General features: G+C 34.1%; 1 long non-coding RNA gene across 1 annotated transcript; it reads right to left on the bottom strand.

Annotated features, from left to right (window-relative positions):
- Positions 1-43,296: 43,296 nt before the first annotated feature.
- On the bottom strand, positions 43,297-100,859 carry LOC112610617. The gene is made up of 3 exons (XR_003116445.1): positions 100,737-100,859; positions 54,051-54,112; positions 43,297-44,055 (listed from the first exon to the last, which is right to left on the bottom strand). It is a non-coding gene; the product is annotated as an uncharacterized LOC112610617 (long non-coding RNA).
- Positions 100,860-144,179: the final 43,320 nt, after the last annotated feature.

Raw genomic sequence — 144,179 nt, 5'->3', positions numbered from 1 at the left:
GAATTTTATTGGACCCATCACTCAAGGAGTGTCCACTGTACCCCAGTAGGTAGGTTTTATCCTCACCCCCCTCCAATCCTTCCTCCTTCTGAGTCTTCAATGCCCATTATACCACTCTGTATGATTTTGTGTACCTTAGCTTAGCTCCCACTTATAAGTGAGAATATGTGGTATTTGGTTTTCTATTCCTGAGTCACTTCACTTAGAATGATAGCTCTAGTGCCATCTAAGTTGCTGTGAAATACATTATATTATTCTTTTTTATGGCTTACTAGTATTCCATTACATATATCATATATATTTCATATATATTATATATATACACGTATATATTCCACTTTTTTATCTAGTCATTTATTGATGGAAACTTAGGCTGATTCCATATCTTTTCAATTGTAAATTGTGCTACAATAAACATGCACATATAGGTATATTTTTGATATAATGGTTTATTTTCCTTTGGGTGGATACCCTGTAGTGAGATTGCTAAATCATGATAGATTACTTTTGGTTCCTTGGGAAATCTCCATACTATTTTCAAAAGAGGCTATACTAATTTACATTCACACCAGCTGTATTAGTCTGCTTTCACACTACTGTGAGGAAATACCTGAAATGGGCTAATTTATGAAGGAAAGAGGTTTAAATGACTCATGGTTCCACATGGCTGGGGAGGCCTCAGGAAAGTTAGCAATCATAGCAGAATGGAGAGCAAATACATCCTTCTTCACGTGGCAGCAGGAGAGAGACTGAATGCCCAGTAAAGGGAGAAGCCACTTATAAAAACCATCAGATCTCATGAAAATTAACTCACTATCACGGGAACAGGATGGGGAAACTTCTCCCATGATTCAATTCTCTCCACCTGGTCCCTCCTAGGACACTTGGGGATTATGGGAACTACAATTCAAGATGAGATTTGGGTGGGAACACAGCCAAATCATATTACCAGCAGTTACAAGCATTCCCTTTACTCCACAACCTCACCAGCGTCTGTTATTTCTTTAACTGTTTAATCATGGCCATTCTGAATGGTGTTTGATGGCATTTCATTGTGATTTTAATTTTCATTTCACTGATAATTAGTGACTGGGCATTTTTCATATTGTTTGGCTGTTTGTACATATTTGTGAAATGTTTATTCATGTTATTTGCTTACTTTTTAGGGTTTTTTTTTTTTTCTTGCTGATTTGTTTGAGGTAGATTCTTGATAATAGTCTTTTGTTGGACATGTAGTTTGCAAATATTTTCTCCCATTCTGTAGGTTTTCTATTTACTCTGATGATTATTTCTTTGGCTCTGCAGAAGCTTTTAAGTTTAAATGGGTCTCATTTATTTATTTTTGGTTTGATTGCATTTGCTTTGAGGATCTTTGTCATACATTCCTTGCCTAGGTCAACATTCAGAATAGTTTTTCCTAGGTTTTCTTACAGAATTTTTATGGTTTTAGTTCTTAGATTTAAATATTTCATACATCTTTGGTTAATTTTTGTATATGGTGAGAGATAGGAATCTAGTTTCATTCTTCCACATGTGAGTATCCAATTTTTCCAGCCTCATGTATCGACTTTTCCGCAGTTTATATTTGTATGTTTATGTTTTGTATGTTTTCTCGAAGATAAGGTGGTTGTAATTGGTTTTATTTCTGAGTTTACTATTCTGTTGCATTGGTCTATGTATCTGCTTTTATGTCAGTACAAGGTTGTTTTGGTACTATAGCCTTGTAGTATAATTTGAAGTTGAGTAATGTGATGCCCCCATATTTATTCTTTTTGCTTAAGAATGCTTTGGCTATTTGGGCTGCTTTTTGGTTCCAAAACAGTTTTAGGGTTGTTATTCTTTCTAATTCTATTAAGAATGATGTTGATATTTTTATAGAAATTCATTAAATCCGTAAATTGCTTTGAGGAGAATGGACATTTTCATGACATTTGTTTTTCTAATTCATGAACTTGGGATATGTTTCCATTTGTTGATATAATTTCTTTCAGCAGTTTTCTTAAGTTCTCCTTATAGAGATCTTTCACCTCCTTGGTTAAGTGTATTCCTAAGTATTTTATTTTTTGGAGCTATTGTAAAAAAGATTGAGTCTTGATTTGATTCTCAGCTTGGTTGTTATTGGTGTGTTGCTACTGGTTGTGAGCATTGATTTTGTAACCTGAGATGTTACTGAATTCATTTATCAAATTGAGGAGTATTTGGGGGAGTTTTTAGGGCTGTCTAAATATAAGATCATATCATCAGCAAACAGAGATAGTTTGACTTTCTTTTTTTCCAATTTGGATGTCCTTTCTTTCTTTGTCTTGCCTGATTGCTGTAGGTTGAACACCCAGTGCTATGCCGAACAAAAGTGTTGAAAGTAGACACCCTTATCTTGTTTCAAATCTCAGGGGGAAAGCTTTTACCATTTCCCCTTTTAGTATTATGCTGGCTTGGTTTTTTTTATATATATATATATGGCTTTTATTATTTTGAGGTATGTTCTTTTTATGACTAATTGGTTGAAGGTTTTAAGAATGCTGAATTTCATTGGCTTATTTTTCTGCATCTATTGCGATGATCCTATGGTTCTTGTTTTTAATTATTTTTGTGTGATGAGTCATATTTATTGATTTGCATATCTTGAACCATTCCTGCCTCCCTGGGATGAAATCCTGTGATCATGGTGAATTATTTTTTCGATGTGTTGTTAAATTTGTTTTGCTAGTATGTTGTTGGGAATTTTTATTGTTCATCGGGAATATTGTTCTGTAATTGAATTTTTTGTCACGTCGTTTCCTCCTTTGGCATTTGGGTGGCTTCATAGAATGAGTTAGGGAGGATTCCTTCCCTTTCAATCCTAGGTCATAGTGTTAGTAGGATTGGTACCAATTCTTCTTTCCAATGTCAGTGGAAACTGGCTGTAACTTCATGTGGTCCTGGGCTTTTCTGTTGTTGTTGTTGGGCAGATTATGTATTACTGATTCAATCTCACTGCACATTTATCCTTTTATTCTTCCTAATTTTAAATTTTAATTGCAGAAAAAAATACAAAAATAGGCTCATAATATGTAGAAAATGTTACTGTCCTAGTATTCTCTGTTTACTTTGGTTTTGTGTTTCATTTAGAGTAATTAGTAAGGATCCATTCTAAAAAGGATGGGAGAAGATAGACCAATAGCACAGGAAAGATATTTTTATCTGCAGTCTAATTATCAAAATTTAACCTCTAGGAATTCTAACAAAATTACTCTCTCAAAACGGACTCTTAATTGACAAATCCAATATATTATCTTGAGTTTCTATCTTCATTGACTTCTATAGTACTGGCAACTACATAGTTTCTAAGATTTTTTCCCAAACCCTGCTGTATCCTTTTTTTTCTCTAATTCCTCTGATTCTTGAACTTTTTCTCAGGCAATAACTTACCCCCAAAAGATTTTATCTGTACCCCATTTTCAGCATATTATACTGTAACATAATTTACACTCATCCATGAGTTTTTCTTATCGTTCTACTAGATTTTTAAATTCTCTGAGTGTTTTAATTTTTTGTTCATCTGTAGTACCTAGCATATTTGTATACACACTGTTTTTAGTAAATAGACACTAATTTAAGTTAATAAGTAAAGCAAAGACTTTAATGGCATATGTTTTCATGAAAAGTGGTGGACTCTGTTTTCCAGAAGAAATATTTTTATTTATCTGTGGCTTACTAATCTTGAACTTCAATCTGTCTGCTATAATGTTTGTTTATACAGTGCATGTGGTTAAGGGAACTCAATTCAAATATGAGTATATGCCTGTAACTCAATCTTTTATGTATTCATTTTCATGTTACATTGTATATCTTATCTTTTTTAGCTTTGTGTTACATTTATAGACAATCAAAAGTCTATAGTCACTGTGAAATGGGCTGTACGCCATCATCAATGATTTGAGAGTATTTCTAGTTTTTAAAATATATTTTATAGAAATGTGAGAGTTTAACATTTGAATGTTTTTAATGTTTCACATAATTTCTCATTTTTTTATATTCTTTAAATAATGAATTCATGGTGAGCAAATTTTTATTTTGTAATTTACCTGCACTTTATCTGAAAAAAATTATAAATTTATATAGGCAATTATTTAATATTTCCTAATTATTCAAGTACTTGTTATAATCGCTGTTTAATTCATTTGATCTATTTATGAGATTATGGAAAATAAGTTATTAGCAAACTTAAATGCTTTAACTTAAAAGTATAATAACATAATTATGGCAAGGTAAAGTTTTTATTAATAATGAGATGTTCTTATATAGGTAAATTATCTACAAAGATATTTAAGTAATTGAGTTACCAAGGACTGTATAGTATAATTGACTTCAACATTAAAAAAGGAATTTCAATCTGCAAATTTCTAAGGAAGTAATGTAAAGGAAAGACATCAAAGTATTGAAAGGCATCGTGAAGATTTCTCCTATGAAAGTACACGCTGCAGAAATTTGGATAACTTACAACTAACTGTAGTAGTGAGTGACTGAAGTTATAGATGTTAATATTCTCTTGTGTTATATGATTTATTGTCCATCAAATAGTATATCCTACTTTAGAAGGAGTTTGGAAGTGACCATTAATTATGGCTGGGGCCATTCCTCAGCCTTCATATTAAATGGTAAAGTTGCCAAAGGGTTTTCAACATATTTTTAGTCTGTTATGATTTTATTGTATTAGTTCCTGAAATAGTACAACAAAATAATCCCAAAATATTTGAGTTATGTTAAATATATTTGAGGTCAATAAAAATATGATGTCTAATTATTTTGTGCTCCAATTTCACTCACATTTTATAAACAATGAGGTTCATAGTTAATGTACAATTTTTATCTTATATAAACTAATATACTATTAATAGAAAACTAAAAATCTCCATGTTTCATTTTATAGAAGAAAAACTATTTAAAAAAAATTGAAAATGGACCTCAAATCTTATCAACTAAAAAATACTAAGGAAGGCATTTTAAATAATAAATAATATGAAGTGGAATCACAAACATCATTGAAAAATAATTTTTTTGAGTGCTGCCTTTATGCCAAGCCATTTTCTGAGTTCTTCACTGTACTTATTTTTCAAAACGTTCCAATTGGCTAGATCCAGTTGTCACCTACAGTTCGTATATAAAGGAGATTATAAACACAAACATTATCATATCAATTCTTATCATATTAAGATTGCATTGTTACTAAATTACAGAATTAGGATCCAAATATGTTATTCTGTCATCAAACAAGGCACCACAATGCCTATGATAGATGAAAGAGGGGCTTTTGTTTTTCTTGGACAAACTGGAGGTATTTCCTGACGAGAAGGAGCATATATGAAATAAAATATCTGGCCTAAGCTTTCCAATAACAAGGATCAGCAAAGACAACATTGCTAAGACAAAAATGAGCAAGATATTTTCTAGAAACAACACACGAAAGTGATATGTGTGGCTAGACAGTAAGTGGTACAAAATCAAGAGAGAGCAAGTGGTACAAAGTCAAAGAGGGCTTAGAATGTTTTCTATTGCATTTCTTGTGTAATATTCAACATTAGAGGAAGGATATACATTTCTCTTTAAAATGCATGTCTGCCTTGTCTTTCAGTTACAGTTGCAACATGGGAGAATAACAGTCATTTTATAGGATTTCTAGCAAGATCAACTGAATTAATACACATAACAAACAGGCTCTGATGCACATTGAATAATCGATAAATATTAGCGACTATTATTATTTTCTAATCTGAATGAGGTTCTGAGTAGATCCTCCATCCTTAAAGACGTAGGTGTTTATTTCCATAAAACGATAATACTAGCACAATAATAATAATTGTATGCTATGAATCAATAGCATATAAAAGGATAAAAGTTACTTGCAAAATTTAACAAGTTTAAAAAAAGAGTGAAAAGTGAAAAAAAAATGCTAAATTTTAATCTATAACAAAAAAGTGTGTAAATATTTCCAAAGAAATGAGCAGATATGTTTAATAAAAGAAACACAGACAAGCAAGAGAGCATCAATCAAATATGAACACAAAATAGTTATGAATCCATATATATCAAATGATTACTTGAAAGAGTATCAAATGTATTTGAACCATAATTAGCAATACAGGCATAGTTGCCAAAAACAAAATCATTCTGTTGGACATTAATGTATATGTAAAGTTAAGTAAAGCCAGAATAAATAAAAATAGATATCAAGAACAAGATACACTTTAATTTTATGAACTAATAAACTTCTTTATATTAAATTTAAAACTTTTATTAGAAAAATTATGAACAGCAAATTAAAATCAAATAGAGCAATTGGAAATATATTTGCAACTCATGTTATAGAGAACATTAATTAGAACAAAAATTATTTTTATCAAGAATTGAGTACATAGTTTGATAGTTTCATATTAAAATATTTTTAGTCCAGATTATGTGTTTATTTCTAGTTCAAGTATTTTTACTTTAGTATGAAGGCTTCATATTAACATTATTCTTCATAGAAAGCAAAGTTCTTCAAATATTCTGCAATATACAGGAAAAGAGTCTCACGAACTACATTTTCTATAAATTTACCCTTTATACTTGAATAGTTATGTCTATAAAAAGAAATGCATAGGATATTTCTTTAAAACAAAAGTAAAATAGTTATGTCTATAAAAAGAAATGCATAGGATATTTCTTTAAAACAAAAGTAAAATACAAGGTCAAGCACCCTATTAAATGAGACTTCTTTTTGGTTATTTCTTGAAAAACCAGTTGAGATTGCTTTTAAAGTAATATTTTAGGAAAAATATACATAGCAAATATTTTAGTTGCATTCCTTTTAACTACAGCAAAGATACAGAATTATTTTGTTCTTTGGGTTTTGTGTTCTGTCTTGTCTTAATATAGCTACACATATTTTACCACAAGTGTTTATTTCAGTGCAAAATTTTTAAACAAGGAAGAAATTGTTAGAATTTTCTGTTGGATTACTATAACATGGGGTTATTTATTTACAGGAATGGGGGATAATGTGAACTAGTATCTGAGTTCACTTTATCATATAAATTGCATTAATAAATAGATGTTTTTATATTTAGTAAGCTTGAAGACATGTTATATAAGGTCATCAAATTAAGAAAAATAGAAATTTACTTATTTAGAGATAACAGCTTATCAATCTATCAAAATATGGGATTACAGAAGCTCAACACTAATTTTCAGTAGAGCAATTTTTCTAACTACAGGAAAGTCATCTTGAATATTTTTATATGGGACCTTTGTAACATAGGATAGTAAAACTTGAAAAAAATTATTTTGAGTTAAAAGGAACTAGAAAGATAAAATAACCATACTTTATTAAATACTGCATGAAAATTATGCAGTTTTTGTTTCAAACATGTGTTAACAGATCTCAGATTGCTATTTAAGAATACAAAGTCTATAATTTTTGAGTATTTCCTAAGTAATTCAAATTAGATCTTGGAGGAGGCCCTGGGGATAGTCAGATGTTAAGTAATGCCTATGATTTAATGTTTTAGACACTGAAGTATGGTGGTTTCCTGCTCCTGGGTTTTGAGAACTCTTCAGCTTCCTAAAATGTGATTCTTGTTAACAAAAACTTTCTTGCTTTAAATTCTGAGTCTCTGATACCATTTGTACCATAATGAAGACCAAAAATTTTTAAGAATGACTAAACCTATAAGATAAATGAAAACTACATTGATGTTAATAAAAGTTATGCACAATAGTCATGCAAATATTTAGCATAGTTTTATTATTAACTTGCAAGAGTATTGAATAACTCATACACTTGAATAAATGAGATGTCTTCTTCGCCATATCCTAGGTATATCAAGAAAAATTGAGCAAACGTGTCTCTGTGTGTGTGCATGTGTGTGTATATTGTTTGTGTGTGTGTGTCTAATCTCACACTTATCTTTATAAATCCACAGGATGCTTTTTAGTACTTATCTTAATTGACCTATGTCTTCTCTATTATCTCACTACTTTTGAATTTTCCTCCTCTGTTTGTTAGCATTTCACATTAGTACCTTCTGATTTTAGACTCACATTGCCACTTTAAAATTGTACTTGTTACTTCCCTGTCCTCTATTCTCAACTCTTTTCTCTTTATTCTTTCTTTTCTAGATTCAAATTCTCCATAATTTTCTTATTTATTCTCCCACTTTGCTGATCAGCTTTTCGTGCTGTATTGGAGTCTACTCCCTCTGTACTTCGCTATTTCTGAGTGTATCCTTTTGTTCTGGCATTGGTTTATATTCCTTCTTGGATATATACTTTATATTTTTATTTTTGTTGTGGACATACCTTTCTTTAGGAAAACATGATAAAACTACTTCATAACTTAAATGGGCATGACTTATAATACTATAAGCTTTATTATTAATAAATAATATGATAATATATAAGTCTCTGTTTTTAGTGATGGTGGAACACTTGATTTTGCCATGTGAGGTAATCTGTGTATTTTTATTTAAAATAAAGTATCTGTAGAGTAAAATGTCAGCCTAATTCAATTTAATCTCATTGAATTCAGCCATTAAACTGTATTATAGAACTGTTCCTAGGTGTCTGTATAGACATATATGAATGTCCACAATTTCCTCCCTGTGGTGAACCTTGATATAGGAAAATGCTTGCAAATGTGATCACATCAGAGCAAGAAGAACCTGTCTGTGTAAATTTTCTTTGCCTTTACCAGCCTCTGCTGAGATGTCCCCTTCATTTTGTTCATTGAGATTTGTCTTGTGTCTTGTCTTTTTCTTACTGATTCTAGTCATCCATCATTTTAAGGCAAAGCTAATTTAGTGATTTATTTGGAGGAGATAAACAACGTGCTCTTTGTTATTTTCCCCAAGGGTTTCTTCAACCCTTCCTGACTGCAGATTATTTGAAGCCCATTTGGGTTCCTTTCTAGCTAAAGTTTTCCACACTGGAGTGTCTTCTATTTGACCTCTTTTCCCAAGATGCAGTGATTCTCGACTACATGTTTTGCTTTTGTGTATGGTGCATAGAGATATTTTTCAAATATTTTTCCATTCCATAGTAGAGTTTGAAGAGTTTTAGGGATATGGAGAGGAACATAGACCTTCTTTGCTGAGACATACTCTACTTTTGTGTGGCTACCTTGATGTGTCTCTTACTGCTGCTCTCTGGGTTGCTGCAGGATAAAGGTAAGGCAATTTCCTTCCAGAGGCCTAGGAGGAATTTGGTATTCAGGATACCCGATGCTCCTGGATTCTTCCTCAAATGATGTGGGCTTTCTATTGACTCATTACCTGGACACTCTGACTGGAACTGTGACTCCTTCTTAGAAGCCCTGGTAGACTACAAGTGCCAGACACTTTTCCTCAGATCCTCTCCAAACTTTTCTTCAGGTTAGAAATGACTTTTAATTGTTTACTGCGTGGCGGTAAAATAACTTCATGGTAGATATTCCATTATGTCCATCATCACAATTTGCTTCTAGGAATTCTAGTCTTTTAGTTTCTGGTCAGTATGAGTGTAAAACAAGCCATATCTTCCCCAAGTGTCTAGCTATCACAAATACAATTCTTCTGATATCAGACTGATTGCTGTGAATTAAAACACTCATCTGATGTTTTATTTATTTTAGTTCTTGTAGATATTCTGAGCCACTTGTCAGGGGTAATTAGTGCTACTGGCTTCAGGAATGAAAGATTATACAATTAAAAAAAAAAAAAACCTAGCCAAGAAAAAAAAAATGTTTCAGTTTAAAATGTTTAAGTGTTATTTTACATTGGCATTATGAAAAGCTTCGGTCTAATCTTAGAGTCACTAAGAGAGTCTAAGATTTGGCCGGGCTCGGTGGCTCAAGCCTGTAATCCCAGCACTTTGGGAGGCCGAGACGGGCGGATCACGAGGTCAGGAGATCGAGACCATCCTGGCTGACACGGTGAAACCCCGTCTCTACTAAAAAATACAAAAAACTAGCCGGGTGAGGTGGCGGGCTCCTGTAGTCCCAGCTACTCGGGAGGCTGAGGCAGGAGAATGGCGTGAACCCGGGAGGCGGAGCTTGCAGTGAGCTGAGATCCGGCCACTGCACTCCAGCCTGGGCGACAGAGCGAGACTCCGTCTCAAAAAAAAAAAAAAAAAAAAAGAGAGTCTAAGATTTGTTTTATAAGTATCTTTCTCTCTCTCCCTCTCTGCTCTTATAATTCCTACTTCCCATCAGTTAACAGGGTATGATACAACTATACTATATGCTATTTTATAACTCTTCGCTTAAATTTTTTTGTATGATATCCTTGCATTCTCATTCATCTAGAATATTTTCATTTATTTTTCCAGGAGTGTTAGCCACCAAATTACCGCTTCTGACAGAGATCACAACCAAAGTCATACTATAGTAGGAATGGGCTGCCTATGGTTTCTGGAGAGAATGTCTATCTCCAGCAATCATTTCACTCAGACAGTCACCACCATCTTTTATGCTCTGAGTTAGTTCCAGTGTGCTTCACTTTCCCCCTACTGCAGTAACCAAAGTTATCTAATTTTATCTAACCATTCTCATACAGCCTCCCATATCTTCTACCAAACCCACCTCCAGATTTCTCTCTAGCTTAAAGGTACCCAGTTACTTTGAAAGTCTGTATTTGGGATCAGGTATTTTCATAATGTTAAAATTCATTCCTAAGAATTTTTTCCTCCTATATATATTTTATATATATATATATATAATATATATAAATATATATATATAAAAATAATGGGTTATCAAAAGTGTCTAATGATGCTATTACATTTCCCTGATTTTCATTTCTAAAACTCCAAACTAAGTATTTCAGACATTACTAACTCTCCTTCTTCTGCTTATGCCATGACATAGTCTTTGAAGATTATCTTGCTTCAAACAACATTAAGAAAATAGAAGCCCCCAGATAAGATAGCCTCTTATCATCCCACCTCCGAATAATGACTACGCCTCTCTTTGGCATCTGCAGCTTCCTTCCTCTTCCTTGCGTTTGTTTCCAACTAAATGCATCTTTCTTTCTGTTTTCTTTGTTTCTTCTAAAAAATAAACAAAAAAATGAGATACATGTGCAGAACATGCAGGTTTGTTACATAGGTATATATGTGCCATGGTGGTTTGCTGTACCTATTGACCTGTCCTCTAAATTCTCTCCCCTCAACCCCCACCCTCTAACCCCTGTGTACTGTTCTCCTCTCTGTATCCATGTGTTCTCATTATTCAACTCCCACTTATGAGTGAGAACATGTGGTGTTTGGTTTTCTGTTCCTGTGTTAGTTTGCTGAGGATGATGGCTTCCAGCTTCATCCATGTCCTGGCAAAGCACATGATCTCATTCCTTTTTATGGCTGTATAGTATTCCATGCTATATATACATATTACATTTTCTTTATCGGGTCTATCATTGATGGACATTTGGGTTGGTTCCATTTCTTTGCTATTGCAAATAGTACTGCAATGAACATATGTGTGCATGTACCTTTATAATAGAATGATTTATATTCCTTTGGATATATACCCAGTACTGGGATTCCTGGGTCAACTGGTATTTCTGGTTCTAGATCCTTGAGGAATCACCATACTATCTTCCACAATGGTTGAACTAATTTACATTCCCACCAACATTGTAAAAGCATTCCTATTTTTCCACAGCCTCGTCACTATTTATTGCTTCCTGACTTTTTAATAATCACCATTCTGACTGACATGAGATGGTATTTCATTGTGGCTTTGATTTGCATTTATCTGATGATCAGTGATGTTGAGCTTTTTTTCATATGCTTGTCAGCTGCATAAATGTCTTCTTTTGAAGTGTCTGTTAATATCCTTTACCAATTTTTTGATGGGTTTTTTTTTATTGTAAATATGTTGAAGTTCCTTGTAAATTCTGGATATTCAACTTTTGTCGGATAGGTAGATTGCAAAACTTTTATCTAATTCCCCAGAGTGTCTGTCCACTCTGATGATGGTTTCTTTTTCTGTGCAGAAGCTCATTAGTTTAATTAGATCCCATTTGTCAATTTTAGCTTTTATCGAAATTGCTTTTGTTGTTTATGCATCGTTTCTTCTATCGATAGCCAATCTTCTCATTTGTGCTCTAGATCTTCTTTCTCTTATCAAGGGATAATTTTCTTCACCTATCCACTTTCACTTTTACGTTATCGAGTTCTGCCTTTTTCCTGATGCATCCTACAAAGAAACACATTAACTCTGAATTCTCCTGTTTGAACAAAGCAATCAAACCAAATCAAACTAAAAACAAAAACAAAATGCGAATAATTTTTCTTTGATTCCACCTCTGTTTGCCACAATTTCATGTTCTATTTCTTTGCTTTTTCTAACTGTTGTCCCAAATTTTTCCATATCAATTCACTTTTAACCCACTACGATCTGGTTTATATATATTATGTTCCAATGAGTCCATAAAAATAGCTTTTGTAAATGACGCTAAGGGTTTTCATGTGGAAAAATACAGCGGACATTTTTCTGAACTCATTGTATTCTACCACTTGGCAGCTTTCCAGAGAATTGACCTTTATCTCTTTTCTAATATGTTCTCGCAGTTTCTGCGAAACTTCAACCATCTATTAGTGTGCCTCCTTTTCATTTTTTTCCTCTAACATTTCTTCTTGACTCCAACCTTTCCACTATGCTTCTAAAAGATGCAATACCTCAAGTTATGTGAATGAAACTTTTCTCTACCTCCATCAACCTTCTCTTCTTAGGTAATTTTGTCATTTCCCTTATCTCTAAATAGCATACATATTCTGACAACTTTCTAACTTAACTCTGTGTTTTAGACCTATCCTGTGAACTCCCCACTTACATATATATATTCTATTGCCCATTTGGCATTTCTGATTCGATGCTTCATAGCCATCTCTAAATTAATATATGTAAATTCAATTAGTTAATCTCTCCTAGTCCATCCGAAACTTATTTTCCCTTCAGTTCTAGTAAAGCTATCAAAATGATTAAGCCAGATATAATAACCGATAATAAATCCAATATTTTCTCACTTTTCTTTCAACCCATCTGCAAATTCTATCAGTTCCATTCTTAGAATAAATATTGTATATGTTTACTTCTCTACTGCTGTTATCCCAGGCCAAATTACTACCATGTACTTGCTATGAATTGCATTATGTGAGCTTCCTAATCTATATTTCTATTTCCAATTTTACCTACTTCCAAATTATTCTATACACACAAGCCAGAATAATGATAAATTACTAAATTTGGTTATATCTCCCCTCTATTTAAATCCCTAAAATAAAAATAGGAGTCATTCTTTTTACTATAGACTATAAGGACCCACTGCACCTTTTCAGTTATCCAGCATCATTTCATTCCTCACCTCCTTTGATTACTTTACTCCAGTGGCACTGGCCTGACACAATGGAAAGGCTCATATACTGGTCTTCTTGAAGATCTTATATTGTTACAAGCTCTACTAGAAGTCTGAACCTCTGTACCTACCCTTTCTACGCATGGAATTGTCTTAACATTTCAAATAGCTGGTTATTTCCAATATTTTTGAAAACAACTGCCCAGTTCTGTTTAGATGAACGACATGATGTGACTTACATCTTTAATAGATCCTTTTGTCTTCTCTAGGGAGACCTTAGGATTTTATTGCGTTGTTTGTCAATGTCTATAGGGCAATCAGAAAATTCTGACAGCATCAATGAGCAGGGTAGAAGTAGAGTGCAGAGATGGATGAATTACTCTTTACTTGAGATAGATAAGTAGACACCCAGTTGTAGCTAAATAAAAAAATTTGCCCTGGTACTGCCAAAGACTCTTTTTCTTTTTGTCCTTTTGATTCTCAGCATGACTTTGCCTTTTTATTCATGACTTATGCTTATATCAGTGGAACTGTGACTTTTTTTTCTACTAGATCATTTTACATCAATTATAAAAAGTGTTCTATTTCTGAAATTATTGAAAATAGAGAAAGAATATGTTTTATCCATTAACTCAATCTTCATTTTTTGTTCACTTCTACAGAAATGTGTAACTGAGATATTTAAATTACTCTCTTGAAATAAGCCTCTACAATATATCTATCGTCTTTCACCCATAGAATTACGTCTCCCTTCATTTTCTTGGCAGATGTTCTCCAAGTCATCTTTTTAATTTTCATTATTCTGTTATGTGAAGTGTGTCTCTCACTTTGTTGGTGGTTGGTAAATGTACATAAAAGCTAGACTTCAAAAGATCTCTACACTTATAGAGGTAGATACTCAAACCAGGCCCACCCCATGGATTCAGGCACCCCAGGCCAATTTTCATGCTAGGATGGTTCTGTAGCCTCAAGCTCAAAGCCTGCCCCAGCATAGCAAAGTCAGCCACCATGGATCTAAGCTTTAGCCCCCAGAGACACAGACTCAAAGCCCATCCCACAGACTTACGTTCCTAGCATGTCCCTATGAACTCAATAGACAAACCTACCACACTGGACCTAGATGCAGGCCGGCATGAATAGATTCAAGTTTCAGGCCCATCCCAGTGGACTTAGACTTCAGGCCCAATCCTGCAGACCCAGCCAGCAGGCTGGCTATTGTGGACCCAGGTGTCAGGCTCACTGATGCGCTTACGCAGGCACCAGGCCAACCCACCTGAAGACTCCAGCTTCAAGCCTCCCCTTGGACCTGCCAAATGGTCAGTCCAGAGTCTGAGCATGTTGACTTGCAAAGGGCTTTTTCTGTTAAAAACAACCTGTAAAAACTAGAAGAGGTGCCTAATTCTTCAAACATAAAAACACCAATGCAAGACTGCAAGGGTCAGAAATAATCACAGAAACATGGCATTACCAAAACTATAAAATAAAACATGAGTAACCAACCCTGAATAAATGGAACTTATGAACTCTCTGACAAAAAATTAAAAATAATCATTTTAAAGAAGCTCAGTGAGCTACAAGAGAACACAGATATACAACTAAAAGAAACCAGAAAAGCAAAACGTGAAGAAATAGAAGTTCAATAAAGAGACAGAAATCATTTAAAAAAAAAAAAAAAAAGGCAAACAAATTCTAAGTTGAATTACTCAACAAGGGAACTAAGAAATTCCATAGAAACTGCTGTGGTTTGAACGTCCCCTCCAGAACTCACATTGAAATTAATTGCTAATGTCATGTTATTGAGATGTAGGATCTTTAAGGGGTGATTAGGTTATAAGGGTTCTACCTTCATAAATTGATTAATGCCATTATCATGAGATTGGGTTGGTTATTGTGGACATTAGCTCCTAATAAAAAGATGAGTTTGGTCCAATTTGTCTCTTTCATTCACCATTTTATCCCTTTTTCCGTGTTGTGATGCAGCAAGAAGGCCCTCACTGGCTGTGGCCCTTTGATCTTGAACATCCCAACTTTCAGAACCAATGGTCAACTAAACTTTCATTTTCTGTGACTTACCCAGCTTGTGGCATTCTGTTTTAGCACCAGAAAATACACTAAGACAAAAAGCTTAATCAGCAGAATTTATCAAATAAAAGAAAGACTTAGTAAATTCAAAGTCAGGTCATTTGAAATGACCCAGTTCGAAGGACAAAAGGATAAAAAAAAATGACGGAGTGAAGATAACCTACAAAACTTATGGAACATCATCAAGAAAGCCAATACTTGCATTACAGGAGTCCCTTAAAGATTAGTAAAAAGAATGAAGAAAAATGCTTATTGAAAGAAATATTGAGAGAAAACTGTCTAGACCTGGTGAGGGAAATCAATATTACAAACAAATAAACTCCCCCAAACCCCAAACAGATTAAATATTTTTAAAAATTCGCCAAGATCATATTATGATCAAATTCTCAAAAGTCAAAAACAGAATTTTGAAAGTAGCAAAAGAAAAGCAACCTGTCACAAACAAAAGATCCTCCATAAGACTATCAGGTGTTTATAAGCAAAAGCCTTTTAGACCAGGAGAGAATGGGATGACACATTGAAAGCTCAGAAAAAAAATGCTGCCAATCAAGAATAGTATATCTGGCAAGGCTATTTTTCAGAAATGAAGGAGAGATAAAGATTTTTCCAGATAAACAAAACATGAGAGTTTATCACTAGTAGACCTCCATTAAAGAAATGCTAAAGATAATTCCATAACTTGAAAAGAAAGGATATCAAATACAATGTGAAAATATATAAAAATAGGCAAACTGACAGTACAAGTAAAAAATAATATAAAAATTATAATACTTTAATACTGTAGTGATATTCATAAATGATTTTAATTCTCTACAAAAGTGAAAAGACAAAATTATTAAAAATATAGCTACAATATTTTTTAATGAATACATGATGTGTAAAGGATATAAATTGTGACATCAATAACAAAAAATGTGAGGGGAGGAGAATTTAAAATGCAGAACTTGAGCTCTTTTGTACATAAACAAACTTAAACTGTCATGAGTTTAAGACATACTGTTATAATTGAGCTTTTATGTATGTCACCCAGTAACTACACCTACAAATCCTTTAGTGTATACTGAAAAGAATAAAAACAAATAAATCAAAGCCAACCACTAAGAAATCATCAAATGATAAAGGAAGATAGTAAGGGTGGAAGGATGGAACAAAGAAACTATAAAACAGTCATAGTAAAAATAACAAAATCTCAATAGTAAGTCCTTACCTCTCAATTACTTTAAATATAATTGGATTAAACTCTCTCATCTAAAGGCATAGATTTTCTGAATGGATAAAACAATAACCACCATCACAACAAGATACAACTATATGGTACTTATAAAAGACATACTTTAGTTTTAAGAACACACAGGCTGAAGTTCATGAATATTTTTAAAAAATACCATGCAAATGGTAACCAAAAGAGAGCATGGTTGGCTATACTTACATCAGAAAAAGAAAGAATAAACCTACATCAAGAACTTTAAGAGTGATAAAAAAGAGTATTATAAAATTTATAAAAGAGTGTATTCACAGAGAGGATTATATTATTAGAATATTCATTCCTTTCAAAAATCACATTGAAATTTAATCTCCGATGTGATAGTATTGAGATGAGATTTTAAAATTTTGATTGAATCATGAAAGCTTTGCCCTCATGAATAGATTTATTCATTCATTCATTAATGGATTAATGTGTTGATGGATTAATGGGTTATAATGGAAGAGAACAGGTGGTTTTATAAAAAGAGGAAGAAAGATCCGAGCTAACGCATGTTCAGCACCCCCATCATGCAATATTCTGCACCACCTTGAGAGTTTTTAGAGTCTCCATCAGAGAGAAGACTCTTACCAGGTGTGGCCCCCTTCATTTCTCTGCTTCAATAACTGTAAAAAATAAATTCATTTCTTTCTGTATGAATTACCCATGTTTACGCATTCAGGTATAAGCACCAGGAAATGGACTAAAAGAGAATATAGCTATCTATCTATCTACCTATCATCTATCTATCATCCATCTAGATATAGCTATATAGAGATATAGATGGATAGATATCTATGGATAGATATCTATGGATAGATATCTATATATCTATGCCACGAAAACTATCTACATAGATATATATAGACACAGATATATATAGACATATCTATCTATATATAATTTTATAACATACTTATTTGTTACCATGAGGCATACGTCTATAGATAGACAGATAGATAGATAGATAGATAGATAGATAGATAGATAGATAGATAGATAATAGATAGATACTAGATAGAGAGATAGATAGTTATGTCACCAAAATTAAAGCACCTGAATATATAAAGTGAACTGAAAGGATAAATCAAAACTGAAAAGATAAATAGTCAGCAATACATTAATAGTAGAAGACTTTTATATCCCATATTAAACAAAGGATAAATCTTCTAGAGAAACCGTCAATAAGAAATCTGTAGAAATGAATAACTCTATAGACCAAATAGACCTAACAAACACATACAGACTACTCCATCCACCAGCAGCACAATACACATTGTTTTCAAGCACACACAGGACATTCTCCAGGATAGACTGTGTGTTAGGAAAAACAAAAACAAGTCTCAACATACTTAAAAATATTAAAATCATATTAAGTATTTTTTCTTTTTTTTATTTTTATTTTTATTTTTATTTTTTTTATTTTTTTAAATTAATTTATTATTATTATACTTTAAGTTGTAGGGTACATGTGCATAATGTGCAGGTTTGTTACATATGTATACTTGTGCCATGTTGGTCTGCTGCACCCATCAACTCGTCATTTACATCAGGTATAACTCCCAATGCAATCCCTCCCCCCTCCCCACTCCCCATGATAGGCCCCAGTGTGTGATGTTCCCCTTCCTGAGTCCAAGTGATCTCATTGTTCAGTTCCCACCTATGAGTGAGAACATGCGGTGTTTGGTTTTCAGTTCTTGTGATAGTTTGCTAAGAATGATGGTTTCCAGCTGCATCCATGTCCCTACAAAGGACACAAACTCATCCTTTTTGATGGCTGCATAGTATTCCATGGTGTATATGTGCCACATTTTCTTAATCCAATCTGTCACTGATGGACATTTGGGTTGATTCCAAGTCTTTGCTATTGTGAATAGTGCTGCAATAAACATACGTGTGCATGTGTCTTTATAGCAGCATAATTTATAATCCTTTCGGTATATACCCAGTAATGGGATGGCTGGGTCATATGGTACATCTAGTTCTAGATCCTTGAGGAATCGCCATACTGTTTTCCATAATGGTTGAACTAGTTTACAATCCCACCAACAGTGTAAAAGTGTTCCTATTTCTCCACATCCTCTCCAGCACCTGTTGTTTCCTGACTTTTTAATGATTGCCATTCTAACTGGTGTGAGATGGTATCTCATTGTGGTTTTGATTTGCATTTCTCTGATGGCCAGTGATGATGAGCATTTTTTCATGTGTCTGTTGACTGTATGAATGTCTTCTTTTGAGAAATGTCTGTTCATATCCTTTGCCCACTTTTTGATGGGGTTGTTTGTTTTTTTCTTGTAAATTTGTTTGAGTCTTTGTAGGTTCTGGATATTAGCCCTTTGTCAGATGAGTAGATTGCAAAAATTTTCTCCCATTCTGTAGGTTGCCTGTTCACTCTGATGGTAGTTTCTTTTGCTGTGCAGAAGCTCTTTAGTTTAATTAGATCCCATTTGTCAATTTTGTCTTTTGCTGCCGTTGCTTTTGGTGTTTTAGACAGGAAGTCTTTGCCCATGCCTATGTCCTGAATGGTACTACCTAGGTTTTCCTCTAGGGTTTTTATGGTATTAGGTCTAACATTTAAGTCTCTAATCCATCTTGAATTAATTTTTGTATAAGGAGTAAAGAAAGGATCCAGTTTCAACTTTCTACTTATGGCTAGCCAATTTTCCCAGCACCATTTATTAAATAGGGAATCCTTTCTCCATTTCTTGTTTCTCTCAGGTTTGTCAAAGATCGGATGGCTGTAGATGTGTGGTATTATTTCTGAGGACTCTGTTCTGTTCCATTGGTCTATATCTCTGTTTTGGTACCAGTACCATGCTGTTTTGGTTACTGTAGCCTTGTAGTATAGTTTGAAGTCAGGTAGCGTGATGCCTCCAGCTTTGTTCTTTTGACTTAGGATTGTCTTGGAGATGCGGGCTCTTTTTTGGTTCCATATGAACTTTAAAGCAGTTTAATCCAATTCTGTGAAGAAAGTCATTGGTAGCTTGATGGGGATGGCATTGAATCTATAAATTACCTTGGGCAGTATGGCCATTTTCATGATATTGATTCTTCCTATCCATGAGCATGGTATGTTATTCCATTTGTTTGTGTCCTCTTTTATTTCACTGAGCAGTGGTTTGTAGTTCTCCTTGAAGAGGTCCTTTACATCCCTTGTAAGTTGGATTCCTAGGTATTTGATTCTCTTTGAAGCAATTGTGAATGGAAGTTCATTCCTGATTTGGCTCTCTGTTTGTCTGTTACTGGTGTATAAGAATGCTTGTGACTTTTGCACATTAATTTTGTATCCTGAGACTTTGCTAAAGTTGCTTAACAGCTTAAGGAGATTTTGGGCTGAGACAATGGGGTTTTCTAAATATACAATCATGTCATCTGCAAAGAGGGACAATTTGACTTCTTCTTTTCCTAACTGAATACCCCTGATTTCTTTCTCTTGCCTAATTGCCCTAGCCAGAACTTCCAACACTATGTTGAATAGGAGTGGTGAGAGAGGGCATCCCTGTCTTGTGCCAGTTTTCAAAGGGAATTTTTCCAGTTTTTGCCAATTCAGTATGATATTGACTGTGGGTTTGTCATAAATAGCTCTTATTATTTTGAAGTACGTTCCATCAATACCAAATTTATTGAGCGTTTTTAGCATGAAGGGCTGTTGAATTTTGTCAAAAGCCTTTTCTGCATCTATTGAGATAATCATGTGGTTCTTGTCTTTGGTTCTGTTTATATGCTGGATTATGTTTATTAATTTGCGAATGTTGAACCAGCCTTGCATCCCAGGGATGAAGCCCACTTGATCACAGTGGATAAGCTTTTTGATGTGTTGCTGAATCCGGTTTGCCAGTATTTTATTGAGGATTTTTGCATCGATGTTCATCAGGGATATTGGTCTAAAATTCTCTTTTTTGGTTGTGTCTCTGCCAGGCTTTGGTATCAGGATGATGTTGGCCTCATAAAATGAGTTAGGGAGGATTCCCTCTTTTTCTATTGATTGGAATAGTTTCAGAAGGAATGGTACCAACTCCTCCTTGTATCTCTGGTAGAATTCAGCTGTGAATCCGTCTGGTCCTGGACTTTTTTTGGTTGGTAGGCTATTAATGATTGCCTCAATTTCAGAGCCTGCTATTGGTCTATTCAGGGATTCAACTTCTTCCTGATTTGGTCTTGGAAGAGTCTAAGTGTCCAGGAAATTATCCATTTCCTCTAGATTTTCCAGTTTATTTGCGTAGAGGTGTTTATAGTATTCTCTGATGGTAGTTTGTATTTCTGTGGGGTCGGTGGTGATATCCCCTTTATCATTTTTAATTGCATCGATTTGATTCTTCTCTCTTTTCTTCTTTATTAGTCTTGCTAGTGGTCTGTCAATTTTGTTGATCTTTTCAAAAAACCAACTCCTGGATTCATTGAGTTTTTGGAGGGTTTTTTGTGTCTCTAGCTCCTTCAGTTCTGCTCTGATCTTAGTTATTTCTTGCCTTCTGCTAGCTTTCGAATGTGTTTGCTCTTGCTTCTCTAGTTCTTTTAATTGCGATGTTAGAGTGTCAATTTTAGATCTTTCCTGCTTTCTCTTGTGGGCATTTAGTGCTATAAATTTCCCTCTACACACTGCTTTAAATGTGTCCCAGAGATTCTGGTATGTTGTATCTTTGTTCTCATTGGTTTCAAAGAACATCTTTATTTCTGCCTTCATTTCGTTATGTACCCAATAGTCATTCAGGAGCAGGTTGTTCAGTTTCCATGTAGTTGAGCGGTTTTGATTGAGTTTCTTAGTCCTGAGTTCTAGTTTGATTGCACTGTGGTCTGAGAGACAGTTTGTTATAATTTCTGTTCTTGTACATTTGCTGAGGAGTGATTTACTTCCAATTACGTGGTCAATTTTGGAGTAAGTACGATGTGGTGCTGAGAAGAATGTATATTCTGTTGATTTGGGGTGGAGAGTTCTATAGATGTCTATTAGGTCTGCTTGCTGCAGAGATGAGTACAATTCCTGGATATCCTTGTTCACTTTCTGTCTCGTTGATCTGTCTAATGTTGACAGTGGAGTGTTGAAGTCTCCCATTATTATTGTATGGGAGTGTAAGTCTCTTTGTAAGTCTCTAAGGACTTGCTTTATGAATCTGGGTGCTCCTGTATTGGGTGCATATATATTTAGGATAGTTAGCTCTTCCTGTTGAATTGATCCCTTTACCATTATGTAATGGCCTTCTTTGTGTCTTTTGATCTTTGATGGTTTAAAGTCTGTTTTATCAGAGACTAGTATTGCAACCCCCGCTTTTTTTTGTTCTCCATTTGCTTGGTAAATCTTCCTCCATCCCTTTATTTTGAGCCTATGTATGTCTCTGCGTGTGAGATGGGTCTCCTGAATACAGCAGACTGATGGGTCTTGACTCTTTATCCAGTTTGCCAGTCTGTGTCTTTTAATTGGAGCATTTAGTCCATTTACATTTAAGGTTAAGATTGTTATGTGTGAACTTGATCCTGCCATTATGATATTAACTGGTTATTTTGCTCGTTAGTTGATGCAGTTTCTTCCTAGCCTCGATGGTCTTTACATTTTGGCATGTTTTTGCAATGGCTGGTACCGGTTGTTCCTTTCCATGTTGAGTGCTTCCTTCAAGGTCTCTTGTAAAGCAGGCCTAGTGGTGACAAAATCTCTAAGCATTTGCTTATCTGTAAAGGATTTTATTTCTCCTTCACTTACGAAACTTAGTTTGGCTGGATATGAAATTCTGGGTTTAAAATTCTTTTCTTTAAGAATGTTGAATATTGGCCTCCACTCTCTTCTGGCTTGTAGAGTTTCTGCCGAGAGATCAGCTGTTAGTCTGATGGGCTTCCCTTTGTGGGTAACCCGACCTTTCTCTCTGGCTGCCCTTAAGATTTTTTCCTTCATTTCAACTTTGGTGAATCTGGCAATTATGTGTCTTGGAGTTGCTCTTCTCGAGGAGTATCTTTGTGGCGTTCTCTGTATTTCCTGGATTTGAATGTTGGCCTGCCCTACTAGGTTGGGGAAGTTCTCCTGGATGATATCCTGAAGAGTGTTTTCCAACTTGGTTCCATTTTCCCCCTCACTTTCAGGCACCCCAATCAGACGTAGATTTGGTCTTTTTACATAATCCCATACTTCTTGCAGGCTTTGTTCATTTCTTTTTCTTCTTTTTTCTTTTGGTTTCTCTTCTCGCTTCATTTCATTCATTTGATCCTCAATCACTGATGCTCTTTCTTCCAGTTGATCGAGTCGGTTACTGAAGCTTGTGCATTTGTCACGTATTTCTCGTGTCATGGTTTTCATCTCTTTCATTTCGTTTAGGACCTTCTCTGCATTAATTACTCTAGCCATCAATTCTTCCACTTTTTTTTCAAGATTTTTAGTTTCTTTGCGCTGAGTACGTAATTCCTCCTTTAGCTCTGAGAAATTTGATGGACTGAAGCCTTCTTCTCTCTTCTCGTCAAAGTCATTCTCCGTCCAGCTTTGATCCATTGCTGGCGATGAGCTGCGCTCCTTTGCCGGGGGAGATGCACTCTTATTTTTTGAATTTCCAGCTTTTCTGCCCTGCTTTTTCCCCATCTTTGTGGTTTTATCTGCCTCTGGTCTTTGATGATGGTGATGTACTGATGGGGTTTTGGTGTAGGTGTTCTTCCTGTTTGATAGTTTTCCTTCTAACAGTCAGGACCCTCAGCTGTAGGTCTGCTGGAGATTGCTTGAGGTCCACTCCAGATCCTGTTTGCCTGGGTATCAGCAGCAGAGGCTGCAGAAGATAGAATATTTCTGAACAGCGAGTGTACCTGTCTGATTCTTGCTTTGGAAGCTTCCTCTCAGGGGTGTACTCCACCCTGTGAGGTGTGGGGTGTCAGACTGCCCCTAGTGGGGGATGTCTCCCAGTTAGGCTACTCAGGGGTCAGGGACCCACTTGAGCAGGCAGTCTGTCCCTTCTCAGATCTCAACCTCCGTGTTGGGAGATCCACTGCTCTCTTCAAAGCTGTCAGACAGAGTCGTTTGCGTCTGCAGAGGCTTCTGTTGCATTTATTGTTTACTGTGCCCTGTCCCCAGAGGTGGAGTCTCAGTTGAAAATGCCGAAATCACCGGTCTTCTGTGTCGCTCGTGCTGGGTGTTGGAGACTGGAGCTGTTCCTATTCGGCCATCTTGCTCCGCCCTCAAGTATTTTTTTCATTAATAATTTTATAAAACTAGCCATAGATAACAGAAGAGAAATTGGAAAATTCACAAATATGTGGAAAATAAGTAACGTACTCCTGAACAACTAATTGATCAAGAAAGAAATCAATAATGTAATTAAATAATATCTTGAAACAAAGGAAAACAGAAATACAACACATCAAAGGGAATAAAATGCAGAAAAAGTTCTAAGAATTAACTTTATAGAAATAAATGCTTACCTTAAGAAAAGAGAAACCAAGATTGAAAGGGTTAATTACAGAATCTGGGAGTGGGAAAATGATTAGAGGGTACAAAATCTTAGTTAGACAGGAGGAATATGTTTTATTCTCCTTTTTAGATATATTGCAGAGCATGATTAATACAGTTGATACAGTATATTTCAAAATTGCTAATTAAATTTAAAATGTTCTCACCATAAAACATGTGTGGTATTTGAGGTGATGTGCCAATTCTTCTACATTATATTCATAAATCATAACATCACTTTATACTCCATAAATGCATACAGCCTCTTGTACATAAATATATACAGACAATTATGAATTGTCAATTTCCAATAAAAATTAAAACCAAAATTAAAATTTTGTCAGAAATGAAATTTGGATCAAACTCTTCTTTTATCAGTTGGTAAACTTTTATCCGCGTGTTTTGCTGCCACTTTACTAAGTTCTAAAATGAAAAGTATAAGATCTTTGTGTGTGTGTGTGAGTATATGTGTGTGTATATACCTGTGTGTGTGTGTTTATGTGTGTTTATGCATATGTATATGTATTACATTGTGTGTTGTGTCTACATGTTAGTATCTGGCATAATCATCCAGAAACCCTTTGAGAAATTTTATTCTATTCAGATTGGCTTAGACTAGTGAGTGCTCATATAAAATGTGAAAATATATAGTGAGTAAGAAAATGCCTTTAGTTCACATGACTTAAGAAAATTTTTCATTAATAAGCTAGTTTTAAATTTGTTGATAAAATACAAATATTTTCAGAATTGTCAGAATAGGTTTTTGCCTGGGTTTACTATTCACACAGAATTCTATTTACCTCTTCTAATTATTTTAAAGTGACACAACTACAACTGCAGTCTAAAAAGAGAATAAGATTTGTTTTTGTAACTTTAATGAGTAAGACTAGTTTAATATTTTTGGCTTAATGAAAACAGTTGTTTCTTCTAAGTTATTGGCAAAATACTAATTTCTACTACTATATAGAATTTACTGATGTGAATACCTAATATTCACAAGATATAAAAATAGTTAACAGAGAAATAACTTAGAATGATGACTAGCTTTGTCTCATATCTCAGCTTTAACAAGTAATATAGTTATAGTTGTTAACGATATATATGTTTGGTGAATGAAAATGGGAAAACATTTATTAATAAACTTTTTATATAATTTGAATTCTTAAAATTGTATTTTATTATATTAAGTAACAGATATTCATTACACTTCTAGATCATTTTCAAATAAGGTAGAATACTAAAACATAAACTAATGTACAAATAAAAGTACATCCTCACTTTCTTAAATGTTATAGGAAGATTAAATATATTTGGGTCTATTAATACACATAAAATTTTTCTCATAGACAAAAAATGTTTCTAATATTTTAGAGATGAAAAATACTTACCTTTAAAATGCTAATATGTGACAGACAATTCAAAATTTTTTGCTTCCCTTGTTTTCAATAGAAATGAAGGTACTAAGAATTAAAAATTCTAATTGATATATAAAATTTTTTATACAAAGTCTACCAAAAATGTAAGATGTGTTTTTTAAGAAAAAATTATTACAAAGGTATAAATGTGGTTTTTTTTAGAATTTTTTTTCCCCAAAATCCAGATGGTGTTTAGAGTTGTTTCAAAGAGTAATTTTAGGAAAGAAATAGAAAAAATACATAAAGAAACAAGTACCACATACAGTGGCTCACACCTGTATTCTCAACACTTTGGGAGACTGAGGTAGGAGGATTGTTTGAGGCCAGGAGTTTAAGACCAGCTTAGGCAATGTAGCCAGACTCTATCTCTAAAAGCAAACAAAAAACAACAAAAAACAAGTTATAAAAAGAAAAAAGAAGTACATAAGAGATAAGGGAAAGATGTGAAAAAAGTTATAAGTATTAACATGCATTTTTGGTAAGGTGATTTCAAATAAGACCCTAAGTTTTCAAAATGATTTTAAAAAATTGAGTAAATTTTTCAAAAAGCAAAATGACTGGTTAGTCAAAACAAACAAACAAAAACAAAACAAAACAAAACAAAATCCAGAAACCGGAAACTATAGGACCAAATTAAAGGTCTAAGCACATCATGAAAAGTGTGAGTACATCATGAAATGTTAATGAATGACAAATTTATGAGAGAAATTTGTGTATGATCAATCCAGCTATAATTAAAAGGGAATTATTTCTAAGTCTTTCTAAAGATTGAACTTTGAGATATGTACACACACATACTGATACAGAATTAAAATTGTGGTCCCCTATGTTAGAACAAGAAGGTTTTCTTGAATTACTGGTATTTCCTTATATAAAATTGCCAAGAGGTTTTGATTTAATACTCAATTGGTTTCTTTAAGTTTTCCACCATCGTCTGAACTGCAACGTTACAGTGTAGATCAATGTTTTCCTCCAGTTTAACTTGGTTTTGTACTCTTGGCTGTTACTTTGGTGTTTGAAATGTTCCATGTAATCAGAAAATCTTCATTGCTTTTACTAAGAATCATCTATGTCCCTGCTTAAAGTAATAGTTTTCTTGTTTACATTCCCAAGAAATATGGCAAATTGTACACTTTTAACTTTAGACATACATTCTTTTTGTGTCTGATTAAAATTAAGTGCCTCTTCATTAGGTTCAACTTTCAAATTATCTAAATAGATTTCTTATAAGGAGAACCAATCACAGTAGAGGAAATTTTCTCTATCATTTTGGTAACTAACTTGAGAAACAAAAGATTTTTTAATATTTCCAAGATAATTTCCTGTGTTTCATGTTGGTTTTATTGGTTTTCTTTGATTACTCAGACAAAAATGAGCTGTGAAATGGTTAAGGTTTTTTGGTTTTTTTTTTTTTTCTTTCACATATATGTAACTTTCCTTACTGTTCTAAAAATCTTTCGTCACTCTGGTTAAGTGAATGACTATTATATCCCAAAAACATGTGATTCTATTTTGGAGAAGTGTTTTAAACTTTTTGACATTTTGCAGGCTTCCAAAGATCAAGTCCTAAATTAAGTCATTTTTTTTAATCTCAAACTCATTTCATAGAGCCTAGGAACTTTTCAGTTGTATAAAACGGAGTTATTAAACTAAATCATACTTATTTGAGATGTTGAATTATACATGAATCTTTATCAAATGATAAGTGATACCAGATCTCTCAGTTATATTTATGAGTGTATTATTGAATTAATTTTCCAAAATTGTGTAAAATTTTTAAAGATCTAATATGCCATCAGTCATAATTCGAGTTACTATGTTGTTTGCCAAAAATAACTGTATTTTCTCATCAATTTTGAACTCATCAGATTTTTAACCATGGCTAATATAAAATTTTGTCATCTACATTTACTGTCTTAATTTTTCTCTGAAAGCATCTATGATTAGATTCAGAGAAAAGCCTCTAACAATACTGTTTAATACACGTTTCTAATAACTTTAAGAACATACCAACAGATGAAGTAGAATTTTTCAAAACTCTAATGAAGAAACTGATAGGTACATAAAATTGTGAATCAAAATTTAGCAAATATTTTAATACTGCAAGATTGGATAACTGCTGAATATAATGTTTTTGCAACTTTGTTTGGATGTTTGTTTGTTTTTGAGCCTGAGTCTCCCTCTGTCGCCCAGGCTGGAGTGCAGTGGCGACATCTTGGCTCACTGCAAGCTCTGCCTCCCATGTTCATGCCATTCTCCTGCCTCAGCCTCCCGAGTAGCTGCAACTGCAGACGCCCGCCCCCAGGCTTGGCTAATTTTTTGTATTTTTAGTAGGGATGGAGTTTCACCGTGTTAGCCAGGATGGTTTTGATCTCCCGACCCGGTGATCTGCCTGCCTGGGCCTCCCAAAGTGCTGAGATTACAGGCGCGAACCACCGCTCCCGGCTTGTTTTTAAATTTTTATTTGTAGCATTCTTTGATCCTTAGTTAAATGTTTTGTTTTCCAGATTTATGACGTTTTGTCTTAAGCTATCTATAGTTTACATCAATTTGGTAAAGTTTACTTTTTTAAACAAAAGTGATAACATTTACTTCTCCCTACTTGATCTTTACAACATTCAGAATATATTCATGAGTATTCTTATTTCTATGGCAATATCAATTTTTGCGTAAGTTCAATAAGAATCTGCTCTCTTTAGTACAGGATATAGTTGAACACACTGGTTATATTACCAAGGTTTTGACTGAAATGTCATAATTTAAATTGGTTATAAGTACTGCAGGCAAAATCTAAAGTCTACATTTATTTGATATCCTAGTCCCAAGAATTTCTTAAATTTGAGATTTTGATGTAATTAATACCTACCTTGCTGCACTTATGTAAATAATCTGACCAAAACTGATGAAACTAAACTTATTTTACAAACAAGTTTCTTTTGATCATATTATCTTTGGTAGAAATTGAGATATCTATGGAGAGAAAAGTTTTGTTTCTAAAGAAAAGCTATAATATATCTGCTATTAGACTATAGCTCTGTGCACTGTTTTCAAAGTTTTATTATCTATCTGTAGAATAGACGAGATCCTGAATTCTTCTAGGTTGCTGCAATCTAACTTTATTCTATGAAATTACTAAAAATAGAAGCTACCGTGGTGCTAACGCCCTATAAGCTGAATGAATTTTAATAAATAAGTCTTGTGCCTGATACATGTACCATACAGAGTGCTTACTGAACTGCCTGATGTCATAACCAGATATATTCAAAATGCAAACCAAAATCAGAAGTTGATGGTTTCACACTGTAGACAGCTTTTCCCAAGATGGCAGAATAAGACTCCATATCATGATGAGATTCTTATCTGTCTTCCTGCCTACATTTTTTGGCAAGATAATGGTATAAGTGAAATTTTAAAACGAATTGCTTCCACTGGTAACTTTGTAGCATCTTACCTGAGAGATTCTTTATTCCACCTTAGGAGTAATTTTGGCAACATCCCTAATACAACTATTGCTCTCTCTCTTCTTTAATTCAACCCAGTCGTGGATTACTAGATGATAAAATTGCTGCATATTATCTATTAGTTAAATAAGAAAATGTCTCTGCTATTGCTAATACTACATAATGTACCAGAATAAATTCCTCTGGGAAAGTGCGACCCATATCCACAAATAAGAAAACAGGCCACATCATGACAATAGGTCTCACCTAATTTCTCATGGTCATTTGATTTATTAAATTGGTTGTTTTAAAGCCTAGGTTCATGGCTCAAAACTATCATGTAAACTGCGATGATCTTATTAGTATTAATTTTACTCTCTCTGTCTCTCTCTCTCTGTGTGTGTTTTAATTTTGTATGTTACTTGCAAATTTCTGCAGAAGTACAACTCCTAACAGAATAGTGCTCACCTGGAACCTTAAAATGACAGCAGCTATGGAACAGACAAAATGAAACTTAACAATGGACTACAGGTAGACCTAGCCCTAACCTGAGAACCGCTTCCTCCAAAGGTCCCTTATTACTCAAAGGTGGCTAAAAGTGCCACTGACTCTTATTTGCCAATTATGCCCTCCAATATGGAACAAATCAACAACCTGGGAAAGATCCATCCCCACACCAGGGGACAATCAAAGATTCATTACCGGATAACTGGTCAGGGAAAAAAAAATTACCAAAACAAACAAACAAACCAAAACAAAAAGAAATGTGAAAGTTATAAGAATTAAAATGGTCATTTGTGTTAAAAAAAAAATGATGAGTGGAACTAGGGAAGGCTATAAGGTAAGGTTCTCATAGATGAACACCTGATAAAAACAATTATCACAAAAGACTATAAAAACCACAACCATGTACCAGGGCAATCAAAACTTTATACCCAAAAATATACTTCTGTGAGGACACCTGCTCAGCAACTGCCCTTCTAAACGTGGACTGGTGCCACCCTTGTTATTGATCTTTGTAGCCAAGGATAATTACCTCAAAACAATTATGTAAATCCTCATTATTTTTTTCTTTAAAAACCTTTGGCTTCCCTTTCCTCCCTCAGTATGTATACAGTTTACTATGACATGCATATTCACATTGTAATGGTCACTTCTAAATAAATATCATTTTGTTTTAGAGAGCTTCTCTTTGTCTATTATTTAGGTTGATAGCCACATCGTATTTTGGACCTGCTATACAGACATCAGAAGTAGTAGAAACCTTGGAAAATCTGAAATACTAAACAAGATTCACATTCATTTACATTGGATTTACTTTTAGTACAATATGCATACATAATATGGGTTAAAGATTTTCTGTAACTATCAATTCACAAACTCTTGTTCAGAGACAGAAGGACTTCCCTGGTGTAGGACACTTTGGGTTCTAAGACTAAATCGACCTCTATTAGGTTGAATCATTTAGCCCAACTAGAAGAGTTCGTTCATCTGTAAAATTAGCTGGTTTAAGTAGGAAATCTCATTGCAAATGATATTTGAGTAGGAAATCTCATTGTACATGAAGAGCTGAGTAAAAACAATTTTTACTTAATATAGGCACTAAATCAATAATAAATAAACTTTGTCCCTAGAAGGAATAATTTGTTTGTAATATAAGAAAATGATACAGTGTGTGATTATTCAGTCATTGAAAATTCTTAAGGCCAATGTAATTTGGCATTGAAGGAAATTAGTGTCAATTTCTAAGTCTGGCTTTAAAAGTTTATATTCAACCTGACACCTGGACAGAGTGATAGTTTGAGCTCAAGGGTATACTTTATCATATCCATTTTGGATATTCATTTGCAATTTATTGAATTAAAATTATATTTGATATGTTAATGTTATATAAAGGTACCAGATTGGAGTTTTTGGGAAAGCAATTTTTCTAGATAGAATTGGATAAGTTCCTTTTATTTTATTTTTTAATGCATTTTGTTATGTGGGCCTTATTGGTAACAGATTTAAATGTAAAATACAGTGTTTTGATTAAGTTACATCTTAGTTCAAATACACTATAAATCACTGAGGTTTGCTAAATGTTCAACATTTTTTCAATGAATTTGTTATTCAAATATTTTAATTCAGATCTCCCAAGTGTTTATGTAATGACTTAGAATTGTGTTAAATGTTGCTCTCCAAAGTATTCATTTCAAATTTTCCCAAATGTATTCTGTCATGAAAATTCAGTGAATTGATATCTTCATAATTTACTTTGCCACCTAAACCCTACCATATAAACTTAACACCTTCTATTATAAAAAGGAGAGCTACTCAAAACATTCTTAAAATCTTACTGTCACAGTCTGGTATATTTTCAGTAGATGCAAAAGTTTACAAACTGGGAACTCTCATTAAGTTAGTTCCAAATCTGCATTCTGTGTTTTTCCTTCTGTGCTTACTGAACCTTTAGAAAATCATTTGTGTGATCCACTTAAGTATCATCTCTGCTATACTGTTAGGTCTTGGAGGACAGAATTTATATTATCAACATTTTTTACTATCACAGCTACTTATGATTAGCAGAATGATTTGGACAGTCTTATTTAGTCAATATTTGTAAACAGTACATAAATAAATGCATACATAATGAATGCATGAATAAATGAATCCAAATCCCTTATATTTAGAATGCAACATTCACACTACTACAATATGTTGACACAGTTCTGGTTGGCAACATTTAATGCAGGCAGGTTCTGCTGTAAGAGTGTATAAAACTTCATTTAGGGGCTCTCAAGAGTTTTATTTTAGACTTCAAATTGTAAAAACCCTAAGGTTTCTATGGGCAATGATGAGCTCACTCAATAAAGCACAGCTTGCCTGTTTGATTTATTTAGGCCATTGGATTCTTAATTCCAGGTGTTTTACAGTATTGTATTAGCTATCACTACTCTTCTCCCTCTTTATTCTGTTTTAGTATAACATCCAAGGTCACAAAAGGAACCATTATGGGATGAACTTTTGTGAAATCCTATGGCCTTTTGGAAATTTCTCTCAGACTCTCAATTTGGATTTGAATTGTTGATTAGATAACCGTTGACCATGGTTACGTATTTAAGAGCTGCTGAGTGTAGGTTCAAAATTGGTGCTATTGTTCACTACAATTAATGAAGAGAAGGGATATTTACGGCACAAGACTATTTTCCTGAATTGGAGTGGAGGAAAAAGAATCAATGAAAGTGTGGTAAACAGTGGCTAAGAAGATTGTAAACAGTCTACCCTGAAAATTCCCTCACTCTAGGAATCATTTTGCTCAGAACTAAAGGAAAACAGCAGTGAGAAGTAAGAAGACTCAGTCTGCCATGTTCACAACAGATAGAGTTTGGCTACTTTAAAAGGAAACACCAGCAATACAAGGAAGAATGTGATAAACTTAAAGACACTTTTTATCTCTTAGGAAAATGAATTTAAAAAAAAAATCCAAAATGCTTAAATTCAGCATCCAATGTTTTTCCCTAATATGTTCGAGAGGGAATAATGCCAATGTTTTAAAAGTTTATCTTACATCTGACAGATATAAGAGAAAAATAGGGAAGAAAGTAGAATATAACAAGAATTTCAGTCAAGTTGTTTTACTGCACGGAAAGAGAGGTCACCCTTTTATTACAATATAAGAGGTCAAAGCTTTTCATGGTTAAAACAAAGTAAAAAACTGAGAGGTTTGAGAAAGAACACACATTGGAGGATAGAGGCTAAAGAAAGACAAAATGAAGGCTAAACAAAAATTGACAGTCTTTTCAAGGACTTTTTCTAATTTCAAGAAATTGAAGAACATGTGGGACCCATTTCTGGGATACAAGAGAAAAACTGCTGGAGTCCGTCTTCTACCATTGAAAATCTCCATTTAATTCAACATTGAAGTACCAGAAGCATAGCAGTAAATACATACATACATATATCCATTAATTGATTTTAAAAAGGAAAGAAAGACTCAGACAATTACTCAAGAATAAACATATTTCAGGTATCACAGCCTGAATGGGAACCTTTGGTTTTCCCAGGAAATGAGAAGACAGTACCCCAATTAATCACCTGATAGAAGAGTTCCATCAATTGTAATTTCGATTCATGTATTTTACATTCTAAATAGTGCCACAAAGAGGCCCTGGTAGTGATTATGCATCCAAAAATGCTTTTACTGTTTTACTGTTTTGTTTATATTACTCCTTTTTGTTACTTTACTCCTTTTCTTGAAACAATTAAGTTTCTCCTGTAGTCGGTGGCTGACAAGCATAGGGAAGGATTTCGCAGTAGGAGATGCATGTCTAATAATCACTTGTGGAGTTCTTAAAAATTACAAAATACCAAGTTCAACTTGGAATCAAATATGTTGAAATAAGCTGTGTACATGTGCATATTTAAATAGCTACGAAGGTGACAGCTAGGTGAGGCTCTGACTTAATACCTTATAACTAGTTGCCTTAAACATTGTTTTTGAGTGTTTCAATTTTGCACCAGAAATATTATTTTCTATGGGAATTTGTGTCTAGATCATAAAAAGCAGTAGCTGTTTGCATTTGTTTTTAGAGAATTGATTTTTTTTCCCTAAATATTGTGGAACTTACATTGGTGCTAAAATGCCCTCATGTGTCTTGACCAGCTGCGACGTCAGCAAAGCGGACACACAAGACTGAAGTTAGACTAACCGACTTTGCAGATGTTAAATGAAGATATGAGTCTAATTACGGTAGAGGATGACTCAAGTGGCTACAGCTGGGGATAAAATCCAGGCTCTCCTTAGCCACATGAGTGTGTCATTATAGCAAGGACTGAGCTGAATAAAGACATGATAGTGGAGAAATTATTTTTGAAAATAAATTTATTTGAAAGGAAGAAGAATGTTTATTCAGGAGGCTTTAATTCCCCTGTAGAAATAAAATGTTTACTTAGGAATATGTTTTGAAATTTACTTTTCTCACATTGCTTAGTTGCTGACAAGGCATGATAGTCAAAGCTTTTAAAATTTACTTTAATGCAACAATGTGATAGGTTAACCAATGCTTTGTATTATTTTATAATAGCCGTGACAATTAGGCTACTTTTTTGTTTTTATGCTTACCAAGATTACGTTGCATTATTCCTGTGACGGTTTGTGCCAGTTTTTTCATGTATTTGATTATGCAGTTAAGTAATATGCAAATGAATGATGCATGAGTGTGGGGAAAATAGATTTATTTTGTTCTGTATATGCATTAAGTGAAATACTTTGGAGATATTCCCTTAAGGCAAATCATTAAGAAGAAATAGCTGTCAAATTGGTTCTGACAAAGATTTTTAAAAGACTCAGGAGTGGTGGGAGAGTAAAGTGTATAGAAGGATTCTATACTGAGAATTATTTTCCAGTTATCTTTAATGTCTCTTTAAATAAGTAGTAAACTGAAAATAGATGTATTATGGGAGTCATATATAAGAAATATTTTATTAAGATACATTATCACTGATGAATTATGTTTTTAAAGTTAAAATATAGAAATGGCATGTGTATCTTCTTAATTTATGAGTTAATATATTTGTTCAATTTCTGCACCAATACATCCATTAAATCCGAGAAGGATTCTATTTTCTGGAGGCAATGTTAAGGGGCATTTAGAGAAGCCCTTGATCAATGTCATGTACTGCTTATTTCACTGGTCCCAGAATGATCAATAGACGACATGGCAAAGAGCAGGGAAGTGGCCTTACCACAATGCTTGCAGAAATTCTCTGATTCTCTGCCCATCTCTTCCTCAGAGTGGAAATTAATGTTCCTAATTGACAACAGGTTTTACCTACACAATAATAAATTGGAGGGAAGGTTGAAGTAAAATGTGCCCTCTAGAGTAGAGGATAAGATATTTATGGGCCAGGCGCGGTGGCTCACGCCTGTAATCCAACACTTTGGGAGGCCGAGGTGGGTGGATCACTAGGTCAGAAGTTCGAGACCAGCCTGACCAACATAGTGAACCTCCGTCTCTACTAAAAATGCACAAATTAGCCCGCATGGTGACTCATGCCTATAATCCCAGCTACTAGAGAGGCTGAGGCAGGAGAATCACTTGAACCTGGGAGGTAGAGGTTGCAGTGAGCAGAGGTTGTGCCGTTGCATTCTAGCCTGGGCAACGAGAGCGAAACTCAGTCTCAAAAAAAAAAAAAAAAAAAGATATTTATGGGTAGCATCCTACTCTTTCTCCAAAGAGAAGTACTTATTTGGATAACTCACATCCAAGACTCTGATAACATGCACTTTATAGTAGAGTTTAAAGTTTAGCATGCATGAGCATGACTCCTTTCTCTCCTTTTAGTTGAATGAGCTCATGAGTGCTGAAGAACACTTTCATATAGGAGGTTTATAGCCATCAACATTTCTGGGTTTCAATCATGGAAGTCAAATTACTAAAGTCACTTGGGGATTGTCCCTTGATGTAGTCCTGCATTAGCTCCTGCTCTCCTCAAGGACAATTTGGAGTTAAATCTTTTACCATTTTACATGCAAAACTCTCTACTATATTGTGACAGAAAAATATTTGAAAAGATCATCATTAAAAAAGTTTTGAACAAGAAACGTGTATATTTCTTAAATCACAGAAACATGTATAAAGTTATGCTTATAAAAGAAGCTTGTTATTAACAGTTTTGAAATAAAAATTGAATCAACATTTAACATCTTTCCTTATACCTCGCTTTAATAAAAAATAATTTCATAATACAAGAAGTATAATAAATATAATTATTTTTAACAAATCGAGCTTTGTATAGGTGCCTCCAAATTCTCTCCAGAGTACATTCTCCTCTCCCCAGCTTAAATATGATATTATTATTTTCTTAGTGTGAATATGCTGCTAAGATGGCTAGATGACCTTGGGCCAAGTAGAACTTATACTCAAGTTTCTTTCCTTAAGAAGAAGCTATAATGTGAAATAAGAATCCGTTAAGATTCCAGAATGGAGGTTTGGAGCTTTACTTTGGAGTAGCAGACACTATTCATTCCTCTGATTACACTGTGTTACTGTTTTTAGGCTGATTCTTTAATTTATGCATTTGCTGTTGGTATGGTAATAGGAGCATGCAAATATCCACCAGTTAAGAAGTGCACTAACTCATATACTAACTCATATACTTGTAAGTACACATGGGGCTCAGAAGTTTTAAAACGTGTATTGACCACTCAGTCCAATTTTTTTTTTTTTTTTTTTTTTTTTTGAGACGGAGTCTTGCTCAGTCGCCCAGGCTGGAGTGCGGTGGCGCAATCTCGGCTCACTGCAAGCTCCGCCTCCCGGGTTCCAATGACAATCAGCCCAGGCCAAAAGAATCCTTAATCAGCTGTCTTGTCCTAGTGTTATTTTGGTAACTTCAAAAATCTTGAACTACATTTTGGAGAACTGACTACTTTTACAAGATGATATAACCTTTACCTTATGATTTTATTTTTCCTGATGTTTTTCTAGGTCATTCAATACTCACAATAAAAATAACTATAGCTATATTTCTTTGACTTAACACTACCAATTGTATTTTGGACACTGGAGTCAATTTAAATTCTTCAGATGATGGTTCACATGTGATCAGTCACATGCACTATATCCCAGTATCTGTCATTTCCTCCTCTCTGTTGTCCACAGATGTTATTTTATGAAACCATTGAGTCCTGCTTGCTATATAAATTTTCTCCATCATTCCAAAGTCAAACAATCTGCTATGAAGAGATAAAACAAAAAAATAAAATTTCAGGCCAATATCCCTGATGAACATTGATGCGAAAATCCTCAGTAAAATACTGTCAAACCGAATCCAGCAGCACATCAAAAAGTTTATCCACCACAATCAGGTCGGCTTCATCCCTGCGATGCAAGACTCATTCAACATACACAAATCGATAAACATATTCCATCACATAAACAGAACCAATAACGAAAACCACATGATTATCTCAATAGATGGAGAAACGGCTTTCAATAAAATTCCACATCCCTTTATGTTAAAAACTCTTAAAAAACTAGGTATTGATGGAACGTATCACAAAATAATAGGAGCTATTTATGAAAAGCCCATAGCCAATATCATACTGAATGGGCAAAGGCTGGAAGCAGTCCCTTCGAAAGCCAGCACAGGAGAAAGATGCCCTCTCTCACCACTGCTGTTCAACATAGTATTGGAAGTTCTCACCAGGACAATCAGGCAAGAGAAAGAAATAAAGGGTATTCAAACAGGAAGAGAGCAAGTCGAGTTGTCTATGTTTGCAGATGACATGATTGTATATTTAGTAAACCCCACTGTCTCAGCCCCAAAACTCCTTAAGCTGATAAGCAATTTTAGCAAAGTCTCAGGATACAAGATCAAAGTGAAAAAAATCACAAACATTCCTATACACCAATAATAGACAAACAGAGAGCCAAATCATGAATGAATTCTCACTCACAATTACCACAACGAAAATACAATACCTAGGAATACAGCTAACAAGGGACATGAAGGACCTCTTCGATGAGAACCAAAAGCCACACAGTGTGAGGAACGAATATCACCGGGGTCTTTCAGTGGGTGGGGGTTAGAGGAGGGAGAGTACTGGGACAAATACCTAATGCATATAGGACTTAAAACCTAGATGATGGGTTGATAGGTGCAGCAAACCGCCATGGCACATGTATACCTATGTAACAAACCTGAACGTTCTGCACATGTATCCCGGAATTTAAAGTAAAATAAAATTAAAACACAAATAAATAAACAAACAAAAACAGGCTTCCATGTATTTCAACCAATAAAAAGTCATTATGCTTAACTGAGAAAAATATATTTCTTCCAAAATTTTGAAGCAAATTTATCAAGCTGACAAGTCTTAGGCTTTCAGTTGTTTATAGAGACTTCAGCGATGATAGACCTTTATTAATTTAGAAATGCTTCCAGGCTAGTGTCATGTTCTCGGAATCTTGGGAGGAATCTGAAAAGTGTAGTATAAGAGTAATGCACAACTTGCAACAGGCTGCAATTACAAGTGACCCTCCCCTTTCATAGTTGCCTTTGATCCTTGCACCAAGTTTAAGCTCAACTCTTTCATTAAGGAGAGGTTTTTACTAACAAAGTTCCAAGTCCTTCATACACATAATACCTTAGTAGGTTCACCAAGATAGTTTCCTAAGTGAGGATATTCCCTTTTTTTTTTTTTTTTTTTTTTGATAGGGAGTTTCGCTCTGTTGCCCAGACTGGAGTGCAGTGGCCTGATCTCAGCTCACTGCAAGCTCCGCCTCCTGAGTTCATGCCATTCTCCTGCCTCAGCCTCCTCAGTAGCTGGGACTACAGGTGCCCGCCACCACGCCCGGCTAGTTTTGTTGTATTTTTAGTAGACACGGGGTTTCACTGTGTTAGCCGGGTTGGTCTCGATCTCCTGACCTCATGATCCTCCCGCCTCGGCCTCCCAAAGTGCTGGGATTACAGGCATGAGCCACCGCGCCCTGCCGAGGATATTTCTTATTTACAAGTTACTCAATTCTTAGTTTTTCTCTCTGGAACCCCTATACACTCTCAATACTGTGAGATTGCTAGTTTTGTATGATATGATATTCTGTTTTATCTCATTTTACTCAAAATATAAAGTTCTTATTTAAGACACATATTTATTTGGAGTGTATGGAGTTGTAAAAGAAATTCCAGTTGACATCCAAAGGTATTCGTTGACCTTTTGATAGTATGTTTAATCCCCATTAATTTTTACAATAATTATACATAAAGAGAACTTCTGAAGTTACTAGTCATTAAACTCAAGAATTTCTAAGCTCTTATACATTAAAAGTAAAGCACTATTCTTCACAGAACTTCAAATCCCTGACATAGATATTATGTAAGATTTATTTTATTTTAATTTATTTTATTTTTTTGAGATTAAGTCTTGCTCTGTCGCCCAGGCTGGAGTGCAGTCGGGCGATCTCGGCTCACTGCAACCTCCGCCTCCCGGGGTTCAAGGGATTCTCCCGCCTCAGTCTCCTGATTAGCTGGGATTACAGGCATGCGCCACCCTGTCTGGCTAATTTTTGTATTTTTTGTAGAGACGGGGTTTCACCATGTTGGTCATGTTGGTCTCAAACTCCTGACCTCGTGATCTGCCCGCCTTGGCCTCCCAAAGTGCTGAGATTGCAGGCGTGAGCCACTGCTCCCGGCCCCTGTACTTTTTATATTTGGAATAGACGCTTATGTCATTGGGCGTATATGACAAAAACTAGTGCAGGAGCGTCAAAAATGCCTCCCTGTTGCTATATTAAGAAAGTGAGAAAAGTGTATTCTACAATATTTTGATTATTTGAATTACATAAAGATTGCTAAGTTATAAGCATTTAAATTCCTCTTATAATGAATTATTTCATTCTTCACTCTCATTTTGTTTCAATGCACTCCATATTCCAATTGTTTGAATCTACTTGGGAAGTTGTCTTTTGGGAATTCAAGAGTGAATGAATAATATTTGAAGGGCAAGAAATCTGGACAAGGATATTATCTCATGTCTAAAGTAATGTCTTATTACAATTTTACACAGATAATGGAGAGGTATCATGATTCTTAAAATCCCAATCCCCCAAAGAAGAGTGAATTATAAGTTCTTTAAAAGACCTTTACAACATAGATTACATAAAATTAGCATTAATATTAGAGTGGCTATGAACATTTACATTATATTATAAAATATTGTCTACAACCAAAAATAGTATATCTTTCCTGACATATTTAAGATTCATATGTATATTTGATCTGTTTGTATGCAAGAGTAGTCTTACTCATTTGCAAAATAGAAAGCAGATACCTTTCAATCTTTATAAGCTCGGTGAAATATATATGCACCCCATATTTCCAAAAACAGAGGAGAAAGAAGAAAGGAATAAAAAACAAGCAAAAGGAAAATAAATAAAGCAAATTGTCCCAAACACAATGATTAGTCATGTTCTTTCCCAAAGCTCTGATGTTTCTCTAATAGAAGAAAGGTCAATGATTTTTAGTGTATAAGCAAAATTAACAATTATAATTTATCAGTATTCTGAGTTAGAACAGTGCTGAAAATGTTTGATTGGATTTTAGATTCAGAGCAAGTTCTGATTATGGAATATGAGATTTTGGGTGATGAAGGACATCATGATTCAGCTTCCTCATGGCTCAGGGGAATCTGGTACCAAAGGAGAAGAGAGATCTGTATTTGACGATTGTAAATTCAAGATATGCTTGCTCACTTCACATGATGTGTGATCACTCCTGATAATATAGATATACTTGTATAATGCTCATATAGCTAATTTTGAGCTTTAACAAAAATAATTCTGCTACTTTTGATAAGAAGCCTATGTGTGTGTGTGTGTGTGTGTGTATATATATATATATTCAGAATATTAAACTAGTAAAATATGTTAGAAAAATGTGTTTTGGGGCCGGGCGCGGTGGCTCAAGCCTGTAATCCCAGCACTTTGGGAGGCCGAGACGGGCGGATCACGAGGTCAGGAGATCGAGACCATCCTGGCTAACACGGTGAAACCCCGTCTCTACTAAAAAATACAAAAAACTAGCCGGGCGAGGTGGCGGGCGCCTGTAGTCCCAGCTACTCGGGAGGCTGAGGCAGGAGAATGGCGTAAACCCGGGAGGCGGAGCTTGCAGTGAGCTGAGGTCCGGCCACTGCACTCCAGCCTGGGTGATAGAGCGAGACTCCGTCTCAAAAAAAAAAAAAAAAGAAAAAAGAAAGAAAAATGTGTTTTGCCATTATTTTGCACAAAATATTGGAAATGTTTTTGTTGCTGAGTTATCAATTTCTACAGTTACATAAATAATGACTTAATTAACTTCCTACCAAATGTATGTTCCCATTGCAGTGTGTTCTATTTTGGGGGGCAGGGGGGGAGATTGGCTTTAGTTGTGTCACTGACACACAAATGGCTACATTTGGAGGAAATTGTAAAACGTATTATATTATCTAGAAAATCTTTGTATACATAAAATGAATTCCAAGCAATTGTAAAAGAATTATAGTGTTAGAAACACTACCTAAATATGAGTAGTAAAAGATAGGGCAAATTACCAAGAAACATCATAAATAATAAATACTTTTTGGAAGAGAGGGACATTTTTCCAAAAGGAAAAAAAAAAAAGTCACTTATGTATTAAATCCAGAAGGTGGCAATCTTGTACTATTCATTGTATTATGCACATTTCTTGTCATTTTTTTCTCTCTCTTCTATACACACACAAACACACTCTCTTAGATGTACATATGCATATTTAGAAGTCTAAACACATAAAACTGCATGCATGCATCTATACAGTGGATACTTGTTCACATGGCAACATTGTAATATAACTTATATAATTGTCCTATTTTGCCAGGTATATCGATTTAACAGTATATTTTAGTACTTAATTTGGAATATTTTCAGAAATATATCAAGAAATAGTTTTTAATGCAAAGTTAGTGCATACGTGCATTATTGAATAATCATTTTATGTTTCATCAATTATGCAATATGTATTAAAGCAAAAATAATTTTGTTATGGAAAATTCATTTTCAAAATTGAAATATAACCGTATCCATATATACCAATTGTTTTTATGGTTTTATTTGGGTTGTGTACAGTGAAGCACACACATATCAAGTAAGATAGAAACTCAGTTGTAATAGTTTAATGTATTTAAATGCAAATTTAACATATATAGTAAATTGTAAATCTAGATAAAGGAATAAACAATATGAGTGTGTCAACTATATTAGACTTCAATAACCAGATAACTAATTCTTAGTTAAGCAAACTATTCTTAGGGATGATGTCTCCAGCAAATGTGTAACTACATGAGATCTAGAGGCTAGGCAGAAAAAAAAGAAGAAAAGAGTTACAGACAAATATGTGGTTTAAAAAATTAAGACTAAAGAACCAAGAAGTAATTTCAAATCAAGTTTTAAAATATAAATGAAATATGTGAAGTAATCCTACAGATGTTTAAAGACTTTATTTCATTGTATTTGTGACAAAGCAAATTCTATTTTTTTTTCTAGGTTATACAACCCATTTCGTTTATTTATGAATCAATTTTCTGTATCATTTTCTTTTCACTTATATGGAGACAATGTGATACCGTGGAGATAACATGGGGCTTTAGCCTAAAACCAAGCTTGATGCATGCTCTTGCCTGCCGCAAACTAGTAACCTGACCTTGAGCAAGTTACTTAACCTGTCTGAGAAACCCACAGGCTGTTGGGGAAATAAGGGCAACATTACATAGAGTACAAAGTTGTTGTGTGTCGTAGTCACTTCATAAAAGCTTCTTTTATACTTTCAAGTTTTGTTCTTGGTGTAGTATTTATAATGCTAGGTAGCAACTTCAAAAACAATTTTACATTATAGCTTTTATGATGCTTTTACAAATCTGATTACAATACAGGAGTCTTTTCTAAGTGCTCCATGTTTTATTTTCCCCAAGAAAATAAATTAAATTTAAATTTGTGCACTTAAAATTCTGTTTTTTGAAACACTCAATTTTCACAAAATGTAGGATCATTTTTCCTGTGTAAAAATGGTTAAAATTTCACAAAATGTAGGATCATTTTTCCTGTGTAAAAATGGTTAAAATTTACATCATTTTCCTTCTTACTAAGTTGTTAAAGAAATCTTACATAACTTACATTTGTTTTCTTATAAAAAATATTTCTAATTGGGTTGACAATAAGTTTTGTGGTTTGATTATCTTCTAGAAACTTTAAAAGTGTATTGACATGTGTTTTTCATAAGATATAAATGCACCCACAAACTGGTATGTATAATTAAGTATAAGTGAAATATTTCAAAAGCTGAATTAGATATAGATTCTCCCAAACTACTTAGTGGTATAATTGTTCTGGATAGGTTTCTTGCATTAATAACCCAGTCAAGAGAAACATTAAATTTCCAGAATGAAAACCTGATGAAAAAGAAAAAAGTGGTGGTTTGGGGGGTGGGATTGTGAAAAGAATTCTGAGCCACAGTAATTGACAACAGCAGGATACCTTTAAACTTCTATTTTCTGAGGCTTTTCTCAGAAGGAAGAAAAATGAAGTTAAACATCATCCTGTACTCTAGCCCTATATAGTAGCATAGACATTTTTAATTACTATTAAATAAATTTAGTTATGTTACTTGGAAGTTTAAATGCCACTTCCAACTTTTAGTAGTTATTTCAGGTAGAATTGCATGAGAATTTTATATATTTAATTAGGTATTTTTTTTTGACTATTAGTACGACTTGTTTGCACATGAAGAATTAATGAAAATTAATTTTGATTTAATTTTTATTGGGATGGGCTCCAGATCCTATCCCAATAAAATAACTTTATTTTAACCTATTTTCTTTTTATATAGTATATGAAATTATACTGAAATCTAAATAGCTTGAGTTTGACATAATTTTTAAAAATCTGAATTTGATGCTTCATGAATTAGTAAAGATTTACTGTAACAACAAGTATCAAGCTTTTTTAGCCATGAAACATAACGTGATAGCAGAATTTTTAGTAAAATATATTAATAATATTTAATGATATTTTCTTAAACTGTAGTTCATATATAATATATTTGAACTAGTATACAGGTAATTTTTGATCAAGGTGACCACAATCTTTTTTTTCTTAATAAGAAATGTACTCTAGGAATGCCTTACTGTTAACATGGGAAAGTGAACCAAAACATTATGCCATCATTTTTAACTTTTCACTAAATAATAACGTACACAAGCATTAACTTCAATACAGTCTCTTTGAAAGCTCTGCAGATTTATGTGAATTCTATTATTTGGTAAAATAATGCAACACCTAGGTCAATATGCTAAAGAAAAATTTACAGAGGCTATATATAGAGAGAGAGATATTCACTTCAGTATTCTCTCTTTTTATAATTTTTATATAATTTTTTTTGTAATAGATGAAGTGTCACTATGCTCCCCTGGCTGGAGTGCGATTGCAGTGGCTCTTCGCAGGTGCCATGATAGTGCACTGCAACTTTGAGCTCCTGGGCTCAAGCAATCCTCCTGCCTCAGCCTCCCAAGTAGCTGGGACTCCAGGTGCATGTCACTATGCCCGGCTTTGCAGCATTATTTCTAAATGCAAGGAACTGAGAATAATAGTCAACAATATTGGAGTGATGCTTAGTATGATGAAATGAGATGACAGTCCCTTAAGAAGCCATTCAAAATGATAATTTTGAAAAATATTTGAGTGTATAGAAAATACTTGTAATAATCATTCAGTCACAATTTTACAAATGCTTGTTAAACATCCCCATGGGCTGAGCCCCTTACTGAGCTCTGAGTTTCGTGTCTTGCACATCGCTGGCACTCAGCAATGTGAAGACCAAAGCGGAGTATTTAGGAAGTCCTTCAGTTTGGTGTGCATAGAAAAAAAGACCTGTAATTTCATTCACACAATAAATTTATTGGTGGGGTGAATTTCGGTGATTGTAATATTTTCATTTACAAATACTTTCAAGTCTCAAGAATAGGCATATATTAAATAATTTGATAAATATAAGAAAATAAATATAGATACACAAACACAGACACACACAGACAGACTGACACACACAGACAGACACAACACACACATACAGTGCTCTTGTACCTTAAGCCACAGATTTTATCAGAGTTTAGATTCCAAACAAGGAAAGTAAATAATCCTCCTTTATCAACTGTAGTGCTGTAACACTAAAAGTCAAACATCACTAACAAAGTAGACACAAGCCCAACTACCAAATTGCTCTCATAGTGTTAGAAAAAAATTATATTACAAGAAAACCCACAAAAAAAAATAAAACAAACAAAAAAACCCTAAACCCCAAAATCCTGTTACTCATGTAGTTCTTACTGCTTTTTATTTGAATTGTTCTTTCTCTTGATAACTTTCTCATCTCTGAATCAGCACTGATATGTTCTTTATTAATATTTTCATTTCCTTCCCCATTAAACTCCTTGCAATATTAGGATCTAAACATATTTTATGTCTAGTTTCAATGAATACAGACAATTTTACATCACTTCTTTCAGTATAATCTGTATGAAATCATGTAATATTTGCAAAACTTATTTGGCAAGGGATTTTATTAGAACAATGACACACAAACCAGCATAAAGCAGTGTTTATTTACAATATGTTATGTTATGTGATTTTTTTTAAATTTAAAATTAATTTCCTAAATGTCATGATATCCATTTAATGTGAATGCTGCTGGTTAGGTTAATTCATTTTTTTTCTTTAAACTTCTTAATATCTGAACTTTTTTCTATTCAGAACTCACCTTATTATCTATAGAATAACTCAAAAGTATGTTAGATAACTTTTTACACAATTTCCAATGCAGTTTTCATATTCAAGTTTTAAAACTGATTATTTAGTAACAACTTTTGATGTACTCTAAGTGTTTGAATGTCACACCCAGGCCCATCTGAATCGAAGATTAAAAAAAAAAAAAAATCTGAGGATCACAAGTTCAGAAACTTAGAACCATATTTAGAAATTGCAAAGTATCTTTATTTAGCCATGATTTCTGCTGCTTTCAGATCAGTAGATGAGTAATACTAGTATGCAACTGAAATTCTGTGCATGGGGTGTTCTGAAAACCACAACCTCTCACTTAGAGAAGGAATGGCTCATAATTTCTCAATCAGATGTTGCTACCAATTGTACTGACTGGCACACCATCTAAAAAAATAAATGCTTCTTTCCATTGCTACTCTCTATGATTATTATTGTTGTCTTTATATTATTATTATTTCTATTATTGTTGTTATCATTCATATATTTACAACCTGTGCCAATGGGACTCTGCTAGTACTGGTAGACACATGTTCATGATCTTCATGGAAACTGCAATACAGAGGAGAAATACATGCTAAAAACATTTGGGCTTGCAGGGTGCCCAGAAATCAATTGGCAGATATATAATAATGAAGAGATATTTGCCCACATTCAATACACATATATTTTAAAAGGTATACACATTCACAAAGGAGTCACTCTTCATTTTGATATACTTTGAAATACAGATAATTACCCATGGCGTATGCTGGCTGTAATGATTAATTTTGTAATTGCGATTATTAGCTCTCATGAAAACAACATCTCTCACAATGTCATAATAATAAGTCTTAAAGAAAATTTTTATTTAACCATTCTTCTCAATAAGTCTATGGTGCTGTTATATTAAACTATTTGACTTTTTTTTTTTTTAATACCATTGTCCTCCATTTCCCTTACTCTATCTTAGTATTTATTCATGTATTCATGTATTTAACAAATATTTTTGTGTGCCTACGTGTGACAGATCACTTTCTGGCAAAGGTAATATGGCTATGAACAAAATATATAAAAGCCCTAACTGTCAGAAAGTTTAACTGGGGCAAGACAAATAAAGAAAATGAACAAGATGCACGACACTCAAAATGTAATGTGGGTATAGGGGAGGAAGATCATACAAATGGAAATTAGATTCAAAAGGAATGGAGGTCAGGGGACTGATCTGTGAAAATGTGATATTCCTACAGAAATCTGAAGGAGGTGAGAGAGTGAACCTTGTAGATATTGGTATTGGTAGAAGGAAATTCTTGGGAGAAGGAACAGAGAGAGCAAAGGTATCACAGTTCATTGTTTCTCCAACAAGAACTTCAAAGTAATAAATATGTTCAAAGTAAAATATATAGCAATACAGCTTTATTTACATAAATTATAATCTGAAAAACCAAAGCAATTATCTAGATTATTAACACATTAATATCCCTATAGGTTCATTAGATGGGTATTCCTAAGTTACCCAGGAGAATGTAATACATTTTATTGTTACAGTCTGATCCCTAATATTTCATAAAGTTAGCAAATGTGTACAGAGAAACTTTGTTTTGCCAGTAATCCTTTTGGGCCTCCAAACTCTCAAGGTAAATAAGTCCCAGGTTTTGCTCCCCGAAGAGTCATTCTTGTAGGAGAGAGAGACACAAGTATAATTCATGGTAATATAATTTAAGTATCACTATGGAAATGTATACAGAATGCTACTGCAAGAGATGGATAGTTAATTTAGCTTAGGAAAGGATAGAAAGTGCTTCATAAAGAAAGATATGTTCTAGTGTGACCTTGTAAGAGGCTGGACATATTCAAGGCCAAGTAAAGGAGAGGTAAGAGAATTCATAAAGCAAACAAACAAGATAATTTAACATAATTGTCACATAACTCTTTTGAGGAAAGTAATTAAAGCTGCTTTATAGGAGTTGATTATTATGAGTTAGTGAGTGATCTTGTTTCCACATCAGCTAATGAAAACAGTCATTATAATAAATTATAAACTCTTATATTGACTGAGTGCTTTGTATGTGAAAGTGAGTTTCATCAATCCTCAGAGCAACTCTGTAAAATGGGCACATTTGTAACTCCATTTTGGAGAACAGAATATTTAAATCAAGTAATCATTCAAAGGTCAAGAGAGTACCTGGTTGAAGCAGGAATAAACTACTTGTTCTTTACTATGAGGTCAAATTCTTAAGCCTTGCAAACTATAAGCAGTGGGGAAGGCTCTGAAACTGACTCATTGAGCTGAAGAACATTACAGATGACTGTGTCCTATTCATTTTACAAACAAAGAAAATGGAGTAAAATGAATTGGCTCCTTCTCTCTATTTACAAATTCGAAAACAAAACTGGAAAACGACTCTAGTCTCTTTATTTGGTATTTCATATTTAGCAAGATTTTCTAAAATAGTATTTTGCCCATTTGGAACAGATCTCATCTCTTTCCTTCCTATCAGCACATTTTCAGAACATGTCTGTTTAGTAAATCCTGAATGATTTATTTTTGAAAAATAATATAGACCTGATTCAAGAAAATTTACCCCAAATTTCTATTTTTGAGACCTTGGATACATTTATCTCTTTGACAATGAGTTCTTCATTTTTATAAAATAAAAAGTTGAATTGAATGTAATATCTTATACCTCTCAAAATCAATGGTAAATGCTGCTACTTTTTATTCTTCTAATTGTGCCCTTGGGTATTGCTGAAATGTCAGTTATCATTGAAAATAATATTTTACATTTGTATAACTGAAAGAATCATTCAAATTTTAACATGTTCACTTTTTGAAAAATAAGGTATCTGAATATTTTATTTTAAAATTCCCTGTACAGTGGAGAAAGCAGATATTCAAAAGGTTAATTTTAACACACTCATTCAGTAAGAGTAAACAGAAATTCAACCACAGTTCTTCTGATTCAATGTCCATTAAATACACTGCTAAGTTCAGTGGTCTTTTGAATGAAGCACAGTTTTACAACCTATGATGTGACTAAATGAGAAATCAGAACCATGAAACATGAACAAAAATCGAAAAGAGCAGGATCTGCCATCAATTTGGGAAAGAAGTTAAAAGTAAAATAACTACTGTTGGAAGGTTTGGAAATTGCTTGGAAAAAATGGAATCCAACATTTCTTAATCAATCTTGGGATAGTTGGACACCTGATTTAAAAGGATGACTGATTGACTTCAGAATCTGGAAAGCTGTTGGTGAAATTTTGTCATTAGAGTGTTATTATTCCATTCAAGGTTATTAATTCAACCTTTAGTATAACTTTAATGCTTTCTCTTCATTTGTCAGTTATTAGCTTTTGCCCTAGGTTGGATTTTAATTACATTTACTTTCTTTGTAATTAGATGTGATTTGCTAGGTCATTTTGCCATTTCAAAAATCAGTTGATGAGACAGCTGATGTACTTAATGAAACTTATAGATGATTTTGTATGAAATGATTCTCGCATTGTTATTTCAGTTCAAAATATGTTATAGTTTCTTTCTTGTTATATTTAGGATTAAAAAAATCAATATGTGTGTCTACAAGAAAGAATGTATAGACTACAGCAATATTTTGACTGTAATAATGCCATTTTGCTAAGATAGTTTATTATGGTAAGAGTATTACCCCAGAGAAAATCTTTTCTGTCATTGCCACTCAATGCTATTGAGAAACCCTTTTAACCCAAAAAATTAGTGATAGGCAACTTAAGTCAAAGACAATACATACTTCGTCCTATAATTTTTTTCTTATAAAAGTTTTTGAATATTTATCCAGTTATGAGTTAAATCATTTGATACATATGTGCATAATGCATATGTACATATAAAACAGTGCTTAGGGATATACCCTTTAGTATTCTTATGACATTTTATGTGTGTATGTAAGTATGGATATATGTATGGCTGTTTGCAGCATACTAAAGTAAATGCCAGTGTAAAAATTAGTGGAATGTAGCATGAGAACTGAATTGCTTTGTCTAGTGTCACTAGCTACACAAGCATTAGAAAACATGGGATAAGATGGCATAGAGATGCTATGAGCCGGTGGTGCAGGCTCTTGAAGCAAAATATTTGAATTCAATTTCAAACTTTTGTACTTATATAAAATTGAATTGGCTGAAATTGTTCCCTTTGTCTTAGTTTCCTAATCTGCAAAATAGGGTTTATAAAATCTATCTATTTTATAGATTAGGAGATATTTTTATGAAACTAATACAACATGAATTTTGTTCATATGTAGATACATTGCTTATAATATTTCCTGAAAAAAATAATCACTTCTTGAATGCTATCTGTTACTGTTATTACTATCACATATCAACATTTTAAATTTTAATGTCAATTTTCCTCTTATATTACATGTATAAGTTATGAGCCAAGGTTGTTTGTTAAAATATCTGCAATCTGTAAAGCATTTTTTTCTGTTTGTCTCTGCCTCCTATCTCTAGTCTACTTTGGGATGGTCTTAGGGTACAACTGTAGCAATAATGACCTGGAGGTCAATGACACAGTTCCTGTCTCTCTTAATCTGTGAGAGGCACCAAAAGGAGGGAGAACTATCAAGATACAAGAATATGCCCTTTTGTATTGTTCAGTAGCAAAATTTTGTGAGGAGCACAATACGGAAATATGATCGTTCAGTTTATACTAGTAATTATTTAGATATCAAAGTAGATACTCTTTTTCAACAGTTCAGAATTAGTAAACTATGGTTCTAGGAGTTTGAGATGGATTCTCAGCAAGACTCGGTCCTCTGTTTTGTACCTGGATATTGATTCTCATAATGTCATTGATGGATATTAAAATAGTTTTTTTTTTTTTCTCCTTTTTGGCTTTGAGTCAGCTCTTCAAATGACCGTGAATTTATACTGAGCCAGAAGTGCTGAAGAAAGCTTCATTACTGGTGGATAAAGTGCAACACCATCATTCATTTTTTAATTTAGGCTCTGCTTAAAGTGTTGGAGGTTGTAATCAATTACATTAACACGTGATGCAATTTGACTCATTTGAGCAATTTTAATCAGGATTTCATCCTCATCATAGTGCTGAGACTGCTGTATTGAAAGAAAATAATGACCTTTTGATTGCAACAAGGGATGTTGTCTTTCATGATTTTGTTGGACCTTTTGGCAGCATTTGATGCAGTTAATCATGACATTTTATTGGCTGGTTTATAGATTTTGTTAGAATTTTCTCAAGTAAAATTAAAAACAATTCAAATATTACCTCTCAGTGATATATTTAAATGTTTGTTCAGTAAGGTTCTTTGAGCTCTACTGTAGGATTCTGTAAGAAAAGAGCTGCTTTCTTTTTTCTTCTTTCCTATTTATATTTTGTACAAATGCACTTTCTTATAAAAGAGTATTTTGGACTTTTATAACATCATAGAATGCTTTGGATAGTATTTAACATCTCTGGTTGAAAAATCAGTGAACTGTGTTTGCTGCTGAAATACCTTACGCTGGCTAATTGTATTCCTTTATTAGGTATGTCTAGTTATACATCTCTAGCTCCTAATTTGGTTTTTTAGAGGGAGAGTGAAATTATATAACATAGACATGCAGACACGCAGTAAATAGGAAACACGGTATTCTTCTCTAAGTCCAGATATTTTCAGAGGGGTCTCAGAGGTCACTGACCAAACTATCAATAAGGTAGCTCTTGACATCATGTAATACTTTGTTTACCTTGGATGTTTAACTGTATTGACATTATATTTGCACTTATGCAGAAAGCAGATGGAAGCCTCTTGATATTGTCTGGCTCAGAGGCACAGGGAAAATACTAATGTATTTCATCTTTTGTAATTTCATTCATGAGAAATTTGAAATTTAAATGAATATTAAAGGATCAACAGTTGTTAAATATAAATGTATGTTTCTGGAAGAAAATGGTTAGCAATAGGCCTACAGATGATTCCTTCAATTCAATGGAGGGGTGTCCACATGAAACAAAGAAGATAGCCTGGTCAAATATACTCATAAATAGTATAATGACGAACCTCTTGCAAAAATGTTACTGGTATTTGCTGGTGAAAAAGCCCTTATCTATAAAATGTTCTTCACATGTTGTACCTGTTTAATTGCTTAGTACAAGCATATGTAGAGCATAGGGATTTAAGAGCATGGCTCCCTGGTAAAGGTCCTGTATGTTATGTAAATATCAGAGTATAAAGTGGAGATGTATTACAACTAAAACAACTCTATTTTTATTTTAATCAGTGTAACTGCAAACATTGTTTAGAGACTTCATATGTTATTCTGTTCTAGAACATACTCTCATGTAACAAAAAATAAATGCCTCAAAACAAACAATAACAACAACAAAAACAACAACAAAACAACAAGTCAACCTCTGTGGCAGTCCCTGAACTTCTCTGCTTTGCTTGTACATTGTGACCATTTCTATGGCTCAGATTTTTCATAAATCTCAAGTTCTGAGTGAGTCTAATTTGACAATGCAGTTCTTCTTTTTATTGCAGTTTCTCAGAGGATTGCTAAAGAAATTTTGTTTTTACTTATTTTTTATGTCTTTTTGGAAATCATACAGTATGTATTCCTTAAGATAATGAAATTAAATACTAAATATGATTCACATCATGGATAATTATTTTAAATTGTATTTTAAATGAATTTGGAATTTTGTGTGAATAAGGATCCTTATATAAGTGGTCCTTTTTATTATAGTAGCAATATTATTAAACTACTAATTATATTAATATATTATAGCTAAGCATTAATTTATCTTTTGATAATATTTCTGAATATGTCCCTAGGGATTTATAATTTTCAGAATATATTTTTTCATTATATTTATTCGGAACAATTTCTTACTAAAAGTAATTTCTTTTAATTTATTATTTACAGTATTCTGTTGCCCAAACATTAACACTTTATTCCTTGGTTGTCTGGCTCTTCAACTCCCTAAGCCTGCATATTGTTTGAATCAACCTACTGCTTTTCCCAATCTTACTTCTGAATTTAATGAGACAAAACTATGTGACAATGAGCTCTAAATTCACAAACATTTTCAATTTTATACAGCAATTCTTCAATATCCTTTAATCAAAGCCCTCCTTGATTCTCAGAGCCTGCAGTTCACAGACTACAGTTACACAGCAGATATCCTTATTACAAACAAATAGCTTTAATAAGATATAAACTCCATCAATATTTTACTCTTTCAAACTAGAAAATTATCTGCATTGTAATACCACCTTCCCCTTAACCTTCTATCTGAAATGAAGGTGTTTTTGTTTTCCTGAAGTATAATTTCTCCATTTTTAAAAATCTGAAACACATACTTTCTTCCCAATGGGAGTCTAGTTCCATCAGTTGTCTTGTTTTCAGCTTCATTGTCATTCTTTCCCTGTCTAATTATTCTTGCCCATACCTCTCTATTTTAAATGCAGTAGAACTAAGAAATAAACATAAGTACTGTGTGCATCTTGTGTAGCTACTGAAGTATTTCTCTTTTCCTCCAAATCATACAAGTTCTTAAAAGAGTAGCCTATGGTTTATAATCTCCAATCTTATATTTATTTATTTAGTACCTTGCCTATTACCCAGCCAGCACTGTTCTTCCTGGCATTACCAAGGATATTTCAGTTACCAATTTCAATCGTTGTGGTGGTGGTGGTAGTTCCTGTTGTTGCTTTGTATTACCTCATTTTTCTGAAGCATTTACTATTGGTGACCATCCATGTTTTATCTAGTTTATCTGATAAAATGGTCTCCTCTAACTTCTCTGTATGTTTATTGATTGTGTTCTTTCTTAGATACTCACATCAGTTTGACTACTGAAACTTTAGTGCTTTCCAGGTTCTTTCATTGACCTACTCAATTCACTTATTTCCTTTGTTATTTTAAGAAGATTCATGGCTTTTTGCCAGTCCTAAATGTTGATAACTTCAAATCTCTCTCTTCTCCTACTGCTGTCTTCTGAAATGCAGACCAAAACTTGTAATAACATGCAGGCTATCTACACTTTGATTTGTTTAACTTATCCAAAACTTTATTCATAAGTTGTTACTGTCCTCAAAACGTGCACGTGAAGGTACCATCTTTAATCCACTCCCTTATATAAGCAGAACACCAGAAGTAATCTAGGGAGAGGTTTCCATTATAGCATGTCCCAAATTCGTTGCGGGTATTGTTCATCTCTGCCCTCTTGTCAGATGATTCTCTCTCATAAAATGTAAGTTTATCTGTATACTCCAAAGTCTTGTAAAATATTACCATTTTGTTTGTGTTTTATGGTGTAAAAAATGCTTAGATTCTTCTTATTTCCTCATATATGATATCTTAACAAGTCATTCGTTTTGGTCACATTGATATATTAAAGACCTCTCAAAACTGCTTCATATTTCCTATTACTTCCACCCCCAATTCTTTTGTTAAGAGCTTTTTCATATCAACCCTGGATTATGGCCAGAGCCATTTAATTAGCCTTCATGAATCGAATGTACCTTCAAACTCAATCCAATCTCTATAGTGCTGCCAGAGAGCTCTTCAAAACCTAGCATTCAATTTCTTTGTTTAAAAATATCTCAAAATCATTATCCACTTTTAAAAGAGCAAATCAGTAAGCCACATAAGAAACACCTTCATATTGCAGCAGCTGGCTGTACTGGCAGTCTGGTCCTTTTACCCAAATATTCTAATGGTTCATAACACTTTCCTTCAAGAAAACCTTCACTGATTTTCCTAAGTTGGGAGACGCATCACAGTGTTTTTCTATAATCCTAATTACAATGATATTTACCCCATAATGTTTCAGTTTGTTCATGATCCAATTAGGCCATGGTCCTTTCAAAAACTGTGAATCTGTATGAATTAATAAATATATCAGCATTAAAATGATCCTGTATTTATGAGTTAGTAATAGAAAGGCCTAAATATATAGACCACTTGTTTTAGAATGTCATTTTCTTTTCTGTCACTTGACTATAGTAGCTGGCATATCAATTTATTCTCTTTCAAGTAACGCCAGTAAACACTCATCTCTAGCATTTGAATTTTGTTTCTGTGTTTTTGCTTTAGAAACCACTATAGAAACCACCAAATTTCTAAGCAAAGAGAAACATAGTTTTGGAAGTAAAATTTGAGCATAGACTTTGCACGTGAAACTCGAGATGAATCATTTTAATTTAATTTAATTATGTATACTTTGTGGGGTAAAATGTCTTGTTTTGATCTATATCTATCTATCTATATATATGAAGATTCAATCGAGCTAATTAACATATCCATCACCTCATCAACTTAACTATTTTTATAGTCACATCATTAAAAATATTATTTTAGCAAATTTGAAAGATACAATACATTAGTATTAACTGTGGTCACCATGCAGTGCAATAGATCACTAAAATTTATTTTTTCAGTCTAACTGAAACTATGTATCTTGTGATTAATATCTCCCTTATCCCTAACACTTTTCAGGCCTTCCTCCCAAACCCAGACTGTCTTCCTACTCCCTTTCCAAGAGATAAACCATTTCAGATTCCACATATAAGGTAAGATCATGCATTATTTGTCTTTCTGTGCCTGGCTTATTTTACTTAGCATGATGTCCTCACATTCCAGCCATGTTGTCATTAATGATAACATTTCTTATTTTTTAAGGAGAGATGAGTTTTTGTTAGAATGAGTAAAATCAATTGAGGCCATGTCTCAGGGGAGGAAGAAGATCAGCATGGCATGGAAAAATTTAAAGTCTCAGCAGAAATAAAGAAGAAATATGTTTCACATAGGAGGAACAGAGTATAGAATATATACAGAAACAGGAATTAAAATATGATTTATTAAAAATATTTCCTAAACCCGTATGTTAATAATCTTTCATCTTTCAGTTACAGTTCATCTTGAAGAATATGTACTTACCTACATCTTCTCATTTAATTATAAAATAATATTATTTGCTATTTCTCACATGATAACAAAATTAAGTCTTTTAAAATTTAGTTGATTATTTTTGTTATTAAAAACAGCAATTGCTCACTATAGGAAATTGAGAAAAAATAAACAAGAACTGTATTTTTTTTCAACTTTCCTAAATAATTTTTGACATTGATAGTTTAAATGTTTTAGAGTTCATTTGAGCCTCTACTGAAGCTCTCTGCTTAATTTTATAATCAGCAAATCTCAAGATATAAAAACTTGGTAGAAAAAGAGACTAATTTTATTAACATTTATATGATACATAAGTTATATAACTCATTTTATTTTGGAAATTGTGAATAAGAGTATGCTGACGTAAATATCTCAAGGCTTTAAATGATTTACCATTGTGAAGTTATTGACGATTAAAATTATGATCATAAAATTTACTAATATTTTAATGTACTCTAATTATATGCTAACACCTTGGAGAAATAAGACTATACACAATATAAATAACCTCAAGCAAAATTTAAATCAGAATTTTTTTCATTTCAATTTGAAATAAAATTCTATTAATCCTAAAGGAAAAAAATCCTAAAATTCTATTAATCCTACCTTTTGTCTATTTGAGATTAAGAAAAAAATCCTAATTAAGACAGTATTTATCATATAAACAGTTGTTCAGGCTTAATAATAATAATTTATCAGTAGCCTTATGAAATTTTAACAACTTGGTTCTCTAAATCTATATCGCTATTTATAATCCATCAAGAGAGTTTTAATGTTCAGACTCCCATCATGTGTTTCTTCCTTTATTGTTACATTTTTTTCTTTGCCAGCTTCTTTTCCTGAATGATAGACTCATATATGAAGCTCCAACTGGATTTTAAAGAGACCAGATAAGGAGTATAATTAGTAAAAGTAATAATCAATGAAATGATAAAGCAGAAAAAAATGAAACACAGGAAAGCTAATTCCGAAGGGTCTACTTTTTCTGCAAGCAAAAAAATAGCCAAGTACCATATCTTGGCATTGACAGATTAATCAACAGTTTATAATATATTATACTCTCTTTTTAGGATAATCTCCCTCTGCTCCAGCAAAAATAAAATATTCACTCTCTTCTTAATTCCCATGGGATAAGAAACATACAATTCTTGCCACATGATCATTTTTTTCTTATTGTTTTTTTCCTCTAATGCATTTAGTCTTATAGAAGCCCATCTTTCCCATTGCATTTTTTCTAATAATATCAATTTATTTTTTCCAATTGCAAGGCAACAGCTTCCCAGGGTCAGTCTATTGTCCCACCATATTCTACTTTTTATTGTCAGTTTATTTTAATGCACTTTATTAAATCCCACTTGCTGATAGATACAAAATATACCTTATGTATTTGGTAACTAAGAGATTAAGATTCTCCTATTACATACACTAAATACCAAGAAAAACTATATTGTCATTCATGGAAAAGGTATATGTAGTTAACAACAATTTTATGATCTGGATGTAATTTACTTACTGTATAATAGTGTAATTATTTCTGTTTATATTTGTAATTTGCACTTTTACATGGAATCAAATATTATTTTACCAAGGATATAGCCATAAATAAGATTTATAATGTAGTTAACAATGACTCATATTAGTCAGATATACAATAATGCCTATGAAGCTATTCTGGAAACATGTTTTAATTTAAATTGAAAGCAAAAAATGTGGCTAGCTCCTAGAATAAGCATCCCCTAATTAACACCTTGAATAGGTAAAATTGTACTGAGATGATGACCAATAAACTGTCACAGAAATGCCTATTGGCAGAAGACACTCAAAAAAGAACTAATTCATACTTTCACCTTAAGAAGTGTAATAGTGTATATTTTTTTAAAAAGGTTTTGCTACACAAAACAACCTTATGCTTTATTGAGGATTTGATGAGATACTTTGTAACAGTATCTCATAATCATATGTTTATGATAGATTAAGAGAGCTTAAGTAAATGTATAAGGTGAGCATGCCGTCATTGAAATACAATTTTCTGAAAAACTGTATGGAATGTTTATATTATTACTATTATTTATATTTAATCATTTAAACAATTTATTTTAATTTCAGCATACTCAATATTTTAAAAGAAATTTTTAAAGAAAATTTACGGAAACAGATGTTATTATTTCAAGAAGATAGTGTATTTAGTACTTTCATAAAAATAGCTAGTTTAGTAGAAAATATTTCTAGTAAGATCAAGATTAAAAGTTTTATACAGAGATGTTCACTTCGTTTGAATGTATTTTATAGTCACAAAATATCCCATTATGTGTCTTATTCCATAGGCAGCTATGATAAGACAGACATTTTGCTGAAGTTCTATTGCTAGGACTGAGCAAAGAACTTAAAATCTGTGCCTACAAACAGGCTGACAATATTGCAATTTTGATATATTAGCTGCTCTTTAAATTATATCACTAATACATATTTTTAAGACCAATATGATAATACATCATTTTTAGTGAATTATATTCTATAGAAAATTTTCACATTTTAACTGTTGTGTTTCATGTATGATGAATGCAAAAGTACTAAGGAAATATATATCAATGTATAACTACTTTTTAAAAGGAAAAGCAATAAACATACACACAGAGTAATATTGGTAAAATTATCTTGAAGACTTACTTTTAGAGTCAACTCATGAAATAGAAATTTTCATTTGCTGTTCAAAATTATAATAATGTTGAGATCCCAAAGTACAATTTATCTAGAAAGATTGCCTCTCACTCAGCTGCATAGATCAATAAAAGCTCAATGTTATTTTTTAATTATATATTATACATACCTCAGATACATATGTTAAATAATGTTATTGAGTAAGCTAAGAGATAGTATATAAACAATAGAAGATAAGTATGCATCTATACTATTCACATTAATAGGACTTTCTGCCATCACAGAATTCCCCAGAAGATGTCAATGCAAGGCTGTAAGATATTACATTCCAAACAGAAAACTGAACTAAATCAATGAAAGTCACTGGGGACATCATGAGTATAGCTACAATGTCAACACCAAGTGACAAGATGCCAGTAAATTTGTTTGGAGAAAATTTGTTAGGTAAAACAAAATAATTTTAAAAGATAGTTACATATTAAAGATATACTTTTAAAAGTAACATCATTATACAACTGAAAAATGTACTGTATATGAAGGTCTTTTAAAATATAATTTTTCTTTTAAATATACTAGTGACAAAAATCATCCAAATAAGAGAAATACTGGGAAAATTATTTGAGAAATAGGGAGCTGAAAATTTTTACTTTTAAGATTAAATATTATATCACTTCAAATTTCCTTTTGATCATCTGTGTGTCTGTGTGTGTGTATTTAAAAGACACAAAAGCTCCATTTTATGAGAGAGAAGGAGAGAGACAGAGAGAGAGAGATGGTTGCACAACATGACAATTTATACAGCCATCCAGTGACCACACAGGGCCATTTCTACAAATCCTTCTCTACAGGGAGAACTTTATATCTGTTCAGTACTTGTTCTCCCTTGTCTTTCTAAAATCTTTTCTAGACCTTACTAACCTATCTACTGCACCACAACTTAATTGTGACAGAAAGAATGGAAGTCTGTATTTTTTTCTGTAAGAAAAAACATGTTATAAATTTAGTAGCCAATGACAAGTTTATAACTAGATGATATCCTAATATATAAACAAAACTGAAAAAAAGGAAAAATTCACACGTCTCTTAGCTATGCACTTTAGAAAAACCTCCAAAGAAGCATATAAATACATCTCCAAATAAAACCAAGAATAGACATATATCTGGAAGACAGCCAGTAGTAATAAAGCTTCTCAAATAGAACTCCAGTGCATGTCACATTTGAGAAATGAGACCATGCAATGTGTTGCTTACAGTCCTTTATAAATAGTTTAGTTTACGTGTTGTGTGTGCATGTGTGTAACAAAAGATCATTTTAATTTTTGTTAGTGAAATAGAAATTTTACCCAATAATTTATATTTTAGTTATGTTTCTGGTTATGTGTGAGGTTGAACTTACATTTCTGAGTTATACATATCATAGAACTGCCAAAATGTTTTCACATGATTAAAAGCAAATGGTGATCATTCAAAAATCGTTCTCATCGCAGCTTGTACTAAATGTGAACACATACTGCTGAAACTAAAATCAACACAAGAAGACATTTGGTCAGTGCGGAATATGTAAATATTTTGGTAACTGAATTCTTAATAATCTTAGCAAAACTATAAAATTACAAAATATAAAGAATCATACTTGGAAAGAAAAGTTGAGTTTACACTGGGAAAATTTCTTCAAAACCTGCATGCTTTTCAATTTCTCATTTATTTCAGTGTTACTCCGGACATTGGTTAACAGTTTAATTCTATAGATCTACAAGATTTGCTAGATCTTCAGAACTTCAACAATATCTGGTACAAACTGAACAACACGAATACATACTTATTGAATGGAGTATGTAATAGTTAACCATAATTAATCTTCAGATACTTTTGAAGATTTTATTAGATTTTTCTTACCTTTGTATAATAAAAATTATGATATAATGTATTGATTTTAATGATCATCACAGTACGTATTTTATTCTTTTTTCATATTTTATTTTGGGAACAATTACCTTATTTGATAAAAATTTGATATTCCCTGTAACACGTGGTGTTATTTGAGGTAATGATGAACATTTAGAAGTTGAGTTTTAGAATCTAGCATCCTTGCCTCTATGTATATCTTTCAACTTCTGAGATAACCTGAGCTTCTAAACTTTTTCATTTTAAGAAATGACTTCTTGGTATCAAATGTATGTGATGACAAACACATTGATTTAAGGTTTTTGAACACTATGGTTTGCAAAGCTAGATAATGTTGACAATATAAAAACTGCAATAAAACCTTGTCAATAGACAAACTCCAATAAAACATTGTTTAGTTGGCAATCATTCTCAGTGAAAAACATATTCATAAAATACAATGAAATACTTTCACAACTAACAATGAAATAACTATATATTCTCAAAGCAGTTCACAGTATTGATATTTATTACTGTCATGCACCACTCAGTAGGAATATGTTCTGAGAAATACATCATTAGGGAAATCTGTTCTTGTGTGAACACCATTGAGTGTACTTAAGTGGTATAACCTACTACACACCCAGGCTATATGGTATAACCTATTGCTCCTAGGCTACATACCCATATAGCATGTTACCGTACTGAATGCTGTAGGAAATTGTAACACAATTATAAATATTTATATGCATAAATATATCTAAAGATAGAAAAGTGACAGTAAAATTTTGGTATAGAAGATAAAAATTCGCACACCTAAATAGGACAGTTACTGAATGAAGGTTACAACATTGGCAGTTGTTCTGGATAAGTCAGTGAATGAGTGAATGTGGAGGTCTAGGAGATAGCCGTACATTACCATATTCTTTATAAAGACTGTACACTTAGACTATGCTAAATTCATAAGACATTTTTCAAGTTATTTATTTTTAATAATATTAGCTTACTGTAAGTTTTCCACTTAATAAGTTTTTCCCTATGTAAATCTTTTTACTTTTCTGTAATAACATTTAACTTGAAACAAAAACACATTTACAGATGTAAAAAATATTTTCTCTATATTCTATCCTATAAGCTTTTATTCTTGCTGTTTTTCCTTTTTTTTTACATTTTAAAAATTTTGTTAAAAATGAAGGCACAAATGCACGCATTAGCCTAGGCCTACACAGGGTCAGAATCATCAAGATATCACTAAGCAACAGGAATTTTTCAGCTTCACTAAAATCTTATGGGACCACCATTGTAAATGAGGTCTGTCATTAATCAAAACATTATTATTGCAGTTCCTGATTGTATTTCAAATGTATTATGATTTGTTATCACTAAATCCTTACCTATAGAAAGTCACCCAAAATAGAATTAAAACTGACAAAGATCAAGTTAACAACAAAAAGCAAAAGTAATAGAATATCAATGCCTGTGTAGTAGTTTACTTATGAGAGAGTATGTTTGCTATCATGGCCAATTTTCCCCATATTCTTTGCCTTCATCTTGTTATTGAGCAGATTTTGGTATCAAATACACATTTGTTAATATCATACCTGCTCACATAAAATAATTTTAGGCAATTTATTTTAACAATTATATAAAATCACCAAACATACTAAAAAAAAAAAGCCAATTGTTGATTGAAGCTCTATTTTGTGTCAAGTGATGTATACATATTTTTAAATTTAATTAGCAAAATAGAATAAAACAAGGAAGAGAAAACTTTGTGATACACACATTCTTCCATTTTATAGAAAAAGGAAATGGATCACACTTGGTTAAGTAAATTGCTCAATTGTAAAGTGCATTCAAATTCAGTTCTACAATGTAAAATTCCATGCTTTATAAATATATACTAGTCTATCCATAATATATTGTCAAAAATTAGATACTAAAGACATAAGAGGAAGAAGAAATCCTGCAGAGGACTCATTTTATTAATAATAAAATCCAAAATTTAGTTCTGAACATCTGAGGACCTAAAACTATTATCTACCAAAATTGTTTGCGTAGCTGTTACTTTCTATATTCTTTAGGTTAAGATATGTCTTCTGGAGCATTCATTTTCTTCACATAAACTTTTGATAAGAGCAGCTTAGTGCACAAAACATTTTAAATCTTTGGCAAAATATATACGAGAAGTATTTTCTTGATTTTACTTCAAAAAGATCTGCATCTTCTGAATGCCAAGTGTATGTGCAGACAATACTAGTGATGCTTTATTGAAAAGGTGAGTGCATTTGAACTCTATTCTGGTCTTAAAGGGAAATGGAGGGTGTCAGATATACACATGCTTAGGAATATTAACAATATGAATCTGACCTCTTCTTGTCAAGGAGGGGTCAAATAAGCTAAAGTATCCAAATGGGTGATAGGTTAACATACTGTGTCATGGGCCTTATTCTGGAATCTCTCAAGGGCTGTACTGTGATGGTGCTCTAGTATATTTCTTTCTCTATTTGATGTTAAAGGGATCAGAAATAGAGTTTCAAAGAGCAACATGAAAGTGATATAAGGTGTTCAATCCAAAGCTTATGAAAGATGATTTTATGAAGAAAATCAAAGGTGCTCTATTTGCGACCAAGGCTATTTCAAAACTATTGAAAGTATTTCTCTGGAATCAGAAGATATATATATGTAATCTGCTATAATGAATAATAGTTACAGGTGAAATCTAATTAAATACAATATCATTGCAATGAAAACATGTAAAATATAAAAAACTTCACAGGTACATAGTGTTTCACACTTTGTAAACACTTTTCTGTACAAGATCTAATGCAAAATAAAAATCACTTACAAAACTTAAAAATAATAACATTGCTGAAAGATGGGGGAAAGTTTTAAACTTTTAGGTTGATTGATGCCTACGTTTTTAAAACCTCCTCACAGACAGTATTTTTTAGATTTAGAATGTATGACTTGTCTGAAATCATAGGGAGCAAAAGTGTCACTCTTTAAAATCGGAGTCACCAGTTTCAATCTGTAATACCTACTGTTGCTAATCATAACAGGAACCACACTGTGTATGTTTAAATGCCTTTATAAAAAGCATATATTCATGAATCCAATATTTGTAATAGACTTTTCAGGTAGATATTACTAGTATCATAACTTTATGTTAAGTATGCTAAAGGTCAAAGAAGTTTAACACCCCTATGCAATACTGTTTGCCAAAATCAGCCCTGAAATCCAGGTCTTTTAATTTGAGATTACATGTTTTTCATACTATGCTGGATTGCTAGACTGTACTTCATACTCAAATCACTCCATTAATTTCAGCACAGTATAGGAAATTTATAGGTTCTTTGAAGTTTCCTGTATTACATTTGATAGAAATAATACACAGAAATTAAGAATTCCAAAGTTACACAGAACTCTTTTTGTAATAAAGTGTGTTTTTAAAATGAGCAAACAGACTTTTGCTTTCTTTATCCATTTACCACAAAAAATCTTCAATACTAACCTTCCTTCATTGTCCTCATTTTCACATATTCCACAAGCCATTGTCATCTGTCTCTCCTTTTATTAATCTACCGAAAGAGTGCCTATGTAAGTCACTAAAAACTTATTAATTGCCAAATATAATAACCTTCTCTCAGTTTTTACCTGAGTGACTTCTCTGAATCGTTTTCAATGTCATTCACGTCATTCACAATCTTCTATTGAAAATTCTATTTTTGATGTTGACTCAGCCTTTCCTTTTTAATTTTTGGAAGAATGTTTTTCAAACTTGTTAGATGGATCCTCTTATTCTGTATCTCCAATCTGCCTACAGGGCTGAAGTCATACCTTCATTGACTTAATGGATGTTTCTCTGAGATTTTACTCAGGAAACTAAAATCTTTCCAAAATCCAACTCACAGTCTACTCACAGAGTCAGGATTTACTTCTGATTCTGCAAGTAAATTAAAGACAATACTGCCTGTAGATCTCTCTACTCTCTGACTTATTTATCGCTACACTCATCCTCATCCACTCTGTTCCATCTAAATAAAAACTTTTTATTTACCTTTCCCACTAGCTGGAATGCTCTTCCCCAGGTTTATGCATGACTCTCTCTCTCAACTTCAAGTCCTCACTTTTAAAATTCCTAGTATTCTTTTGTCTCCATCTCCTTTCTTGCCTAATTTTCTTCACAGACCTTATCATCATTATATATTTTTTGCATATCTGTTTAACGCCTGTCTCCTCTACCAAAAATGAAGTACCTTCTGATCAAGGGTTGTTATCGGTTTTCTTCGTTGCTCTAGCCATCTGATATGACTTGCCCATGTCCACACCCAAATCTCATCTTGAATTGTGGTTCCCATAATCCCCACATGTTGTGGGAGAGACCAGGTGGAGATAATTGAATCATGGGGCGGTTTCCCCCATCCTGTTCTCTTGAGAGTGAGTGAGTTCTCATGAGACCTGATGGTTTTATAAGGGGCTTTGAACTCCTTTTGCTCTGCACTTCTTCCTTCTGGCACCATGTAAGATGTGTCTTTGCTCTTCCTTCATCTTCCACCATGATTGTGAGGACTCCCCAGCCATGTGGAACTGAGTCCACTAAACCTCTTTTTCTTTATAAATTACCCAGTGTCAGGTATGTCTTTATTAGTAACATGAGGACAGACTAATACACCATCTATAGCACTTTGCTTGGTAAATTCAACTCATTGTTGAATAAATTGGTGAAAGAATATTTCACTCCTTTCTTTTTTGTACTTTCCACATAAAAATAAATATTATTTGTGTCATATTATTTTGCAATATAACTTAATTGAGGCCCACAGCATCGTATTTTGCTCTTTGTCAGTGTCCCTGTCTAAGTGGTATTAGTGACTCTTTGCTCTTTTTTCTCAGATCTAGTATCACAGAAACATGAGCGGCATATTTCTCAAATGCAGATTTGATCCTTTTAATCTCTCATAATAAAAGCATTTACCAAAGGACAAAGTTCAAATCTGTTTTCATTTTACAACAAGTTCTTCACAGTCTTAGCCTAATACACAGTTCCAACTCCTCACATTCTCCAGAATTATTTCCACATTGTAACTACACAAAAATAATTATTGTAACCTGATCATAGTCTTTTTTCACATGTGTCTGAGAGCTTTTCTTTAGAGCAAAGGTAACTATCCTTCTGCTATCCAACTGGAAAATGCCCTCTCAAGCTTTCAAAACATCTTTTATATGATATCTTCTCTGACCTCTTCAGGAATAATTATCACACATTATGCTGTTCTAAAATATCCATTCTTCCTGGAATTATTAGCATCATAATATTGTGCTCATGTAATTCCCTGATGAAGCTATAACATTAATGAGAGACATTCAGGTGTTTATAGAAGGAGAACAAGTTGAGAGTTGCAAAAAGGTAAAAATGACATATATTATGTAGATAGAGAAACCAGAAAAACCTGGAAGAAGACAAAGTATAGAAAATGAAAACAAGTATGTGATAGGAAGTATACTTGTCAGCATGTAACAATATGCTTCTGAGGTCTGGACAGACAGCAGAATGAGGGCAAAGACAAAAATGAATAATTGCAAGGTTTAGTTTGTATTAACAATTTAATAAAAAGCTTTGGATCGTTATGCTTTTCTAGGACCTATGCTAAATTTCAGTGCTACAAAGAATAGTAAGAAAGACAAGCATTCTTCCCTGAGGCCGCCCAGTTGGCAGGAAAGTGGCTCCTAATTGGGAGATCAGTAAGTTTAAGTAGGGTCCCAGCAACAGGGCAAGGTAAGGAAGCAAAATTCTAGCATACCAGTAAGGGAAAGGTTAGAACATCTTTTGTAGGAGTCTGGGGTAAAAGGAGGTTATCAAGCATAGAATTCATTAAATAGTGTCAAGTTAGAATCCCCAGTCAATAGCTGAGATACATTAGGGGTAGAATCCGGGAGCAAAGTGTGAGCTCAGTCACTAAAATTGGACTGCTAGGTTCAATTCTGACTAATAGCAAGAGTGATATCATAAGGAGCAACAGAATATGAGCCTTTAGCTAGTTAAATGCCTTCTAATTCACCTCTGGATTACTTCTAAGAACAAACACGCTGCAGGGAGTTATCAAGGGCTCCCATAATGAAGATAAGATGAATGAAAATGTCAGGAAGAAGTACAATCCTATTTCATTTCCCCTTTAGGCTGTGACGTCCTCTATGTTAGAAACAATGTTTTATTTACCTTTATATCAGGATTTAGAATAACTGGGAGTACCTATTAAGTACACAACAAGTATCTATTGCAGTGATTAAACAGAATTATACCTTCAGTTACTGTGTTTTGTTTAATTTTACCATAGGGACATGGTGATGTGCTATCAAACATTACAATAGAGGCTACAAACACACAGAGTATATCAAAGTAAGAAATGGAAAAAGAAAACACTTAAACCATGTATTCATTTTTCTTGATCTTCTGTGATATATCCTAAACGTAAATTTTTGACTACATAATTGCATGATGACAAACTTTTCATGTGATAGGAGAAAAAAATGAGAGATGGAGATAAAAGATAAATCTGAAAATAATATAGGAAATAAATTCATATATCCTACTTTGATCATATGAATTATTTTGAAATCTATGTTTTAGATGTAAAAAGGGAAAAATGTGATGACATTTGTCTAATTAACAGGTCGTGCATACGATAATGCATATGGTGAGTGATAAGGACAATATATTTTGGGGTACTGTGATTATGGCAACACACTGAAATTTGACTGCTAAAATTATTTTCAACAAAATTTGGACTATAAAGGGGATTTTATTGTTTATAAAAAGTTATCTGCTGAGCATGGTGGTTTATGTCTGTAATCCTAGCACTTTGGGAGGCCGAGGTGGGCTTATCACTTGAGGCCAGGAGTTTGAGAACAGCCTGGCCAACATGATGAAACTCCGTCTCTATTAAAAAGAACAAACATTAGCCCAGTGTTGTGGCATCCTCCTGTAATCCCAGCTACTTGAGAGGCTGAAACAGGAGAACGCTTGAACCCAGGAGGCAGAGGTTGCAGTGAGCTGAGATCATGCCACAGCACTCCAGCATGGGCGACAGAGGGAGATTGTTTCAAAAAATAATAATAAAATAAAATAAAAAATAAAATAAATAAAATAAAATAAAATTCCCTGTCTCTAAGTAGGTGAGTTTCCACAGTCCAAATTTTAAATACTAATAATGCATTTAAAAAAATCATTCTGTTTCAGAGATAAATGTGCACTTTTACTCCCCACTATATAGAAGTAGATTTTCTCTGTACTGGTTTTTTTTCCTGTATTATTTATCTTTATCTGACTTATCTCCCTAAGAACTAGGTATACGGCAAATATGATCTTTCTGTACTTTCTTCACAACTCTTCTGTTAACATAGATATATTTTAAAATGTAAACATTTATTAAAAAGCAAAACATGCCGGGCGCGGTGGCTCAAGCCTGTAATCCCAGCACTTTGGGAGGCCGAGGCGGGTGGATCACGAGGTCAGGAGATCGAGACCATCCTGGCTAACATGGTGAAACCCCGTCTCTACTAAAAATACAAAAAACTAGCCGGGCGTGGTGGCGGGCGCCTGTAGTCCCAGCTACTCGGAGGCTGAGGCGGGAGAATGGCGTGAACCCGGGAGGTGGAGCTTGCAGTGAGCCGAGATCGCGCCACCGCACTCCAGCCTGGGCGACAGAGCGAGACTCCGTCTCAAAAAAAAAAAAAAAAAAAGCAAAACATAATAAAAAGCCGTGCTTTCTTACAGTTTAATTTTACTCTGCCCATTATTTATCCATGTGTAATTTACCACTAAACTCTGAAAAGCTTCAGATATCATTAAATCAGAACGTATTTTTAATTTGCATACATTTTTATGTAATGGCTGTATCATATGTTATCTACTTAGTATTTCCTATTTTGGGGCACCTTGATTGCTTCTATATTTTTTAAATAAATAACTCTATAGTGAATATCATTCTACATAAATTTTTCTCATTTCTGCGTTTTGTATGTTTTTGACTTCAATTTTTTTTTCCTTTTCTTCCTTTCTTTTCAGTCAATTGCTCTGAATAGGGTTGTTTATATGTCATAATGGGTTTTTTTTTGAATTAACATTTCTAGGTTATTGGAATACAATTTTTAAGACTGATGCAACTGAAGATTAAGATGGCTGTCATAAGTTAAAATAGCCCAAATTAGAATTTTCTTACTTTACCCATATGATTCATAAAAAATAAGCATTCTTAATACAAAAACCATTAAAATGAGAAAAGAATCAAATTTGTTGACTGGCTGATAAAATCAACTGCTTCTTATTTTCTCCTACCCTCCTTCAGGGTTACGTCTTCTCCAGCCCAAGAATTTTCCACCACATAGTTGTGTGTGACTAGACACATATGATTGCAATGGATTCTCTTGAAGTATTACTTGAATGTTCACATATGAGGAACAAGTTGAGTCTCAATATGTTATTTCATATGTATGATATTGGTTTTATTCCCTAATCAGGTTATAGACATTTTTGGTGACTCATTTTGTCCATCAGAAGCAGGCCTACGACTCATTTATTTTATTTATTTTCATTGAGAATGTGACAATAGTTTCTTCATTTTCTTCTAAAACTATCTTCAAAAATATGCAGAAGACATATTTACATATGCTTCATCTCAGGTAGGCTAAAAATGTTTAGTAATACTCCAAATTGAAAAACAGTTTACTCTACATATATATTATATGGCCAACTTATTCAGACCAGTAAAAATTATTTTGACTTTACATAGTATATGAACATATTTACCATAAATTTAACCTTTTTCCTACATGTGACAATCATGACAAGTAGTTTGTGTAAGAAATATCCACTCAGATGCTGAAACCTGTTTTCATTTCCCCTACTCTTCAGTTAGGTAATTATTAGCAGACCATTAAGAAATGGCTTATATTGAGGGGGCGAAGCAAGATGGCCAAATAGGAACAGCTCCAGTCTCCAGCTCCCAGCACGAGCAACACAGAAGACAGGTGATTTCTGCAGTTTCAACTGAAGTAATGGGTTCATCTCACTAGGGAGTGCCGGACAATCAGTGCTGGTCAGCTGCTGCAGCCCGACCAGTGAGAACTGAAGCAGTGCGAGGCATCACCTCACCTGGGAAGCGCAAGGGGGAAGGGAATCCCTTTTCCTGGCCAGGGGAACTGAGACACACAACACCTGGAAAATTGGGTAACTACCATCCCAAAACTGTGCTTTACCAAGGGTCTTAGCAAACGGCACATCAGGAGATTATATCCCACACCTGGCCTGGAGGGTCCCACGCCCACGGAGCCTCCCTCATTGCCAGCACAGCAGTCTTCTATCTAAGGGCAAGGCAGCAGCAAGGCTGGGGGAGGGGTGCCCACCATTGCTGAGGCTTAAGTAGGTAAACAAAGCCTCTGGGAAGTTCGAACTGGGTGGAGCCCACAGTAGCTCAAGGAGGCCTGCCTGTCCCTGTAGACTCCACCTCTGGGGACAGGGCACAGCTAAACAACAACAACAACAACAACAACAACAAAAAGCAGCAGAAACCTCTGCAGACACAAGTGACTCTGTCTGACAGCTTTGAATAGAGCAGTGGATCTCCCAACACCGAGGGTGAGATCTGAGAAGGGACAGACTGCCTGCTCAGGTGGGTCCCTGACCCCTGAGTAGCCTAACTGGGAGACATCCCCCACTAGGGGCAGACTGACACCCCACACCTCACACGGTGGAGTACACCCCTGAGAGGAAGCTTCCAAAGCAAGAATCAGACCAGTACACTCACTGTTCAGCAGTATTCTATCTTCTGCAGCCTCTGCTGCTGACAACCAGGAAAACAGGGTCTGGAGTGGACCTCAGGCAAACTCCAACAGGCCTACAGCTGAGGGTCCTGACTGTTAGAAGGAAAACTAACAAACAGGAAGGACACCCACACCAAAACCCCATCAGTACGTCACCATCATCAAAGAACAGAGACAGATAAAACCACAAAGAAGGGGGAAAAGCAGGGCAGAAAAGCTGTAAATTCAAAAAATAAGAGCTCATCTCCCCCTCCAAAGGAATGCAGCTCATCGCCAGCAACGGATCAAAGCTGGACGGATAATGACTTTGGCGAGACGAGAGAAAGCTTCAGTCCATCAAACTTCTCAGAACTAAAGGAGAAATTACGTACCCAGTACAAAGAAACTAAAAATCTTGAAAAAAGAGTGGAAGAATTGATAACCAGAATAATTAATGCAGACAAGGCCATAAACGAACAGACAGAGATGAAAATCATGACACAAGAAATACGTGACAAATGCACAAGCTTCAGTAACCGACACGATCAACTGGAAAAAAGAGTATCAGTGATTGAGGATCAAATGACTGAAATGAAGTGAGAAGAGAAATCTAAAGAAAAAAGAAGAAAAAGAAATGAACAAAGCCTGCAAGTAGTATGGGATTATGTAAAAAGACCAAATCTACATCTGATTGGGGTGCCTGAAAGTGAGGGGGAAAATGGAACCAAGTTGGAAAACACTCTTCAGGATATCATCCAGGAGAACTTCCCCAACCTAGTAGGGCAGGCCAACATTCAAATTCAGGAAATACAGAGAACGTCACAAAGATACTTTTCGAGAAGAGCAACTCCAAGACACATAATTGCCAGATTCACCAAAGTTGAAATGAAGGAAAAACTGTTAAGGGCAGCCAGAGAGAAAGGTCGGCTTCCCACAAGGGAAAGCCCATCAGACTAACAGCAGATCTCTCAGCAGAAACTCTACAAGCCAGAAGAGAGTGGGGGCCATTATACAACATTCTTAAAGAAAAGAATTTGAAACCCAGAATTTCATATCCAGCCAAACTAAGTTTCATAAGTGAAGGAGAAATAAAATCCTTTACAGATAAGCAAATGCTTAGAGATTTTGTCACCACTAGACCTGCCTTACAAGAGACCCTGAAGGAAGCACTAAACATGGAAAGGAACAACCAGTACCAGCCATTGCAAAAACATGCCAAAATGTAAAGAACATCAAGGCTAGGAAGAAACTGCATCAACTAACGAGCAAAATAACCAGTTAATATCATAATGGCAGGATCAAGTTCACACATAACAATATTAACCTTAAATGTAAATGGACTAAATGCTCCAATTAAAAGACACAGACTGGCAAACTGGATAAAGAGTCAAGACCCATCAGTCTGCTGTATTCAGAAGACCCATCTCACATGCAGAGACATACATAGGCTCAAAATAAAGGGATGGAGGAAGATTTACCAAGCAAATGGAGAACAAAAAAAAAGCAGGGGTTGCAATCCTAGTCTCTGATAAAACAGACTTTAAACCATCAAAGATCAAAAGAGACAAAGAAGGCCATTACATAATGGTAAAGGGATCAATTCAACAGGAAGAGCTAACTATCCTAAATATATATGCACCCAATACAGGAGCACCCACATTCATAAAGCAAGTCCTTAGAGACTTACAAAGAGACTTAGACTCCCATACAATAATAATGGGAGACTTCAACACTCCACTGTCAACATTAGACAGATCAACCAGACAGAAAGTAAACAAAGATATCCAGGAATTGAACTCATCTCTGCAGCAAGCAGACCTAATAGACATCTACAGAACTCTCCACTTCAAATCAACAGAATATATACTCTACACAGCATCACATCACACTTATTCCAAAATTGACCACATAATTGGAAGTAAAGCACTCCTCAGCAAATGTACAACAACAGAAATTATAACAAACTGTGTCTCAGACCACATTGCAATCAAACTAGAACTCAGGACTAAAAAACTCAATCAATACCGCTCAACTACATAGAAACTGAATAACCTGCTCCTGAATGACTACTGGGTACATAACGAAATGAAGGCAGAAATAAAGATGTTCTTTGAAACCAATGAGAACAAAGATACAGCATACCAGAATCTCTGGGACACATTTAAAGCAGTGTGTAGAGGGAAATTTATAGCACTAAGTGACCACAAGAGAAAGCTGGAAAGATCTAAAATTGACACTCTAACATCACAGTTAAAAGAACTAGAGAAGCAAGAGCAAATACATTCAAAAGCTAGCAGAAGGCAAGAAATAACTAAGATCAGAGCAGAACTGAAGGAGATAGAGACACAAAAAACCCTCCAAAAAATCAATGAATCCAGGAGTTGGTTTTTTGAAAAGATCAACAAAATTGATAGATTGCTAGCAAGACTAATAAAGAAGAAAAGAGAGAAGAATCAAATAGACACAATAAAAAATGATAAAAGGGATATTACCACCGACCCCACAGAAATACAAACTACCATCAGGGAATACTATAAACACCTCTACGCAAACAAACTAGAAAATCTAGAAGAATTTCCTGGACACTTACACTCTCCCAAGACTAAACCAGGAAGAAGTTGAATCCCTGAATAGACCAATAGCAGGCTCTGAAATTGAGGCAATAATTAATAGCCTACCAATGAAAAAAAGTCCAGGACCAGATGGATTCACAGCTGAATTCTACCAGAGGTACAAGGAGGAGCTGGTACCATTCTTTCTGAAACTATTCCAATCAATACAAAAAGAGAGAATCGTCCCTAACTCATTTTATGAGGCCAACATCATCCTGATACCAAAGCCTGGCAGAGACACAACAAAAAAAGAGAATTTTAGACCAATATCCCTGATGAACATCGATGTAAAAATCCTCAATAAAATACTGGCAAACCGGATCCAGCAGCACATCAAAAAGCTTATCCACCATGATCAAGTGGGCTTCATCCCTGGGATGCAAGGCTGGTTCAACATTCGCAAATCAATAAACGTAATCCAGCATATAAACAGAACCAAAGACAAAAACCACATGATTATCTCAATAGGTGCAGAGAAGGCCTTTGACAAAATTCAACAGCCCTTCATGCTAAAAACTCTCAATAAATTCGGTATTGATGGAACGTACCTCAAAATCATAAGAGCTATTTATGACAAACCCACAGCCAATATCATACTGAATGGGCAAAAATTGGAAAAATTCCTTTTGAAAACTGGCACAAGACAGGGATGCCCTCTCTCACCACTCCTATTCAACATAGTGTTGGAAGTTCTGGCTTGGGCAATCAGGCAAGAGAAAGTAATCAAGGGTATTCAGTTAGGAAAGAAGAAGTCAAATTGTCCCTGTTTGCAGATGACATGATTGTATATTTAGAAAACCCCATTGTCTCAGCCCAAAATCTCCTTAAGCTGATAAGAAACTTCAGCAAAGTCTCAGGATACAAAATTAATGTGCAAAAATCACAAGCATTCTTATACACCAGTAATAGACAAACAGAGAGCCAAATCATGGATGAACTTCCAATTACAATTGCTTCAAAGAGAATAAAATATCTAGGAATCCAACTTACAAGGGATGTAAAGGACCTCTTCAAAGAGAACTACAAACCACTGCTCAGTGAAATAAAAGAGGACACAAACAAATGGAAGAACATTCCATGCTCATGGATAGGAAGAATCAATATCATGAAAATGGCCATACTGCCCAAGGTAATTTATAGATTCAATGCCATCCCCATCAAGCTACCAATGACTTTCTTCACAGAATTGGATTAAACTGCTTTTAAGTTCATATGGAACCAAAAAAGAGCCCGCATCTCCAAGACAATCCTAAGTCAGAAGAACAAAGCTGGAGGCATCATGCTACCTGACTTTAAACTATACTACAAGGCTGCAGTAACCAAAACAGCATGGTACTGGTACCCAAACAGAGATATAGACCAATGGAACAGAACAGAGTCCTCAGAAATAATACCACACATTTACAGCCACCTGATCTTTGTCAAACCTGATAAAAACAAGAAGTGGGGAAAGGATTCCCTATTTAATAAATGGTGCTGGGAAAATTGGCTAGCCATAAGTAGAAAGCTGAAACTGGATCCTTTCCTTACTCCTTATACGAAAATTAATTCAAGATGGATTAGAAACTTAAATGTTAGACCTAATGCCATAAAAATACTAGAAGAAAACCTAGGTAATACCATTCAGGACATAGGCATGGGCAAGAACCTCATGTCTAAAACACCAAAAGCAACGGCAACAAAAGCCAAAATTGACAAATGGGATCTAATTAAACTAAAGAGCTTCTGCACAGCAAAAGAAACTACCATCAGAGTGAACAGGCAACCTACAGAGTGGGAGAAAATTTTTGCAATGTACTCATCTGACAAAGGGCTAATATCCAGAACCTACAAAGAACTCAAATAAATTTACAAGAAAAAAACAAACAACCCCATCAAAAAGTGGGCAAAGGATATGAACAGAAATTTCTTAAAAGAAGACATGCATACAGCCAACAGACACATGAAAAAATGCTCATCATCACTGGCTATCAGAGAAATGCAAATCAAAACCACAATGAGATACCATCTCACACCAGTTAGAATGGTGATCATTAAAAAGTCAGGAAACAACAGGTGCTGGAGAGGATGTGGAGAAATAGGAACACTTTTACACTGTTGGTGGGATTGTCAACTAGTTCAACCATTATGGAAAACAGTACGCCGATTCCTCAAGGATCTAGAACTGGAAGTACCGTATGACCCAGCCATCCCATTACTGGGTATATACCCAAAGGATTATAAATCATGCTGCTATAAAGACACATGCACATGTATGTTTATTGCGGCACTATTCACAATAGCAAAGACTTGGAATCAACCCAAATTTCCATCAGTGACAGACTGGATTAAGAAAATGTGGCACATATACACCATGGAATACTATGCAGCCATCAAAAACGATGAGTTTGTGTCCTTTGTAGGGACATGATGCAACTGGAAACCATCATTCTCAGCAAACTATGGCAAGAACAGAAAACCAAACACCGCATGTTCTCACTCATAGGTGGGAACTGAACAATGAGATCACTTGGACTTGGGAAGGGGAATATCATACACCGGGGCCTATCATGGGGAGGGGGAAGGGGGGAGGGATTGCATTGGGAGTTATACCTGATGTAAATGATGAGTTGATGGGTGCTGGTGAGTTGATGGGTGCAGCACACCAACATGGCACAAGTATACATATGTAAAAACCTGCACGTTATGCACATGTACCCTAGAACTTAAAGTATAATAAAAATAAATAAATAAATAAATAAATAAAATAAAGTATAATACAAAAAAGAAATGACTTATATTACTCTAAAATAGTACTTCTTTTCTAGTGAATCAGATTGCTTGGAGATAGGTTCAGCTAACAATAACATCACAAAAGAACAATATTATAGAGTATTATTAGGAAAAAATTATGCTAAATTCCTTAACGAGTATTCAATACATGCTAAAATATTTTAATTGAAGAAAACAAATATATGTGCCTATACTCTAAATTTCCAAAAGAAGATGAATTTGTGCTGGATAAAAAATAAATTGTTCTCATTCTTACTTTTAGCATTTATGGATGTGTCTTTAAATAAATAAATAAATACATACATACATACATAAATACATAAATAATGGTCTCCATATTGTGATGGTCATTTACTATTTTATCAATTATGAGAGAACAGAATAAAATCACGTTAAACTATTCATTACCATCAAAGAAAATGAAATGCCTCCAATAAAAGGCATCTCCAGAATGTTGACAGTCAGGTTTGAGAGCAAACAATAGGCAAAGTGAAATAAAAAAGCAATGTAGAGTGAACACAGTAATTTATTCAGGTAATTAGAAAGAAAATTGCGTTCAACTGAATACCATAATTATTTTGAGGTCAGTAAGTAAAATTTGCAATTAAACACACTTTATTTAGTACATGAATAATCATGACTTCACTCTTATCTGTTGAGCATCAGAAAAATGTTGAGTAAAGTGAAGTTAAAACAAACTATCAAACAATATTTTTTGAAGTTTGTATACCAAACTTACTCAAAATTCCTTAAAAATTTGCCAATATTAGAAATTTGTGTTTTATCATCTAACATTACATATCCAAGAAAATGGCATTGACATATTTAAATTATTTTCCAAGGTGAAGAACAGCTGTTTATCTTATTTACACTGTTTTGTTAATTTAGTATCCCTCTCTTAAGTTATATTTCTTATAACACTTCTATAATAAAATTTTATAAATCCTGACTTTCATATGAATGAACTCTATTCATCTGAAATATTTAGAACTGTATAAAACCTAAAAAGTATGGAAGGGATAATTTAGCGATTATTATATTCCATTCACTACAATAAAAGGATACATCACTCCCCTACTGATGCTACAGCATACTGGCTTATAAGTATAGATGACTCATTATTAAATCCCAGAAAACGTGTGCCTAGTGTTTTCTAATCTCTTAGCTTCTACATTTAAGAATCACGTTTAACTTATACCCTTTCATTTTTAGATAATTGTAGAGCCATTTCGGTTGATTAAAAGGATATCAGTCTTAGAGGACCAAAGATAATTGAAGCTGCCCCTGATACATGGATGCAAGACTATTTTAGATACCTGAAAAAACTCTAAAGTAGATTATAGGATTAGTAACAGATCTTTTCTCTTACAGTGGGAGAAACTTAAGAGTCTGTAATCCAAAAGTGGAGCATATCAAAAGCAGCACTTTTTACAAGTTGGATACATAACTGCGAAAATTATTTCACTTTTTCATTCTTTTTCAAAACTTATCTCTTAAATGGCAATAGGTTTAATATTGGTAAGCCTCTTTCAGCTTTCAAAGAGTACAGAATCTTATGCAGAAGATAGATAAGAAACTAGCACTAAGTCTGAATTCATCACTGCTGGGATCCCAAGTCCTGCATAAAACTTGGTACTTTGCAGACATTCAATTCATATGTCGAATCAATTCAATATGTTTTATTTTGCTTACGTGTTCTTCCATCATATAATCTTTCTCTTGGTCATGAAATTGACTCCAATGTTAACGATATGAAATCTCTTTTTCAAGGCATTGCGAACCAAGCAATATCCAGAAATTTGTAATACAATTTACTAAATATTATAATGATTTGTGAACAAAATTATATGGAAGAGCCTGAGGTTTAAGGAAGGCTAAGATGTTTTCTAAGGAAAGGTAATTCTTGACGTGAGGTACTGGTAGGGAACATGGGTTTAGGTATAGAGAGAAGGTAAGAAGGGACAAAATCAGGAGGCAGCATGTGTGAAAGCCACAGCATGAATCCTTTGTGTGACTAGAGTTCCAAAGCGAAAACCATGCAAAAGAAAATAACAAGGAAGTAAAGGAAAAAGGGAGAAGTTAAAGTCCCTCCCATTATACTCTTAGGGCTAATTAATTTGAACTTGATATCAAATGGTTTCTATAGCTAATGGAGAAGAATAATCATGGTAATGATTATCTTTGGTATTTATTTTGGTGGTATTTATGTTTCACAAATATTATTCAAGTTAACATAGCAAAAAGGCATTAAAGGATAAGAAGAAACTTCAGGGAGACTAGGTAAAACAGGATGAAGTAATCCATAGGACATGGTAAGCTATCAGCATTAGGAATGCTAACAAATTTATAGCTTTGTTAAATATTAAGTGATGAAATTCACAAGATTCAGTTATCAATTGATGTGGATGATAGAAGCCACAAAACTGTCCATAAAGTTCATGTACTCAGAGCTAAGAGAATGGTGGTGCTGTTCATTAAGAAATGATATGCTTGGACAGGAAGATTTGAAGAGATTTAATCCCAAGTTCTCTTTGAACATACTGTGTTGAGTAATATCTCTGTGACATGCAGGTTATTTATATGCCCAAAATGATTTCATACATGAGTTTGAAGCTTAGGCCTCTCTGACATAGACTAGTACAAGTCACAAAATGAGACAAAATGTCTTTGAAGACTATTCAGTGGGAAATACTTATGGCATAGTCAGAACCCAGAGGCAAACATGAGAAGAATCAGGAAACAGAGAAAGAGTACCAGCAGAGTGTTTTTTGTTGTTGTTGTTGTTGTTGTTGTTGTTGTTGTTTTGGTTTTGTTTTGTTTTTGTTTTTTTGGGTTTTTTTGAGGACACAGAAAAAATTTGCAAAAGCGGGAAAGTGGGCCATAGAACCAACAGCTATGATAATATACTTTGAGATCAGCAAAATATTAAATAAATGAGATTATTGGTAGACCTCCTTCCTAAAGTAGTTTCAGTGCAGTAGTGGGTGTAAATACTTAACCAAACTGATTGGAGGAATGAAAATAAACAATAGGAGAATGTGAGCTTGTGCAACACTTTCAACAAGCACATTTGAATGGAAATAAGGACAAGTATAACTAATTTGACATCTTGGGTCAAAAATTAATTTTTAAGGTGCCAGAAAATTTAAAGTGTAGTAGAAAATAATAAAAAAAAATGAGAGAAAGATTAATGTGATTATATGGGCAGTGGATAATTGAAAATCTTTGGATAAAGTGAGGTCCTGAGAAGAACAAGATTATGAGATACAGAGCAGGGATGATGGATTTAATCCTAGACAAGAGGAAGAGCATGCTTTTCATAGGAATTATGTTCAAAGTTGATTGCTTTGCTTCCTCAATGACACTTTTCAGTTTTTTCTGTTTGTTTTTGGTTTAATAGGCAAGTATATCTGTTGAGATTCAAGGGGAAAAGTCAGATTTATAGGAGGCTATAGGAATATGATAAAGCTTAGAAATAAGTAAAGGTCAAACTGCTATATGTTTGCATACATTTGCATGGGAAACTAGAAAAAAAACATCTCTATTAGAAGAAATTTCAATGTTACAAATTATTGTCTTCTGTTATACCTCTTAGTTGTCTGTGGGTTTTCAGCTCACTTCCTGTTTCTCTGAACTTGCCTGTGCATTGTGTTTGAAAGGGAAGACTCACAAGCACATTCTCTAACACTCTTTGCACCTAGAGAACTCCAATGGGAACATAGAGGTAGGATAGGAATTGAATGTAATAGCAAACAATTTCAGTGCAGCCCTCTGAAGTTCAAATTGCTTTTGGCAACTCCTGGCAGCATGCTTTCAGGCAGAAGCCACACCTGCAAGAGTCACATCCCCCTCCTCCAGGGCTGAGCCAGCCCCGTAATTTCTCATGAATCCTTTTCTCTTTTGCTTCTACAGCCCATCTAACAACTTTGCAACTGATTTCCTGCATTTTCTCAGTATCTGAAGTTCTAGAGTGATTTCCGCATTCTAGACTTGACACAGACTGATACAATTGCCAAGAAACAAATCAGAACTGCATAAAACATGAATTGTCTGAATATAGGGTAAAAACAAAGATAACTAATATATTTTTACTTAGTAATTAAACAATTACCAAAAAAATCTAAATTCCAAATTCTCAGTTTAACTGAACCAAACACAAATATGCAGTGAATACCTTGCCTTATGAATTAAGTCATCAGAATTTCATTTTTTGAAAAAAGAATTTAAATGTTTAATGAGCCTCATCAAATAATACACCATCCAAATTTAATGAGAGACAAGCTATGTTTTTGAATATATTACATTTTCTGAAATTGTAGTAGGTAGTTAATGTTATCACTCATGCTGTTAATAATAAGTCATGTTGGCACTTTGGTAATGATTCCACCTATTTTTTAAGAGTCAGTATTTCTAACTTTAGCTCACTGAAAATTTTGTTTTATTATCATATTAATAGCATAATAATGAGATGTGCAATATCTAAATACAATTATCTCAGCTGTTTAAATCATTGGGATGGGGAAGACATTGGTCAAAGGATATGATATTTCAATTAGACAGGAGGAATGAGTTTTGCCAATCTATTGTACAACATGGTGACTATAGTCAATAGCAATGTATGGTATACTTGAAAATGCTGAGAGTAGATTTTAAGTGTCCTCATCACAACAAACTATGTGATACAATGTGTATGCTAATTAGCTTAATTTAGCCATTCCACAGTTTATACCTATATCAAAGCATCGTGTTTTATACCATAAACACATACAATTTTTAATTTGTCAATTAAAAATAAATAAATACAAATATACTTTAAAGCATTGCTGCTGAGAATCTGATTGCAAGTGTAATTTTTCATATGGGTGAGGTAAATTTCTATGGGGAAAATTCTTTTTGTTGTTTCAACCTGCACTCTTCACCCCAGCCAGCTGTTTTGTTAAAAATATAACTGTATTGGTTACCCAGTTCTGGGTTATAAATTGCCCCCAAACAAGTCTTTAGTATATCAAATAGTTTCTAAGGCTCAGGCATCTGAAAAGGGCTTATTTAGGTGGTTCTGGTGCAGGGTCTTTCACGCAGCACTAGTTAAGTTGCCAGTTGGTGCTGAAGTTCTTCTTCCAGGCTCACTTCTGTGGCTTTTGCGGGAGGGGGAGGCTTCAGGTCTTGGCCTCTTCCCGTGCCTCTGTAAAGTCTTCTCAGGACACAGTTTCCCTTATTGCAAGATATCTGAGACAGAAAAAGGGAATGTGTCAAGGAGATTTTTATGATTATAGATTCTCCAAAGTGAGAACCTGCAGGATTTTGTAACTTACTATTAGAGGTCACATGCCATCACTTCTTGCACGTGTTTTTGGTCACATGGACCTATCTAGGTCCAATGGGGGAGGAGTTACAAGAGTCTAAACACCAGGAGGCAGAAATCATTGTGAGCCATATTGGAGGCTGTCTTCCACAATGACCTTTCTTTAGAATTACTCCAAAGAGGATACAACGATTTGGGGGAATGACAATTGAATAAATGTATATTTTAGGTTTTGGAAAATGTAAAACATTTTCTATGTAAATTGCCTGCCATCATTCAATCTTTACTACTATCTTTGCTTTTGAAAAATGGTGTATTATATATGCACTAAAAATTGTACCCAGACGTGGGAGAAAACGAGAGAGAAATATTTCAAATTGTTTAACAAGAAAAATTATAAAATAAATAATTTCTGCTTATAAGTATAGTTTTTAGACAGAAATCACTAGTAGTAAGTGAAAATTTTCTTTCTATAGCTGTTATGTTATATATTTAGAAGCTCATTTAATTCAGTAACATTTAAATATACTGCCAAATACATATAATCTAATATATGATTTCAAAAACATTTTTTTTCAATATACAAAACTAATCAACACAAAAGATAAATTGGTGTGCATTGAGATAACAGGATTTTTATACTTTCTCTGGGTTTCTTAAAATGGAATTCAAATAAAGCATGAACTAAAGATGTCATGTCTTATTAATCATTCCATAAGAATCATAGGTATTCTTCACTTCTCCAATAGAATAGATTATCGTATTTTTTATACCCTTTTTTAATGTTGGCAACTAAATACTTAGGTCATTTACTTTCACCTCTTTTTTTTTTATTATTATACTTTAAGTTCTAGGGTACATGTGCAAAATGTGCAGGTGTGTTACATATGTATATATGTGCCATGTTAGTGTGCTGCACCCATTAACTCATCATTTACATCAGGTATATCTCCTAAGGCTATGTCTGCCCCCTCCCCTCACCCCGCATCAGGCCCAGGTGTGTGATGTTCCCCTTCCTGTGTCCAAGTGTTCTCATTTTTCAATTCCCACCTATGAGTGAGAACATGCAGTGTTTGGTTTTTTTGTCCTTGTAATAGTTTGCTGGGAATGATGGTTTCCAGCTTCATCCATGTCCCTACAAAGGACATAAACTCATACTTTCTTATGGCTGCATAGTATTCCAGGTGTATATGTGCCACATTTTCTTAATCCAGTAAAAATACAAGTGCATGTGTCTTTATAGCAGCGTGATCTATAACACTTTGGGTATATACCCAGTAATGAGGTTTCTGGGTTAAATGGTATTTCTAGTTCTGGATCCATGAGGAATCGCCACCCTGTCTTCCACAATGGTTGAACTAGTTTACAGTCCCACCAACAGTGTAAAAGTGTTCCTAAGGGCCGGGCGCGGTGGCTCAAGCCTGTAATCCCAGCACTTTTGGAGGCCGAGGCAGGTGGATCATGAGGTCAGGAGATCGAGACCATCCTGGCTAACACGGTGAAACCCCGTCTCTACTAAAAAATACAAAAAATTAGCCGGGCGAGGTGGCGGGCGCCTGTAGTCCCAGCTACTCGGGAGGCTGAGGCAGGAGAATGGCGTGAACCCGGGAGATGGAGCTTGCAGTGAGCTGAGATCCGGCCACTGCACTCCAGCCTGGGTGACAGAGCAAGACTCCATCTCAAAAAAAAAAAAAAAAAAAAAAGTGTTCCTATTTCTCCACATCCTCTCCAGCACCTGTTGTTTCCTGACTTTTTAATGATCGCCATTCTAACTGGTGTGAGATGGTATCTCATTGTGGTTTTGATTTGCATTTCTTTGATAGCCAGTGATGATGAGCATTTTTTCATGTGTCTGTTGACTGCATAAATGTCTTCTTTTGAGAAGTGTCTGTTCATATTCTTTGCCCACTTTTTGATGGGGTTGTTTTTCTTTTTTTTAGGAAATTTGTTTGAGTTCTTTGTTTGAGTTCTGGATATTAGCCCTTTGCAGACTAGTAGATTGCAAAAATTTTCTCCCATTCTGTAGGTTGCCTGTTCACTCTGATAGTAGGTTTTTTTTGCTGTGCAGAAGCTCTTTAGTTTAATTAGATCCTATTTGTCAATTTTGGCTTTTGTTGCCATTGCCTTTGGTGTGTTAGATATGAAGTCCTTGTTCATGCCTATGTCATGAATGGTATTGCCTAGGTTTTCTTCTACGGTTTTTATGGTTTTAGTGCTAACATTTAAGTCTTTAATCCATCTTGAATTAATTTTTGTATAAGGTGTAAGGAAGGGATCCAGTTTCAGCTTTCTACTTATGGCTAGCCAGTTTTCCCAGCACCATTTATTAAATAGGGAATCCTTTCCCATTTCTTGTTTTTGTCAGGTTTGTCAAAGATCAGATGGTTGTAGATGTGTGGTATTATTTCTGAGGACTCTGTTCTGTTCCATTGGTCTATATCTCTGTTTTGGTATCAGTACCACGCTGTTTTGGTTACTATGGCCTTGTAGTATAACTTGAAGTCAGGTAGCATGATGCATCCAGCTTTGTTCTTTTGGTTTAGGATTGTCTTGGCAATGCAGGCTCTTTTTTGGTTCCATATGAACTTGAAAGTAGTTTTTCTTTCCCAATTTTGTGAACAAAGTCACTGGTAGCTTAATGGGAATGGCATTGAATCTATAAATTACCTTGGGCAGTATGGCCATTTTCACGATATTGATTCTTCCTATCCATGAGCATGGAATGTTCTTCCATTTGTTTGTGTCCTCTTTTATTTCATTAAGCAGTGGTCTGTAGTTCTTCTCGAAGGGACACATTTAAAGCAGTGCATAGAGGGAAATTTATAGCATGAAATGCCCACAAGAGAAAGCTGGAAAGATCTAAAATTGACACCCTAACATCACAATTAAAAAACTAGACAAGCAAGAGCAAACACATTCAAAAGCTAGCGGAAGGCAAGAAATAACTAAGATCAGAGCAGAACTGAAGGAGATAGAGACACAAAAATCCCTTCAAAAAATCAATGAATCCAGGAGCTGGTTTTTTGATAGACCGCTAGCAAGACTAACGAACAAGAAAAGAGAGAAGCAGCAAATAGACGCAATAAAAAAGGATAAAGGAAATATCACTCCCAATCCCACAGAAATACAAACTACTATCAGAGAATACTATAAACACCTCTATGCAAATAAACTAGAAAATCTAGAAGAAATGGATAAATTCCTGGACACATATACCCTCCCAAGACTAAACCAGGAAGAAGTTGAGTCCCTGAATAGACCAATAACAGGCTCTGAAATTGAGGCAATAATTACCTACCAACAAGAAAAAGTCCAAGACCAGACGGATTCACAGCCGAATTCTACCAGAGGTACAAAGAGGAGCTAGTACCATTCTTTCTGAAACTATTCCAATCAATACAAAAAGAGAGAATCCTCCCTAACTCATTTTATGAGGTCAACATCATCCTGATACCAAAGCCTGGCAGAGACACAACAAAAAAGGAGAATTTTAGACCAATATCCCTGATGAACATCGATGCAAAAATCCTCAATAAAATACAGGCAAACTGAATCCAGCAGCACATCAAAAGTTTATCATGGATGATCAAGTGGGCTTCATCCCTGGGATGCAAGGCTTGTTCAACATTTGCAAATCAATAAATGTAATCCAGCATATAAACAGAACCAAAGACAAAAAACACATGATTATCTCGATAGATGCAGAAAAGGCCTTTTACAAAATTCATCAGCCTTTCATGCTAAAAACTCTCAATAAATTAGGTATTGATGGAACGTACTTCAAAATAATAAGAGCTATTTATGACAAGCCCACAGCCTATATCATACTGAATGGGCAAATACTGGAAGCATTCGTTTTGAAAACAGGCAAAAGACAGGGATGCCCTCTCTCACCACTCCTAGTCAACATAGTGTTGGAAGTACTTTCACCTCTTTTTTTTAAGTGTCTTTAAGAGTTCAAGTTTATAAGAAGCCCCACTATATCTTAAAAAAAGAGTTTTTGGTTAGACCTAATACCATAAAAACCCTAGAAGAAAACCTAGGTAATACCATTCAGGACATAGGCATGGGCAAGGACTTCATGTTTAAACACCAAAAGCAATGGCAACAAAAGACAGAATTGACAAATGGGATCTAATTAGACTAAAGAGCTTCTGCACAGCAAAAGAAACTACCATCAGAGTGAACAGGCAACCTACAGAATGGGAGAAAATTTTTGCAATCTACTAGTCTGACAAAGGGCTAATATCCAGAACCTACAAAGAACTCAAATAAATTTACAAGAAAAAACAAACAACCCCATCAAAAAGTGGGCAAAGGATATGAACAGACATTTCACAAAAGAAGACATGCATACAGCCAACAGACACATGAAAAAATGCTCATCATCACTGGCCTTCAGAGAAATGCAAATCAAAACCACAATGAGATACCATCTCACACCAGTTAGAATGGCGATCATTCAAAAGTCAGGAAACAACAGGTGCTGGAGAGGATGTGGAGAAATAGGAACACTTTTACACTGTTGGTGGGATTGTCAACTAGTTCAACCATTATGGAAAACAGTATGGTGATTCCTCAAGGATCTAGAACTGGAAGTACCATATGACCCAGCCATCCCATTACTGGGTATATACCCAAAGGATTATAAATCATGCTGCTATAAAGACAAATGCACATGTATGTTTATTGCGGCACTATTCACAATAGCAAAGACTTGGAATCAACCCAAATGTCCATCAGTGACAGACTGGATTAAGAAAATGTGGCACATATACACCATGGAATACTATGCAGCCATAAAAAAGGATGAGTTTGTGTCCTTTGTAGGGACATGGATGAAGCTGGAAACCATCATTCTCAGCAAACTATGGCAAGAACAGAAAACCAAACACCGCATGTTCTCACTCATAGGTGGGAACTGAACAATGAGATCACTTGGACTCGGGAAGGGGAACATCATACACCGGGGCCTATCATGGGGAGGGGGAGGGGGGAAGGATTGCATTGGGAGTTATACCTGATGTAAATGACGAGCTGATGGGTGCTAACGAGTTGATGTGTGCAGCACACCAACATGGCACAAGTATACATATGTAATAAACCTGCACGTTATGCACATGTACCCTAGAACTTAAAGTATAATAATAATAATAATAATAATACATAATAAAAAAGAAAACAAAATAATAATAAATAATTTAAAAATGAATTAAAAAAAGAGTTTTTGGTGTTCAATTTTGTAAATTCCAGCATTAATAATTTTCACAAAGCATATTTAGGGGAAATTTATGTTTTAAAATATTTGAAGGTTTTTCTTTTCTTTTATGGCTTATTTGAAAGTTAATTTAAGTAAAAACAGATAGTAGTATTTAAGAAAAATAGAATATTCTTATGATCAAAAAGTGACTAAATTATTATATATTTCATGTATTCTTAAAAAAATTATAGGGTCTCTCTTTTTGAGGATGAAAGATGCACTCTATAGTTATTAGTTCTAGCTTGGAATATTGCTGTTTCAGTCTTCTTTATACTTACTAATTATTTTGTTTGTAGTGAATTATTACCTTCTAATAGAGTTGTGTATGTCACAAATTTATCACCATAGATTGACAGTTATTTGGTAATCCTATTAGTTTTGCTTTGTATAATGGGAGATTATTTTTAAAGTATATTCAGGTTTTATTCTTTTTATATTATCTGAATTATTGTATTATTTGATACCATCTGTGTTTATTTTTATTAATGTTTTACTGTTAATATTTATTTTGACACATTTTTTGTTTATTTTCTCCTTTTTAGTCCATTCTCTTTTTATTTTTAGCATTAAAGTATTGTCATTTGATTTAGGTGGATATGCTTAGGTGGGTATCTTCTTGTTTACTATTTTCTAGAAGGTATTTTCTCTATTTTATTTTCACTCTTTCTTATAGTTGTGTTTTAGGTTAGTCTCTTTGGAAACCTGTATAGTTTCCAAATATAATCTAGTTCAAACATAATCTGATCATAAATGACTTATAAAGCGTAAGTTTAATTCGTTTACATTTGTTTAATTACTGATACATTTAAATTTATTGATTCCATTTTAATCTGTGCTTTTAATGTGACATCTATTGTTTAGTTCTTTTCCCTTTTTTGTTACATTCTCTTAAAGTGATAACGTTTCTGTCCTTCCATTTTGTTACAGCAAAGGTGTCCTGATGCAGACCCCTAGAGGGCGTTCTTGGGTCTCATGCAAGAAAGAATTGGGCGAGTACATAAAGTGTAAGTAAGTTTATTAAGAAAGTAAAGGAATAAAGAATGGCTACTCCACAGACAGAGCATCCCTGAAGGATGCTAGTTGCCCATGTTTATGGTTATTGCTTGTTGATATGCTAAACAAATAGTGGATTATTCATGCCTCCCCTTTGTAGACCATATGGGGTAACTTCCTGACATTGCCATGACATTAGTAAATTGTCATGGTGCTGGTGGGAGTGTAGTCCTGAGAACAACCAGAGGTCACTCTCATCACCATCTTGATTTTGGTGGGATTTGGCTGGCTTCTTTAATGCAATCTGTTTTATCATCAAGGTCTTTATGACCTGCATTGTGTGCTGACCTCCCATCTCATCCTGTGACTTAGAATGCCTTAACTGTCTGGGAATGCAGTCCAGTTGATCTCAGCCTCATTTCACCCAGCTCCTATTCAAGATGAAGTTACTCTGGTTCCAATGACGCTCACAATGTTTCCACTCCTAAAGTGAAAAATATAGATCATATTCCCCCCTACGTTTTTCTGATTATCTGCACTTAATATACATATATAATTGTCAATTTCTCCAACAAAAATAAAGTTTGCTTTTTTTTTTTCTTTTTCTCCTGAATTATTTTACATGATCTAATTTTTACCTCACATAAAGTTGCCCTATGAACATTTTAAAATTGTCTAATAAATTTTTATTATACTTATTAAGCTATCTGCTCATTATTTTGTATTACATCTCATACAATTTGCTTGTGTTCACTTTTCTTTGCAGTACCTGCTTTTACAGGTCTTTTGGTTGGGAATCTAAACTTACAGCTAGTATTACTTCACTTTTGAGTGATCTTTAAACTAAGCAGATATTTATTCATTCATGAAAATGTTTATGGTTTCCACTTTACACGGGCACTCTTTTAAGCACTTGGGGATCAGGCAGTTGACCAAACATATAAAGGCTGGACCTTGATGTGGCTGCTCTTCATAGATGAGGGGAGTAATGATAATGAACACAAAAAATAGAAGAAAATAAAATAGAATATGATATAGAATATCAGGTATAAAATCTTTAAAAGCTAAAAAGGAAAGACTAAAAATCTATTTTATTTTAGATATAGTGATAGGAATGATTTGGTGAGGAAATTGCTTTTGGGAAAACTCACTGAAAAGTGGGAGAAGAAATCTAGGTGCAGAATGCATCATACCAAAGGAGGATATCCTCAAATACCAGTTTTCCCCTTTGTTGAATAGAAATAAATACTAATGGGTCTGTAATAGTAATCAAATTAGAATAATGATGTTAAAGTATTTTGTAAAACAGAGTCTCATACAAATAAAAGATAATACTTAAATACCATGCAATTTAAGTCGGAGGCTCTCAAATCTCAGAGTGTAGCAAAACAATCTAGCGTGTTTTTTCATTTCATTTCATTTCATCTTTCTGTTTCATTTTGACATAGAAGTTCTATTCACATGGTGCAAAAATCAAAATAATAATTTCAAGTGTATAGTGAAAAATCCAGCTACCCCAACCTCCTCACCCTGACATGTCCCCCTAAGCGAGTAATCACTGCTTTTAGTTTTGTGTGTATTTTACCAATATCTTATTTAAATCCAGCAACTAAAAGTTTTTACCCCACTTTCTTACACGAAATACGGTATTTAATATAAACTGCTATATACTACCCTAGCCTTTGGCAACCAACATGTTAATGATTTAATAAATCCAAATCTCTAGGAACAGATTGAGATAAAAAAGCAGTGATCAGACATGAATTAGGTGCAGATGATCTGCTATAACACTTTGAGGGGTTATGAATTATCAATATCTTTCAAAAGATCCCCAATATGTCAGCATTTTAATTATTCCAGTAACACGGTAAACACAAATCACTGAAAGTGTCCTGCAAAACAACAAAAGAATAAGACTGGCCAACACACATACACACACACACACACACACAGCTTAATTGTATAGCACAATCACTAAATCATTTTAATGTCTAGAACTATATTAGTCAGGCTTCATCAAAGAAGTAAGTATATTAAGAACCACATAAACTAAAGAATTTGTTGTAAGGATTTAGCTTTATTCAATTATGAAAGCTCTTCTGTTTGTCTGTGTAGTAGCAGGGCAGGCAGCGAGAAGTGGGAAGGGGAGAGAATTTGAATGCGAAGAAGAAAGTGAGGAGGAGCATAAACAAACTGTAATCTGTGAGAACAAGCTGGAAACTGCTTTGCTCTCTGACTCTCTTTGAACCTTCCGAATAGTGACCTGCCAGAGAAGCTGGTTCCCTTTATTACATACCTGACCCAGGAGCAGAAGAAGCCAAAGGAATATGCACCCAACAGCTGCCCCAGGAGTGGAACATGCTGGCCCAGGATTCAGAAACCCTGATCTGGAGTTGCTGAGGGCCTGGTAAGGCAGTAGACCAACATATAGTAGAACAATGTGGCGGTGTGGTACTAGCAGCTGGTGCTCTGTGACTGCTGAACTTTCGTTTTTAAGTATAAAAAGGATATGGCTGCTGCTTCTTGGATGCTTAAGTTCTGTTTTGAGGATTTTGTACAAAATATTTTCTATGGCTGAAGCTAACCTGCAGCTGTTTACTGTTCCGAGAAATTTAGTCCTATCCTATCTAAACTGACATAGTACAAATCCACTAGGGTTTACCCTTTGTCAATTTGACATCAATATATACCACTTGATCATGATTAAATTCAAATTAAGGCAATAACAAAATTATCTCCTGCCTAACATAATGTAATCATTCTTGCACAACTGAAGATATACCAAGTCTTGCCTCGAAGGAGGATATACTCTTTTTATCTGTCTTCATGGATGTTAATTATTCTTGTTGAGTTATATTTCCCCTTTAATGGTCTCAGTAACTTATTTACTGAGATATACAATTAACTATTATGCCATATTATGTTAGATGGCAGGAGATTGAGAGAAGAGAGAAAGAAGTGCCGTTACACACAAAATACTCATACTAAAATAAAGAATAAATATGCAGAACTTTTAGGGTCTGTATTAGTCCGTTTTCACACTGCTGATAAAGACTACCCAAGACTGGCTAATTTATATATGAAAAAGAGTTTAATGGACTTACAGTTCCAGGTGACTGGGGAAGCCTCACAATCATGGCAAAAGGCAAGGAGGAGTAAGTCATATCTTACCTGGATGGCAGCAAGCAAAAGGAGAGTTTGTGCAGGGAAACTCCCCCTTGTAGAACCATTAGATCTCATGAGACTTGCTGGTATTAATAACTGTTTTATTCTACTACCAGTTCTGTAGTCACATGGACATAAAAAAGCTTCTCCGCTATTCATGAATTTTTGCCTGGTGGTGTGACTCAAACTTTCAATACGCAGGTGTTTCAAGTGCAGGTAATTTAAAGGCTATATTTTAAGAGTAACTGATTTGTGAATTTCCTCCACTATAGTCGCAAATAAATCGGGTTTATAAATGCAAGGAATATACTACCTCTTGGGAGAGTCCAGCAAATTATCAAAACAAGGGAACAAGAATATGCCATATATACATGTACACACATTTGTATGTTCCATGATATATAGAAATTATAGCACAACTTTGACATTTCTTTATATATCTACTAATTTGGGATATAAATCTTCAAAGCACGTTGTCATCTACCACTAAAGCATAAGCAAGGGCAAGGCAACAACAGCTAGACTATAATCTTGACAGGTAAATACCACTCACTATCTTAAAGTTTCACATGTAAATATCACTCTCCTTTCAATGGTAGTATTTATGCCTCACAAAATTATAAATTCAATGTCATTGTTGTTTTCAAATAGTTGAAACAATTTTGTACATAGTAAATATTTACTAAGTAAACAAAAATCTTATATGTTCAATGCCAATAAAGTAAGAAATTCATGGGGCAGAAAGATTCAGAGCAGAGGTTTTCCCCCAACAAATGGATCCAACTCTATTGTTCCTGACATGTGCTGCTATTATTAAGACTATATTCTGGTAAATATTATAATTAGTAAATAATCTGCTTTTTTAATGGTAGCCTTTAAGATTTTCTATTTTTGATCTTTCATAGATATTATATATTTGACTAATATGCATATTTATTTATAGTTTTTGGTATTTGATCTGTGCTTTTTAGATCTAAGGAATTCTCTGGGAAATTAAGGCAATGACTTCTGCAACTTCTCCATTGTTTCTTATGTTTACTTCCAGGATTATTGACTCTTGTGGAGATCTCTCAATCTAGTCTGAATATCTGTGGACATAAAGTCTTTTTGTTCCTCTTTTGTCCTTGGGAATAGACTTTTGAAGTGGAACATGTTTAGTGTTCTCTGACTTGTAAGAATCAAAATCCGATCATCGTTGTCAGCCTCGAAAACCAAAGAAAATCAGACTGGTATCCTCGACTCTATGTATTATTTCAAGTTGATGTTTAATTTTCTGATCAAAGATCAAACAAGATCAATTATGTTGTTTTTTAAGAGAATTCATGACTTCTTGTTACTGCTATTTTTATCCTTATATTTTCTTATCACTATTATGTGTTGGGAACAGAGAGAATATATTGGAGTGATCTGAGCCAGAATTCCATTAATTCAACTTCTAACCCTGTATTTATTATTTATTATTTTCTTTCCTTGAAACACATTTCTTATTTTTGAGGTTTATTTCACTTTACTTTTCTGTTTCTTTCCTCCTCTACCCTTGAAACCTTTCTCATTAAAGCATAGGCCCTCAAATATATATATATATATATATATTTTTTTTTTTTTTTTTGGTTGAGTCTCGCTCTGTTGCCAGGCTGGAGTGTGCAATGGCACGATCTCGGCTCACTGCAATCTCAACCTCCCAGATTCAAGCGATTCTCTTCCCTCAGCCTCCCAAGTAGCTGGTATTACAGGTGCATGCCACCACATCCAGCTAATTTTTGTATTTTGAGTACAGACAGGGTTTCACCATGTTGGGCAGGCTGGTCTTGAACTCCTCACCTCGTGGTCCACCTACCTCAATTTCCCAAAGTGTTGGGATTACAGACATGAGCCACTGTTCCTGGCCCATATATATATCTTAAACTTGCATTTATATATATATATCCTGTTCAGAAGCATTTCGTGTTTGTTCATGTAGTAAATCTCTTGTTTGATTAATAAGTATTATGTTTGATAACAGTTGCAAAGTTACATTTGCTTAGAGTAGAAAAGAGGGTTGAGAGTGTTTGGAAAAAAATAGACAATTTTTAAATGTTTAAGGTAAAAAACATGCTCTATGAAATACAGCAGAGAGAATATTGTAAGTCTTAAATATTTAAAAAAGCACAGCGTCTCATGGTCAAATCCTACCCATATTATCTCTGAGGAGTTAAACCCAAAGTAATAACATGAAAAGTCAGAGAAAACGCTGCTTTAAACAATTAAATAGGTAATGACAGAATTATATAAACATAAATTTTAAAAGAATCAAAAATAGACTGAAAAAGTGGAGCAAGCAGAAAGACCTGTGTAAAATTAATTCCCAGGACAAGAATGTTCAAACATGATAATAGTATTAGGCAGGCAAAGAGAAATATGTGTCATCCTGGACAAGAAAAGATATATGCAAATGTAATCTTCACTCAAGGGTCTGCATGTTAACAAGCACAGCATAGCAACTAATCAGTCTCCAATAGCCTAGTGTGTTGTCTCCTGCTGTAGTAGTAATGACCTACATTGTGCTGTTTTACTGAGATATAAATATGTAAATGGAGAAATTTTGTACAATTATTTTAGGACACCAGGTTATTTAAAAGGTATAAAAATACTAAATAATGGGTAAGAATGTCTCTGGGTTCTAATGTGTTTTCTTGTTCCTTAAGAAACTAATGATCCCTTTAACCTTTTGCAGTTTTCCTCTTACAAAAAACAATAGAAAAAGTAAAGCTGTGATGTCTTTTTAGGAAATTCATCTTTCTGCAGGGAGAAGTTACAGCAAACAAAGAAACAAGAATATGTTTAGCCACAGATCATGCCAACCCAGATGGGAGATAAAAATTGCCACTTTTTCTATATAAACTAGTAAAAAAAAATGTACACTAAATTGTCTTGAAAATAAATGAAGTGAAACCTAAATTACTCAAGTTAACAAATATGTATTGAGTATCTAGTTTTGTCATAGATTTGGTATAAATCAGTAGGCAAAGCAAACACAGACATCTTTCTTCGGGGAACACACATTTTGTTAAGACAGGACAAAAAGTTAACAATAAGTACCATAACTGTATGCCAAGTATATAGTATGCTAGAAGGTGTTAAAGGCTATAAAAAATAAACAAGTAGTTCATACAGATTGGCAACACAGGGGCTGAGGGATAGTTTGTATTCTAAGGAAGATGCAGGGTCAGCCTTACTGAGAAGACAGTGTTTGAATAGAGATTTGAAGATGAAGGTATAGGGTACTTAGATTTTTGAGTAATAAGAGTTCCAGGCAGGCAAAAATTGGTACAAAGGTGTAGATGCAAAAGTCTTCCTGGTGCATTTAGGAAAAGAGAGGAACTCTGGGGACCGAGTGGTTTGAATGAGCAGTAAGTTGAGGAATTAATGGGAAGTGAAGTTGGAAAAGTAATGTTATTCATAGCATTTGGATAGGGTTTTCATACTAGGTCATTCTTTGTTGTGGGAAAGTTTTTGAAAAAGATTCTTTGGTCGGGCAAAATTGAATCAGATTTCTGAATTCTCTGGTAAGTCAGCCCATCTGTGCACTTCCTTGTAAAATCCAGTTTTAGCAAAGAACCCTGCTAATTTAGCTTAGCAAGAACCACCCATCCTTAAGATCTGATCATCTTCAATATCGGATTAGGTTCTTCATTTACCACCATCCCTCACTTGATGTCTTATCACTGTGGCCTGACTTCAGCAAGAATGTTGTTGAATCGATTCAGCCAGAATCCTTCTTGACATTTCTTTTTAGCAATTTTTCATCCACCGATCCCCACCCTGCTCTTTGACTATAAATTCCCACTTGTCCATGCTGTATTCAGAATTGAGCTCAATGTCCCTTCCTCACTGCAAGATCCCATTGCAGTGGCCCCAGTGCCTATTGCAATAGTCCTGGATAAACTCTTAGTTAGTAAGCTTTAACAAGTGTCACTGAATAATTTTTTAATAGTTATGGTGTATCCCAATATGGATCCATATTGTGAATCACCAAGTAAGGTATAGATTATAACTTTTCTCAAACCCATTTTTATATGGTTTTATTCCTTTATAACCTACGTGTAACATCTTATGAGTCTAATATTTTAGAGAAAATGCTTTGAAATAAATTAATGACTCCCCAAATCTACTGTAAGTTCAAACTTAGAAAATTCAAATTTTTATCTTCATATTATTTGACCTTTTGAGAAAAAAGTACTTACTTTTTAATTTAATCATATTTTCTATATCTGACCCTTAAAACAGAAATTTCATAAAATTATATTTTCGGCATGTTTTCAAAATGATCCACATAAGATCCTTCTTCATTCCCACCCCCATCATTATTTTCTCAATATGCATGGTTTCAGGTCTACTTTTACTTCTGACCTCCTGATTTTGAGTTTAATGAATTTTGACCTATTTACATATTTCCATCTGCAAATTGAAATGTCTTGAATTGTATTTTCTTCTATCTCTTATTATTCCTCCTGTTGTCACTATCAGCATCAAAACACTTCCAGTCTTCCAGGTTAAAAATATAAAAATAGTTTTAGTTTCCCTTTTCATTTATATATAATATTCAGTTGGACTCCAAATTTTGCTGCTCTTAGCTTTAGTGTTTCTTGAAAGTTTTATTTTTGTTGCAATTTTATTTCTGTCCTGGTTTTCCTTAATCATTCTTATGAACTATTAACAGAATTTTGGCTAGATTTTCTGTTTCCAGCCTTCTCTGAACTATGTCATTATGTCATTATGGTGGGGCCTAATCCAGTATAACTGATATCCACATAAAGGGAGAAAATTTGGACAAAATTGACTATAGATGTATGACTATGTGAAGGTACAGGGAAAGCATGACCGTTTACAAACCAAAGACAAAGGCCCCAGAAGAAATCAGTCTTGCTGACACCTTGATTCCAGACTTCTAGCTTCCAGAATTATGAGAAAAAATAAATATGTTTTTTTAAAGCCACCCAATGCGTGGAACTTTGTTATGGCAGCATTAGCAAACTAATTCAAACACACTTCTCAGATGTCCATGGGCAGCTCTTCCCCTTATCTTTCCACTTTCTTCTACTGGGAACTGAAGTTTTTAAGATGCTGATCTAATTTTTGAAAGGTACTGATCCTCCGTTTTCTGCTCTGGTTCTCTGTCTCTTCTACTTTTTTAGAGGTTAAGGTTGATGGCCTACCTGCTGCTGTTTCATGAGTTGCTATAATTGAGGAAGTTGTGGTATTTCCGCATCAAGAAATGTTTGGGTTGTTTACACCAGATCTTTCAATTTGAGGTACCTCACTGACTGAGTTCTTATAGGAAGCTTTGTACAGATGAATAACATGGCAGATTATGTAATGTACATTAATGATATTAATGCAGCTACATTCATTCAGCACAGGGTGTACTTTGGTAGGATATGCCAACTCAGCAATTTACTCATCAGCAAAAAAGGCTTTTACTTTAGCTCTTAAGAAAGTAATTTTGTGTGCTTTGACAGTTGACGTGGGCAATTGTGTGTAGCCCTCATCAGTGACAATGTGAAATAGGAGCAATATAATTATCTGGGTATAGCTTTACAGAATGAAGAACCATTTTAGTTATCTACACATAGTATATCATCCTAAATCTTGCAGTCAATGACCACTTACTTGTTAACATACCGTTCCTGACAGTGGTCATCTACTTTAGTTTTTACCTTATGTTGTTCTAAAAACCCAGAGTATCAGTGACTAGAGGAAATATTTGGCTTCAGAGTGTAATAAACACATATCAAGGGCTTGCTGCTTTATGCAGCCTGCTCTCATTTCTCGCCACTTTTTTAGCACAAGCCGTTATTAGCACTAGTCATTTTATTATTATTATTATTATTATTATTATTATTATTATTATTATTTTGAGACGGAGTCTCACTCTGTCGCCCAGGCTGGATTGCAGTGGCCGGATCTCAGCTCACTGCAAGCTCCGCCTCCCGGGTTCACGCCATTCTCCGGCCTCAGCCTCCCGAGTAGCTGGGACTACAGGCGCCCGCCACCTCGCCCGGCTAGTTTTTTGTATTTCTTAATAGAGACAGGGTTTCACCGTGTTAGCCAGGATGGTCTCGATCTCCTGACCTCGTGATCCGCCCGTCTCGGCCTCCCAAAGTGCTGGGATTACAGGCTTGAGCCACGGCGCCCGGCCAGCACTAGTCATTTTAATAATGACTATAGCATAAGCCTGAAAACTGAGTAAACTTAGAAACCCATATAGGCATTCTTCCTGTCAATTCAACAATCTGGAGTGCTGGGATTCTGGATGGGCATCTTATACTAGGACTGTCATTCACAATAATCAACCAACCGAATTTACCAGTCATATTGCTATCTTTTAACTCCCCTAGGCAGCCTCTAACAGAACTTCTGTTCCCCTAATTGTACACTATACCCCTATATCATTGTCTCTTTGCATATGCTTTTCTGTAAATCTCTACTTATCAAAAGTGATCCGACTTTTATAATCACCGCTTTCTCTCATATTAAAAAAAAAATTCATTAAAAACAGGTCACTCTCTTCTCTAGCCATCCAAAATACTTTGTTTCTACTGATGTATTTATCAATCTACTCACCATAGTAAAAGTCATTACTCACATATCTTTGTATCCTTTTAGACTGTAAGCAATATGGTGCTCTTGAAATAAAATACTCTCTATGTGACTTTGTGACTATATTAACTTTTTTGAGTCTTCACTTCTTCATTTGTAAAATAGCAAACAAAACTTCTCATATATACTATAACTTTGATGGGATTTAATAACAAAGTGTTTGGAAAGTCCACTGTATTTAAACTCCAGAGACATCTACAATTTTCTTTATATAGACTCCTCAAAATATAAATATAAGCCACACGCTTCCCATAGTAGGTACTTAATAGGTATTGTTGAACAAAAGAGTGAAGTTTCATTTCCTTTTCATTCTGTTTCAATGAAAATACAGACCAGCATTTATTCCGTATGACTGATTTTGTACTTTTCAGCACACTATCCTATGAAGAACAGTCACTCAGTAATTGTCTGTTGAGTTATAAATCACAAAGGTTTTCACAACAAAAGTAACAAATTTAGTTGACTTTTCTAATCAGTTATTCCAAAATGACTTTTCTTTTTAAAAATCATTTTTTAAGAATTCTGTTCATAGCTGTAAGGCCAGATAACAATCATTAGCATTTATTGACCTTTTGCAGTAGTAATTTAATCTTTGGGGGAATAAAGTTGATTAATCACAGCTTGACATATTGAAATTTGGCATAATTCTTTCCCAAAAGTGCTTATAGGGCAGCAAGTTCTAGGGCATTTAGTATAATAACTAAAGCACATATTACAAATAAAATGTGTTCAAAAAAGTCTTTCTGAAATTTAAGGTCATCAATTTTAGTAAAGTCCTTTAATCCTGGAATAGCCTTCCAATAGTACAGATAATTGATCATATGTATTAATCTCACCTTCATTCAAAAATTTCAGAAAAAGTGTGGCTAATAATTTAAGTACAAGAAAAAGGGTAAATGTATAATAAAAATGAGATTTCAAGAGACTCTATAAGTGGAAGAAATTTTTTAAAAATATGGCCAATATTAAAGATTATATCACTTGACAAACATTCAATATCCTAACTTAACATGAAGAGGCTGAAACACTAAAATCTGTATTTTTGGTGCCAATTAGAGAATCTCATAAGATTTCATCAATAACTTATACTCACGGTAAACTTAAATTTGGAACGTAGTCAAATGGAGCAAAGGGCCAGAACTGGACATTCGTTTTGCAAACTGAACTAAAGGCAGTAAATTTCTGGTTGATCTCCAATTCAGCAAAAACTTCTTTCTGATTATAGCAGACAGGCTGTCCTAGTCGGTTTGTACTGCTTTGGCAAAAGGCCTGAGACTGGGTAATTTGTAAGCAAGTGAAATGTATCTCCTGTAGTTCGGTAGGCTGGGACATTCAGGATCAAGACTTCAGCATTCACTGTTTGGCGAGAGCCTTCTTGCAACATCCTCATATGGTGTAAGGGCAAAAAAGGGCCTAGCTATCTCCTTCCAGCCCTTTTTGAAGGTCGATAATCCCACTTATGAGGTCTCCATCCTCCTTACTCAATCACCTCCTAGACGTCTCACTGCTTAACACCATTGCATTGGAAGGTGAGTTCTACTATAAATTTTTGAAGAAGACACAAGCATTCAAACCCTAGCATAAGCCATGGATTTGAAAGCAATATTTTTATCAGAAATCACCGAAGTTGGTAGGGTGATTATTGGTTCTACAGCTTCTGATTATGTTAGGGAACAGCTTCTAAGGAAACTTATTGCAAAACTGTGGCTTTAGTAAGTCCGGGATCGGCCTAGAGTAAGTTTTTCAAACACCCAAATAATTTAGTAAGCTACCAAACGCTATGAGATAAATTGTCCATCTTTATGCTAGCTGAAATGGATTGTGTTCTAACCTGTATTCTATTTAAATGAATAATTGAATCAGAAATTTCTTTAACAGCACGCAAAATATAGAAAATTGGGTTTTGTTTTCTGGATAGTTAGGTGGAAAGAGATTCAAGTGTACATTATAGATAGGATATTGACTTTTCACATTATACAGTGACAAAAGAATTAATTCATTATCTCTACCACCTAAAATGAAGTTTCTGTTGAAGGAGATGCTTTATTAGATATGGCAGCTGCTATGATAAAACCTTACAGTGAAAATAAAGCTTATCTTGCAGACTGTTAAGTTACAGTGGATTTTCAGTGCTTGGTTTTACCTGGTAACTTAATTAACTTTTATTTGAAAGTTAGTTAAGAAAACACTTGACTCTGGGAAGTGCAATGAGGACATTTGGATGGAATTAAATAATGGTGAATATCACAACCTTCTCAGAGTCTCTGAGACTTCCTTCTCATCATAAGAAGCTTTTCTGTCTTTGCTTTGGAAGGCTATCCTTGTTTATCTTGTAATGGCCTCACTTAAGGTTAAGCCTTCTCCAGACAATCACAAGAGGTACCAGGTTTCCTTATGTCCCACTTCCATCACTCCTCATAGCCACTAAACTCCAACCTGCCACTTGATGGGCAAGAAAATATCTGACCAAAAATAATAATAATAATTTTACATAGTAAATAACACAGTATTTTGCTTATCTTCAAAAGTAAAAAAATATATGGGGGAATGTATATGAGACCAGTTGAAAATAAACATAATATTAAATTGAATTATCTTACGGAAATGAGAGTTTGAGAAAAGTTAACAAAGATTACGGATTACATATCTTAGTTTATACCACTGAGAATGGTATCATATATTTTATTGGTTAGTATATTGAATCAAGAATCAAACTTAATCTACAATTACTGAAATTATTATGCCTGAAATTCTTTGTATTATAAACTGAAAGAAACTCCAAAGCTTGGAGAGAGAAAAATGTTGCATATGATTCATAATATATGCCTTTTTCATAATTATGTACTCAATTGACCAAGGAATTGTTTAATTCACAATGAGATTGAGAAATATATCATTTAAAACACTGCAGTGATGATTCTGTATAGCACAACAGTAAATATATGAGATGATTGAAACTGGCTAATTAATTTTAGTAGGGATGATGGGATCCTAGAGTGTCAGGAGCAAAGAACCATCATCTGACATCCACAGGTGATGTAATTTTCTCACTTAAAGAAAGACTTGGCCAATTAACTGTGTAAATATGCACTCAAGGAGGAAACATTTCCAGTTATTCGGTTGATACTACACATTGTCTCTGAGCTATCAGTAATCCGTAATGATTCAAAAGATGAAAACTGTGGTCCACTAATCAAAGTACATGTTGAAACGATTCTATGTCACCATGGGTTTTGTTTTGTTTTCTTTTCTTTCTTTTTTGTTTTTCATTTTTTCTTTTTTTCTTTTTTCTTTTTTTTTTTTTTTGATGGAGTCTCACTCTGTTGCCCAGGTGGGAGTGCAGTGGTGTGATCTTGGCTCACTGCAACTTCCATCTCCTGGGTTCAAGCATTTCTCCTGCCTCAGCCTACCAAGTAGCTGGGATTACAGGCATGTGCCACCATGCCCGGCTAATTTTTGTATTTTTAGTAGAGACAGTGTTTCACCATGTTGGCCAGGCTGGTCTTGAACTCCTGATCTCAAGTGATCCACCCAACTTGGCCTCCCAAAGCACTGGCATTATAGGCGTGAGCCACCACATCTGGCCAGTTTTTCTATGTTCATCAATTTAACCAATGAGTACTTTCCCAGATCCTGAATATGTTATTCATATACATATATTTGACAGTTAACAGAAATACAATCTTGTTTTCCTGACCTTAGACGTAAGAGTTATTATAGTAAAATGAGAGAAATGGAACCTCTAGAACTTAACTTCCTTAATAAAAGAGCAAAGTGATAGCAATACAACATTTCTGGGTGAGCTGCATAAATAGGTGCTACTATTAAACACCTGAAAAGTGTACATATCATACAGATATTTAGCTTACTTAACTGGTCTGTACACACGTGTCCTGAAAAATTACTGTGGAGAAAATTAATGCATCCCCTGATATGCAACTCTCCATCTGCTAACAGCTTTTTCTCCATTCTTTAAGAGAAAGCACCAGATGTAATTTGATTAAATCTATCAGGGAACAGCAGTAGACCCTCATTTTCTTACCTCTGTATTACATCAACTCTCCTGTTAAAGTTCTGAATTAATCCAGAGGGATGTTGATCATTTCACTACTCCAAAACATAGCATATTGGTCTATAACATTTATAATGTCAAGACCTGGTGGGAAAAAAAGGAGGAGGTATCCTGAATGAGTTGGTAAGACTTACACATTCTGAAGGCTGAGAGAACTAAGTCTCAGAGTCTGCCTCCTAAATGAAGTTTCAAGGAATTATTGTGTGTATGTGTATGAGTGTGATATTTCTTCCAAGGTAAAAAATACAGATTGTAGCTCCATTCACCCACTACTGCTGAAATAGAAGCACAGTGATTTTTAGGACGTTTTTAATTTTGGAAACAAAATATACCATATAGTTGAATTGTTCTGACCTATTTTACTGGACAAATTGAAAGACTCTTAGTTTTTATCAGACCCTAAATCAAGAAGATGCTCTCCACCTTGTCCAGAGTTCACTTCAAACAGCTCGGTCACCAGTATTAAAGACTCAGTAGATCAAGTTGAAAAGAGAGTCAGTAAACATCACAAGCATTAGTTAGACTGTAAAGCAAACACACAAACATTTATTAATTGCTTTGTAAAATAAGCTGAAAATCTACTGTTACAATATAACAAATGTGAGTAAAGAGAAAAAAGATATAGAAAAGAAATATACTGTGTACAATGTAATCTCATAGATTTAAAATGGATAACGATTGATGATACTTGAGAAATAAAAAAATGTTAAATAAAAGAGGAAAATATAATAGATAAAAAACTGCTATAATGATTACACATAAAACTTTCAAGTATTTGTTTAGAGAATGACATGAAGTACTTATTCTATACTTATGGATTGATTTAGAATACTTATTTGTACTTATGTTTGTCAACAACTTGTTGAAGATCTACTTGCCAGAGATCTTTCATTCTCATTTCGCCTCTTTACTTAGCTCAGCACAACTACATGCACACAATATTCTCACCATTGTGCTGCAGAGAGAAGTGGAGGTTCTCTGCAGCATATAATATAAAACACATATTTTGATATGTTTTATATTATATATAGATAGTGATGAATCATAAATTATGTCTCCTACCAAGCAATGATCATGACTTTCAGATGGAGATAGGAAAATTTACTGCTACAAGCCCTGGGCAGAGGTGATAACATAATTTTCACTCAGGTAAAGACTAGATATTTAGCTGGTGTGGACTCTGACACCCCTCTCCCCCCCCCCCCCCCCCACACACACACACACAATCCTGTGCTCTGAATCATGACCTTTCCTTAGCCTGATTGCTTAACATTATCTTTCGAAGTAGTCACTCTTAGATCATTCTCTCATCTTAAGGTTTCACTATATGCCAGCCATACTTGTTTCTATCCTTCTACACAAATCTTTTTCACTTTATTCATTCATAACAGCTTATGATGGAAAATGTAGTTGAAAAAGTGCATTGCTTAGTTTAACTACGAGTCATATCAATAAAGAAAGATGATTCTGCCTTAAACAAAGGTAGGAAAGTTTCATTCTTCATTAAAAAATTCAGCAAGGTATCAATTCCTAGAGAAAAAATAAGGGAGATACTTCTTTCTATTCAAGGAATGTGGTTCTTTCTGTCAGAACTACTCAAATAATATTTTCTAATGAACCAACGTAAGGCTAAAAATTAAATTTCCCTTGCAAGGCTTTTTAAATATTCACATTCTGCTGCACAGCTAAATGTTTTGGTTTTGTTTTAGAAAATCTGAAGGAAATTTTTCTAGTCATAAGGAAAACATTCTTTGTGAAATTAAAATTGTATCTATTTTCTTAATATAAACTAGTAATAACTTGAGAAGGGTGTTTTGATTATTAAAAATGCCTGTTTTTGTACATAATACATTACTTACATGAACTGGAATTTTTTATGACCTGGGAAATATTGAGTTGTATAAGAATTATGTTGTATTTTTGTTAGATAAATGGCAAGTGAGAGAGGGGCAAGAGAGTTTCATTGGATAGTTCTTGTAGACACTGAGTGGTTTTGTTGACAGATGAAGGCCAAGTGGTTATAGTTATTTGTGAGTGCAGTATACAACAATATGACACAAGAACAGCATAAAATCAAAATGCTTTCATACAGGGAAAAAAAGAAACTACCAACAGAGTAAACAAGCAACTAACAGAATGGGAGAAAATACTTCCCACTATGCATTTGACAAAGTTCTAATATTCAGAATCTATAACCTACAAGGAACTTAATCCAATGAGCAAAAAAATAAGCAACTCCGTTAACAAGTGGGCAAAGGAAATGAAGCGACACTTCTCCAAAGGAAACACACATGCAGCCAACAAACATATGAATAAATGCTCCCCAAAAAAATATAGAACAAATGCTCTAATGTAATCATTAGAAAAATGCAAATCCAAACCACAATGAGATAACATCTCACATCAGTCAGAATGGCTAAAATTAAAATGTCAAAAAATAAGAGATGTTGACAAGGTTGTGGAGACAAGAGAACACATGAACTGTTGGTGGGAGTGTAAATTAGTTCGGCCACTGTGGAAAGCAGTTTGGAGATTTCTCAGAGAACTTAAAACAGGCTACAATGTGAACAAGGAATCCCATTATTGGGTGTATATACAAAGGAAAATAAATCATTCTACCAAAAAGACATATGCGTTTGTATGTTCAAAGAGCACTATTCACAACAGCAAAGACACGGAATCAACATAGCTACCCATCAGTGGTGGACCGGATAAAGAATATGTTACATATACGCCACGGAATACTATGAAGCTCAAAAAAGAATGAAATCACTTCCTTTGTAGCAACGTGGATGCAACTGAGGCCATTATCTAAAGCAAATTAAAGCAGGAACAGAAAATAAAATAACATATGTTCTCATAAGCAGCAGCTAAATACTGAATACATATGTATCCCGGCCCACGGGATCGTCGAAGCAGGCCCTGGAGGAGGGAGTGGGAATTTGGGGAACAAGAGACACGAGAAATGGAGACAAGACAGTGCTCTGATCAAGTCTCGTTTTAATGGCGGTAATGCAATGCCTTATATACACTTGGAGGGGAAGGGGTTGGGCCAGAGGCGGAGATGATCTCATCGCGGAGGGTGTGGCTAGGTAGGTATTGGTTTCTCTGGTCGGAGGTCATGTTGCGCCTGCGCTGTCAGTTGGAAACTTCCCCCGGCGCGGGATGGCACCTGCGCTACAAAGTAACAATTTTCGCGGGCGCGGGAAGAATAGGTGAAGAAGAAGCAGGAAGAGCGCCATCTTGTGCTGGCATATGAGACAGCAGATCAGGGAAAAAGGTAAATCTAGGGAGGAGGCATGGGGTGGAAATGAATAAAGCTCAGGCGTTTTTAATCGTCAGTTATTATTCGCTATGGCCGGGGCACGCAGCTCCGGACACATATGGACATAAATATAAGAAAAATATTCTCTGGCGACTACTAGAGGAGGGGGGTGAGGATTGCAAAAACTCTCCACTGGTACTATATTTACTACCTGGGTAATGAGATAATTCATAGTCCAAACCTCAGCATCACACAGTATACCCATGTAACAAACTCACACATGTATCCACTGAACTTAGCTAAAAGTGGAAATAAAAATTTAAAAAATAATGATATAAAACATATAATACATTGTTGAAACAGGTTGTTGTAAAAACAGTGATTAAAAATAAAGTATAATAATTGTTAAATTTACTCAGAATTGTGAAAAGTAATAGAGCTAATGATGTAAAACTTGTAGAAACACGTGAATCTGGCCATGAGTGGTGGCTCACGCCTGTAATCCCAGCATTCTGGGAGGCTGGGGTGGGCGGATCACAAGGCCAGGAGTTCAAGACCAGCCTAACCAATATGGAGAAACCCCATCTCTACTAAAAATACAAAAATTAGCTGGGTGTGGTGGCACATGCCTGTGATCCCAGCTACTCAGGAGGTTGAGGCAGAAGAACCGCTTGAACCCGGGAGGCAGAGGTTGCAATGTGCCAGGTTTGCACCACTGCCCTCCAGCCAGGGTGACAGACCAAGACTCTGTCTCAAAGAAAAGAAAGGAAGGAAGGAAGGAAGGAAGGAAGAAAGAGGAAACATGTGAATCATATTTTATAAAACAGAAGTAGAAAAATTGAAAAAAAAGTTATTTTTGTTTTTGATACAAAACAAGACAAAACTAAGAAAACTGCAAAAACATGAAGCCATCGTTCTGCTTTAAATAAGCTAAGAATTTCAGGTTACCTGATATATCTATGTATATTCATGTGCTCGAGTATCTGTAGTATATATGCATGCACATATACTTGTATGTGTGTACACACAGACATACATACATAGGAGTGTGAGAGAAAAAGAGGAGATTGAGAGACAGATACATTTATATACACATATGCAACTTAACTATTTTGTTTTGATATGTTGACCAATGTGTTTGCTTAGACATTAGCATTTTGCTAAATCAATTGATAATGCAGTTTTTTTACATAGTTTTTAGGCACTCATATTTTGAAATACATTTTGTTTCCCACCATGAGAGGATTCACTGCATCTTGATTAAGGTTGATAGTTAAGGCTAGCTTACGTAATTTTATTTCAGACAATCTACTAATCAAATCCTATTGGGTGGAGGTGCCAATTAGCCATTAACTTCGAACAAAGCATATATGAAATGGCCATGAACAAACAATTAACAGCTTTTTGAGACATAATTTGTGGTAGTAACTTGATGATTTGTTAATATTTTTATTTTCTTTTTCATTACTTTAAAATTATTTAACTGTAGCTTTCTTTAAATATTACTTTTTATATTTGTGAAACAAAGCTTCCTCCATGACATTTGTCTTTGAGCATTGATAATAAGTATTCATTTTATTATTTATTTTTGTGCATTTAATAAATTAACTATAACTTTTAATACATGCATCTTTATCAATTCTCTAATTTCTAAATTACTTCTGTATATTTTTAATCAAAGTGCACCACTTATTATTAATGAGGTTCCATGAAGAATGAGAAAACTGTCTAAAACGAGTTCTGCTTTTTATATAATAATCTAATTTTATATAACAACCAAATTTTCATTAAAATTTGGAAGTAAGCATTATGTTTCCAGTTTTACAAATGAAGAAACACTATCTCTCCTTTTGCTTCTCTACTCATTGTCTCCCCCCATCCCACTCCCATAGATATAGAGGAATATAGAGGAATGACCACAACCATTGAAAATCCCATTACATGTAAATACCCAAAAGAGGGCATTCACTGTTGATGAGAACTAAGGAATCAATTAGACAAAATAACTTGGCCAGTTGTTGGTCAGCAGCTACCACTATTGGCTATCCTAGAGTTAGCACAGAAAGCATCAGAATGAAGTAAGTATGACAGCAGTAATGGCAGGTATGCAGTATCCTTACAGCATGAATTCCAATAGTGAAGTTATTACTACTTTTAATGTTCAATCTCTCAGCAACAAAAACACACACTGAGTCTACAATCCTTGAGGAGAGACTCTGGATACTTGGTGGCAAATGGAATATTTTGGATCTCTTCTACCACAGAAGGGGAAGCCGTCCATTTTTGAAGGGAAGAAACACATATTCCAAGAATATTAATTATGTTCCTGCATTCTGACCCTTAAGTAGCATCTGTCTCCAGAGACTTATTTTTTTTTTTTATTCACCTGCACAGAATTTCACATAAGATGTCAGATCAACGCACATACTTTACACAAAAAAGATGCATGAATGCACCCATGTCCATGGTATCCATTGAGTATTTCACAATAATGACATCAAAAATCTAGAAGCATATGGGAGCAATGGAATGCCCAGTCAAATGCATGGCAAAAGCACCAGTTTGATACTAATATTTTATAAGAGTGAGATACCACCCTGTAGAGTATATCAAAGACTTTTAAATGGTGATGCATCCCAGCAGGAAGAATGCATGATTCACAATTCAAGAGCTGGAAGCAAGTATAGGCCTACTTTTTAAAATGATTTCTTTTTATTTTCAGTTTTTATGGGTACATTGTGTGTGTGTGTGTGTGTGTGTGTATCTATCTATCTATCTATCTATCTATCTATCTGTCTATCTATCTATCTAAGCAATTATCCCACTTACCACCACCCTATGTAGTGTTCTTGGGATCAATATAGGTGAAAATTATAGTAAGGAGGCAGGATTAGGCAGAAGGAAAATCAGACTTGTGTTACACATTCAGCAAATAGCTTTGGATGGTGCAATTGAAAGATGCTTTAAGAGTTTTCCCATTTCAGATGGAGAGAGCAATGGACAGACTAGGGAAGAGGCATGAGCCTGGGGAAGTACTGCAGTGACTCTCGTGGGTTTGGAGATTTTTTATTCTAGAGGGGAAACATTTCTATTGTGGGAAATACAGCAAGAAAAACTACTGCTTTTGTTTAGGTATTTCAAGGACTTAGTGCCAATGGTCCAGCAGGCAAAAAGTGGATTCTTCATCTTGTCAGGAAGAACTGAACCTGATTATCAAGAGGAGGTAGGGAGGAATGCATTTGACATTTAGGTAGGCTATTTTTTTTTTGTGCTTTTTGATACTTCTTTACCTAATTTTGATGTTTAGTGAATAAATCCAGCAACAGTGAGTTACAAACATTATGCGACTTATGGCTCAATTTCTCAGGTATGAGGATGCACGTCATGCCAACAATAAGCCCACAAAGACCATTAAAAGTTCTGTGTGAGCATAAGAGGAATCTGAGACAATAGACGAAACTATGAGTATTGGTTATAGTTCCAAGGGCAGCTGCAATGCCAGGGACTCTATCTAGTTCAAAACCTAAACTATCTTACTTCAGTTTCACCCAAGAAGTGATACATGAGAGGGCTGAAAGAAATGTTTCTGGACTCTATAAGAAGAGCGTATCTGAGCAGTACAAGAGTGGATTGTGGAGCAAGTTATGATGTACTATGACTCCACTACTGAGGATACTACCAGAAAATTGCTCTCAGCTGTCAGTCCTCTTTTCACTGATGAAAAAGTACATCACCTAGGATCAGACCTCTTTCCTTGGACAGTCTTCATTCAGTGACTAATCAACCTAGATTAGTTCCCTTGAACCATACTGGAACAACTCTGAAGGGGGCTCCCTGTTGGGTCAGCCACGTCATTACTGAGCCTGCACCCATAGCTCTGCCCAATCCTGCTTTCTTACTCTCTTGTTTAACAGCTACAAAAATCTAGTAAAACTCTTGGGTGGTAATTGTCATCTCAATGTCTGCCTTTCGAGCAATCCAACTTAAAGCACTTATAAGAAATTAATTGTGAGGCTGGATGAGGTGGCTCACGTCAGTAATCCCAGCACTTGGGAGGCAGAGGTGGGCGAATCACCTGAGGTCGGGAGTTCGAGACCAGTCTTACCAACATGTAGAAATCCCGTCTCTACTAAAAATACATAATTAGCCAGGCATGGAGGTGCATGCTTGTAATCCCAGCTACTCGGGAGTCTGGGGCACGATAACCGCTTGAACCCGGGAGGTGGAGGTTACCGTGAGCCGAGGTCGTGCCACTGCCCTCCAGCCTGGGCAACAAGAGCGAAACTCCGTCTCAAAAACAAAACAAAACAAAACAAAACAAAAAATTCACCGTGTACCCAGCAATGTTTCAAATATTATATATATGTACTATATATATATATACACAATATTGTATATATTTTATATACATGTATGCATATATGTAAATTCCCCTTGTCAATAGAAACACGTATATGAACGTATTATTTAATCAACTAGATAAGAAGTCTGTATGCTATTATAGAAAAGGTCATTAACATAAACAGTTTTTAAAAACTAAAAATAAACTGTTTGATACATCATGTGTATAGACACTCTGATTTAAAAATTACTATATTTATCATTGTAGTCTCTGTAGTCATAATCATTTGATGTAATAATAATTTTTGGAATATATTTGCCAGGAATTCAGATTTTCTTTGGTGTGAAAAGTATATATAAAAGATAAAATAACCTTATTTTTTTCAGTACCTGAAAAAGTTTTTGCAGGCATGAAGGTTATTTGTTGTAATATTGGCTCTATTCTTAATATCTGTGATAGAAAAATAGGGAGGAATATGAAGTACTATTTTCTAAGAACTCAACAGTATCTTCTATTATTTGTTCTTCATCATAGTTGCTAATACGAACTCCTTTATTTCCATCAAGGAAACATTATTTTGAATAAATACTTTTTAAGACAATGTTAATTTATAATAACATGAAAGTGAAAATAAGGAAACCATTAAGGATTCTTCCAGGAGGATAAAGAAACTGTAGAAATTAACACAGTTTTATTTTTAAATTAAAATGCATTCAATTTAGAAAAAAATAGAAAAATAACTTTCTTTCAGTAGCAAGTTTTTTTTGGAGTAAATTGTTCCAATTTGGAATTTTCTTTTGTTATGATAGAAAGTAGAGCAAAATGCCAAGGGTGATAAAATGTATAAGCCTTAGATAAAAATCACTGCTTCACTATTTAACCTTTTCTCCTCTCTCCAAGGTGATGTACAACAGTTTTCCTTAAGACATTTTAGGTAAAAATAACATTTATGCATGCAATAAATATCTGTTTACTCTGATTTTTCCAAATTGACAGATAGCATTGTATGTTTTTATTGTGTAGAACAAGATCCATTATTCAGTATAAATATACATTTTGAAATGTTTAAATCTAGCTAATTTACAAATGCAGTACCTAAAAGATTTTACTGTTTTTAAGATCAATAACACAATTTATTATTTCCATGTAATAAAGTATGATTATTCCTTGGGCCTGAAGAAATTTTCAGTTTTATATTTATATAATTTTACCTAGAAAACAAAGTACTAATGCCTCTCAAAATTTCTTCCAAAATAAAAAGTGATTGTCCAGAGCTACATCAATGACATAACAGTAACTTAAATGACATAAATTTTAATGAGAAACATCAGGAAGTTATTTTATCAATTTGCTAAACATTTTAATAAATAAATGTAGTCTCATTTTTTTTTCTTTATAGTATGGAGAAGAAGAAGAAGAAAGAAATGTAGATTATTCTATTACTTAGCTGAGAAAAGCATGGAATTATATATAGTCACATATGAAAACATCTACTTGCTTACTGATACACAGATGAATAAAGGTTTACTTAAATTTATATAAATGTTATCCCTGGGAAATAATTTTTTGGATAAGATATGGTAATAGCCCTGTCATTATGCAACAATCACTATGAAAGTGTAAATCTGGGAGAAGCTGTAGTGAATAGTAGACTTCTCCCGGTATTTCATTCCTTTGTGTATTCAACAGATAGTACAGAACCTTATCCAGTAGACATTTGAAAAATAATCTACACTTATCTTTTAAAATATTATTCCTTTGTCACATTATATTATTTTTATATTATTTTTCCTCAGTGAGTAAAGTAGAAAGTATACTATACTCATTTTGTACTCTGTGAAAACTTAAAAGTAAATGATAAAAACATATTGATTAATTTATTCAAATAAAATACAAATGCCTTGATAATTCAGAAATCGTATGTATTCAAATGAGCTAGATTAGCTATATATATATGCTGTTGTCAAGCTTTAAAATTTTACCAATGTTATTTCTCACTTTTTTTAAAAAAAGCACAGTCAACAAGTAACAAAGGCAAGTAATGATTGTATAAAATTTTACAATACATGTAACTGATGACTGAATAATATCAATCATATATAAAGATCTTGAATCAACAACGAACAGTTAAATCACCCAGTAGTAAAATTGTCAAATAATACAAAAATGCAGTTCAGAAAAGATAAGGACAAATATAAATAGGTATATAAAAACATACTCATATTGCAAGAAAATAGAAAACATGTAAATCTGTGTGTGTGTGTGTGTGTGTGTGTGTGTGTATGTTTGTGTGTATCTGTGTCCTAACTGGTTTACTACGCTTTCCCTTTCCAAAAAAAAAAAACGATTTATTGTCTCTGTTATAGTGTCTTCTTCTCCAGTTATCTAGTGATTTGTTAACCACTTTCCACAACAACAATACTGATTACAAATATGCAAGAAATAACCCAGAAGTTTTGCAAAAATTCCAGGAAGGATATCACAAATGTGATAATACACATAACTTTTCAGATATGTTGAGTATTAATCAAATAAACAGTTGAGAATATGGGAAATGGGATGCATATATATTTTTTCAGAAATTTGTTCAGCAACTACATGAATAAAACAAAGGATAAAGGGTGACTACAATGTTATTAATTGATTGATGTAAAGAGATTCAAATAGTGACAGCAATAGAAACGCACTTCCAGAAAGGTTTTAGAACACTTCTTGTTAAATTGTCTCATAGGTATTTTAAGAATTATATTGCTGCATGAAATATAAATGTTTTCTCCATGTGTGATCTACTTAGTAATTGTGGTATATAGAAAATAAAATGATTTTTGTACATCAACTCTACCATTTCAATATGGTATCCAGAAATTTTTCAACTCATTTTCTTGGAATATTCATGTATAAAATAACAAATAAAATGATTATTTTGAATTTTACTTGCTAAATTCAGCATCATCGCTTCTCTTATTACATTAGTTTCTTATGTAATCTTTGAGTAATAATAGGCCTAATCAGGTTACATTCATCCAGTGTTGCATTTTTAAGCTTGTTTCTAACTTGTTATTTGACATAGATCTATATAGCTAAATATCTATCTATATTTTATCAAAGGACATTCTGCCATCATTATAGATTGTTTCTTCTATTTCTATTACATTTTTGTAATAGACTATATTTTCTATTTGCTTAATATCTTGAAATGTAGGAATATATTTCCTGTGATTGAACCATGAAATAAAGTCCAATTTACTATGTTGCATAATCCTTTCAAAGTTCTTCTGGCTTCTACTTTTTAATATTTTATTTAAGATATTTGCTTCAGTATTGTTCTGTACTTTTAGGTTTTGGCATCAATCTAATACCAAATCTGTTAAAGGAATTTCAAAGCTCTTCTATCCTTGCTGGCCTCTAAACAGTTTAAGTAACATTTGGCATTATCTGTACCTTGAAGTTTTCAAATAATTGGCTTTCGAACCTGACGCTCTTTGGGAAAAGTAATTATTTGAGAATATTTTCAATTGCCTCTAAACTAATTGCCTGCCTGGAATTTCATTATTTTTACTGAATAATAATATTAATAATTAAAATACTAATAATGAGAATATATAAAATAACTTCAAATACATTTGGTTTATTTTATAATATTTCCTAATATAAAAGACATTACTGAGAACCAGCAGTAACTATTGAGAAAGAGTAATTTAGAAAACTACTAACCAACGTAAAAATGAGTAACACCTGAAAATGAACTTAAGAAAAGTTTTGTGGTACCTATGTAAAAAAGCAACTTAGAAAGTATTCATAAGAAACATAAATATACAAGGCTGAGGCAGGAGAATTGCTTGAACCCAGGAGGCGGAAGTTGCAGTCAACCAAAGTCGCAACACTGCACTGCAGCCTGGGCAACAGAGCGAGACTCCGTCTCAAAAAAAAAAAAAAAAAAAAAGAAAGAAAGAAATAGACATATTTTATGGTTAAGAATATTTTTAATTAGGGGATACCAGATATTCTACTCATTAGTGAATATATTAGAAAAAGTAGAGTTAGACGCATAACACATTGCTAAGAAATTAATAACAACAGTGTAAAAGAAATTGAATATAACCTTAGAAATATAAAAATAAATTAATTAATACCTAGTATAGAATAGGCACCACTAATGTAGTTCAGATCTGCTAATCAGATAGAGGTAAGAAAGAATTATGCACAATCACTGCCCCTTCATAAAATACACTATCATTCATGAACTATTCTGGTTTCTATATTGTTTCTTGGTTAAATTCTAGCACTGACATTTTTCTTTTCTTTTTCTTTTTTAACATAAGCTTGTGTTGTGTTTTGGACTTTCTGGACTGTCTGTGTTCAATTTTGTATTAGACATTTCTGCTAAATGAGGTTTTACATTATTTTTTGAATTCTGGAAACATTAAATAACAAGAATAAATCTATCCCATGGTTTGGGAAAACTACCTAAAAACACTCTACAATTTATTTTATAACTTAGTCAGTATTTATAATTTCTTGTCAGTGAATTTTAGTACTCACTTTCTAATAAAACATCTATTTAATTTAGTTTTTCAATACACAATTCTGGACTTCTTCAGATTATGGTGTTAAACATTGCACGAGATCTTTTTTCTCATTCTGATCTTATGAAAACATTTGATAAGCTACAAAATAATAGCTTGTTAGAAATATAAATGAATAAAATTCCAGTGAAACCCTTCTAAAACGTATCTAAAACGTATCCACTTTGGGAGGCCGAAGTGGGTGGATCACGAGGTCAGGAGATCAAGACCATCCTGGCTAACACGGTGAAATCCCCTCTCTACTAAAAAATACAAAAAATTAGCCGGGTGTGGTGCCTGTTGCCTGTAGTACAAGCTACTCGGGAGGCCGAGGCAGGAGAATGGCATGAACCTGGGAGGTGGAGCTTGCAGTGAGCCGAGATTGCGCCACTGCACTCCAGTCTGGGCAAGAGCGAGACTCTGTCTCAAAATAAAAAAAAAAATTAAAAAAAAAAAAAAAGCATCTAGTTCAATTAATCTTTATGTTGCAGAATCAGTGGAAAGACATACAAACTAAAGGGTGACATACATAGTATATTTGCTAGCCTAAAGGCAAATTTGTCAGTTTTATTGGCAAGCATTGACTATTGTGAGAAATTAGAGTCCAAAAGAGTCTCAGACTTGAAGCCAATTCAAAATTATTTTCCAATTCTTTCCCACTGTACTGTCACCAAGCACACAAAGCTGAAGACTGGAGAAGTGTAGATGTGTAGAAAGAACAGTAATACCTATTTGAATAGAGAAAAGTGTTAATGCAGGATATTTTATATATTATATAAAAAAAAACAGTAGAATAAAACTTAAAATGATTCCTGTCTTTATTCATACCGTTAGTAGTAATAGTATTTTCATACCATAGCTATATTTTTAAATTAAACTTAGCATATTAAATGTAACATAAATTACATATTAGTGTTACAGCATCATTAGCTATTAATGTTGTTTTCTTGGTAACAAAAGCAGAATCTTTATATATAATGGTTGAAAAAATTATGTAAAATGTATTATTAGCAAACAGTAAAAAGTACTATATAATATTAAGTAATGAGTTAAAAATATACAATATGGAATATATGCTAGTGAAAAGGTGTAATTATTAATTACAGATTCTAGAAATGGTAGTATTTCTTTTATCAAAATATATTAAATTTAAGTTTAAGTACAAATAAACTGTGAAGCCCCATTAATGCATTAAGCCTGTGAACTTTGCTTCACATTGTCTTCTCCTTCAATAAAAGATTATGGAATGGGGATTGGGTCAAGACAGCAAACTAGAAACAGCTCATGAGTGCTCCTCTCACTGAGAGGAAACAAAAGGGTTAGTGAACACTGACCCTACAAATCAATCATCTAAGAAACCACATTGGGATCTATTAAGGCAGCAAAGGGACCCAGAGAGCACAGAGGAGTGAAGCTGGTCTGCAGCCTATCTGGAATGAACACAAAGTCAGGAGAAGCTGGGTAACACAGTAAAGTGTGAGTGAGTGAGAGTCCCCTGGGGGATTCAGACTCTCCACACGTACCTGTGCAAGCCTGGGAACAGGAGAATAATCTTGGCTTCCACAGCAAACCCCTCACCCTGCCCGGCCCCCACATGCCTCTAAACTGAGGCAGTGGTGGAGAAGCAAAAGGAAATTTTGCAGTGGCAACTCTCAAGTCCAAGAGGATTTCTACAAGCCTTGGACCCCAGATAACACTGGCATCAGTGCCAAAGCCTCAGTAGAGGTTACAGTTGCGGTGCTTGGGGGCAGTAAGATTGCCCCACAAAGCCCTCTCGAGACGACTCATTCTTGGCTTCAGCATCTGGCCCAGATGTCCCACTTCTGTCTGAACTCAGCTGGTAGCTACTGCTTCCTCTTGCCCTGAGACACACATCGATGGCAGATTAAGTGACTACACCCAACCCCCACCACTGGTAGACAGAAAGGCAAAGCCTGATAAAGCTTCCATTCCAGGGGTCATGCTTCTGTCTGAAATTAGCTGGTGAACAGATCCTCTTGTTGTCCTGGGAAACACCTGGACCTCAAGGTGGGTGACTCTAGCTACCACCACGTTTGTAGCAGTCAGGCCACACCTGCTAGAGGTAGTAGTCCTAATTCTGCCTAAATTCTGCCAAGGAGTACAGCCTCCTGTTGCCTCAGGAAGCACTAGCAAGGCAGAACAGGTAACTCCACTCACCCCTGCCTCGAGTAGTCAGATAACTCATACTGAACTAGAATTTCCAGCCCATCAGTCTCTCTTCTGTCTTAACACTACAGGAAAGCAAACCCCATGTTCCCCTGGGAGGCACCTGAACAGTAGATTAGGTGACCCAACACCCCCCCACACAACTTATAAACAAATGGGACTTGCTACCTTGGGTGGTACCCAAGAAGGGAGGAGCCCTCAGCCTCAAATAATTGAGAAAGATAAAATGCCTGGTTTTCAGACTGGTGGATAAGTAGGGTGCGCCTCACTCCGCAGAGCTGACCTGGCACGTATACTGCCTGCCCGCCAACAGTGGCCCCTGCCTGAGGGAACCGTGTGGACAAGAACAGCAAACAAAAGAAACATGGTGACAGAGCCATTGATCAGAGGGGTCTCCTCCAAGGCCCAGGAGTGAGCTAGATGAGGGGATCATCTCTGCCTCCCCACAACTTGGCACTTGGTGCCAAGTGTGCCAAGACACAAAAGAGCTCGGCAGCAGAGTAAGATCTTATCTGCTAGCGGACACCTTTAAGCATTACTTCCTGGATTGCAGCCAAAAAGACAACACCGAAACATTTCACCAGTATATGGAATCTGTGAAAACTAAAACAAAGGTTCTCGCCGGCACCACACTCCAGCCATAGCATGTGCGCCTGTCTTGCCATGTCTGTCGGAATATGTGAGTGAGAAAAAATGCCACTGCCACCAACCAGATGAAACACTCTGGCTGGAAACCCCATCAGAAAGTTGAGGCCAGTGGACCCAAAACACCTTGGCCCCTTCGACACAGCATGTTTCTAACCCAAAAAGCCAGAGAACAAAGTTGGCAGCCCAGTATCAATCCCTAGAGTTAGCACATGCAGAACATGCAGCACAGGAGTGCCGAGCTGAGCCTTGGCCCTCTGACATCTTCCAGAGTTAAAGTCAGTCAAGCGAATCTGCCTTATACCAAAACCAAACCCCCAAGGGCATCAGAGAAGATAAAAGCAAAATAACTTCATTCAAAGGACAGCAACTTCAAAAATCAAAAGAATATTAGCCCACGCAGAAAAGAAAAAAACAGAGCAAGAACTTAAGAAAGTAAAAAAGACAGTGTCTTTTTACCTCCAAATGACTGCACTCGTTCCCAGGAATGGTTCATAACCAGGCTGAAGGGTGAAATGCCAGAAATAGAGTTCAGAATATAGATAGGAATAAAGATAATCAAAGTTTAGGAGAAAGTCAAAACCCAATTCGAGAAATCTAACGAATACAATACAATGATACAAAATCTAAAAAACAAAATGGCAATTTTAAGAAAGAACTAAACTTATTTTATAGAGCTGAAATATTTAGTAGAATTTTGTAATACAATTGCAAGTATTAACAGTAAAATAAAACTAATTGAGAAAATAATTTCACAGCTGGAAGGCTGGTTCTCCAAATGGAACCGGTCAGACAAAAATAAATAAAAAAGAAAAAAGAATGAACAAAATCTCTGAGAAATATGGGATTATGTAAAAAGACCAAGTCTATGACTCATTGGTGTCCCTGAAAAAGAAAGTAAGGAAGCAAGCAATCTGGAAAACATATTTGAGGGCATCCTCAGGGAAATTTTCCCCAATTTAACAAACGAGGTCAACATTCTAATTGAAAAACTGCAGAGAATTCCTGCGAGATACTATAGACTGCAACTATCCTCAAGACACATGCTCATGAGATTCTCCAGGGTCTACCATTACACACACACACACACACACACATATATAATTATATAACATATATATTATATATAGCATATAATTATATGTTTACATATGTTATATATAATTATATTATGTATATGATTCTATACACACACACACACACACATATATATATTTGGCAACTAGAGAGAACAGCAGGTTACCTACAAAGAGAACTCAATAACGCTAACAGTGAACCTTTCTTCAGAAACCCTACAAGCCAAAGAGACTGAGGGCCTATATTTAGCATTCTTGAAAAAAAAAAAAAAAAAAGAAACTCCAATAAAGAATTTCGTATCTGTTTCATATCTGGCCAAACTAAGCTTGAAAAGTGAAAGAGAAATAAGATCATTTTCAGACAAGTAAATGCTAAGGGAATTCATTGTCACCAGATCTGCCTTACAAGAAGTCCTTCAGGGAGTAATAAATATGAAATCAGAAGACTAGTAACAGCCACCACAAAAACACAATTAAATATATAGTCCATTGACACTGTAAAGCAACTACAAAATCAAGCCTGCATAATGACCAGCTAAAAGCACAATGACAGGATCAAATCTTCACATAACAAAACTAATCTTTAATGTAAAGAGGTTAAATGCCCCAATTAAAAGACACAGAGTGTCAAGTTAGATAAAGAAGCAAGACCCAATGGTATTCTTTCTTCAAGAGACCCATCTCACATACAATGATACTTACAGGCTCAAAGTTAGGAAATTGAGAAAAAGCTACTAATTTACAAGAAAGAAAAGCTATTCTAATTTCAGACAAAATGGACTTTAAATAAACAATAACTTAAAAAGATAAAGAAGAGCGTCATTACATCCTGGCAAAGGATTCATTTAATCCAACAAGAATACTTAACTATTCTAAATATATATGCAAGCAACACAGAAGCATCCCGAGTTATAAAATAAGTTCTTAGAGACCCACAAACGGACTTGGATAATCACATAATAATAGTGGGAGACTTCAATACCCTGCTGACAATATTAGAGAGTTAATCAACAACAACAACAACAAAAATTCATAAAGGTATTTGGGACCTAAACTCGACACTTGATTAAATAGACCTAACAGACATATAAAGAACTTTCCACTCAGTAACAACAATATATACATTATTTTTATATTCACATGGCACATCCTTTAAAATTAACCACACAATTAGCCACAAAACAATTCTCAGCAAATTAAACAACAACAAAAAAATCACACCAACCACACTATTGGACTACAGCACAATAAAATAAAAAATAATACTAAGAAGATTTCTCAAAACCACATGATAACATGAAAATTAAACAATGGGCTCCTCAATGACTTCTTGGTAAACAATGAAATTTAGAGAAAAATAAAGAACTTATTTGAAACTTATCAGAACAAGGATAAAACCTACGAGAATCTCGGGTCACAATGAAAGCAATGTTAAGAGGGACGTTTATAATGCTACATGCCCACATCAAAAAGTTAAAAAGGTCTCAAATTAACAACCTAACATTGTACCTGGAAGAACTAGAAAAGCAAGAGCATACCAACCCAAAGCTAACAGAAGATAAGAAATATCCAAAATCAGCGGTGAACAGAATGATATTGAAACCTGAAAAACCATACAAAAGATCAAAGAAACCAGAAGTTTGTTTTTTGAAAAAATAAGTAAGATTGAAAGAAAACTATCTAGACTACTAAAGAAAAAAGAGAGAAGATCCAAATAAACAGAATCAGAAATGTCAAAGGAGACATACCACCAACCCCACAGAAATATAAGAAAACCCTCAGAGACTATTGCAAACTCCTCTATGAACACAAACTAGAAAACTTATCAGTAATAGATAGATTCCTGGAAACATACAACCTTCCAAGATGGAACCAGAAAGAAACTGAAACCCTGATCAGACCAATAATGAGTTCCAAAATTGAATCAGTAGTAAAAATCCTATCAATCAGAAAAAAAAAAACAGGAACATACATGTTCATAGCTGAAGTCTACCAAATGTTCAATGAAAAACTGCTACTATTTCTACTGCAACTCTTCCAAAAATTTGAGTTGGAGGGATTCTTCCCTAACTCATTGTATGAGGACAGCATCATTCTGATGCCAAAACCTGGCAGAGAGACAACAACAACAAGAGCAAAAAAAAAAAAAAAAAAAAAAAAAAAAAAAAAAAAAAAAAAAAAAACGCTTCAAGCCAATATCCTTATGAACATAAATGCAAAAATTCTCAGCAAAATACTAGCAAACAATAATCTAGCAGAATATCAAAAAGCTAGTCTACTATCATCTAGTCGGCTTTATTCCTGGGATGCAGGGTTGGTTCAACATACACAAATCAATAAATGTGATCCATCACAAAAACAAGACTGAAAACAAAAATTATATGAGCCTCTCAATCGATGCAAAGAATTTCAATAAAATTCAACATTTTTCATGTTGAAAACCATCAACAAACTAGGCATTGAAGAAACAAACCTCAAAATAATAAGAAACATTTATGACAAGCATACAGCCAACATCTTACTGAATGGGCAAAAGCTGGAAGCATTCCTCTTGAGAACCAGAACAAAACAATGATACCTACTTTCATCACTCCTATGCAACATAGTACTGGAAGTCCTATGTTAGAGCAATTGAGAAAGAGAAAGAAATAAAAGGCATCAAAATAAGAAAGGAGAAAGTCAATCTATCCATCTTTGCAATAGATATGATTTTATTTGTAGAAAACCCATAGTATCTGCCCATAAGCTCCAAGATCTGTTAACAACTTCGGCAGAGATTCGGGATACACAATCAACGTACAAATTTGTAGCACTTCTGTATAGCAACAACATCCGAGCTACATACCAAATGAAGGACTCAATCCCATTTATAGTAGACAAACACACACACACACATACACGCACACACACACACACACACAAAATACCTAATAATACTGCTAACCAGGGAGATGAAAAGCCTCTTCAATGAGAATTACAAATCACTTCTTAGAAAAATCAGAGATGAAATAAACAAATTGAAAAATATTCCATGCTCCTGGGTAGAAAGAATCAATAGTCTTAAAATGGCCATATTGTGCAAAGCCAATTACAGATTCAATGTTTTCCTTTCAAATACTAACAGTATTCTTTATAGAATTAGAAAAAAAGTTTTAAAAATCATATGAAATGAAATTCTGCCCCCAAAGTCAAAGCAATCATAAACAAAAAGAATAAAGCTAGAGTTGGAGGCATCATGTTACCCAACTTCAAACTATACTACAAGTCTACAGTAACCAAAACAGTGTAGTACTGGTACAAAAACAGATAAATAGACCCATAGAAAAAAATAGAGAGCCCAGAAATAAAGCTGCTCACATACAATTATCTGAACTTCAACAACAACAACAAAAAATCAATGGAAAAAAGACTATTTTATTAATGGTGCAGAGATAATTGGCTAACCATATGCAGAAGATTGGATTGGGACCTCTTCTTTAAACAGTATACAAAAATCAACTCGAGATTGATTAAAGATTAAATGTAAAAAACTATAGAAACTCTTGAAGAAAACCTAAAAGATACCATTCTGGATATAGGCCCTTGAAAATATTTTATGATGAAGATGCCAAAAGCAATTGCAAAAACAACAAAAAATTGACAAGTGGGACCTAATTAAGCTAAAGAGCTTCCATGCAACAAAAGAAACTATCAACAGAGTAAACAAACAACCCAAAGACAGTGAAAAAAATCTTTGCAAACTATGCAGCTGACCTTACAAAATTTTATTTATGTTTAATATTTATTTTTAAAACTATTATTTTTTAAATTTTTGTGGATACGTATTAAGTGTATATACATATGTTTATGAATTACATGATATATTTTGATACAGGCATACAATATGAACTAATCACATCAAGGTAAACAAGATATTCCTCATCTCAAGCATTAACCCTTTGTGTTTCAAACAATTCAATTACGTTTTTTGAGTTATTTTTTTAAATGTACATTTAAATTATTTTTCACTGTAGCCATTCAGTTGTGCTAGCAAATACTAGGTCTTATTTACTCTATTTTATGTACCCATTAGCTATTTCCCCATACACCCCCTCACCCATTCCTGACTATTTTTCCCATCTTCTGGAAATCCTCATTCTACTCTTTATTTTCAGAAGTTAATTGTTTTCTTTCATAAAGGTATTTGGGACCTAAACTCGACACTTGATTAAATGGACCTAACAATTGTTAGTAAATTATTGTAAATCTTAGCACCCACAGATGAGTGAGAACATGTGATATTTGTCTTTCTGTGCCTGGCTTATTTTACTTCACATAATGATCTCCAGTCCCATCCCTTTTATTGCAAATGGCAGGATCTCATTCTTTTCTATAGTGGAATAGTGCTGCATTCTGTATATGTACCATGTTTTCTTCATCCATTCATCTCTTAATGGACAAAAGCAGCTGGCAAATCTTGGCTATTGTGAATAGTGCTCCAAAAAAACATGAGGTTTCAGACATCTCTTCAACATACTGATTTCCTTTCTTTCGGAATTTGCCTAGAAGTGGTATTATTACCAGAAAGAGGTCCTGATCCAGACCTTGAGAGAGGATTCTGGGATCTCACGTGTGAAAGAATTCAAGGCAAATCAATAGAGTAAAGTGAAATCAAGTTTAGTAAGAAAGTAAGGAAATAAAGAATGGCTACTCCATAGGCAGAGCAGCCCCAAGGGCTGCAGTTTGGCTAATTTTATAGTTATTTCTTGATTATACTCTACACAAGAGGTGAGTTATTCATGAGTTTTCTGGGAAACAAGTGGACAATTCCTGGAACTAAGAGTTCCTCCCCTTTTTATACCATATAGAGTAACTTCCTGACATTGCCATGGCATTTGTAAACTCATGACACTGGTGGGAGTGTCTTTCAGCATATTAATATATTATAATTAGTGTATAATGAGCTGGGAGAATGATCAGAGGTCACTTTTACTACCACCTTGATTTTGGCGGGATTCAACCAGCTTCTTTACCACATGCTATTTCATCAGCAAGATCTTTGTGACTTGCATCTTGTGCTGATCTTCTATATCACCCTAAGAATGCTTTAACCTCCTGGCAATGTAGCCCAGTAGGTCTCAGCCTTATTTTTCTCACCCTTTATTCAAGATGGAGTAGTTCTGGTTCAAATGCTTCTGACAGGATTGCTGGATTATATGGTAGCTCTATTTATAGTATTTTAAGGAAACTCCAAACTGTTCTCCATAGTGATTGTACTAATTTACATTCTTAGCAACATCATATGAGTGTCCCCTTTTCTCCATGTTTTCGCCTGCATTTGTTACTGCCTGTATTTTGAATATAAGCCGTTTTCACTAGGGTGAGACAATATCTCATTGTAGTTTTAATTTGTGTTTCTTTGATGATCAATTATACTGAACACCTTTTAATATATCTTTTTGCTATTTGTGTGTCTTATTTTGAGAGATGCCTATTCAGACCTTTTGTCCAGTTTTTGATTGAATTATTAGGTTTTTTTATAGAGAGAGTTGTTTAGGCTCCTTTTATATTCTGTTTATTATTCCTTTATCAGTTGGGTAGTTTGCAAATAAATTATCCCTCTATGAGGGGTTTCTCTTAAATTTGGTGATTGTTTCCTTTGCTTTGCAGAAGCCTATTAGCTTGATGTGCTTTCAACTTTCCATTTTTACTTTGATTGCCTATGCCTGTGGGTTTTGCCCAAGAAGTGTTTGCCAAGATCAAAGTCCTGAAGAGTTTCTAAAACATTTTCTTTTAGTAGTTTCATAGTTTGAGGACTTAGATTTAAGTAATTAATACATTTTTTTTGTATATGGTGAGACATAGGGGTATAGTTTCATTCTTCTGGATATAGATATCCAGTTTCCCCAGCACCATTTATTGAAGAGATGGTCATTTCCACAATTTATGTTCTTGGAAACGTTCTAAAAAAAAGTTACTGTAGATGTAAGGATATGTTTCTGGGTTATTTATTCTCTTGCACTGTTCTATGTGTCTGTTTTTGTCCAGTACCTTACTGTTTTGGCTACTATAGCTCTGAAATATAATTTAATGTCAGGTAATGTGGATACTCCAGTTTTTTGTTTTGTTTTGTTGTGTTGTGTTTTGTTTTTGCTTAGATTAGCTTTTACTATTCTGGGTCTTCTTCTTATTCCATATGAATTTTAGGATTTTTTTCTATTTCTGTGAAGAATGTCATCTGTATTTGGTGGGGTTTTTATTAAATCTGTAGATTGATTTGGATAGTATGGATAGTATGAATATTTTAACAATATTAATTGTTCCAATCCATGAACATTGAGTATCTTTTCATTTCTTTGCATTCTATTCCACATCTTGCAACATTATTTCATAATTTTTATTGTAGAGGCCTTTCACTTCTTTGAATAAGTGAATTCCTATTCATTTTATTTGTAGCTATGGTAAACAGGATTACTTTTTCATTTCTTTTTCAGAATGGTTGGTATTGGCATATAAAAATGCTACTAATTTTTATGTATTGATTTTGTATCCTGAAATATTACTGATTTTTTCAGTTTTAATAGTTTTTTTTGGTGAAGTTTTACTTTTTCTTCAAAATATAATATCATATCATCTCCAAAGAGGGCAATTAGACTTTTTCATTTTCAATTCATATATCTTTTATTTGTTTCTCTGGACTGATTGCTCTGGGTAAAACTTCCAGTACTACGTTGAATGACAGTGGTGACAGTGGATATCATTGTTGTATTCCAGATATCAGGGAAAAGTTTTCTGTTTTTCCTCATTCTACAGGATGATAGCTGTGGGTCTGTCATATACTGCTTATATTATGTTGAGGTATGTTTCCACTATACTCAGTTTTATAAGGGTTTTTAACTAACAGGGAATATTGAATTTTATCAAATACCTTTTCAGTGCCAATTGAAATTATCATATTTTTTTCCTTCATTCTGTTACTATAATGCTTAATATTATTTAATTTGCTTATGTTGAACCCTCCTTGCATCCCTGGGATAATTCTACTTGTAATGATGAATGATTTTTTAATGTGTGGTTGAATTACATGTTCTAGTATTTTGTTGATGATTATTGCATTAATGTTCATCAGTGATATTGGGCTGTAGATTTCTTTTCTTTTTTTTTTTTAATGTATTTTTCTGATTTTGGTATCAGAAGTAATGTTGGTTTCATGCAATGAGTATGGCAATATCCTGTCTGTATTTGTCAGAATAGTTAAAGTGGCACATGTATTAGTTCTTCTGTAATGTTTGGTAAGTTTGAATTGTATTTGATAAAATTCAATATTCCCTGACTTTCTTCATCAGTGAAGTCATCAGGTTCTATGCTTTTCTTTGTTCAGAGATTTTTTATTACACCTTCTGTCTCATTACTTGTTATTATTGTGCTTAGGTTTTGGATTTTTTCATGGTTCAATCTTAGTAGGTTGTATGTGTCTAGGAATTTATCCATTTCTTAAAGATTTTGCAATTCAGTGGAATTTAGTTACTCGTAATAGCCACTAATGATTCTTTTAATTTCTATGATGTCAGTTGTAACGTCTCCCTTTTCTTCTCTAATTTTCTGTATTTGAGACTTCTCTCTTCTTATTCTTAATTATTCTGCCTAAAGGTTTCTCACTTTTAAGTTTTCAAAAATTTAACTTTTTGTTTCACTGACCTTTTGTATTTTCTTCATTTCAATTTTATTTATTTATGCTCTGATTTTTGTCATCACCTTTTTCCCACTAATTTTGGAATTGGTTTGCTCTTACATTTTGATTTTGGTCAGATGCATCATTATGTCGTTTAGTTGAAGTTTTTCTTTTTTTAAGTAGACACTTATAACTTTTCCCCTTAGCACTGATTTTGCTGTATTCCACAGGTTTTGGAATGTTGAGTTTCTATTATCATTTGTTTCAATACGTTTTTTCATTTTTTTTCTTAATTTCTCCAATGATCCGCTAGTCATTCAGGAACATATTGTTCATTTTCCATGTATTTGTATGATTTCCAAAATTCCTCTTGTTATTTATTTCTGGTTTTATTCCATTGTTGTCAAAGAAAATGCTTAGTATTAGCTCATATTTTTAAAAAGTTAAGACTTGTTTTTTGACCTAACATATTGTCTATCTAACCTTGAGAATAATCTATATGCTGAAAAGTAAAATGTGTATTCTGTAGCCATTGGATGAAATGTTCTGTATATATTAGGTTTGTTTGGTCTATAGACGAAACATATAAGTCTAATATTTCTTTGTTGAATTTTTTTCTGAAATATCTGTCCAATACTGACAATGGGTTACTGAAGTCTCCAGCTGTTATTGTATTGGGATCTCTCTCTCTCTCTCTAGCTCTAATAATTTATGCATTATGTATCTGATGCTCATGGATAGGAAGAATCAATATCACGAAAATGGCCATACTGCCCAAGGTAATTTATAGATTCAATGCCATCCCCATCAAGCTACCAATGACTTTCTTCACAGAATTGGAAAAAAACTGCTTTAAAGTTCATATGGAACCAAAAAAGAGCCCACATTGCCAAGACAATCCTAAGTCAAAAGAACAAAGCTGGAGGCATTACACTACCTGACTTCAAACTATACTACAAGGCTGCAGTAATGAAAACAGCATGGTACTGGTACCAAAACAGAGATATAGACCAATGAAACAGAACAGAGTCCTCAGAAATAATACCACACATCTACAGCCACCTGATCTTTGTCAAACCTGATAAAAACAAGAAGTGGGGAAAGGATTCCCTATTTAATAAATGGTGCTGGGAAAATTGGCCAGCCATAAGTAGAAAGCTGAAACTGGATCCTTTCCTTACTCCTTATATGAAAATTAATTCAAGATGGATTAGAGACTTAAATGTTAGACCTAATACCATAAAAACCCTAGAAGAAAACCTAGGTAATACCATTCAGGACATAGGCATGGGCAAGGACTTCATGTCTAAAACACCAAAAGCAATGGCAACAAAAGCTAAAATTGACAAATGGGATCTAATTAAACTAAAGAGCTTCTGCACAGCAAAACAATCTACCATCAGAGTGAACAGGGAACCTACAGAATGGGAGAAAATTTTTGCAATCTACTCATCTGACAAAGGGCTAATATCCAGAACCTACAAAGAACTCAAACAAATTTACAAGAAAAAAACAAACAACCCCATCAAAAAGTGGGCAAAGGATATGAACAGACATTTCTTAAAAGAAGACATGCATACAGCCAACAGACATGAAAAAATGCTCATCATCACTGGCCATCAGAGAAATGCAAATCAAAACCACAATGAGATACCATCTCACACCAGTTAGAATGGCAATCATTAAAAAGTCAGGAAACAACAGGTGCTGGAGAGGATGTGGAGAAATAGGAACACTTTTACACTGTTGGTGGGACTGTAAACTAGTTCAACCATTGTGGAAGACAGTATGGCGATTCCTCAAGGATCTAGAACTAGAAGTACCATATGACCCAGCCATCCCATTACTGGGTATATACCCAAAGGATTATAAATCATGCTGCTATAAAGACACACACACACGTATGTTTATTGCGGCACTATTCACAATAGCAAAGACTTGGAATCAACCCAAATGTCCATCAGTGACAGACTGGATTAAGAAAATGTGGCACATATACACCATGGAATACTATGCAGCCATCAAAAAGGATGAGTCTGTGTCCTTTGTAGGGACATGGATGCAGCTGGAAACCATCATTCTTAGCAAACTATCGCAAGGACAGAAAACCAAACACCGTATGTTCTCACTCATATGTGGGAATTGAACAATGAGATCACTTGGACTCGGGAAGGGGAACATCACACACCAGGGCCTATTATGGGGAGGGGGGAGGGTGGAGGGATTGCATTGGGAGTTATACCTGATGTAAATGATGAGTTGAAGGGTGCTGATGAGTTGATGGGTGCAGCACAGCAGCATGGCACAAGTATACATATGTAACAAACCCGCACGTTGTGCACATGTACCCTAGAACTTAAAGTATAATAAACAATAAAAATATAAATATAAATAAAAATAAAATAAAATAAAAAGTAAGAAATTTAATGAGACTGGTGTATAGAAAGTTATCAGAAAATGTTCACTTTGATTTATATACAGCAACAAACATTTGGGAAAAAACACACACACATTAAAAACAGATGCCTAAAAATAATTTGAATAAAATGATGCAAAATTTGTTTACTTCAAACAAATAAAAAATACTGCACAGAAATGAAAAAAGTTTAATAATTTGAAGAAATAATATAATTATAATTTGGAGTACTTAATATTGTCAAGATGTAAATTTCCCTTAAAATAATCTATGAAGTCAATTAAGTCTCAAATGGAGATTTGACTTGATGTAAAACTCAGGTCATTTTATAGAATTTGGCAAACTGACTCTGTTACTCATTTGGCATACAAAGGACATAAGAGGCTAAGATCTTATTGAAAATGAGGAAGATAAATAATGTTACAGGAAATACAATATTAGATTCCAAGACTATTAAAAATACTGCAATTTAGAGATTATGGTATTCAAATGTGGATAGTCAAAAATATAAATAAATATAAATATACTATTTTAAAAATAGACCTGGCCAAGCACAGTGGCTCATGCCTATAATCCCAGCACTTTGAGAGGCCAAGGTGGACAGATCGTTTGAGTCAAGGAGTTCAAAGACCAACCAGCACAACATGGTGAAATACTACTTCTAGAATTTTACGGAACCGGCCATATTTTAGCAGATCAGTTTCACTAGTTAATTTCTGTCTCTACAAAACATACAAAAATTAGCCAGACATGATGGCACATGCCTGTAGAATCAGCCACTCAGGAGGCTGAGAAGTAGGAGGATCACTTGAGCCTAGCTGATTGAGGCTGCAGCAAGCCTTGATCGAGTCACTACACTCCAGTCTGGGAAACAGAGTGAGACTTTGTCTCAAAACACACACATATATGACATTCTATATTTGACAATATTAATGATATTTAATGGGACAGGAAAATATTGTTAATAAATCATGATGGATCAACACAATATCTATTTGGTAACAGTTAACCTTATTCCCTACTTCATACCATGTACAAAATTTGATTTGAAATTATTCATCAATCTAATTATGAAGTTTAACATTGTAAAGCTTCTAGAGTATAGTAAAGAAGAATATATTTGTAACTCAGGTGTGGGAGATTTCTTGGTCAGGTTTCAAAACTCATAATAGGAAGGTTAGACTTATAAATTATTTTTAAAAACTACTATTTATGAAAGGTGTTATTAAGCAAACTAAAAGGCTAATCAAAGAGTGGAAGAAAATAGAGGCAATATATTTGCCAGGCAAATGCTTATATTGAGAATATTTAAGGAAATTCTACAAATTGATAATAAAATGTTATATAATCCAATTTAAATAATGGACAAAAGCCTTCAATAAGCATTTCTCCAAAAAAAAATCAACATCTTTAGTAAACAGTATTACTGAAATACACATTTAATATTGAATTACTGCTATATCCCATTAGAATGACCAGAATTGAAAGAATAATAAAACCAACTAAATAAGTGAAATGTTAGCTGCAAAGAATACAATTTTTTTAAGCAGGTTCCAATTAATTTGAGCACATACCTACTGTAACCAAGCACTTCCCCCCCGCAGGTGAATATCCACAAGAAATGAGAATATATTTACATCAAAATATACATATCTACATTTTCAGGATGCTCCAGATTATTTACAGAAGTTTCACTTATAAAAACCCCAAATTGGAAACAGTCAAAATGTTCATATCAGGAGAACAGATAAACTAATTGTATATTCATTCAAATTCATTCAATATTAAACAAAAATTAAAGTAATACATGCAACTGCATACATTTAAGTTAATGAAGATAACTTGAGCCAAATAAACTGCCCACAAGGAAGTTAATGTTTATATTATGTGATAATATTTATGAGAAGTTCTAAAATAAGCAATAGTAATCTATCTTAACAGAATTTAGAGGAATGATTATGAAGGCAGGTGGGAGAATTGAATGGCAAGGGTAAAAAAGTCCCTAGGTTAAAGAAAATATTCTGTTTTAATCTGGGTGGTTTTCACCCAGGTGTAGACATATACTGTATAACATTCACTAAGATGTACAATTAGGAATTATGCATTTTGTTTTTTTAAACTGTGCTCAATTATTTTAAAGGAAAGGGAAAAAAGAACAGCAACAACAACAAAAGCAGCCTCCTGCCTGAGAAGTCTCTTATAAATAAGAAGTGGAAAAGAACAGAAGAAAAACCGGAATGACAAGATCACGTTCCAAAAAGGCTTGAATACATGGGAATTTATTATTAGCTACCTTGATCTGCAAAAACATAGAGGATATATGCTTCCAGAAAGAGAAAATGACTGATTTTATAAGAGGAATTTAGCTGCTTGAGCTCAGTATATCACCTCCATTTATTCTCAGCATGCCATCAGTAAATAGCTATCTGTTCTCAAAGGAAGTAATAACTTGAAAGTAGTCTTCATAAACTTTTTTTATGCCATGCTATGCTATGTGATGTAAAGGTACTTTAAAGGAATAAGGTGGCATGAGAAAAGAATATTTAGGGATATCAGAAAACTACCCCAAGAAACAGGAAAATTGTCAAGAAACAATTCTATAGATTCTCCAAGAAACTAATGGCAAGATGGTTTTATTAAAAAAACATGAAAGTAGAGCTACCAAGCAAAGAAAATCCAGGGAACAAATATATAAATGCAATTTTATTAACTTACAGCCATTGTGAAGCCTCCATAAGAAAGAAAAATACAACTGAAGCCTTGCTAGGAAAATTGAAGTCAATCTTGAAGGAAATACAAAGGTAAATGAAAATAAAATAAATTATCAAATATAAATATGAAATAAGTCTAAAAGAGGGTAACTACATGCACAAACTTATTCAATCTTCTATTTACTATGCACTTATTGGGCACCTGCTATGTGCCAGTCATTGTTGCCAGTACTTTAATACAAAAATTTCTGTTCTCATATTGCTTACAGTGTAGTAGAGAATGGAATTCTAGGTTTGGAGATGGGATGAATGGCCAGCAATTGAGTTCTCATGTGTCAGGAGTTATTCTAAAATTTGTACACCTAATTTTCATATAAACCCACAAAGCAGTATATTATTGTTCCCACTTTACAAATCAAGAAAGCGAAATTCAAGAAATTTAGGTAACCTGTCCAACATTATAGAGACAGGATTCAAATCTAAAGCTATCTGTTTCTGTTGTCCAAATCCCTAGCCGTTAATATGATATAGCACCCTTCTAAGAGCAGAAAGAAATAAATGAATATGGGGCTACTGTTTAATGAAAGAGAAAAGCAGATTACAGAGAGGAATGTAAATGACATATAGTATATATATTTATATTTATAGTATATATAGAGTATATATATAAAATACATTAATATATATTATATATTTATATATAGTATATATTTTTATATATTATATAGTATATAGTATATTTTTTATATAGTGTATATTAATATATGCTGTATATGCATATATTTCATAAATGAAATAAAATTATAATGTTAGACAAAGGTAGGTTGTAATGACTGACGTAGGTTTAGGAAAAAAAGTCAATACACAAATTTACCCGTATTTCATAGCAAGAATTAGATTTTTTTGTTTGTGAAATTTAAATGTGCAATAAAAACACAATGTTCTCAGCCTATTAATGTTTCTTCCTACTACATTAAGCATTAGTGGAATTGTAAGTACCAAATACCTCTCATAAAACAAATATTAAACAAATTTTTAAACTTTTCTCAATTCCATGGCAGTTTTCTTTTCTTCTTTAAACTCATTAAGAAATAAAAATAACAAAGATTGAATAACTGTATTTAGTAACTTCATTTCTATTTCTTTCTTCACTCCATAGACTGTAATGTTTTATAGATAGGAATCTCATTCAGTAATTTTGTTTTAATACTATTTTTAAATTTTTCCTGATAATATGTCCAAATTATTGAAAAGAAAGCTACTTTAAAAGACTACCTTGACATATAATTAACATAGCAAAATTTTACTTTTTCAAAAACATTTTGAAATGTGCTATTCTCTGGTTTTGATTGTATAATATATATCTCTTCCTTAAAATAAATAAGGGATTTTTTTGTTATTTATGTCTTCTGCTATTTTAAATTAAATTTATGTATAATCAAATCATGCACATATGCATACATTTTTGTTTTAGGTATGTAAATACATATATACACATGTATGTCATATATGTCTATTTGTCTGTTATAAATATTTTTACCTCATGTAAGTAAAATATATTCATTAAAAAGTGAAACATTATTAGTTTTCTCTTATTCGAGTTTTGTATTTAAAATTGATTAAAAGGTTTTCTTTATACCTCCATGACATGCTTTTTGTGTGTGTGTTTTTTAGAGCCTCTGAGAAACATCAAGAAATAATTAACAGTTGTGATAGTTAACTTTAGGTGTCAACTAGACTGGATAACGGAATATCTAGAGAACCGGTAAAGCATTATTTCTGGGTTTGCCTGTGAGGGTATTTCTAGAGGAGACAAGCACAAGAGTCAGAGGGGGAGATCAAGTGCATGGGGAAGATCAAGTGTCAATGTGGGTAGTCACCATCCAATTGGCTGAGGGTACAGATAGAACAAAAGAGGAGAAAACAAAATTATCTCTCTTTCTCTCTCTCTATGATACTGTCCTCCTCTGACATATACTACATGTGTATAGACATCAGAATTTCAGGCTGCCTGGTCTTAGAACTCCATGACTTATATCAGTGTCCCCTTGAGTTTTCGGATACTTGGCCTTGGAATGAAACTTACACTATCAGCTTTCCCGGTCCTGAGGCCTTTGTACTTGGACTGATTCACACTATGAGCATCCCCAGGTCTTTAATGCAGAGAGTCATGGGATTTCTCATCCTCCATAACCATGTAAACCAACTGTTTTAATATATCCCCTTTTGTATATCTATATCTATCTAGCCTATTTGTCCTGTGTCTCTGGAAAACCCTGACTCATACAGCAGTGCAAAGATTTTATGAGGAGGCATGCTACCACAAGACAAAAAATGAAAAGGAGTTCTGGAATGATGAAAGAACAATCAGACTTTGATGCAAGTATATCCATAAATAAAAGAAAGAAGGACACAAAATTGGATGGACACATCCTAGATTGCCAGGTTGCTAATAAATGATTGGTTTGAGTGTCACTGTTCTTTTTTGTAAGTGACCAGAGGAGTTTGGTGTGTCCCAAGAGTTGACTTGCCTTAGTACACTCCCTCCACATTTTGTAATTAGCCAGTAGCAATCTTGGGGAGGTATAGGTGCAAACAGTGTAATAGATTTCAGAGAGCTACTCATGGAGACTTTTGTAAATTGCGCTTCTAGAAGGTGGAGAATGGAGATGTATTCTCCTCCAAACTAGACTATATATATATAGTGTGTGTGTGTGTGTGTGTATATCTGTGTGTATACATGTATGTGTGTGTATATATATGTGTGTTTGTGTGTATATATATTCTAAAGATCAAAATATATATATCTGTACAAGTATATGTATACATATATGAATGTGTATGTATATGTACATATGTGTGTATAGCATGATGCATGTTTATTATGGAGTGCCACTTCATCAGTTCCTTTGTGTCCTTTGGAATACTTAGCCATTCGTTATACCATGTTTATCCTCTCAGAGTATCGACCATTCTTACGATAACAGAATTATCAACAAATGTGTTTACTTCAAAAAAGAGTAGGTAATGCAAGACAACAAATTGGTCTTTACACCTAATGATATACCATAAATTTATTTTCATGTCAGTACTTATATAGCCATTGTGTTTAATGTTTAATGGATAAGTAGTACTTTATTGCATAAATTTTCTAAGATATATTTATGCTTGTACGAATAATTCGTGTCTAGATATTTGCTGCTAACACACTTAACACAGACGTACACACACAAACACACACAGACTCACATATTGTGAGTCTATATATAGGGTAAAATCCAAGGATTATTGAATACAGATGACTATCAGATTTTAAGACATGCAGATTTAAAACAAGAGTAGTATCTTAGGACACTAGTATCCTACTGAAAATTTACAACGTTTACCTTGCTCCCAACTTTCCCCAAAGGGACTCTGGTCTTTCATCTCTCATAAAACAAATATTTAACAAATCTTTAAACTTTTCTTAATTCCATGACAGTTTTCTTTTCTTCTTTAAACTCATCAAGAAATAAAAATAGCAAAGATTGAATAATTGTATTTGGTAACTTCATTCTATTTCTTTCTTCATTCCATTGACTGTAATGTTTTATAGATAGGAATCTCATTCAGTAATTTTGTTTTAATACTATTTTTAAAATTTTCCTGATAATATGCACAGGTCTCTTTTATCAGAGACCTGTGCGTTGGAGAAGATTAAGCCTGCTTCTAGGGAATAATTCCCACTGGCTTTAAGTTGACAATGATTCCAGGAGACTTAAAACATCACTGTGGCCCTCCAGTCAGAGTAGGGGGCTGATGGAGGTCAGGTGATCAATAAAGTTTTACCTCAAGTCCAACTCATAGTGGGTGCAGTGGGTCCTTGAACCCATTCTGTAATTATTTTCTCAGTTCCAGATTCATGATTGAAATAGACATACTTAGCAGCTGGCATAATCCTCACATGGTTTCCCTCACCTGGTCCTTTACAAAGGCCTCAGGACCAGGAAAGCTGATAGTGTAAGTTTCATTCCAAGGCCAAGTATCTGAAAACTCAAGGGGACACTGATATAAGTCACGGAGGTCCTTTATGGTGGAAAATGTCAAATGGAAGCGAGTAGAGATGTCTCTCCCTAGGACAATAATAAATTGGTGAATTAAAAGCAATACCATATTTTTGGAGGAATGTCAGAAATGAATGCCACCATCATAGATGTGAAAGATGCAAGGTGATGATTTCTACCATATACCTATTTAGTTCTCCTATTTGGCCTGAACAGAAAATAGATGGATATTGGAGAACGACAGTGAGTGATTGTAATTTTAACCATGGCAACTCTAATCACAAATGTTGTACCAGGTGTGGTTTCATTGCTTGAGCAAATAAACACATTTCCTGGTACCTGGTACGGAGCTATTAATCGGCAAATACATTTTTCTCCACACCTGTCAATAAGGCCCACCAGAAGTAGTTTGCTTTCAGCTACAAAGGCCAGCAATACACTTTCAAAATTCTACCTCAGGGGCATATCACCTCTCCAGCATTGTGTTATAAGTTAGTTCATGCGGGTATTGATCACTTTTCCTTTCCACAATGTTTCACATTGGTTTGGTCTCTTATATTGAAGATATTATGTTGACTATACTTAGTGAGTAATAGTTAGAAATGACTCAGAACTTGTTGGCAAGACATTTATGTGTCAGAGGGTGGAAAATAATTCTTCTAAAATTCAGAGTCCTTCTACCTCAGTGAAATTTCTAGGAGTCCACTGGTGTAGGGCATATTGAGATAACTCTTCCAAGATAAAGGATGAATTGTTATATCTAGACCCTCCTATGACCAAGAAAGAAGCACAATGCCTAGTGGGTCTACTTGGATTTTGGAGGCAACATGTTCCTCATTTGGGTGTATGACTTTGACCCATTTACCAAGTGACCCAAAAAGTTGATAATTTTAGGTGGGGTCCAATATAGTGGAAGGCTCTCCAACAGGTCCCGACTGCTGTACTAGCTGCTCTGCCACTTGGGCCATATGATATAACAGCTCCAAATGTACTTGAAGTTTCAAAGGCCGATAAAGATGTTGTTGGAATCTTTAGGAGGTCCCTGTAGGTGAATCATAGCACAGTCCTTTAGGTTTTGGGATCAAGGCTCTGACACTATCTGCAAATAACTACTTTCCTCTTGAGAAATAGTTCTTGACCTGCTATCGGGCCTTAGTAGAAACCAAACACCTGACCATGGGGCACCACATTACCATGACATCTGAGCTGCCTATCGTGGACTGGCACCGACTATAATTATCTGAACCACCAAGCCACAAATTGGCATACACAGCAGTACTCCATCAGCAAATAGATCAGCATATATGTGAGCATGTCCTGAAATAAGTTACTTGAAGAAGTGGGCCAAATGCCATGATTCCTCTTCCTGCTACATTCCCTTCTCTCTTCCAGCCTGTAGCTTTAAACTCTCAAGGAATACCCTATGATAAATGGAGACAGGACTAGAAGACTCAGGGCTAGTTTACACCTGTCCTGCACAATATGCAGGCACCACCTGAAAGTGAACAACAGTGGCACTACAACCCTTTTCTGGGACATCTTTGAAAGACATTGGTGAAGAAGCATCTTCTCAGTGGCTGGCACTGAATCCAGTGAACCTGGATGTCACTTTGCTTGGAATAAGAAATAACCAGGCATTCAATTATATACCAATTTATGGGCTATGGTTTGGATGGATGGAGAGGGATTTGGAAATAACATGATTAGAAAACTGATGAGGAAAATATTGAGGGAAGAGGTACGTGGATAGATTTCCCTCAGTGGGCAAAGACATAAAAATATTTGTGTCCCATGTGAATGTTCACCAAAAAAAAAAATGATCTCAGTAGAGGAGGACTTTAACAACGAGGTAAGTAGAATGACTTATTCTGTAAATACCAATCAGCCTCTTTTCAAGCCACCTGTATCACCCAATGAGCTCACAGAAAATGTGGACATGGTTGGCAGGGATGGGGTTATTCAAGGGTTCAGCCACATGAATTTTCACTTACCAAGACTGACTTGCACTGAGTGCCCAATCTGCCAACTGTAGAAATCAACATTAAGTCCTTGATATATCACCATTCATTGGGGGTAATCAGCTAGCTACCTGGTGGCAGGCTGATAACATTGAACATTTCTATTGTGGAATGGGCCAGGTTTTGTTCTTGCTGGGATAGACATTTACTCCGGACATGGATTTGCTTTCCTTGCACACAATGCTTTTGCCAAAACTACCATCCATAGACTTATAGGACATCTTATCCACTATCATCGTATCCAACAGGACACTGCTTCTGATCAAGAAACGTACTTCACAGCCAAACAAGTCAGCAATGCACCCATGCTCATGAAATTCACTGGTCTTACTAGATTCTCCTACCATCCTGAAGCAGTTGGCTTGATAGAAAGTGGGAATGGCTTTTGGTAGGCTCAGTCACAGTGTCAGATAGGTGACAAATCTTTGCAGGCTGCTGCAAGATTTACCAGAATGCTATAGATGCTCTGAGACAGCATTCAATATATAGTACTGTTTTTTTTTTTTCATTGCCATAATTTAATTTTCCAGGAATTAAGGTTTGGAAATGAGAGTGATACAATTCAGCATTATCCCTAGTGACCGCCTAGCAAAATGTTAGTTTCCTTTTCCTACAACTTCATGTTCTGAGCTGACCTAGAGGTCTTAGTTTCAGAGGGAGAAGTGCTTGCACTAGGAGACACAACAATGACTCCATTAAACCCTAGATTGTGACTGCCACCTGGCCACTTGGGGCTTCACATGCCTCTGAGTCAGCAGGCTGAGGGGGAAGTAATGGTGTTTGCTGTATTGATTGATCTAGAATATCAAGTGGATCTCGGATTGCTACTTCATAATGAAGGCAAGAAAGATTATATCTGGAATACAAGAGATCCCTTAGGGTGTCTCTTAATATTACCATGCCCTATAATGAAGATTATAACATCATCATCCAGCCAGGACTGCAAATGGCTGGTGCTCAGGAATGAAGTTTTCAGTCACTCTACCTAGTAAAGAACCATGATTAGTTGAGGTGACGATTGCTGCCATCCAAGAGAATACAGAGTGGGAAGTAAAACAATGTATGCATTTTTAAATACCAGGTAATATAATGTGACCAGTTGCAGAAAAGAAGGCTTTGAGCACCGTCTGTTCTTTCCTATTCTGTCACAAATGCATTTATGTAAATATATGCATATATTAAGCAAATATCTTCCCTTCTTTTGTCTTGTACTGATGTTTTCAGATACATTGGGTTTATATTACTACTTAAGTATGGATACTCAACTTACAAGGCAGTTATGTTCTGATAACCCCATTGTAAGCTGAAAATACCGTAAGTCAAAATGCCTTTATAATACACTGTAGAGTATTGGTTGTTTACTCTCATGGTAACAGGACTTACTGGGAGCTGTGGTTCACAGCAGCTGCCCAGCATTCTGAGAGAGTATTGTACTATGTTGATAGCCTGGGAAAAGATCAACATGCAAAATTCAAGGTTCGGTTTCTATTGGATGTATACAACTTTCTCACAACCTAAATTAAAAAAAATTGTAACTTGAACCATGACAAGTCAGGGGCCATTTTTATTGTTAATTTTTCCTCATGGTATTTAAGCTACAGACTATCAGGAAAGGAGTAAACATCACTCAAGGATCTTACCTCCTCTACTGGGAAACAGATTAGTGTGTTTCCAGTGGACACAGGACAGTTGTATTATGCTAGGTGAAACCATGACCTTGTTATTGTCTTCATTTGGAGATTAGGTAGTATTTAAGGACATACACGTGAGTGTCCAGGTAGATTTATTATGATTGCTTTCGGGGTGTCAAATCATCTGAGAAAGCATGATTTATTCTCAGTGCTTGAATAGGCACTGAGCCTGTCCCTCTTCTGCCGAAGGGTGAGTTTGCTCATTCTTCTGGAGCTCAAACGCTCTTTTTCTGCTGCTCATGGATGTTACAGCTCCAGGTTCTCCAGCTTTTGGACTTTGGGATTCACACTATGGGTCGTCCAGGCTTTCAGGCATTTGGACTTGGACTGAGCTACTGATTTTCCAATTTGCAGATGGCCTATCATGAAACTTCTCAGTGACCATAATCAAGTGAGGTAATTCCCCTAATGAATTTGTTTCATGTTTCCCTATGCATCCTACTGGTTCTGTCTCTCTGAAGAACCTCGACTAAAACAGATTATAAAAAGTTATACCTTATAGGTAACACTTCTAATTTATTTAATGTAACTTATAATCATATTTTAAGTGACTTTTGATATATGGCTAGTAATTCCAAAAAGTCATATTGAGTTTTAGCATATATGCATTTTAGCATATATGCATTTTACCATTAAAACTATTGTTAAAATTCACAAATGGAATTTATTATTTTTCAGTAGTACATTGATTTTGTGGAACATATAAAGAGGTGTAAAGAAACATGCCAAATATATCTCTTAAACTGATATAGATTTATGCTTGCACTTTCAAATTTGATATGATGAGATATATTTGTGTACATTTTTTTTTTTTTTTTTTTTTTTTTTTTGAGACAGAGTCTCGCTCTGTCACCCAGGCTGGAGTGCAGTGGCCGGATCTCAGCTCACTGCAAGCTCCGCCTCCCGGGTTCACGCCATTCTCCTGCCTCAGCCTCCCGAGTAGCTGGGACTACAGGCGCCTGCCACCTCGCCCGGCTAAGTTTTTGTATTTTTAGTAGAGACGGGGTTTCACTGTGTTAGCCAGAATGGTCTCGATCTCCTGACCTCGTGATCCGCCCGTCTCGGCCTAATGGGTGTTGGGCATAATTTCACTGCAGCCCTTAGAAACTTTTTTTTCAAAATTTGGTAAAATTTTATAAGACTCTCAAATAATATTTCTAAAGTTTTCAACTCCAAGTTATAGCAAATTTATGTACAAATCTGTCATTTAGACTATAAATTGTAGATTAGTTTTACCCTATCTAATTATAGTAAAATTTTTAATGTGTTTAACAAAGTGTGGGTGAAAATACTTTGATTTACATTTCACACGTTTTTCTAATTTTTGAACATATTAAAATCGAGAGAAAATTAATTAAAAAGGTTACTTCAGATCAAAACGTCACATAAATGTTGCCTATATATTGCAGATTGCATTTCAAAACATTCATGCCTGCTTAGTACATAAATTATATCAAATCAGAATTCAAAACTATCAGATATATAACATTTTATTCTTATTTTCAAAATTAGTATAAAATATACACTCACAATATGGCATCTATAAAATATTATTACAGAGGATCATTCATTTGCTGAAAATTTTTAGGAAGCAAAAACTACAAAGTAATATTTTATAGTTTCTTTTTAAAATATATTCCATGTAATGTACTAAATATTACTATTTGTTACCACAAAAATATCGATTAAATTCAAGGGAAAATTTTTCTGTTGGAGGAGAAGATTTTCTTAAATGCTGATGGATGCATGATAAACTATTGAGGATAATTTGAAATAAATTTGAATTATAATTATTGGATTTTTACAGGTTTGGCTGAATATGTTCAAGATGTGATAATGATTTTTGAAGGCAGAAGCTAAAAAATCTTTTATCTAATCCCAAAAGAAAGGAAAAAGGGAACACTGACATCACTTTTTATATTTTGATAGAATCTGTAGCTGCTTATATATGTATTTATTTTTTAATGGACATTTACTTTTTCGGTTCTTAAATGTGATTAAAAAAATAGGCTTCATGTCACTGAACTTTTTGTCACTATCCTTTTCTAGTTTATTTTATATTGATTCATTTTAACTTGCTTTTTCCGTTTCTATTTATTTTTCCCACATGCATAATTATTGTAACGTGTTAACAGTTACACTTTCGTTAATATGTGCTCTTTTTAAATATGTATTATATCTATGTGTAATGCATTTGTATTTTCATCTTGTCCATTGCTGCTAATATAGCATACCTCATGGCATATATCCATATATGCATTTTCCATTGAATATTACCCAATTCTGTGGCTATTATATTTAGTTTGAGTTTAATAGAAAGATTTATGTTGACCACAATTATATATAAGTATCATTCAGTTATTGCTGGTCATCCTCTTATGGTACTGTCTTCCCACTGTACATTCTCATTTGGCATCATGATAGGCATGAGTGGGATGTGTTGTTATTACTGTGACCTATGTCATCAGCTCTGAGTAATCTGAAATGCACAGAGTAAGAAAACAGTGTATAGAATTTTTCCCTTATCATTGGATGTATAAAATTGCTGGAAAAGCATATGGTTCTCTTTTATATCTTTTCAAAATTGAAGTTCCCTTTGTCAGAAATATACTTGGTAATGCAGTGCAAACAATCTAAATACACCTATTTATACTTTATGACAAAAATCAAGGAAAGCAGAATGTTTAATTTTTTGGAGAGCTCAGGTGCTATGCACAGTAGTATGTCCGTGTGTGAAATCTCAGGTTTTTGCATCTCAATGTGTCATATCACAACTTATCATATCTGACACAACTTGTTTTAAGGAGGACTTCCAATTACAAATTAAGTGCCATATAAGTCGCTGCTGACACACAAAAAAATTGCCTGAAGATTAAAGTGTTCAGTGATAAAAATTCCTACACATAGCCATTAATAAGCAAATGCATATAATGTGGGGATAATGTGGTGACACGAATATATAGGCAGATATACTATAAGGAAACCTTAAAATGCATTTGTTGACACAAACACACACACACATGCACAGATATACATATAAATATTTATGTATATAAACATTTTAGAATATTTATAATTATAAATAAATTACTGGTAATACTAAAATTCAAACATGTTGGTAGTATCTCAGGTGAAGTCAAAATGCAAACTGAATTATGGTATTTTTCAACTTTTTCAAATTTATGATTTAATTTCTCTTCTCTTAAAATAAGTGCTTTTCTAATTTGCGTTTAAATGTTTTCTTCCTTAAAAGGAGATATAAATGTTACATATGCTTCAGACCTCATAAAATGTGGATCTCTACTTGAAAATATATTAATTTTGTTCTGTGTCCATAATGCCACATTTTCTTTTGGCGTATGGATTATCTTATTGTATTATTTCATTTTTTAAAGTTAAAATCTGGATTTTCTATAATTTCTCACATCTCTTATGGAATCTTCCTGTATTATTTATCTTTCTATTTTATAACTTACTTAAAATGTTTCAATGTAGAGTTTTTCATAGTACATAAGTCATTGCACATGTCTGAAAATATTTAAAATACAAAAAATTAAGATGGTAAAATATAGAATTTTAATTGCAAATCATTTTCTTTTAAGGCTAAATTTATTTCACCATCTTTTTCTTTACCACTCTTTCTGAATCTACTCTGACAATATTTTTAGAAGATCATTTATTTCTCCCTGAAATAATTTAAAATATTTTTATTAAAACTGAGGTCTTAAATTTATAACATGTTCAGGACATCGTTTTCCTTCTCTCTCATTTGGAACTTCATTCATAAATGACATTCCTCTATTTTGACTCATTCAATTTAAAATTATTTGTTCACCATTGAAAAACTATTAATAACTGCTTAAGACTTTCAATATTCTGATATTACAATCTTTCCTTTTCCTTGCTCTTTGCTTAATACTTATAAAAATATATTTTCCTTGAATCCCTTAATAATTTAATTTAATAATTTATTCACAGAAAATATATTTTTTTTTCTTACTCTGCCTTACTCAACTTTATTCTGCTTTACTCAACATTATTATTCATGGTGTTATTATTACATCTAATTATTTCTTAGTTTTATGTAGTATTTTTCACAATGAATATCTACTTTGTATTTTAATGACATTAGATTCTTATATAACATTACTAATAATTAAGTTATTTTTCTTAAATATAGCTAACAGCTTTATTTTTAGTATATCTGCTTTTACAAATTCACTTTAGACAGCATATACTATTGACAATTTGTATGTTATTATATTAAGGCATTTTGTTACTTTGGTCTTGGTGCCTATTTTAGTGGTGGCATTAGCTCTTCCTTCAGAAAGAGGCTAATGGAGAAGCATAGAAGGGCAGGACCTATTCTGTTTCACTTAAAGTGATTCTCAAGAGGAAAGAGATGAGCCGCTGAGCAGAACATGAAGATGCTACTGAACAACACTGTCTTGCTTACTATTACATCAAAGATAATTATCAGACAGTTTAATTTTTCTTGGAAGAAACCACATTTGAAAAATACATTCAGTCTCATAGTCATCCATCTGCTCTGGATATTTTGACTACTAAATATTGAAGAAATAAAATCTAAAGGCAAACGCATTGAGTGTCACATATTTTCATCAGTTCTCAACACTGGCAGGGACTTCTGTGACTGTAATATTACGTATGCACTTTGACATATTGAATGCCAATCCTTTTGATAATGAAAGAACGTAGGTGAGACAAGGAAAGATATTAAATATTTTAAACCAAAAACTCATTGCCACCTGCAGAAGGCATCTGCCGAAAGCTCAAACCTACTTCCCCGACTCCAGGTTAATTATATACATTAGAATGATAATAACAGAATTCAAATTGCTCTTGTAGTTTCTCACAAAGCTGTTGTTGTTATGGTTTTATTGTCATTGTTATTGTTTTTAATTGGACAAGGCCAAGCTCCCTTATGTTTTATTATTTTTTAAATAAAAATTGCATGTATTTAAGGTGTACAACACTCTCAAGCTAATTATCATATTCATAACCTTATATAGTTGTCGGGTTTTGTGTGTGTATGTGTGGTTACAGCACTGAAACCTCTCAAAGTTTTCAGTATATAATACAGAATTATTGACTGTAGTCATTGCAGCATTATTCACAACAGTCAAGTTGTAGAAACAATGTGTATATAAATGTGTGTGTATATATACATATATGTGTATATATATATTCTATATTCATATTGTCAACCACCCCAAAACTTGTACAATTTTTTAAAATATGCAATCCTGGATGTGAAAGTCAAATAAAAAATAACCAAAGGTTAGAAATAACAGATCAAACAACAATAAAACAAATAAAATAAAATTTCCAACTCCAGATTTCTAACAGTGGCAAACCCTTAATAATTTAAATACTTATAACTTTAACTCTTCATTTGTAATTAGACTCCTGTGTTGTGAGCATTACAAGAAATTAAGTCTCAGTGGTACATAATTTATGACTCATGCAGTTGTAAATTAAATGGAAAATAAATTAACTTCAACGTGAATTTCTAAGTGTATTTTGTAGTACCTAGTTTAAGAAAAAGCAATTGCCATTAAAACTTTGAAATCATCCATTAAGTCAGATTTAAATCTGTTGTGTTGAGAAGGGATGACAACGCCATAGCACTTAAAACAATTATGCTCAAAATGTACATTAAAATTAATGTATATTCATGTGTAATATAATTAAATATATTGCATACTACAAATGTAAATATATTTTAAAATAAAAAACAATAATGAGATAAGAAATATTCCTGCTATGTAGGTATCTGGTGAAAAAATAAATTTATACATTAGAAAAAATGTTGATGATTTAGTTACACAGACAATTTACTTATGTTTAGAATCCCCCCTTTTATTCCAAAAATAATATTGGAGGATACACATAACTTAAAAATTAAATTACATAAATACATTAAGTATGAAGATAAAATTTTGTCTTGTTTAGTAAACCTAAAATACATGTACATACAATGAAATGTTATGAAATGTTATGATATGATCCCCCCAGCTCCACCCACAATGTTTACACACTTGTCCCTGGAACCTGTAATATGTTACCTCATATGGCAAAAAGGACTTTGTAGAGGAGGAGATAACTCTGGATTTTCTATATGGGCTCAAATAATCACATAAGTTCTTGTGAGTAAAGAAACTTTCCCAACTCTGGTCAGTGGGAGATGTGATTATGAACTATGGTCAGAGAGATGCAACACAGCTGGTTTTAAAGATGGAGTAAAAGGGCCACACGCCAAGGAATATTGGAAACGTTTAGAAGCTGGAAAAGGCAGAAACATAGATTTTCCCCAGAAGCCTCCAGAAAGGAATGCCTCAAATTTGCCTTTAGGCCGGCAAGACTTCTGTTGTACCTCTATGCCATAGTAATGCAAGATAATAATTTTTTTTTTGATCTAAGGAATGCAAGACAAATAAATTTGTTTTGATTTAAGCCATGAAATGAATGGTGATTTGTTAAAGCAGACATAGAAATCTAATATAAAGCTATTGATTTTCTCATTTTCTGCTCATTTAGAAGACATGAGATATATATATATACACACACACACACATACATATATATATGTAAAAGCAAACAGAGAAAATAAAAAAAAACAATCAAAAAACCCTCTAGCTAAAATTTTCAAAATTTATTTCAAAGATAAATGGTTTTCTAAAGATTTCTATTAGAAAGGTGTTTATATCAAATAAGTGTATTAAATTGAACATACAATTTTCAATTTTGAAGATTTGAAATACATTTTAATAATATATAGCAAAATATTACCTATTACTATACATTTTATTATATGAAAACAGCTAGTATTGCTGCCTTAAAGATACTGGTTTGCTCTTGGCAAATCTCAGACAAAAGTGAAGAGGTGGAAAGATAACCAACTAGACACAGCTGGGAAATGCCTCTTCCAAAGAGAGGAGTCAAAATATCCAGTAAACCATTACATTCTAAACAGATCTTTAAAGAGGAAAAATAAAAAATCCATAGAGAAGTGACAGGCACTGCGTTTTAACAAGGACGAAGCTGGGAAGCCTGCATGCAGTCGTTGGGTGCCAGGACTGGTCCCTGGACCCAGACTGGACCTAGAGTGAAAAAACCCTAGGACACTACATTCCCACTGTGGACCTCTGAGATCCTAGTGACAGGAATTACCAAGACAACCATAGCCCTTTGGACTGGCAGAAGGAGC

This window comes from Theropithecus gelada, chromosome 17 (genome assembly GCF_003255815.1).
Source record: "Theropithecus gelada isolate Dixy chromosome 17, Tgel_1.0, whole genome shotgun sequence".
Taxonomy (NCBI): domain Eukaryota; kingdom Metazoa; phylum Chordata; class Mammalia; order Primates; family Cercopithecidae; genus Theropithecus; species Theropithecus gelada.
This window is presented reverse-complemented; position numbering and strand designations above follow the sequence as displayed.